The following is a 144,179-nucleotide window of genomic DNA, read 5'->3' on the forward strand; positions in this document are numbered from 1 at the left end:
GGCACCCCCCTCCACCCACTTTCCCCTACTTAATACCTGAACATACTAAGAAAAGTTCAAATTGTTAAAAGGGTGAAAGTATATCATAGAGATATACTAATCCCGTAATTCCTTAGAGGAGAGAATAACCTTTTCTCTTGATATAGGAACCAAGCATTGATCTGTCACACTGTTTGTTCTAGGAGAGCTCCCAGAGGCACATTCAGTTTGAAACGTTAAGGCTAGTTCATTAGGCGTCCCTAGCTCGTTTCTCCGAGAGAATCAAGATAACACTGTGGTTAGTTAATGGCTTTCTCTTGTTTCCCCCAGAGCCTGCCTGTCTGAAGCCTGCAGGCTCGAGAAACTTCTTCCCCCCTTCTCTTTGCTATTAGTCACAGCTGGTAAGGCTCACAGGAGCCGAGCCTGTTTGAAAACAGTCGGATTACGAAAATGTTTGTGTCTCTCCACTGCAAGCAACAAACTTGGCCCAGGCTGCCACGAGGCGATGGAGGGGGAGAGGGGGTTGGGGAAGGCCTGCGCAGGGACGCAGCAGAAAGGGGACTTGCCAATGGCCTCGCTTGGCAGGCCTCACTGAGGAGGCTCACAGAGGCAGGTGGGTGGACTGACGAACTTACAAAATGAAGCCATGCCTCTCAGGGCTGGTGTCTCCTGTCTGGTGCACGCTGTGCTCCCCTGTGTTCTGGAAATGGGGTGGTGGGGATGGGAGTGCTGAAGAGACCCCAGATGCAGTGAGCTAACCTGGCTGTTGCAGTCCCGCAAGACCCATCCCCACCCCCACCGCAATTCCTTCTGTGCATATGTTTTTATAGAACCAGAGGGGAGGAAAGAAAGACAGAAAATATAAACTTAAATGCTGCAGACAGACTCAGGCTCCAAAACCAGATTCATAGATCTCTCCGATGTCCTAGGGGAGGACGCCTGGATGAAAGCACCCTGCCTCACCTGTAGGGGCTGATTTCTGATAGTCCTGTGACTTGGTTGTTCAAAGCATTCCTCTTCACTTTTCTAGCCCTAGAAATGCTGATAATTTTTTAAATTTAGAGTAATTTTATCTTTTTCCACTGTGCGGGCCTGGGTGAAATTGCAAACAGAGGCCATGTGTCTGCCGCTCCCTGGAGCAGCCACTGTTCTGCTGCGCAAAGGGATGCTCGGACATACTCCCTGATGATGTAGATGATAACAATGATGTCATCGCCAGTGACAAGTTACCCTTTGTCACAGGCCCTGATCCTGATTCATGAATGCTGCAGTTGCATTGGGTTTATGAGGCCAATAAACATGTATGCTTTGAGGTCGAGTTTAAATACAAGCCGGAAGGGCTTCATTTCCCTTTCTGGGTATCTCTAGGAGTCATAGTGTACTGAGAAATCACAGAGGAAAGTTTTATGAGGGATCAGGTCAAGCCCGTTAAAGTAATGGGCCTCTTCATCTCACCTCTTTCCCGGCAGTCTGAAGGTGGTTCCTCCTCTAGTTCCGGTTGTTCAGGCCACATCCTTGCCTTTTCCTACATGGTGTGATGAAATTTAGGTCCTTCCTTTGCATTTGGAACATGCTAGTGACTCCCGTGAGAGCAAACCTAGGAGTGTGTACTGACTTCCAAATTCAAGTCGGGTGAAAAACCAAACAAAAAACCATTTGAATGCATTTTTATTCTCTTTTCGGAAAGGAATTCACAAGGTCCATAGCAGTTATGTTTTAGGTTTTTATCTCTGCTCAAAAGTCACTGATAGGAGATGAAAAAGTCCGCGCGGAAAGACAGAAAGTTATAAATCTACTGGAACGTGTCTGGATTGTCCACTACAGCCGTTGTTGCCCAATAGAAAGATGATCACTAACGGGTGTAGAGCTATTTTATCTTATGTTTGCTGTTGGAAATACATGAATACTGTGGAGTGTTTCTAGAACATACCAGCTTCTGGTATACACCAATCCTTCAAATGGGAGTTTTTTAATCATCCAAGGTAAAGGGAAACGACTATATCATTAAATCAAATCAAATCACACCTTGTGTAAAACTTTTCCTTGGACTTATAACTCGGGGGATTTTGTCTAAGGTCTGATGTTGGATACCAGCTGATTGCATACTATTATCTAGCAACTTATCCTGGAGGTGAATGTATCTCTGCATATGCATGAAGTAACATTAGGGTTATTCATTTATTCATCAGGCACCAATAACAGCTGCATTATTTAATACCACTCATTATGAGTACTCTTGCTCCTGGCAACTTTTCCCGATTCGCTTCTTTCTGCCTGACCCTTCACCAGAGTGTCTTCTTCCTCACATACCCTGAGCATTGATTGTCCATGGCCTTGCACCTTGGTTCCGATTGATCCACATTTCCTTCCTTAAAGAAAGAAAGACTGTCCATTCACAAAATAGCTTCGGATTCCATTCCAGCTGGCTTTCATTGAACACCTTACTATAAACAAGGTGTGAACCTTAAAAATAAAAATGTCAGTTATTTTTCCCGAAAAGATGAGTTAATTCTAGAAGAGCAAAGAATTGCAGTTGAAGACAAGCAAGCTACAGCAAAACCAGAGGTAAGTGCGGAGAACAAAGGAGAGGAATGTTCTTTCATAGAAGAAAACGGCTGAGTTGGGAAGGCTGTTCTAGGCGAAAAGCCTACTGGAGAGAACTGGCAGTTATGCCTATTCTGGTTTCTCATTGGCTAAGTTGTGGCAGTCTCTTACTGGCTGCACTGTTGCCAGGGGAGGCAGAAAGCTTCCTCCTCCTGCTGGGAGGTAAAGTAACTAAAACAGTATGACTTGCAAGGTACCCCTCTCTTCCAAGGGATCCGCAGTTGAGGAGGAGTGGGGGGATGTCAGTGCTCCCCCTGCTGATCTACCAAGTCCACTGTAGTGAGGTTTCCTTTTCTTAATTTTCACAATGGCACATTTTCCTGGCCACTGCAGAGGATATAAAGATAAATAAGTCTCATTGCCTGCTCTCTTGGCAGATGATAGTAATTATATTCATAATAATTGAAGTCACTTATGTAGCCCTTATTATGTGTCATGCACTGTTCTAAATGCTCACAAAAACTCACTTAATCTTCAAAAAATCTTTTGGGAGAGGTACTATCATTATCTTCATTGCACAAAGAAGCAGATGAAGGTGGAAGGATTGAGCCACTGTCCAAAGTCGTACAAGAACACAAATGACCAGAGAGCTAAAGAGAATTTGAAAATCATTCTATAGGAAGCACAAACAAAATCCCATGGTGTCTCAGCCAATGGGGAGAAAACACACACACTCTCTCTCCTCTCTCTTTCTCTCCAGCTTTCTTGAAAAGCTAGACTTTTGAAAGAAGAATTTTAAAGTAAATGTTAAAGACTTGCTGTGTTCCAGGAACTTACATCAAATGCTTTGTGTCATATAATTCATGCCAAATCCCCATGTCACAGATGAGCAACTACACACATAGGGAGGAAATATGTTGTCTAAATTTGCAAAGTAGTAAAGGGCAAAGCCAGAATTTAAAGCCAGATCTACCTTAACCCTGCACACGTGCTTTTAACCATTTTACTAAACTGCCTATGTTTTTGAGGTAGATAGTAAGGGTGAGTGCAATTTTGAAAGCCAGAACTGGGAGGACAGGACAGTGTAGGAGGAAGATAACTGTGAGCACACAGGCAGTTATGCATTCTGAGAGGTGATCTTAGGGTAACGGGGTGTATTACCTTTACTCTTCCCTCTGAAACAAGAATGAATGACGCTCACATGCATAACACACAATTGGCGCACCACAGAATTTTACAGGCTCTTGGGGGAGTAAGATAGACCACGAGGCAGTGACACCTGTTATGATATGGAAGAATGAGGCTGAGATGCTTTATGTACAGAAATATGGGGATAGGGACTGGAAAGGAAGGTTGAGGATGTATCCCAAAGGGCCAAGAGGAGACGTTTTCACTGAGGACATCATGCAGTGGGTAGCTATTTCCATTTTTCTAGAATACATGGTAGGAATTCTACTTTAGTAACATTAATTATACAGTAAGACATATTTGCAGTAGTAACACAATGGGCATTTTGGAGGCCCTTGAAAATGACTCAAAAGAAATCTATGAGTGTCTAAAAACATGTAGACAATGACAACCAAAAAGGGGATAAATCCAAAAGTCATTGTGGACATAGTATACACTTTTGGCAACTGGTGTCAAAAGGATTAGAGAAAGAAAGTAAATGAATGGTAAGTGTCAAGTTTCCAGACTGTCAGACCTATAAAATAATGGAGTGGTACTTATGATTGAAATAAAGAAATCATGAGCCTATCTGATGGGATGTTCAGGATGGTGAGTTTGGATTTGGACAACTTGATTTAAGGTTCCCACAGAACATTCCACTGCAACAGTTCTACAGGTATGATATGGGTTTGTGCTCCAGAAAGGAATTGAGATTAAAAATATAATTTTGAAATAAAATTGTTAGAATGCTTTTAGGTTTATAGAAAAATTGTGAAGATACTCTGATACTATGGAGGGCTTCTATATACCTTACATTCAATTTCTCCTACTATTAATATTTTGCATAAGTATGGTTTCATTTGTTAATATTAATGAGCCAACATTAATACTTTATTATTAACTGAAGTCCATAGTTTATTCAGATTTCCTTAATTTTTAACTTTTTTCTGTTCCAGGGTCATAATCATGATACCACATTACATTATTTTTATTCGAGTATAGTTGATAAACAGTAATACATTAGTTTCAGGCATACAACACAGTGATGCAGCAATTATATACTTTGCAAAATGCTTGCCACAAATGTGTCATTTCCAATTGTCAACATACAAAGATATTACAATATTCCTGCCCTTACGTTCAGTGTTCATGTCCCTTTAGGCTTCGGGCTGTTACAGATTTTTGGGCTTTCATTGTTTTGGATGAGCTTGACAATTCTGAGGAAAACTGGGCAGGTATTCTATAGAAAGCCACTCCATCAGGATTTATCTGATGCTTTTCTCATAATTGGACTGGGGTTATGTATCTTCGGAAGGAAAGACCATATGCTATTCTTATCACATCATTTCAAGGGTACATATTATTCATATGACTCATCACTGTTGATGGTGACTTTGATGACCTGGCTAGGATAGTTTTTGTCAGATTTCTCCATTACAAAATCACTCTTCCCTCCTTCCCATTCTGTCCTCCTTGGAAGGAAGTCATTTAAGTGCCATACTCACCTAAGTGCAGTATGATGCCCTCCTTGAGAGTGAAATATCTGCATAAATTCTTTTGCACAAGAGATTTGCCTTTTTTCCACAATCATTTATGTAATCACTGGAGTATTTATATCAGTGTTGGCATATGCATAATTATTTTATATTTTGAATTATAACCCAATACTACTTATTTTATTTTCTTGTTCAAATTGCATAAGTTTAGACTATTGGGAATTCTTTCTGTTGGTCCCTGTGTCCCTTTGCCAAACCTCCACCATTATATGTGGGCTTTGTGCACTGTATCAGAATTGATAGCCTGTATTGTGCCACATGAGACAACTTTCTCAGCTAGAACGCAATGTTTATGCACAGTCTCTTTTCACTTTAGTTTACAGACTCCATTCATTTCCAAAGGCATTTAGGTCAGCACCTTTGCCCTCTTCCCATTTAATTTTGGAAAGCATAATTTGCACAAAGATGATGGCTAATGGAAAGAGTTGAGATGAGTCTGTTGATGAAGTATAGGACCAATGGCACACCTTGAGGAAATGTTGCTATTTTCGGAAGGGTAACAGAAGGTGGAGCAATTGACAATGATAAAGAAGGTTAGGAGGAGAAAAAAGAGTACAATGGCACAGCTGTAGGTGGCAAGGAGAGAAGGGCTATTTGGTCGGGTGATATGGAACATAAAGATGGAGATGAGGCTCTCACCTCTGCAGGTCAAATATGAGCTCTCCTGTTAGTTGCATTCCTGTTTCACAAATGTTCCCCAGAGACATTCCTTGTTTGGGTCCCTGAAGTGCTTTTAAAATAAAAGTCCTCATATCATCCCCAAATTAGCTTCTCACTCCAGTGTCTCCCCCTCCATCCTCCTTCTACTTCTTTTCTCCTTCCCCTCTTTCTCTAGCCATAACGTTTTGCTAAATGTTTGCAGCTATATGAGGAACCCCTCAGTCTATTCCAACATTGATTTTCCAAGTTTACTTCCATTAATCATTCTCCAGGTCTCAAATGACATTTTCTTCAACTAGCCTTTCTTGATCTTGCCTCCCCCAGAAGAAGAAGTTAGATGCTTCTGGTATAAAGTCCCAGCACAATATCTTTCCTGCTATGTCAGCACTGCTTGCTTCTTGGTCTGCCCAAGCTAACCTGTCAACTACATGAGAAGAAGACCATATTTATTTCAGCCCCATTGTAAGTGTCAGTAGAGTACATGACATGTGGTGAGGACTTGAGAAATACTTGGTGCATGAACCCATCTATCAACAAGAACCCTTAACTTTCATCATGTCAGCCTGACTGGCAAATGACATATTCATTGTCATCTTTCAGCCTTATTTATTCCATTCTCCCCTTCTCTTTTCACTGACAAGAACTTCTACTCATTTTTCAGCTTCCTGGTGATTTCTTCTGCTTTGGAAAATATCCCATTTTACGTCATTCGGTTGTTCATTTTGATTTGCCATCCTTTAGTTTTGTCATGAGTCCTTATTTATGGCACAAGACAAATTATACATTTTCTGAGAATAGAGGATGAAATCTGTGTTTAACTGTGGCAAGCATTTATTGAACACTAAGCATATGCATGCCTGGAGAAGACTTGGCCTCTACCCTTTAGGGATTTACAATTTGCTACAAGACAGGTCAAGCACTAAATGATGAGGGGATATTTGCAAAGTAATGTAGAAAAAAGTGTACAACAGAGTACAACTGACTTAGTAGTGACAGAAGCAAGTAAAGTCCAGCTTTGAGTAGAGATTGTCAAGGGAGGCGTGGAGAACTTGGGTCATAGACAAATACAGGAGACTCACTGCTCTTTTTATCCATTTTGCAGGTGCCTTTCAGAGACATAAGAGAAGTTGAAGCAAAGATGGGTTCCAGAAGGTGTGACTTCCAACAAGCCTTGGGTCCCCCACTGACCCATTGTATCACTCAGGGCAAGTCATTTAACTCCACTGAGCACCAGTGACTCCTCTAGAAGATGGTGTTTTAACATGAGCCTACTCCCCAGGGATTGTAGTCAAGTGCAGATGCTAATAAGTAGGATTAAGAGGAGAGAGAGGAAGGGTAAAAGAAGAATCAAAACAGATTCCTAAGTTTCTAGGGCTGAAGCAATAAGTAAATAGCAGTGGCATTAACTGAGATGCTACAAACAAGAGAAGGAGTCTTGAAAGGAAGAGAAAACTAGGGAGGCAGAAATTCCTGATGCTGTTCTCAACATGTCCCATCTGCCATACCTGGGAGATAATGGCCTATTCCTATACACTATTCAGATCTCTGCTCCCAGACCCATCAACCCAACAAAGCAAGTTCAATCACTTCCTGCTTCTACTCTGTCTTGAATTTTTCCATAGCATATGTTCCTTTTGAAACGATGTGATATTTATACTTCTGTTGTTGTTCAATGTTCATATCTAGTAAAAATGCTAAAGGGCAAGTAATTTACATTGCACAGCGTAAAACCTCTAGTGCCCAGTATAGTGGCTGGCATTTCACCAACATTCAATAATGAATGAACAAATAAGTGATAAATGAATGAATGGATCTAAGTAGAGATTGTCAATACGGATAGATATTGAATAAAAGTGTTTAGGGATCAGGAGTCAGAAGAGAGCTGAAAATATAAACATTTACTGGTCATCTGCCATCACACAGGATTAAAGCCATGGGAATGTGGATGGAGAAAAGCCAAGAAAAAGATGAGGAAACACTAGCACAATTGAGTTTGGGAGGCTTGCCTGGTGCCGTAGAGCTTAAGTGTAAGAAATGGATTTGAATTTAGTTGCTTGTTGTTTCCACAGCTGATACTCAGGATCACTGTCCTGTTCTACCCAGGCACTGGGGGACAGATCCTTGCTCAGGCCCCACCTCTCCAAACTCTAATAAAATCACCCGCACACATGCCCTCCACCAGCCCTGAACCAGATCTGAGGCAGCTTTACATCGTCACAGCAGTGACTGAGAGTGGCGGGGAGGACTTGAAAGATGTTTGCATTTGTACTGAGGGGAATAAAACCCATAATTCAAAATAATTTATTTGCAACAGAATTTTAGGCTCAGCTGCAGGTCATTTTCAGAGATTATTAAGTAAAAGCTTTTAGGTGTCTGTCTAGTTTTAGTGGATAGTTGTGTATCAACACTTGGATATGCAAAATCCTGTTCCCAGAAGATTGGTGATCAGGAAAATTGAATATTCCATCCTAGTTTTCCTATTCAAGGAATTCCCCACCTTCTTTGTACAAGCAGAGTGACTGTTCACACCTCCCCAATAGGGCGAAATGGTGTGTTTTGTTCTTTCTTTTGGTAAACTAGCTAAAGAATGAGAGAAAGAGAGATGGACTTCATGTGCTAAACCAAGTACTTCAGTGGAAAGCCGTCTGCACTTTTTCAGCCCAAGTGTGAAGTCCCCAGTGAAGATCTTACAGCCCGCTCCTCTTGAAAAGTCTCAGCAACCCCAAATATGGGCTGATTTTGGTCAGGCTGGGCACAGTGTTAGTTTTTGAGTTTGGAATGTTTTGCGAGTTAAGAAACAAACATGCTGTGAGGATATCAGGACTCCTTGAAGGAGAGTGAAAAAAACAGCACATCTTTTTCATTTGCTTTAGGGTTATGTGGTATTTTTCCTATAGAGGATGTGATTGAGAGTTTTAGGAGATCTAAATTTATGGTAAAATTAAGAAAGCCGAAATCTCAGAACATTCAATCTGCTCAGCAACTTTGTGATGTTCTTCTGGGGTTTAATCGGTGCTGAACTTGACTCAGAATACAAGGAAGGATGTGGCTTGCTTCTTCATGAGAGGAATGAGGCCTTCTAGTTGAATACCATTAGGGTTTGTTCTCCTAAAATAGTATTTTTCTGGGTAGGGGATTTTTTTTAAGAAACTAACATTCAAAGAATATATCATTTTTTCGTTAAGATCTTGATAATAATAATAATGAGGATAATGCTAATAATATCAAAGGAACAATTTTGCCAACTGAAACCTATGAGATTCCCTGCTTTTTGAAAAGACAGTGTTTGACCTCGCAATTTAGATGCAAATGAAGGCGTCTTCATTTCAGCGTTTGTTTTTCAAAAGCTATCGTTAGAGTTCATCATTAACTGCCATAATTTAGAGAATAGTGAAAAGGTGTTTTTTTTAAGTATGGTCAAACACAGTAGAAGCAAGGTGATGTCACACATGGAGTAATTTCACTGGAGTTGTTCCACAACTGAACTGAGGAGGATGACGCTTACAAATGCTTTCATTTGAACTCTTTACGTGTAAGTTTTCGCAGGCATTGGGTAAAGCAAGATGGCAACAGCCAATTTGAAACAGCAATGAAAAATGCTCACCAAAGACATCCATGTAGGCTTAATTTGCTCCCTGATGAATCCCCCACAAAGCAACCAAATCCATCTTTACTCCTTTTGGTTAATGCACTAGTCTGTTTAAACACACTTTTTAGTGTCAAGGTTACTCTATCTAGGGTGCCATTAAAGTCGGTCTTGAATAATGTATTTATATTTGCTTTTGGGGATGAGGATGGTGCTGTGTTGTATGCAAACTTATAAAATAAAACTTAGAGTCTCTGAAAGAACTTCATTTCACATATGACCTTTTACAGTAATTGGATCTGAATTATAATCAGTCACCTGAATCCTGAAATAGATAAAATAGTTTTTTAATGTTAAAAAGTTTTAGCCCTTCGTTGATTATCTATCAGTGCTTACAGTCCTGTGAAAATAAGATAAATGAGAAATTTGGTCTCTAATTAGACTTCACTAGATTTACAGCTTTTAATTTATACGCCAAGGCAGCTCAGGCCGGCACTAACGCAGATAGAGATGGAGCCACAGTTTTCAATTGATTTAACAATTTAATTGCAGCATTAACATCCATTAACATTTAACTAACCTTTTAAACTAACCTCAGGCACAACCTTAAAGACTAAATGAAGTAAAATTGCATATAAAAAGGTACTAACATACAGCTGTAAGAAGCCAAAGTGAATCTTGAGGGAGATTTAGTATTACTTCCTCACATCAGCAGGAGGGAGTCTGTTTTCCTTCTTGCAAAATTCAGTAGGAAAGCTTGCTCTAATTTATAGGAGAAGGAAATAGGCACATTTGATGGTTATTAACTCTCATTTATGTCTTGTCTATAGTGACATCTAAAGATGCAATATCCCTTACGGTGGGGAAGCACTACTGGTAAAACGATAAGGAATATTCAGAATGGGGCCTGAAAAAGAGAAGCACAGCAGAACCGAATGCAAATTTGATAGGCAGCTGAAATAGAACACACTTCAGACTCTGTGGGACTCGTGAAACTTGGAGAATACATGGATTAAATCCAGTGAGCAGAACCAGTCCTGGGACATACATTTGTTTGTTTGTATTTGGGGCTGAGTTTCTGAGTCGGTGTTTCTCTTTAAACTTTTTTCAGCCATGTTTCCCCTTTTTTTCCCAACTAAATGGCAAAATTATAATCAAACCATAGATCATATTTTACATTTGCAGAGAAGTCAGGGTTGTAGTTGTAAGCCCAGTTTTAAGATATGAAAAGTGAAGGGAGAAACTTTAAGATACCACCCTGTGACTCCAGATAGAAGAGTTATGTTGTAAACATCTAATTTCACACATGCAGGCTACTCTTTAAACAGCACTATTCACTTGCAACGGCTCTGTTAATGTAACAGTACAGCTCCCTTAAATGTTGGCTTTGGAATGGTTCTTCAAAGGAACACTAAACAAAGTAATGCTGAATCGTTGCGGTCCTGTAGCATTAGCAGGGCTTCGGTCCCACACCCCAAGTCACTGGGGCAACCCAGGACCGTCCGTGGATGCCACGGACTGAGACGTCTTGGTAAGCGATCAGGCCAGCCAGCCAGCAGAGAGAGCCACACTGCTCCTGGGCCTATACTGTACATCATCCACATGGTAGTTCAATGATCTGGATATTAAAAGCCCATAATTATAAGAATCGACACTGTATATTGTCACTTGGCTATTTTTCATGCTTCCTGGCACTGAAGTCGCAATTTGTGTTGCAGGATTCTGAGGACATATCATAATAACACTGTGTTCATACAGAAAGGTGGGAGTATCATAGATACACTTGCCTTAAAAACTCTCCTGTAGCTCCTCAAGAAAGGACTGCAGTTAACCTTAGTAAACAGGAAGAAAAAGTGACCTGAGAAACCACTAGGGTGATAATATATTGTAATCAGCCTTTCTGTTCACCTTTGGTTTAGTAATGCTTTATGTACAAATACCACTGATGTGTATAAATTATCTTATTACAGATAGTTATACATCCCAATTCAGTACAGAGAAGGGGGGATTTGCAGTCCAACTGTATGAATTCAGATCCTGCTTTCACTAATTGCTAGTTTGATGTTCAAAGCCAGTTCTTTAAACTCCACAGGTCTCCAGTTATTTTTCTTAAAAAACAGAAATAGTTAAAATAGCTCCTTCTTCATAGGATGGTTGTGAATATTAAATAAGTACTTCAATAGCATGCGTTCGGTACAGTGACCAGCAGAGGATTTCACTCAACAAATTTTAGAAGACAGGCAGAGAAAGAGAAAGAGGGGAGGGTCGGGGGCAAGTGGCAGAGAAGGGGCCCCAATAGAAGGAGAGGCACATGCACATGAGATTCAAAGAAATCTGCAAATATTATAATTACATCTCAGAAACACTATTAATATATCTATTGGTATATGGTGCTAAGTAGAATTTAATAGATAAGAGAAATACTGAAGTTTTGCATGAGTTATAACCAAAAAACAAACTAACAACCTACTACCCTGGTTTTAGAAAGACTGTAGTAAAATGTAAAATAATAAAGGTATTAAAAATAGGAGAGCATCTTCAGGATGAGTTTCTTAGACTTGATTCCAAACACTAGAGAAAAAATAGAAAAAACTGATAAATTGAACCTCATCCATTTAAAAAGTTTTGACTCTGAAAATGATTTGGTTAAAAGGATACAAACTACATACAGAGAGAATATATTAGGCCACATATTAAACAAAGCATTAGTATTTAGAATATAAAAAGAAATAACAGAACTGAAAACTAGCAAACCAAACAAATTAGAAATAAAAAAGACAAAGAGGTATTTAATTTAAAAGGATATATAAGTAAGCACATGAAAAGACATTTAATATCCTTACCTATTAGAGAACTACAAATTAAAACCACAAGTTATCGATATACACCTGACAGAATGGCTAAAATGAAAAATAGTAAAATACCAAATGCTGGTGAGGATGCAGAGAAACTGGATTTGCCAGACTTTGTTGGTGGGAATGTAAAATAGTACAGTCACTATGGTAAACAGATTGGCAATTTCTTACAAAACTAAATATGCAATTTCCATACAAGCCAATAATACACTCTTGGGCTTTTATCCTAAAGAAATGGAAACTTTTGTTCATACAAAAGAACATAAATGTTCACAACTTGTTTACATACAATAGCTCTAATCTAGAAATAACCATTGTTAATAGGCAAATGGGTGAAAAAAACTGTAGTTCATTCATTGTATAGAATACCATTTAACAATAAAAATAATAATTGATACATGCAACATCTTGGATGGCCCCCAAGGGAATTAAGTAAAAAGTCAACCCTAAAATGTACACTATAAAATTTACTCATGTAATATTCTCAAAATTATAAACTTATATAAATGCAGAAGAGATTAGTAGTTCTCAGGAGTTAGGGCTGGGCTTGGCAGGAACGTAATTACATAAGGGCAGCACAGGGATCCTGGTAATGAGGAATTATTCTAATCTTGACTGTAATGGTGATATACAAAAATACTCTTTGATAAAATTACATAGAACTAAGTACATGCACACACCACACACATGCACACACCACACAAACAAAAGAATACATGTAAAACTGGTGATATCTGAATAAAATCAGTAGATTTTGTCAATGTCAGTTTCCTGGTTATGGTATTGTAATGTACTATTATTATGCAAGATGTTATTGTGGAAGATTGGATGAAGAGTACACAGGATCTTTCTGTATTACTTCTAAAAATTGCATGTACTCTGTGATTTTCTTGACACAAAATGTTCATATGAAAGAAGAAGAGAGACTATAAATATTTGAAACCTGAAAAGAAGTTTGGACCTCAGTCATTTATAGGTAAGAATAGGGCTGAGAAGTCTGCTCAGACTCCAAAGAAGGCATATACTGCAACATCCACTTCAAATGCAGCCAGAGAGAATTAAAAAAAAGGAAAGATATCCCAGAGGGTGGGGCCCAGGTCTGCAGATTACCATGGAAAAGGGAAGCAACCTCAGGAAGTGACATGAGCACGCAATCAAGGCACTCAAAGATGTCTTCCCAGAAGGATTTAAGTGTTTGCTCTGCCTCCATCCTTCCCCCTTTCCAAATGTGTACTTATTGTGGTTAGACTGTCCTTTTATCACATTGTATACTGGGTGTTGGGGGAAAGATATGCTGTCTTTCTGGTTCATGTCTGGATCAAAAGGAGTCACATTTCTGTTTATGAGACTGTCCTGTGTCACCCCGCAATGAAAGGCCTATTACAAATCACTGAGAGACCCTGGATCACTGACAGGACCTTTGAATTGCCTCTCTTGAATATGAAGGGCTTATGGTAGAGTTGCATTTGTCTGCCTCTTTGAAACTGAGTACAGCCGTGTGACCCATTTTAGGTAATGAAAGGTGAGGAAAGTAGCATGTGTGAGAGCTTTTAAAAGCCACTGCCCAACTCCTCATATTTCCTTTTATTTTTCTATGAAAAACTTCAACATTCCAACAGCTATAGGCTGTGCAAGCCTCCATTCTAGGATGAGGACATATGACACATATTCCCTGCAAACCTTGGGTGGATATGGATGAATAAGTGATAAGTAAACCTCTGTTGATTGAAGACACTAAAAGATGGGAGTGCTTGTTATTACTGTGTTACCTTACCCATCCTGACTGATGAAGTTTTCCTGAATTACACACAGTAACTCAGAAGAGAAAGGTTGTAATAAATAGCTGCTTTTATGTCCAGAATAAGAACATGTTTCCTTTATTTAGGAAATTCTCCACTGTAAAATTTAGATAAAAAGCAGATCACGCTTCTCTACAAAATAATCTATATACATGCCTGACCATCTTCTCTTTGAGCCTAGTTTCCACAAATGAAATGGATTTACCAATACTCTCAAACCAGAGGTAGTAATACAGGGATTGTGGAGTATTATCTACAATATACTGTGATGGTAGTGGGTATAGTTGTAGCATCCCTTTACCTGGAATCAGTCCTTGTAATGACGCCATCAACAGACTTTAGCACCCGCGGCCATGACATCCACTGGTCAGTAGAGATGGCATGATGCCTCCTATGCCAGAGTATGTTCCTCACTGTTACCCAGCCCCTCTTTTCCTAAGCTTTATTCTACAGCCTTCCCAGAAATTATGTGAATCTATGAATATCTTGAAAGATATTGTTCAAGAAATCTCTCTGATACTTAAAATGGGCCATATTGCTATCTGTTGCCAGCAGTTAGGAGCTCTGGCTGATCACAGACTTACGGCATGCCCCATTTCCTGACATTAATAACACTGAGACAGTATGAATGATGCAAAACCCTCTTTAAATTCTGCATATTTCATTCCCAGATACACTACTTGAATGTAATTGTTTGTCAAGAGGAAATTAAAAATCATCCCAACAGCATACTGATAGCCACATATCACAAATACTGAAAATTTAAACTGGAGAACTCCCTTAGGGAAAACTTTTCATGTGACCTCGGGAAGACTCACCTACAGTTGTGTGTATGGTCCAGGGTAAAGCTCTAAGGTAAAGGCTATGTTTCCAGAGCCACAACCACAGCACATTTGGAGAAGAACTTATTCCCACTGTTTCTTCTGAGAGCAGGAATACCTATCTGAGAGGCAAAGGTTTTGAATATTTGATCAATTTCTATATGCTTTAATATGACAGTGTGGGTTCCAGTTGCTGATTCTAGTAGTAGAAAATACAGGAATGTCTATGTCATAAGCTTTTCTCAATGTAATTCACAATAATTATTGTGGCCCACATCATTGTCCAAAGTCGGTCGCAGCAAAATCTCCTATAGTCCATGTCCCCATCTCCTGAGCCTGTGAGTGCCTTGACCAATTGCATGACACTACGTAACTTCAGAGACTGAGTCATAAATGCCCTGCTCTTCTGCCTCACTCTTTTAGGACACTTGCTCTTGAAGTCCAGTTGCCATGTTGTGGGGAAGCCCAAGCAGCCCTTGGAGAAACTCACACAGTGAAGAACCACAGCCCTGGCTGAGCTTCTATTTGACAGTTAGCATCAATTTGCCAGACATGTGAGTAAGCCATCTTGAAAGGGGATCATCCCAACCTTAGTAGCCCATCCCAAAGGACGTTGGGTAGAGCAGAGATAAGGCACCCTTCTTATCCCAAACCTTTTCCAAATCGGATATTTGTGAGAAAAGTGCTTTTTAAAGCTACTAAGTTTTTGGGTGATTTGTTACACAGCAAAAAATAACTGATACAGTAGTATCTAGGTAACCTTCATGATACAAGTCCATAAAGAAAAGAACTCTTTTCTCATATTGCAGTCCATTGTGCTTCCATCTAGACATTAGAAGAGTCATGAAACTGTGATGGCAAAATTCAGATAAAAATTGGCTTCACTGACAGGACACAAGACTGGGAGCTGAAAAGCATCTCCACCGTGTAAGAACTGACTTGCCAACTGGATGCAACGCTCTGCACAGGAACTCACGGTTGAAAAGGAAGCTTGGAAGCCCTCTGGAGACACTCAGATTATTTGCAAACACCCAGCTCTTCTCAACCCTCAGCCTGGCTGTTCATTATGTTCCTCAATGAACCCTGTTTCATCTGACCTTTCCCACAGTGTGCAAACTTACCTTAAAGTGCCTGCCATCACCAGAGAGCACTTGTCACTGGCTGTCCAACAATCAGAACCTGAGATTCTTGATCCGCAAGTTACCTGACCTTCAGTATAAATGGCTGAGAGGGTCCTCTTGGACAACTCAAAAAGAAGACAGACAGAAGAGATTATATTTTAAAAATATTACACACATGCATTAAATATATACACACATACATATTTTTGGAATTCAAAATAAAATCTCTTTTATCTTATGTCTAAAAGATAACACAGTAGTAAAAATAGGAGGGAGAAGGAAGAAAATAAAATTAATTAGAACAATGTCTCTTAAGAACTTTATAGTTTTTCTCTGATAGGGGATTCTTTATTCCTGATAGGACAAGGGTGGTATATTATCTTTATTCCTGATGGAGGAGGAGTGATATATTATCAAAGTTTAACAGGACAATCTATGAAACTACTCACTAATAGAAAGATGAAGATTATCCAGGGCGGAACTTGGAATAATAACAATGTTGAGTTGTACCATCTCCCCTCCCCTTGCTGTCATTTATTCATTCATTCATGAGTATTTAGTTTGCACTTGTTACCTGCTGGGAATTTTAGTCAGTATAATTTATTTTATGTTGATAGGAAACCTTAGGTATAAAGGACATTAGTAACTTTCCTGGCTCTATGCAAAATTTGAAGTGAAGGTAGATATTGGAGTTATGATTTTTTTTCTCATAGATTAGTGCTTCTTTAGCCACAATGTACTGTCTTCACTTTAAAAGCTTTCTGTTGAAATCAGTAGTTTCAGAGTATTGTACCCATTGAGCAAAAAATTCATGCTTTAACCTCAGAAGCAAAAATTCCACGATTAATCCACCTAGTCACCTTTGGATGGACAAACAGGCTCAAGAAGAAAGTTCTTGCCTACTAAGAAGAAAGTAAGCATGTCAATTGTTGACATGCTGCTAACTGATTTATGCTTAGAATTTAGTTCATGCCCAAGCAGCAGAAGGGAAAGTTTGGCCAGACTGCATCCTGCAGGAAGGAACAGTTTGCTGGGATTAGGGCTCCAGTGGGCTTGATGTCAGGGGTAAAACACAGATTCGGATCCAGGAACTTGGGAAGAGGAGAGGGCTGAAAGTCTCCATGGGGAACTCACATGCCAGAGTCCTTCAAGTCAGGGAGTCGGAGGCCAGGAGAACAGCAAAAGTACTCGGTTCACCTCTTCCCAGGGCTAGAGCATTTGTTCTCCGGCTTCTTTTACACTTTTGGCTGACCATGGAAGCCCCTGCATCTTCCAAACAGATAGCATTTGTTAGAGGCTCCGGAACAATCAGAAATCCACAAATGCTCCAATCCTTTTTAAAGGCCAAGACCACCACTACTTAATGTACATAAAAAAAATTACAGAAAACAAACAAAAGATTGTTGAATAGGGCGTATTCATTAAGTACTTAAAAAAACAGTATCTTGCTTAATCCTCATTGTACCTTTATAGAGTAAGCATTATTATTCCTATTTTATACAGGACACATGGAGATTTAGAGAGGCCAACACCTTGTCAAAGGTTGCAAAACTAATCCCCAGTGGATGTCAAAATTTGAACCATCATCTGCCATATTCCAAAGACCTTGCCCTTAACTTTTGAGCTAGATAAACCTAGAAATTAAAAGATTTGTAATAAAATCAGCATAGTTCTCAAGTTCATATTTAAATAACCAACATTCATTCTTTTTTCTGACTATCGTGAAATTTCTTTGACTTCTTCAAACTCTCAAGCAAGAGTTTAATCTATTTAGTTTATTGCTATAGAATAGAAAATTAATAGGGCCTAATGGAAATCCTTGCAATGAAATCCTGTTACCATGAAGCACTCTGAAAGCCAAATATCAATGTGTCTGGAAGTTCAGAACACACTGAATGTGTATCTGCCTGCTCTTCAGGGTCCTTCGATCAGACTAAGTCAGACCACCCTTGTCATAGATGCATGCCTCAGGTTTGGGCCTAGAGATATAGAGGCCAGGAGATGCAAGATGATCTAAAGAGAAGGTAAAGTTGCTTTGGTGGACATTGATGGAGTTATTGCAAATTTGACACAACAATAGCCACTTCATTACAGGTACGCATGCTGAAAATTTGGTTTTATAAGATGTTTCCACAAAGTTTTCATGAATTTCAGATTATTCTTGTACTAAATAATTACATCTAATATAAAGAGAAGAACCTTGAGCATTCGGTTGAGAGGACATTAAAAAAGTTAGTTTTTAAAAACCTTTGGTTTTCCCTATATCTGTCATTACCAAGAATGAACAAAGAGAAGTCAGAACTGGAGGTTTCTTCACCCTTATGTCCTTGAACCAAGTACGGTTCAGGACACATAGTAAGCATGGGACCAATACTTGTTAAATGAGTGAATGATTCTACAAGGACCAAATGGTTAGAGTTCATCCCTTCAGTTCTGGACGCCTGTATGAATGTAGCCCATCTAAGCAACAATTTAGTTGTTTCTACTTTTACTATCTAAGTTGTCGATAAACTTTCATAGTAATGAATTTTCTATAAATGACACAGGTCTGATGATTGTGGGAAATTGTTCTTTTGAGCTCTGGGAATTGTTTCTGCTACAGTCAGGTTCCCAGGTGGGATACATGTGCTGGCATCTGAGAGTCCAGTGTGAAAATGTGCTCCTACTTAGCATGGGTCACCACTTACCTGTTTTTCCCCACCAGCTGTGCTGGTGACAAAATGGCTCATGACAAGCTCAGGTAAAGGGAAGAAAACGCACTTTGGGAGGCAGTGAAGTGGTTCTTCCAGTCTGGAGACTCTTGGTCCTTCTTTTCTCTCGCTCCTAATCAGTGCCAGTTGGGGCAAACACAACTTTAATTTCTATTTCCACTGAAGAGACCAAAAAAAAAAAAAAGTAGACTATGTATCATCATAGAAACCAGCCATTATTTGCTCTCCACAAGTTGACAGGCTTACCCCGTGGAACCAAAGGCATATGGTTCACAGGATCTGAAGATTATGGTTTGGGTGTGAAAGTATTTTTTTGCTGTGTTTTGTTTCTTTATCCAAATAGACCATTCAGTTGTCTTCCTCTACCATTTATTCAGGCAGTAGTATAACTCTTTTGTCTCCCTTTTGTGAAGGCAAGAACTTTTGTTATATTTAGAAAAACAGACTACTAAGGCTTATCTTCAGTGTGCTCTTAATATTAAGCTGCAAATTAACAAAACCTTTAAAATAATCAAAACTTAAAGGGAAAGGAATCTGGGAAATAAATATTTGAATATACTGTGACACTATCTCTAATATATAAAATTTATAATTCAACAAAAACATTAAAATTCTCCAAGACACAGGAGGTGAACTGTTTGGTAAACAGTTAATAAGAATGGGTCTGTTCAGCCTTATTAGTGAATTTTAAACAGTAAAAATTAATTAGCAAAGTATTTTTAAGATCTGAAAATACCCTCTGGTGATAAGAGCCACAGCAAAGAAGCTGTTGTAGGAATGTAAGTTCACCCAATGTTTTTGCAAAGCCACTTGTCAGTATGAACCAAATGTTCGTAGCAAGTCAGTTCACTTAATGGAAACTTGACTAAGGGAATAGTACTAATTGCAGAACAAACTGTTGCATGTGAAATACTCATTTCTGTGCTATACAAAATCATGAAAAACTGAAAACATAGACAATATGAAATCAGAGGGCTAAGTAAATGATGGTACAGTCATAGATGAAGATTTGTAATAACATGATAAAAGCTTTCAATGGATTTTGAGTTAAGAAAAGTACTGTCACTGATTGTACATACCCCACATAAGAGTGTGAGGGGAGAGAGGAAGAAAAGGGCACTGGTGACACATATATGTTCACAGCAGTTTGTTTGTGTCCTGTTCCCTGCCTTCATTATTTTCACTTTTACCAAGAAACATTTATTCACTCTCTCTCTCTCTCTCTATGTGTGTACTAGCAATCATAGAATTTCTTTACAGCAATCAGAGTACAAGAACATCATGGTTTTAGAATACAATTCATCATCTAGAATATTGCTTTTCTGTATAACAAAAACACAAGGACAGTCATTTCTGAGGATGCCTAAGTGAAATTTTAAAAATGATAAACTAGAAAAACAAAACAAAACAAAGCCCCTACCTCCTACCCTCTTTCCTGCCTTTGTTTTGAATTTCATGTAGTGTACTTCATTTTTCAAGGAAAATTCTTGAATCAGGGTGAAGGGGTGGAGTGTATGAAATTGTCGGTAATTTACCAGAAGTGAACACTGAAAATCCGTCTGTGCCCTGAAGCATGATGGGCCTTTCAGCAGCCTCGGAGGCGACTGCCTATAAATCTCTACTCCTGTCATGTTTAACTAAAAACCCAATACCCACTCAACAAGAAATTCATCAATGTTATAAAGAAAACAATGACAAAGCGCTCTCCATTGTGTCAGGAAAAACTGATACTGCCACAAGAAAAGAAGAAATGATTCTCTGATCTTTTGGACTTCTTTCCTCTCATTTCCCTTTGCTCTTCTAATATGCTGCTTGCGCTCTCTTTTCCTCTCTCCCTCACTGTCAAGCCTCCTTTGCAGCAGGGCCAAAGGGAGCAGATTTGAGGGAGAGGGAAGGAAGTCTTTTAGCTTGCAACAACATGAGAGCACAAATTATCTTCCCAAACTTACAATCTAGCCCATGATAATAAATGAGGCACCCAAGCGTCTCTTCAGTCTGAAATCTTACGTGTAGAAGGGAGGCACGTGGCTCAGGTCCTTCGCATTCCAGCTGCACATTGCCATTCTGTCTGGAGTGGCATTTCACTCTTATAGTTGTAACCATCTGTTACTCCACTCTGATCCTGCTCAGTCTTCCTTTTAATTCTCTTGCTTACATCTTTGGAGAAAATAGCTGGTAAATGGGGAGAACTGTGAGTCCAAGAGAGGCATTAGACTTAATTTGATGATACGAGCTTATGTGCCTTTGCCCTCTTTTGTATTTTGCAAGCATGGCAGTGGATGCATTAGAGGCTCTATAATATTTGGAAAAAATAATATTAACCTGCTGGTAATGTTTGGTTGTGGGTTGATCACGTTTCAAATATTTTTGTCTCGGGCATCTAGGCCATGGTGTAAAGATATATCATACCAAATGGATACACTCAATCCGTTGGCTCTGACCCTGTTCTATATCCTGTAGGGGGAAACGCTGGGCCCCCAACCTCACGTGACTGTTCTGTGTCAAGAAGATCCCACATAAGAGGGAGGGAGGTCCTGGGGCCATCACAGAAAATGCATCTTTTTCTTCCACTCAGGGCCATTTATTAAGGGAACAGTAGACTCGGCTCCTTAACAACAGTAATACCAAATCATATCTATTTACTCTTAAATCCATTCCAAAAAAGTGAGTATTAGGACAAGCATTTTTCATTGCTTTTGAATGGATTTTTTAAACTTTTAATCCAGGAAACCTGGCTAAATCTCCTGATTCCATCTGTTAGAGTAGCTTCAGCTCTGCACAATATCAAGAACCAAACTGCATGATATATACAAGCTTAATTTATACAATGTATCCAGTATATTTAATTTTATCTCTCCCAATTATTATTAGTGTTATTGCTAGTTTTAGTATTTTGTGAGTATTTTATAAGCTTAAAACTTTTAGATATTGTAAATTTTAAGAGAGATTGCCATTATAGCTTTAAGACAATTCTATAAAGAAAAAGATTTTGTTATTCCCATTATATTGATGAAGAGCTTGAACTCCTTAGTGTAGAGAACTTCCCAATATATCACAACTAGTAAGTGACCATTTTGGTCTTACCAAATGTTATTATTGCTTCTGATACTCTAGAGATCAAGCCAGGTTGATGATGTCTTATTTTTAAAATATTCACACTTGGGGCTGAATGGCTATATTATCTTTCTCACTGCATGCATTTGATTGATTGAGGAATTAGCTACTTGTCTATTCTACTTGATCAGCCAAATCCCAAATTACTAAGTATAAACAGTGACTTTATAAATTGTGGAAAATCACATATTCATGGTTGATATTCACTATTGATAAATATAAACCAAACTCATTCTAATAATAAAAGGTACAATTAGACATTTCCCTTGCTAATGAAGTGATGATCTGCACTAAAACCATCTCAGGTGAGTCAGTAACGATAAGACTTCGTCACAACAGAGCTCCCAGCTCAGATCCATCGCTCATTGACTGTTACCTCCCTGTTCTCAGCCCAGACATCTTTGTCAATAATGGATTGGTCCACAGACAAACAGACACATTTTTTACATATCTGTTGTATGTTTGCATTCCCTCTTTCTCTAAAATATCAGTGAAATATTGTGGGTAAAATTATAACATTTCCAGACTATCTTGCCTGGCATTAGTGAAATTGCATATTCTCAGGAGTGCAAAGAAGTTTATCTCCATATCAGTGGGTAATTACCTGGGCAACCGAGGGTGTGTCTGAACCAGAGAGTTTAAAGGGAGAGTCTGGCTTGCTTGCTTGCTTACTTGCTTCTTCAGGAGCAGAGGAGAGAGATGGCCCTGGGCTGCAATTTGTAAGCAATAAACGGGTTTTAAATTTTATTTCTCCCCTTGACTGATTGCAGTTTTTAGAGGTATTTTGCCCCGGGATTTTCTCTCCCTGTACTTACAGAGGTATTTTGCCCCAGATTTCCTTTACCTGGACTTACAAATGTGCCCAATATGAATAGCTGTTGCTTTTTGTTATAATTACGTATTTGCAAGGCATTTTCTTACATCAAGCTTCTATCACTGCTCAGGGTGTCTGGATATTAGGCTCTCTCAGCAGAAAAGAAACATTCTGCCATCTTCTCTTCCTCCAGGTGAGGGGAAAGTCCTAGATGGCATGAGAAGGCCTTAAGTACTTAAGGAAAGCCACCTAGGACAGAAAAAACATCTGACTGGGGAGTATATTTCTGGTAAGCAAGTACATCTGAGGAGGTGGCCCTGTCTTTGGACAAATGGCCTGACACTCCATAGGTGAAAGTAAATCTGGGATCCCTGGCTGGGTTTTCCTGTGGGCATCTGAAAGTTAACTGAAGCGCAGGATCTGAGGACTGGAGAGGCAAGAGTGTGGTATATAACTTGTGCTCATGGTCCTTCAGCATCTGGTTTGAGATCATTAATATGTGCCTTTTACCCAACCACCTAGAAAAATAGGAGGCTCCAATAAAGCGGTAACTTCAGGTAAGTAATCTTAAGGAATATTAAATCTTTCAAGTCAGTGTGGAAATTTTTCATTGGTACATGTCCAATATGTAAATTTCACAAAGTCCTTTTTCTGTAAACAGTGCTCAAAAAGCAGAGATAAATTTGCCTCCCCACCATCATAACAACCACAAATTGTTTTGAATACAGGCTTAAAAATTAATCAATACTTCTTATTTCTTGGCTGAATGTTCCTCCCCTGAAATTGTGAGGAATAGTGAAGCTTTCTTTATTATAATTATGTTGAGGAGTACAAAAAAGAAAAAGTATCAAGAGGGAAAAAGTATTAAGAAAGATTAGTGAGCAATTTATTTAGTATGCAAAAGAAAGAAAGGAAAGAGGCGGAAAGGATGGAGGGAAGTGAAAGAGGAAAGAAAGGCTGGAGGGAGAGTTTGAGAAAGGAAGGAAATCCCATAATTGTTCAGAGATAATGCTAAAATAAAGCCAATTATTCTGCAATAAACAAGCTTTGTTCTTCTGTAAAAAGTTTTTCTAGCTGGCCATAAATAATGTGAATCTCTATATAAGGTGAAAATCCTTAATGCTACAAATATACCCTTCCAGGTTTAGTTATTTAATTTATTTTAATTGGTAAAATCATGCTTAGATGAGCAGGACTTCGGAATTGATTAATAAATTACATTTGACTGTCGGTATTCTAGGATTTTCTACTAGTAATATTTGAAGTGGACTTGACAGTAATTAAATGAAAATTTCATCACCAATAACAATTGAATATATCCAACTGAGTGGATCACTTATGTAACATATAGAAAATCCTATTCTTACAGTATACACTGATTGATAGATGGCTGAAGAGGACAGATAGATGATTTCCTTTATAAGAAACTATGGATGAAGATGGTCCTTCCTATTATGAAGATATTAAAATATAACCTATTTTTTTTTTTTAACAAATGGAAAAATCTGCTGTTAAGTTGACTCTTTTGAAGCCAATAGTCACTATCACTCCCAAACCCAAATGGTGAGTATTTGGAATGTGGGCAATAAAAAATATTTGGGGGTTGCAAAATAAATGAGTATCATCAATATGAAGACTTGCATTTTCCACATTGTAATGCTCAGAACTTAATGGTATGATATCGAAAAGGAGAAGGGAGAGGGGACTTCCTTGCGTTGTATGTGATCTTCGTAGGAAAGCTTTGAGTTTCTCCCCATTAAATATGATGTTAGCTGTAGGATTTTGGCAGATATTCTTTATCAAACTGAGAAAATTCTCTATTTCTAGTTTGTAGAAAATTTTTATCATGAATGACTGCTGAATTTTATCAAATACTTTTTCTGTATCTATTGAGATGTTCCTGTGATTTTTCTTTATTAACCTATTGATGTGATGGGTTACATTAATTGATTTTTGAATGTTGACTTAGCCTTGCATACCTGGAATGCAACCCACTTGGTCATGATGTGTAATTCTTTTATACATTATTGGATTCAATTTGCTAATATTATTTTGAAGATTTTTGCATCTGTGTTCACAAGACATATTGGTCTGTAGTTTCCTTTTCTTGTAATGCTTTTTCTGGTTTTGGTATTAGAGTAATGCTGGCCTCTTAACTCTGTTTTATTAATCAATAAGTCTACTCCTATGTCAGAACCACTCTGTATGCACTACTCTAGTTCTGTAGCAAGTTTTAAAATCAGAGGTTTGAGTCTTCACCTTTGTTATTTTTCAAGATTGTTTTGACTATACTAGATACCTTGAATTTCTGTTGAATGTAACATCAGCATTCCAATTTCTGGGAAAAAAAAACGTACTGGGATTTTTATAAAGACTGGGTTGAATTGCTGGATCAATCTGAGGAGTGCTGCCATCTTAACATTATGATTTCTGATCCACAAGCATGTGACATCTTCCATTTATTTAGATATTCTTTAATTTCTTTGAACAATATTTTGTGACTTAAATTGTCACAAGTCTTCCGTTAAATTTATTCTTTACTATTGTACTCCTTTGATGCTATTTTAAATGGAATTGATTCATTCCAATTCCAAACAATGCAGTTCTGAATTGTTCATTGCCAGTGTATAGAAATAAAATTGAATTTTCTACATCAATCTTATATACCGCAACCTTGCTGAACTCATGTATGGGTGTTTTTGTGAATTCCTAATGTTTTCTACATACATGATCCTGACATCTGCAAATGGAGATAATTTAATTCTTCCTTTCATGTTTGAATACATTTTATTAATTTTTCTTGTGCCATTGTCTTAGCTAGAATTTCCAGTACAGTGCTGAATACAAATGGCTGCAATGGGCACCTCGTCCTCTTTATGACTGTAGGCTCGCAGTCTTTCATCATTAAGTACGGCCATGGCTGTACATTTTTTACAAATGACTTTATCAGGTTGAGGAAGTTCCCTTCAATTATTAGTTTGTTCAGTGTTTTGTCATGAAAGACTGCTTGGTATTGTCAAATGCATTTTCTTTCTACAGCAAGACAATCATGTGGCTTTTGTCCTTATTAATATGGTGTATTGCATTGACGGTTAATACGAAACTAACCTTGTGTTCCTGGGATAAATCCTACTCGCTCATTGTCAACATCTTTTCTTAGATGTTGCTGTAGTTTTTTCATCTGTATTTTGTTGAGGATTTTTGTGTCTATATTTGAAATGAATACTTTTCTTTTATAATGTTCATAATTTTCTTTTTTTGTGATATCTTCATTCTGTTTTTCATTGTTCTGATAGAATGAGTTAGGAAATAATCTCTCCTCTTCTATTTTTTGAAAGGGTTTGTGAAGGATTGGTATTAATTCTTAAATATTTGGTAGAATTTACCAGTGAATCCATTGTTTCTGGGCTTCTATTTGTGGGAACTTCTTAAATGACCTATTCCATCTCTTTTCTTGTTATATGTTTATTCATATTATGTGTTTCTTCTTGAGTAATGTAGGTATTTGTGTCTGTAGGGATAGCTGATCTTGCTGATTTTGGTACTTTGAATTTTCTCTCATTTTCTTGGTTAGTTTAGCTAAAGGTCATTCACTCTTCTTAATCTTTTCAAAGACACACATTTGGTTTCATTATTTGTTATTTCCTTCCTTTATTTTTTCCTTTATTATTTCCTATCTTTTATTCTTTCATTCCTTCTGCTTGCTTTGAGTATAATTTACTAGTTTTTAGATCCAAGGTTGTTTGTGTATTAGTTTCCTATTGCTGCTGCAACAAATCAGCACAAATTTACCAGCTTAAATGATACAAATTTACCTTCTTACAGTTCCATAGTTTTAAGTGAAGCATATGTCTAAATGAACTCAGATCATACCAGGGCTGAATTCCTTTCTGGAGACTTTAGGAGGGTATTTCCTTGTCATTTCTAGTTTCTAGAAGCTTCTACATTCCTTGGTTAAGTGTCCCTTCCTCCACTTTCAAAACCCAGTAAAGCATCTTCAAATCTATCTCTAACTTTCTAGTTCCCTCTTATGATTATCTCTTCCATTTTGAAAGTTTTAAAATCCATATTGTGTTTAGTGGAATATTCGATGATAATCTCCCTATTTTAAGGGCAGCTGATTGGTAAACCTAATTCTCTTTTGGCATTTAAGAGCTAACATACTCACAGGTTCCAGGGACTAGTATATGGACATCTTTGGAGAGGTTATTATTTTGCCTAACACTCCTTGAAATCTTTCTTTTTAAATGAAAGTGTTTATAGCTGTGTATTTTCCTGTGAGTACTGTTCCAGGTGCATCCCTTACATTTTGGTATGTTGTGTTTTCCTTTCTCTTCTTCAACTATTGTCTAATTTCTTTTCTTTGACCCACTGGTATTTTTTAGGAATATAATTTAATTTCTCCATATTGTTAATTTCTCAGATTTCCTACTTTTATTATTTCTAATATTATTCCATGTTTGTTGAAGAACATAGTTGATATAATTTCAAACCTTTCATATTTTCTTATGATTTTTTGTGACATAGCTTGTGGTCTATCCTAGTGAACACTGCATGTGCACAAGGTGCCTATTCTGCTATTACAGAAAGCAATGTTTTATAAAGGTGTATGTTATGTCTACTTGGTTTATAGGATTGTTCAAGTATTCTATATCCATATGAGTATCCTTTCTAGTTATTCCTTACATTATTAAAAGTAGAGTATTGAAGTCTCTAGCTGTTATTACTGTTGAATATTCTATTTTCCTTTTAATTTTGAGAGTTTGTTTCAGGTATTTTGGGGCTCTGTAGCAAAGTGGGCTCATATTCATCAGATATTTTTGAATTTCTGACCATGAAAAGTTTCCCTCTATATCTCTAGGGATGTTTTATGTTCATGTTTCTTTATTTCAAGTTTACTTTGCTGAATATTAGTATAGTCATTCCAGCTTTTTATGATGGCTATCTTCATGCTTTATCTTTCTGCCTCTTTCACTTTCAGTCTATTTGTATCTTAAATTGAATGTGTGACTTCTGGAGACAACACACAGTGGGTCTTTTTCCTTTTTTTTTTTATCCAGTCTAACCATTTCTACCTTTTGATTGGATTGTTTAAATCATTCACATTTAATGTTGTTATTAATATTCTTTGATGTATCTGCTACTTTGCTTTTGGATACTTTTGCATAGATTAAGATTCCAATTTACATTACCTTTCAGTGAGATAAACTTTATTTCTCGCTAGTCTTGACTCCCTTTTTTCTTTGCTACTATTTTTATGTTATTTCTATATGTGTGACTAACCCAACAATATATTGTTATAATCACTACTTTTTATAATTTTAGGTTTTTTAAAGAAGCTGAGAGAAAAAAGAAGATCAAGCATGTATTTATAAAGCTTGTCATATACTTATTTGACAAGTTCTTATTTTTGCTTTCTGTTTCTCTTCATTTCTTCTTTGAATTCAACTTACCATCTGCTTTCATTTCTTTCTCCAATACAGGTTTATTCCCATTCATTGCCTTTGTGCTTTTATTGTCAAATATATTATATTTCTACATGTAATAGGCCTCAGAATACAATTATGTACATACTATTTATTATTTGGTTTTTCAATCAATTATGAGAACAAAATAAAGGAAATATGCAATTATAATGTCTTTATAAAATACCTATGTAATTATCTTTCCTGGTGCTTTTGTGTTTTTTAAATGTGGATTCAAATTACTCTCTGGTGCCACTTGCTTTCAGCCTGAAGAACTTCCTTTAGCAAAACTTATAAGTCAGGTCTTCTATCAATTAATTCTCCCACTTTTTGTTTATCTGTGGATGGATGTCTTTATTTCACATTCATTTCTGAAAGGCAGTTTGACTAATTTAAAATTCTCAGTTTGGCCTTTTTTTGTCTTTCTCTACTTTGTGTCATCCCCACTGCCTTCTGACTTATTATTTCTGATGATGAATAACTTACTAACATTACTGGGGTCCTTTTGTATGTGAGGAGTTATTTTTCTCTTGCTGCTTTAAAATTTTTCTTTTTGTCTGTCTTTTTCCATTAACATCTTGACTGTGATATCCAGATTCTGGATATCTTTACATTTACTTATTTGGAGTTTGTTCATCTTCTTGGATGAGTAGATTAACATGTTTCATCAGACTTGCAAAGTTTTCAGCCATTATTGCTTGGAAATTTTTTCTTCTCCTTTTTCTCTGATTGTGTGTGTGTTAGACTTTTTTTTCTGAGTTTCTGTTTTTTGGTTCACTTCTCTTTCTCTCTTTTTCAGATTCCATAAACCATATCAATCTATTATCAAGTTTGCTGATTCTTCTGCTAGCTCACATCTTCTATTGAGTTCCTTTCAAGATTTTTTTTTAGTTATTATTCATTTCAATCAAGTATTTCCATCTAGTTCTTCTTAATTCTTTTTTCTCTTTGTTGACATTCTCTATTGGATGAAGAATTGTCATCATGCCTCTATGCCACTGTCCAGGAGACAGGAACAAGGATAATTGTTCCCTTCCTCTAGAGTGACACTCCTGTTCTCTGAGGGGGGTTCCGGGTGAGGACAAGAGCCCCTGAACTTCTTGGGTTGCCCTCCCCATTGAGGAATCTCCATCCTGCAGTAAAACTGTAGCAGTGGTGTTCAGAGTCCATATGCACCATCTGGCATGCCTGAAGTAGGGCTTCCACACTATTCATGCAGACCAGTTACGGGGAGAGACAGTAGTCCTTTCCACTGGGCACGCCAAAGCCAAACTTCTATAATGAAGCTGGAATGACAAATGGTTCCTATGCCAACCTCTTCAGAGGGAAGCTATAGTCCCTATACAGAAAGAGATGTGGAGAGGGAGCCCAATAATTTGGACTGCATATACCCAGAGAAGAGTTTCTATCACACTGAACCAGAAGATACAGGTTATGGCTCAAATGCAACAGACTCTGTTTATTCTAAACTTTGTGGATTTTCTTAAACTTGTGTTTCTTGATTTTCTTTCTGACCTTAGGACAATTTCCAAAAACTATAAAAGTTTGTTTTTATACATTTCAGCAGTTAAATATTTCTTCCACTGGGGTGACAGGCTATCTTCCTCTTACCACTATTCTGAAAGTCAGTCCTTCATATAACTTCATATAATATTGATTCCTCAAATTCATAAAGTGGAAATATCTGTCCATTTGCTATTTTTTACAAAAAAAACCCTCAACAATATTCTCAATAATACTTTGTAGTTTTCAGTATACAAGTGTTAGGTTTTTGTTAAACTGAGCCCTTAGTATTTTATTCTTCTTGATGCTGTGGTGAATGTAATTATTGTTCTTAATTTCTTATTCCTATTGTTTGCTATTAGTATATAAGCATATATTTGCATTGTGGAAATAAAGACACCCCCCTGCCCCAAAATGAGAAAAAAACTGAAGGGACTTTTTCAGAGCTTGCTATATAGCAATAACACCATCACTTGTGTCTGGCAGAAAATCAAAGACAGCAGCAGAATGGGAAGATGGCAGAGAGAAGCAATGGAGGGCTTCAGGCATGCTCTGATTGAGGATTGTTGACATACAGAAGTTGGTGGTGGTCTAACTAAGATTTGGTTTGGGGAGCACTTGGCTTTGTCTGGTTGATCTTGTCATAGAAGTCAGGGGCAAAAAATAAGGGTGTACATGCTGACCAGTTTCTGAGTGTTCTAAACCAGTTGCTGCAGGGCCAATGTGGCAGAATTCTATTGTCATATATGTCTGGTCATCATTTGTAAGAATAGTCAGTCTTCAGTATGTGATCTTGTTTCTTGCCAAACTCATTTACTTGTTCCAGTAATTATTTTGTAGAATTCCTAAGATTTTCCATATACAAGATTATATCATCTATTGTCTATGAACAAAGTTAAAATAGTTTTACCTCTTCGTTTTCAACTGGGTGCCAGTAACATTTTTTTTCTTTCATCTTACTGGAGAGTTTATTCAGTGCAATTGTCTATCAGAAAATAAAATTTATTCTCCTTAGAAAAACCTAAAATATACACCAGTAAGCAGTTGTAACTAATGAGTGATTTCGGCAAAGTTGTGGAAAATAATCTATATATTTACATCTCTATATCTATATGCTAGGAAGAACCAATTAGAAAATTAAGAAAGGCAATGTAATTTCCAATAGCACTAAAACACAGAAAATATGCAGAAATAAAAAGATGCTCAAAATCTCTACCTTAAAAAAATAGTAACTTTAGTGAGATAAATTAAAGCTGTCCTAAATAAATGGCAACGTGAGCATATATTTGAATTGGTAGATTCAATAGTATTAAGCTATCAATTTCCCCTAAATTTATCTACTGAGTCAATGCAACCTCAGTAAAAATTCAAGCATAGATTTTTTTCAGTGAAAATACAGAAACTGACATTATGATGTATATGGAAATGCAAAGGAACTAAGATAGCCAAAACAAGTCAGGAAAATTAAAAATAAAATTTTTCTTTATGTTATTCACTGTGTATTAACAGCATTAAAGTATGGAACTGGTAGATTCAAACATCAACATTGACCAGGAAACTGTCATATCCAGCAAAGATAAAATGGCAGGTAACAAAGCTATCCTCCTGTTTGGAACAATAACAAAAATTTAAAGAATTTGGGATTCCTCAAAGAGATTACCACATAATCCAGCCATTCCATTCCTAGGTGTTAACCAAGAACTGATGAAAGTGTAAATCCAAGAAAAGGTTTAATACAAATGTCCATAGTGATTTAATTTGGAAAAGCCAAAACTGGGAACACTCTACATGTCAATTAACATTTGATTAAATAAAGTATGGTTTAGCTATACCATGGTGTATTACTTAGCAATGAAAATAAATGAATTATTGTTGATATTTAATACATTGTAGATTAATACACTTGAGACAGAAAATTGTTTTCAAAAAGTAATCCTGAAACAACCTGATGTTCATATTAGAGAAAGAAATACAACTCAATCCCTTTCTCACGAATTTGTGATGGGTCATAGACTTAAACATAAACACTAAGACAGTAAAATTTCAAGAAGAAAACTTGGGAGACTATTTCACAACTTTGGGGTAATCTAAGATTTCCTGGAAATCTTTGAAAAGTCTGAAACGACTTGGTAATCATTAACCATTGCTTTTGATAATCAATAACAAATGATAAATTGAACATCAAATTTAAAAAAATATCAGACTGCACATTTATACCTCAAAAAGATTTTTTATCCATAAAGTGTATCGAACTTATACAACTCAATAATTAAAACACAACTTACTCAACTTAAGAAAAACAATACTTCAAAAATGTAGACACTGCACAGAGGAAATAGTGGTTTGGTGAAAGAGATATGATAAATGGTTGTTTTTGAGGGGAGAGCAGGAGGAATCTCACTGGAGTCATGTGATTGTTTTATATCTCTGCGGGGATGTGGGTTTTAGGGGAACATACATTTGTCGAAACTGATCCAACTATATGCTAAAGACCTATTTATTCCACTCTTTATAATCTTATTTTTAATTTCTTAAAAAGACATATCAGTACCATTCCTATCCTCTGTTAAATCTCATGAAACATAATCTAGTCACAGACTAGGTTTAGAAAAACTAAGATAGTACAATATTATTACTTTATGTGCTTATGCAATTCATATAAAATTCATCATGATGATGAACTGATCCTGATGAACTATTGGAGCTTCCCAGAGTTGCTTTATAAAGCCACAAGTACCTCTCGATGACAAAAAAAAAAAACAACCCTATTATTAGGACTGAGTGTACGTTATTCTATAAATTCAAAGTCATTTTACTATTTTCCATCTCCATTAATGTCAAATTAGACCGAAACTCCTTAGGAAATATATACTATGAGTCTATGAATGCTGAAGGAATTAATTATGATTGATTTCATTAATTATCTGCATCTAATGTCTGTACAGTAATGGGATGTTTAAAACACTGAGTCAGTAGTAAATGGCACACCTAGTGATTACTTGAATACATTCCACAATTCACTGTTTCTCCTTCAAGCACAAAATGAGTTTTTAATGTCATTCGTATGTTTTAACGAAACATTTTGTTTTGACATAATTACAGATTTACATATGGTTGTAAAAAATACAATGAAGAGATCCTGTGTACCCTTTAGCCAGTTCTCCCAATGGTAAAATCGTATAAAACTATATCACAATATCACAAGCAGGAGATTAGCACTGATATAGTAAAGACACAGAACATTCAATGATACCTACGGTTCTCTACTTACATTCATTTCCACTTCCCTCATGCTCACACTGTCTTTTTAACCCCTAATAACTTCTAATCTATTTTATATAATTTTGTCATTTTAAAAGAGTTACATTAATGGAATCACACAGTGTATTATCTTCTGGGATTTTTTTTCAATCAGCATAATTAAACAAAAATAATATTTTATGAAATAGTATTCCTTGGTACAAATATACTACATTTTTTATCATTCGCCTGGTAAATAAATCTCAGTTGTTTCTAGTTTTTGGCAATTACGAATAAAGCTGCCACATAGATGTTTTCTACCTTTATCTTGCATCTACCTACCACTTCAGCATTTTATTAAAAATAATAATAATAAAGAGAGAAATGTGGTATCCACATATAAATCAAGTATAAAAATCAAACGAATGTTCATATTTGAACTGATTGTTTATAGTTCATAATGCATGAGCAAAACCGAAAGTTTCTGTGATGACTGCCCTTGTACTGTTCACTATGTAACTTATTCACTATGTAAGAATTTGTTCTCCATGTAAGAACTTGTTCGTTATGCTTCAGAAGATTGGAGAATGACGAAAATTAGGCTTGGGGTGGATTAATGATTGTGCATTGAGCATTGACCTCCCTATACAGAATTTTATTTTTATTGTTGTTAACAACCATTTGATCAATAAATATGAGAGATGCCCTCTCAAAAAAACAAGTACAGACTTCCAATTGTAAAATAAATAAGTAACCGGGATGTAATGTATAGCATAAGGAATATAGTCAAAATATTGTAACAACTTTGTATGGTGATAGCTGGTAGCTAGAATTATCATGTATATAAATGTTGAATCACTGTGTTGTACACCTGAAACTAATGTAATACTGTGTGTCAACTACCCTTCAATAAAAAATAATTATGTACAAAAACAAAAAACAAAAAACTGCTACATAGGTGTTGACTGAATAATAAGTTTTCATTACTCTAGTATAAATGCCTAGGAATGCCATTGCTGAGATGTATGTAATCACAGCTTTAGTTTTATAAGAAACTGTCAAATGTTTTTACAGAATGGCTCTACAATTTTATGTTTCCACCAGCAATGTATGAGTGATCCACTTTCACCATATCTTGACCAGCATTTGGTGTTATCGCTAGTTTTATTTTAACCATTCTGAAGTGTATAGGTATATCTTATCATGATTTTAATTTGTATTTCCCTAGTGACTGATGATGTTAAATGTCTTTCCATGTGTTTCTTTCCCTATCTGCCTACAGTCTTCAGTGAAGTATCTCTTCATGTCTTTTGTCTATTCTCAAATAAAATTGATTTTGTTTTATATTACTGTCACATTTTGACAGTTCTCTATAATATAGTCTAGATACTAGTTCTTTGTCAGATATATAGCTTGCAAATATTTTCTCCCAGACTGTAGATTGTCTTACATACTATCGATGGGATTTATCATAGAGCAAAAGTTTTTATTTTTGAAAATGTCCAATTTGCCAACTTTTATTTGTATAGGTTATGCTTTTGCTGTAAAGTCTAAGAACTGTTTACCTATTTCTAGAAGACAAAGATTTTTGTCATACTTTTTCTTAACACTTTTATGGTTTTACATTTACATTTAAGTCCATGGTTCATATTAAGTTGCTCCAGTTGAGCTAATTTTGTAGAAAATGTAAATCTTGGGTTGAGGCTCACTTTTTTTGGCTTACAGATATTCAGTTACTCTGGCACCCTTTGTCAAAATGCTTCTCTTTCTTCCACTGAAATGGTTCCTTCCTCCATTGAATTTCTTTTGCACATTTGTCAAAATCAGCTGTATTGTTTTTATGGGTTCATTTCTTGGCTCTCCATTTTGTTCTATTGATCTATGTCTATCCTCCCATCATAGTTTTGGTTACTATAGCTGTATGATGTCTTGATATTAGGTAGACTGATTTCTCATACTTCCTTATTCTTTTATACAATTGTTTTAGCTGTTCTACTTCCTTTGCCTTACAATAAAATTATTAAATATTCATGTGTATATCTGCAAAATGTTCCACTGAGATTTCATAGGAATTTCATAAAAACTATGTATCAATTTGAAGATAATTGAGATCTGTACTATGCTGAATTTTCTAACGAATAAACATGGTATGTCTTTCTATTCATTTTGGTCTTTTGATTATTTTCATTAGCATTGTATAATTTTCTACATTTAAGTCTTACACATATTATATTAGATCTACACAAGAGTAATTCATATTTAATAACTGTAAATTTTGCAATTATAAATAGTATTTTTAATGTCCCCATATTTACTGATAATATATAGAACTACAGTAGTTTTCTATTTGGTTCTTTTTATAACTTCTCTCTATTGATATACTCTACTTGGTGGGACATTTTTTTCATACTTTAATTCTTCAGACATGCCATAGTGAAAATATTGAAGGACAAAGTGAAACTTTCAAAAGCAGCAAGAGAAAAATGACTCATCACGTCTAGGGAATTTTCAATAAGATATACATCGAATTCTGTCTTAAAAGAATAAACAAGTATACTGTCATCTCAATAGACACAGAAAAAGCATTTGACTGCTCAACATGCTTTTATGATAAGAAGACTCAACAAATAATGATTAGAAAGGAACTTCCTCAGCATGCCGAATTTTTCCCTTTGAACGTATTTATAATAACTGATTTAAATTTTATGTCTAATGGAATTGTGACATCAGGGACAATTTGTACTGACTTGTTTTTTTTTCTCCTGTATGAGTCATACTTTCTTGATATTTTCCTTGTATGTTTACTAATTATTTGTTTAAAATTTCACATTTTAAATAATTCAATGTGGCACTCTGGAAATAAGACTCCCCTGCTCCTCATTTATTGTTGTTTTCTTCCTTTTTCCTAATCTTTTAGCGATTTTTCTGAACCAGACTGCCTACTTTTCCAGGGCCCAGTCTCAAACATATAAGACAAAAAAAGACCCAGGGAAGTGACTTTCCTGTTATCCTCTGAGTCCTGACGCCCCCAGCTATTCTACCTTCTTCTCCCACTTTTCAGAGTCCTCATATTTTTTTCTATACGTAGTGTTCAGAGATTTTTTTGTTGTTGTTGTTCTTTTTAGAGGGAAGACGAGAGAAGGATATAACTACTCCCTTTACCTAGTAGTGGGAATCTCAATGTCATCTACTTTTAAAATCTATTTTTGGATATAGTAAATTTGCTGATAAGTCACTGATGGTTTTTAAGGAAAAGACAAGTTTACAACTATCATTTCATTAAAAGGCTGAAAAATCTTCTCTCTTTTATAGATCTTTGAAATATTTACTCAGAAATTTCTTACTTGGACAGACCTCAACTCTGATACACAGGTGATTCTAACACTTCATTTATTACTAATAAATCAAAATTTCTGCAGTATCTTGTAAATGAGAAAAAAAGCATTATTTTTAGCATTTTTAAAATTTATAGGGAATTGGAGATTTTCTTCATATTAGTTTGCTTGGGCTGCTATAACATAATGTCACAAATATGTTGGCTTGAACAATAGAAGTTTTTTTCTCATAGTTCTGGAGACTGGGAAGTATAAGATCAAGATGCTCACTGATTAGGTCTCTGATGAGAACCCTCTTTCTCACTTGTAGATGACCATCTTCTCACTAGACCCCCACACCACCTTTCCTCAGTGCATGTACAAGAAAAGAAAGAGAGAGATTAGCACCAACCCTCATGAACTCATTTAATCTTAATAACCTCCTAAAGATTGTATCTCTAAATACAATCACATTAAAGGTTAATACTTCAATATGAATTTTTTAGGGCCACCATTCAGTTCACAGCACTATTCTATTTGTTTCTATCCGTAGATCAAACAGGGCCTGGCATACATTTAAATATGCTTGTTGGGTAAATGTATGAATGTGTCGATGGTGCATGAAAGATTAAGTAGAGTCAGTCATGAGTGCACCAAGAGCCCAGGACTATTTCTAATCTTCACCTAGACACTTTCCCAGTTTCAAAATAAGAATGCTCCATGCCAGGAAATGTGTAACTGCTTGACACTAAGTGTTCTAATTAATCCTTACATCAATTCTAACAGGAAAGTATGTTAACCTCGTTTGATGACTAAGAGAGGTTGTGTGATGTGCTCAAGATCACACATGTTAGGTACAGCATACTATGATTTAAATGCAAATCTGACTCCAAAAAACCCACACACTTATTACTATGTGTTATTTTCCTCTATCAAATCCTGTGAAAGCTACAGCTGTGTACCTATTGGCAGGTAAACTAAATGAATATTCATGAATATAGAGTAAAGGTAACTAATTCTAATACTATTAAGAAGACTCCACATTTGACTCCTTTTACATAAATCCATAGCATGTCCAGTAATTTCAAACTGACACTTATTTGGCTTGGTTGGGAAGCTAAACATTAAATTCCAGCAAACCGTACTGTATTTTAAGCTCCAATGGATGGTAGGACTTGGTTCATAAAGAAACCTCAGTGGACTCCTAGAACATGAAGGAAGAAGGGCAGAAAGTCAGGTCAGAGGGTGAAGGCACTGGAGGAAGTGCCTAAGGGAATAAGTAGGGCAGGATATTGACTGCTTTCTCCTTGAAATTTTTTAAAAGCCTTCAGGGATAGAAACATAAACACTGACTTGGACTTTATTCCCCAGCTTCTAAAAGATAAGATTTCTTGCTGGTTGATTTAATTCAATTTAGGCATATTAAGAACAAGACATATTGAAAACAAACATTTATCTGGATTTTAACCATATTCTAATCAGTTAGTAATTTTTTAATGATTCCTTTATTTAAACACAATTGATATACAGTATTATATTGATTTCAGGTGTACAACATAGTAATCTGACAATTGTATACATTATTAAATGCTCACCAAAACAAGCATAGTTACCATCTTTCAACCTACAGAGATAATCAGTAATGGTTTTTCATGACTTCCATATAATATTTAAAATGCAATATGACTGTTTTTTTGTCTTGAAATTGAATTTTCTAAGAACTTCATTAAAAAGGCCAGGATAAATGTATGCTTCAATTAAAAGTGAGGTGAAACAACTCAATAGATGGTGGAGGAAATGATGGAAAATCAACTCTGCTTCACTGAGAAGTGTGTAGAGAACTCTACACACTTAGGTATATACATGATATCTGGTAGGAAGAGTCTTTCAGCACATACAGGTCTGAGGAGGGGTTCCTGGCAGTTCTTTAGGTGGGATGTATTTCAACAGCAGTGATGGCCTCACTGGTCCTGAGACTTTTATCAACTATCACTTGGCAGCCTTCTCCAAGTCAGGGACCGGTCACTCATTGTGTGAAACATCTAGGGAAAGGTGGGTAGGGCATCTGAAAGTAAAGAATGTTTTTTTCTGGTCCTGAGCTGACTGCACACTTTAGCTGTATTTTTTTTAATTGACTCTCCCACTTCCATTCACCTCTCCTCTGACAAAAGGGCACAGAGAGCTTCAAACTGAACTGGAATGGGTCAAATCATACCAAATAAAAGTTACGGTTTTATAATACCATTACTCGGGTGTGCAGAACAACAGCTTCTTTGTAGATCCTAGCAATGCTTTGTCCATGATTCCAACACCCCTTCTGTATGGAATTTCACAGGGATGAACTTGCCTTAATTTATGGGAGCTGCCAACTTTATCCTCACAGATAACAGACTTCCTTTTTAAACGGTGTACAGCTGGTTTGCTTTTCTCTCTGCATCCCATTACCCTGTAAGAGGTGAGGTTATATCTTTTTCCTTCCATCCCAAGGGGTAAAGTGAATGAATATCACCCACGCCCAGGATCTGACCACCCCTCCGTGAAGCAAGTAGCTCAGTGCACGAGGTTGTTTGATGTGAACCCGACTGTAAGGAAAGGCAACAGAGATATAACCAAGTTCCTTGTTATTTTGTCGAATTTTTTTCCTACATCACCTTTTATCAACTTTAGCCTCAACAGTTACACTCAATCTTTGCTGTTGTCTCGTTTATCTAAAACCAATACTGGGCCCTGCTCACATCAATCAATGCTGCTGCCGGAATGATGACAGAAGACCCCCAATTCTCTTGTTTAACAGCTTATTCAACACCTATTGCCTTCAGAGACCTTTTAAGATCTACGCTTCCTGACTTCATGGCTACCAATCTTCAAAGGTGAAAAAAAAGACAGTTTAGTTGAAAAATAGAGCTATATTTCCCCATTTTTATAATGGTAGGAGTAATGGGTATGACAAAGGAGGTCACGTTCATGAAAGAGATGGGGAGACCTTGAAAGAGAAATTCAAGATTTACATCCAATTATTGGACTAAAGAGAGAAATTTGACAATGTCTAAGTAGTTCATACCTGGCTAATCCAGAATTTGTAATAAATAAGACTAAGGCTGTGTGAAACAAATCTCTGCATAAAATAATTTGCTGGACAAATCACCAATGCACATACAATGGTAGAGAAGAATATTTATTAAGAGACAATATTTCAAACCCTTGAGAGGCATATATTTACAGATGATAATGAAATTACTTGTATATGCAAACTGAAAATCATGAAAGCTGCCCCTCTTTTGAGAACCTCTTTAAGTCATTATGTTTATCAGAAAATAGCAGACACTGTGTTGTTACTAAAAGAAATCTCTGCTATAATTATTAAAGTAGATCAGCTTATTTTTCCTAATTAATTCGAATTAGTGTAGTTTTACAATTTATTACATTGATTATATAATATTCTTTAAGCAAATTAATAGCATAAATCTCCACACAAGGTAAAAGTCACATTATACTTACAGGATCAAATGATTCTATGGTAACTTTTTTGTGTAATGCTATCAATAAATCATCTTTCACAATACTGTCTCATGCTACAAAGAAGACACAACCAGGTGCTATCAAACACAAAGAGATGAGACCATCATAGACTCAAATATTGATGCCATTGAGACTTCTTGGTGGTGTACGAACTCAGTCAATCTCAACATATACATAATTTTTTATAAATTATATAATTGCAATACTATAGGAATATTATGTATACAATAGAATGTACAGAATAATAGGAAGTAAAAAAACATATATCAGGATTAATTTTGTGAATTCATAGTCTAAACGACTATTAACATTCACTAACATTATTACTACAATGTCTAAAACAGAAACATACTTTCTCTTCCAAAGTTTACAGAAATTTGAAGTTCTGTTTCTAAGATCAGTATTTTTCCTATCATCTGGTCACAGTGGTTGCCATAGTTGAAAAAAGGAATAACAAAAATTTGTGTCAATCTCATCCACCAATTATTCAAAAGTTATTATTGAAATTCCACAAACGTATTCCATCTTTTATCAGTTTTTCATGCAAAATAATCAAAAAGTGTTGCTCAGTGTAATAATTTGAATGACATTTTAAAGCAATTTGAAAAATCATGTTTCCAAGGTTTTGTGTCTATGTATGGAGCAGTGTGCATATGAGCATGTGCATGTGCCTATGCACATATGTTGATGGGGGGGATTTATCTGTGCAACATACCATTTGATACATTTTGATAAATGTTATATAACAGTGAAAACATTTCCAAATGTTCTTTGTCAAAATACCATCTCATCCTTCCCTCAAGGTGAGGCTGTTGAGTTCTGTCTTTTCCTTGTTATGCATACACATGTACATCACTATTTTTCAATATTGGATCTCTTTCGGAAATTGTTTGAGCCACTCATCCACCTTATGAAAGTTTGTTAGCTGAAACAAGATTTATGTATGTTGTACATGCTCTTAATCAAGAACATGTGAACTGAAGTACATCATGATATGCTAAAAGTGAGTACTAAGTCAGAGTTCCTCTAGAAACCCACCTCACCTGGTGAGTGAATATCTGACATATTGATGAATGGTGAGGACTCTAGTGTTAATTCACATGTTAAATATTAGTAATATTTAATTTTCCTGTTTTATTGAATAAAAATAATCACACACTTTAATGTATTTTTCCTACTCTCGAATAGATCATCTTGTCACTCCTAAGGTGCTTGAACCTCTCTTTGAAGAACACTGATTTAAATAAATCCTCATAGTCAACTCATGTAAAAGAGTCTGCTTTTTTCTGTTCAAACTTCTTATAAACAATACTTTCAGTACAGATAAATATATAGTTGCAGGTCTCTTAGAAGCATGTAGAAATGTAACAAATTAAAAATAATAATTTAAATTATTTTAAGAGGAATACTGTGAATATATTTTTTAAATAACATATGGCGAGAATTAGCCAAAGCATGGTTTTCTTACTTTGCAGAATGTATGTTTATTGATGACATTTGTTCTGTGTTTTGACAAATATCAAACATAGAATAAAAGCCAGAACACACAAATAAGATCACTGATTCTGCAAATATTTTAACAAAGTGCTTTTTCACTTTAAAACATATCCATTCTTTCTTTTAGTCTCCGAAAACCTAGACGAAACTACTTCATACAGAACTAACAACATACTTTATTATAAACAATTCATTTATTTCACCTTACTGAGAATATTTTCAAAATGCTTATAAAATCGAAATGGAATGAGAAGCTTGTACAACATCCAGGTCTTCTTTTAGCATGATAAAAATTTAAATAATGAATAAAAGTAATGTGGATTCTCAAAATGGATTTAGCTAGGTAACACTCTATTTGTGTCAATCACTGGATGTCGTCATCAGAGAAACTATTGTGAGGTGAATAGTTTAATTCTTTCTTCCATTTCAGTATAGTATTCTCCAAAGTATTAGAAATAAGGGGTAGCAGTCCTTAGTTGTAACACTGTCAGTATCAAAATATTATAATACCAGAAAAGACCAGAACTTTGGTCAAATGCTAGCTAAAATTTACTTGCAAGCCAAAATATGGGTATTGGGTAAATACCTCCTGTGATAGAATTTCAAGGCAGTGCAATTTCATCTCCATTGGAGTTCCCAGCATGTGTAAGAAAAGTGCAACAGAACAAATCTGTTCTCCATCAACATAAGGTTAATTTTTTTTCTAATTGGTAGGGAAAAAAATCTCATTTGACTGCCCCATATTTCTTTCCAAATTAAAGCATAACACTCCAGCATCATCATTTTTGGCAGGATGTCTTTTATTGAACATGAAATAAATAGGATTTCCCTTCCTAGGAGTTATGTTTTCTTTACTTTCTTAATCATAAATGCAAATGCACATTTACATAAATAACACACAGTTTTGTCTCTATTGACGAGTGGACTGAGCTTCAAAAGATTTTGTAAAAGTCAGTTGCACATCTTCCCATGATCATACATAATGATCTATCTCCAGCACAGCAGAGAAAGATCTATCTAATATAAAAAGTACTGTGAAATGTGTGTCACATGCTTCTACATGACCACCTGGGATAAAGACACATACATGCATAGTCTGATGGGACAGAAAGTGTGGGCACTTTGAAATCACAAGGTCTCTGCTTAATTTAAATTTACTAAGTAGTGAGGTTTGTAAAATCCAGTTAGTGAAGTAAATTTCTAAAAAGCTATGCTAAAAATTATGTTTCTTTCATTGGATTGTCACGTGGGCTGTGCATGTGAAAGGCCACACTTGGCCTGTTTATCCAATGGACTTTTCTTGAGCACCTCCTATGCTCTAGATTCTTGCCAGGTACAAGGGAACAGATAAACACATGACATAGTACCTCCATTGTGGGACTCAGTGTTTTTATCACAAGAGTTGTATTTATAGTAGTGGTGGCAGTAGCCACAGTGAAAGAAGTGTAGATGGCACTTACCGACTTCAGCAAAGGCAGTGAGCTAAGCATTTATTCTTTCATCATCAAACACTGATTGAATGGCTCCCAGATGACCAAGAGATGAATATGACTTAATAGCTGCCCTCTAAGAGTTTATAATAGGGAAGACAGGTGGGCAGGGGGTTGCAATGTCCTTAAATAATGATCGAAGAGGCACCGCATGTTACGGAGCAGCGACGAACATGGCTAAGTCTTGCCCAGGGACATGATACCAGAGCAGTCCTCTTAGGAAGTGTAATAGCCACTGCAGGCAGGTGGCGAGCCCTGGAAGAGCGCGGCGGGCTGGAGCTTCTGTCACTGTGTGGATCTGTGTGGATCTGTCACAGAGCTGGTGGATGGAGACGAAGAGAGGAAGGGGGATTCGAAGGCCAGGGTAGTGCAGACTGGGAGCAGCTTTGGATGTCTGCCTCTGGAGGTAAATGACCTACCCCTACAGGTTTTTTCCCTGGGCCGGGGAAGTAGGAGTGATCTCTATCTCATCTGGTCATGAGTGATGATTCTTGTGGCCACTCTCCACCTGCCTGGGCCTATGGGAAGTAAGCACCTGCAGCCCTGGCAGGGCCCTGAGGGTTCTGGACTGGTGGACTGGAGACTTAGACCTGCCTGGCGGTGCGGAGGGAAGGGTGGTTCATAAGCCGCTGGGACACAGCTCCTTTCTCAAAGAACCTCCCTATTTCTTTTCATTTTTCAGTCACTGCAAATGGCAGAGATTCTACCAGCACTGTCTAAAATGCAGAAAAGGGACAGGGAATGTTTTCTCAGGGAGCCTGCAGGCTACAGACCTCAAGTTCATTAATGCATGAATGAAGCCCTACAATTAACACTTAACGCAACACTCTTTACATGGCAGCCTCTGTGTGCAAAGTTAGAGCAGTGCTTCTCCAAGTATGTTCCTTGCTAGGAATCCCCTGGAATTCTGTTAAATCCAAGACTGATTCAGTAGGCTTGAGATACAACCCCAGGTTCTGTATTTCCAAGATGCTCACAGTCGATGCTGAGGCAGCTAACCCAGGGACCATACTCCCAGAAGTGAAAAAGGGAGTTAAACACAGAAAAAGGTCAGACCCTTGCTGCTGCGTAGCTGATCATCTCAGTGGTGAGACAAATAATAAATAAAGCTGCAGGGCAGTGCGCTGGGGGCCGTCATGCAGGTGCCGTGCGACAGGCACCAATAATTGCGAACATGCAGTCATCATGAGACACTGTTATTTACCCACTTCTGTCTTTATACCAGTGAAGACATCATGTGTGCTTCAAGGCTTGGAAGTAGGAAGACTATTCTCCTCCAGCTGAATTTGTTTAAGGCTCTAAAAGCAATTTGTGACATAAAACTTGATTTGAAGAAGCATGTGACGGTTCTGGAGTGAAGGAAGGAAACAGTGGGCGAGCCCGTCCATCTGACAATCAGGACAAGAAAATGTCACCATAAATTCTTTTCCTCTTTTCTGCGTGCATTTTCCCTCCCCACTATTCACATTGATTGTTGCTGTAGGCAGACATGGTTAACAACTTCTGAACCAAGAACTGTGATTATTGCTCCTAATTCTTAGTAGTCAAACAGAAACTCAAGTTTCCAGTCTCTTTCTCACAGACCAGCCTATTTTGAGAACTCAGTAGGTCAGTGATACGATAAATTTCCACAACAATAGGAAAGGGAGGGTTTCTAACTGGGGCTGTATTTTCTATTCAGGGTTATGTTTGAGGCGAAGCTCTTCTCTAGTCTATCAGCGTGGAATCATAAAGATAACTTCTCAGCGAAAATATTTTTATAACAGACATTGTCCTCATGTCCTCTCCAAATAAAGGTCTATCTGTATCTGTGTATAAGATATGCATATAATCCCCAGAATCTGCCTCTGAGACAGTTTGTGAGACATACTTGTATATCATCAGTCTGGTTAGTTTCCAGTGTCACTTTGTTTGGGCCACAAAGTACTATTAGCTGGTATATTCGTTTTCTGGGGTTGCTATAAAATGTACCACAAACTGAGTGGCTTAAATAATGGAAATTTATTGTCTCACAGTTCTGGAGGCTAGAAATATGAGATTAGGGTGTCTTTGGGATTAGCTGCTTTTGAGGGCTGCGAGGGAGAGACCGTTCCTGGCTTTGCTGGGTCCATGCTCCTGTTTTAACAAATGCCAGTTGGTATGAGCTTGAATAAATAGATTAAACCATGTTTCTTCATTTGTGGAGCTCTTAAAATGTACCTCACAGAGAACATTAGAGTCCCTAGCACAGACGGGATTTAGAAACTGCCTCTATTGCTTAAAGAATGAGGGCCGTTTAACTCAGAGACACACAGGCCACAAAACTGTCTCTAGTTATAGGTCTCCCTATATCTGGAGATAGTTAAGATTAATTTTTTTTAAGTGTCAGAATTATAGCCTTAGGCGCTCTCTCCCAAACCCATGTCCTCAATTTTATAAGGAGGGAAAGAAAGCAGAAGATTCATTACACCAGGACAAACTTCACTCATTAGCAGTCCTCGGAGTGAGCAATCTCCAGCCATTACTTTAATGGGATGACTCTTTGCTGTGGATAAAAGGCAGCAGACCCCTGGCTACTTAATACAGTTTTCTTAGCTTAATCACAAGGGGACTTTCTGACTGAGTGATCCTTCCAACTGTACTTCTTGTTCTCACAGACACTGGAATGATTTGCCTGCAGCCTGGGAGGCAATGACATCATTAAGGATTGTTGGAATAATTTTCTCACTTTGACTTACACCTCTCTGTTCTCTCTTCTTCCTTTGGGTGAGATGAGGACCAGTCAAACTCATATCCATCTTAAAACACATTTCTCTCAGTCTTAGAGAGTGCTTCACTCAAATTACAGAATGCAATTTAAATAATAACAAAAATGCCAATGCAGAGCCCCAAGAATTGCCACCAAATGTGTTACTTTTGCAAGTCATAGGCAAACCCTAGATTTAGTCCCATATAGGAGCATCCCTTTAAAATGCAACTCAAGGCCACCTACGCTGAATATTTCAAGTGCTGAACTGTAAAGGGCCATGAAAGTAAAAGGTACTGTCCCGAAGAAGGTAAGATGTAACGATCACACACCTGTTGCCTGCCCATGGGCTCTGACTTCTTTTTATTAAATTAATAATGATGAGTGTGTTCAGGGTCACTCGGTCCATATTCTACGGAAAGACTTCCGGGGCATGATGACTGACTGGAACTAGGAAAATAAATCATTCATAGGAAACTTTCTTACAGTGAAAGTTATGATCCTTTGGAAGAGAGAAGCCACGTCACTGATGTCAGTAGGGTTCTGGGAAGGCCAGGTGTGCTCAGTGACGAGTCCAAGCATGGATTCTATGGCGGCAGAAGATGGAGCATCATTTGCAGCAGGCGCTGCTCAAGGTGCCGGCGACAAACACAAGCAGGACTCAGCCCTTAGGAACCCATCATCCCGGGAACAAGAGCAGCTCCCACAGATGGGACCAAAGAGATGGATGGAGACAGGGTGCAAAGGAGAAAGCGTACAAATGCACTAAGGAAAAGCAAAGTCTAAACAGGCAAAGAAAGGGAGACAGGCCATCTCAGAAAGAAGGAGTGGCCAGCCCAAGGGCACAGATGTCAGGAAAAGGATCATCATTCAGGATGGTTGAAATACTGGTACCAGAAGATTAGGGGGGAATGACCTCAGAGTGGGGGCCAGACGGACGACAGCAAGACAGTATCTAAAACAGTGGTGAAGTGGTCAAACGGGAAAACTGCAGTTTGAAGTGAACGTTAGGGTGAGTGTTTAATGATGGTGTTGAATTCTGGAAAGTCATAACATGCAACACATGCAGGTACTGCTACAAAGTGAAGTAACGGCAGTTGTTGCAAATAAGCATTTCTTTCGATGCTATAACCACCGGTAAGCTATGTCTCTCATCATGGAGAAAAGGAAAAGGATCTAACAGTATTGAACACTTACTCCATGGAAGACCCCAGGGCATGTCCCACTGAATGAGACACAGTCCCTTTTTCCAAGCAACTCCAAGGAGACTAAGAAGCAGGAAGAGGCACCCATCCTGGAGTGCAATGAGCATTACAAAAGAGACATGTGCAGCGACTGGAAACAGCTCAAGAGAAGACGTGATGACCTGCCCAGAAGGGACAAGGGCAACAGCAGGAAGGAAGGGTCACTTGAGCAATGACATGTGGGACAGTTGGGCAGCCCCTGTGAATTTAAAGGATGGTATGCGGTGGGGCTGGTGAAAGGAATGTGGGGGTGAAAGACCATTCAGCACAGACTCTCTGTGGTAAGAGAAAAGGGTACGATGGGAAGGGACTTGGGGGTTAGGAAGACAAGGCTGGATAGGTCAGCAGCAGTCCAGTCAGGCCAGGCTACTGAGAGAGATTTTACAGAGATTTTACAGGGGTGTTGAAACACCCCTCTGTTCACAGCTGGTGTGTGTGTTTGTGTGTGTCTGAGTGTATATGACTGTAACACTGCATAAGGCTATTTGTTGTTGTTGTTTGTAATCAGCTTGTGTGCACAAGGAGAAAGTATCTGACAAAATAGTAAAAAAAAGAAGTGTTTGGAATAAGTGAAATTACTCCTTTACACACACCACCTCCCCAATCCCTGCAAATACACCTTTCTGGTATATCTGAGATATGAAAATCCAGAAAGTCCAAGTCCTCAGGGGTGGCTGATGTAACACACTCGTTCTGATCAGTGTCAGTTAAACCGCTGTAGATGGAAGCCAGTGTGCTGTTGACCATTGGACTTTCTTTTGCTGCTACAAGAAGAGCCAAGGAATAGGAAGGCACCACAGGCTTCATAGTTTGCAACACCTAGGGCCCCTTGTTCAAAACACAACGAGGAGTTTCAAGAGAGCTACTGCAGAACATTAAACAAGCATGGTGCCCTTCTCACACACGACTGTGACACTCACACATCTATGAATTTGGCTCCACAGAAGGGTTCAAGGACTAGAACTCTCCTATGCAACAGTCACTACAGTTTTACATTTTTGTATGACTTCAAACATCAGCACACGTTACCTCACATTCCCTCTGTGACCCCAGTTCTCAAAAATTTAACTTCCTTTTCCAAACTGGCCCCTCGTGTAAATCAGTGTTGGCTTAGAATGATGTCATAGGTGGATGTGGCCCCTTTGAAGCCCTGTGAGCCTGCTTCCTGTACTCTCCACTCTTGTTCCTCTATTTCCTGTCCTTGTACAAATCCTGTCTCCTGAGAAGAACATCCCAGAGAAGACTGAATACCTCTGTTCTTTACCAAAGTGACGTGCTTTCCTGTTTCAGTTATCTTTCCTGTGAAACAGTGAAAATGATTCCTCTTTAGGCTCTTTTTTTTCCCACCCTCAGCTTCAGGGACCGGTCAGTGTTTAGTAGAATTGCCAGCCATGCAAAAAGCCCCCTGATTGCTTGTTGTGAGCTAGAGAGGGTCTCCTGCAGAGGGTTTCCCTTGTCAGTGCCCCTGGGCATCCCAAAGGTGTGTTGAGGAGGCTGCTGTTGCTGTTAATAAAAAAATCAGGTGTGTTTTTGGGGAAAAAAAACCAAAAACTGACCCAGAAGTACAGGGAACTGGTTGTTGGTAGCAATGCAAAAAAATGCAAAAAACAAAAAGCATTTCTGTCATTTCCCTCAAACGGTATAGTTTGTCCCTTATGAAGCAAGGTTATTATAAATCTTTCAAAGAAAACATAAGTTTGGGGATTTGTTTCTGTTAATCAAAAATCACAGAGAAAACCAGAAACTCTCATAAGATACATGGACACATGAGTCTCTTTGGCATTAGATGTTTGAAATGAACAAACTGAGAAAAACTTCAAATTGTTATCAAATTTCAGTTTTCTCACAAACTCATTTATTCTCCCTTCAACAGTAAGTAGAAAGAGGTAACGTGAAAACAGTATGTGTAATATACAAAAGACAGTGTTTATAGTTATGGCCTCATTCCCTTTTTCTCCTAACCTACCTCAAAGGGCCTCTTTGTGTTGTGATGGTGCAGTTCTCTGGCTTTTCAGCAATTTATTTTAAAAACTTGCTTTTCAGCAATTTATTTTAAAAACTGGTTCTTGCTCAGTGTGGGGGTTTGGAGCTAGGTGAGCAGGTCTGGCAAGAACTGAATGATTAATCATAGTACTCAGATATCTGTAATTAAAATAAAAACAAAATCCACAGTCTAGAACTGTCTGTTTAAAAATGTGCTTGATTTTTCACCAAGAAACCAGGGGGAAAGTGTATTCTTCGCCAGGCATTGCGGAGCATGGATTCCTCTATAGGGTTAAGGCAGTTAAATAGAGAGATATATGTTTTAACGGAGTTGTGCTTTAAAATTACTTCTAATTTATCCACTTACCAGACATGTATTGAGGTAAAATGATCAGCAGTAATGTGCAGCAGAAAGATATATACTTTTTTAATTGTAGCCAAGAGGAAAAAAGCAGCATGGAATAACTTAATCGTTGCTAATTATAATATCACTGAGGTAATTACAATAGATTTTGATTGTCTCATTTTCACACCAGAGGAGGGCACAATGCTGGCGTTTCTCTTAATACATATTTGTTTTTAGAGAAGAGCTGACAATTACACTAATTGTAGTCACAGCATGAAACTTTGTTTTTAAAGAAAAATTCGTCTACATGTCACATGGAATAAGTGCTCTCTTTCTGTTTGGTTAGGTGCAAATTAAAGACACATTAATTGCTTTGTTTATTGTGGTAAAAGATCTGTGCATTATTGAGAGCATTACCAATTCTACAGGAGCAAAATCCATTTCAAAGTCCTCAGCATCTTGAGAAAGTGTCCCGCTGCTTAAATGGGTCACTTTTATGTAGGCTTTGGAAGACAGCCGTTCACTTCATCTGGAAGCCGTTATGAACCTCGAATCTGTAACTTGTAATCAGGAAAGTGAGGGAACTCCTGGTAAGAAAATGTCAATGAAAGCTGAATTTTTAGATACGTCTTCCTCCTAAGAAACCCATCTGAGCACCAACTATATGTTGGTGTACAGAGCGTGCCTGTGAGGAACTAGTTGACAATGTTTCATAACCAGGGCGGCTGAGAGCCTGACCCTTAGCAGAGGAGAGGAGAGAAAATCAAAGATGCTTGATGTGCAAGCGTAATGCGAATCTGTTTCTGGGTGGTTGGTTCACTCTTTGCCCATGTGTGGGCTGCAGTCCAGCAGAGGCATCCTCTGTTGTCCATCCTCTCCTTAGTAATAAGAAAGCAGCCTCAGAACTGGGCTTTCTCCCTCTACTTATGATATGCCAATGTACACTGTCCAAAAAGTTCTAAGTGGACTGCTGGCCATTTGCATATCCCACCTTCATAACAACCTTGCCAGAACGAATGGAGGAGGAGGGACTGCTAGCCAACTGGAACACAGTAGGGGGAAAGGGCAGAGCTTGGATGGGGTGTCTTGCCAGTCCTGGGGTTTCTCGATTGCATTGGTGATCCTTTATCGTGTCAAAAGGTACATTTTAAAAAACCCACATCCAGCATCTTTTGAGTGACCCACACAGAGAGGTAAACTAAACCATACAGAATACTCAAATTGTTTTATGCTGCACTAGAGCGTCCCAAGCTCATTCTGTAAGCGGTGATCACATAACTAACTGTAGCATACGGACTATACAATTAGAGTAAAGCACACATTAGAGAAAGAATATACATGCACATATTTATTACATGAGTAAAGACTATACAACAACTGGATTTGGGGTTTTTATTGAAACATATTTGACATGCTATACTGTTTTTATTATTATTGCTTTGTAGCATAGTTTGGAATCAGGAAAGTGAGGTGCTTCCAGCTTTGTTCTTTTTCACAGGTGCTTTGGCTTTTTGGGGTCTTTGGTCATTCCATACAAATTTTAGGATTGTTTTTCTATTTCTATTAAAAAATGTCATTGGAATTTTGATAAGGATTGCATTCTATCTACAGATGGCTTTGGGAAGTATAGACATATTAACAATATTAGTTCTGATCTGTGAGTCCTTCCATTTATTTGTGTCTTCTTCAATTTCTTTCAACTATGCCTTGAAGTTTTGGTTATACAGATTTTTCACTTCTTTAGCTAAATTTACTTTATTATTTTTGATGCTTATGAATGGGATTGTTTTATTTCTTTTCAGATGTTTCACTGTTAGTGTATAGAAATGCAACTGATTTCTGCATGTTAATTTTATATGCTGCAAATTTACTGAATTTTCTGATTAGTTCCCACAGTTTTTTTGAGTGAGACTTTGGAATTTTCTATATATAAAATCATATCATCTGCAAATAACAATTTTACTTCTTCCTTTCTGATGTGCATTTATTTCCTTGTCTTGCCTGTTTGGTCTAGTTAGAACTTCCATGGAGCATGTTGAATAACAATAGTAAGAGTGGGCATACTTGTCTTATTCCTGATTTTAGAGGAAAAGCTTTCAGTTTTCTGCCATTCACTGTGGGCTTATCATACAAGACCTTTATTATATTGAGGTATGTCCCTTTTATGCCCAGCCTATGAGGTACAAAATCTTGTTGTAATGGTTTTATTTTTTTACTTGTTTCATTTGTTAAGAATCATTATGTGTGAACATTTAAGAAAATTGATTGTTATGGAATATAAATATGTCTACCTAGTCAGTCAAGGTGGACATTCTAGACACCAACAGACTATCAGCACAAGAGTCTTCAGGCCAGTGACACTTCTCAACACTTCTCAATGTGGCAATTTTGACATTTCCAAAAATCCCCAAGCATTTCTCCAAGCTCTAGGTCACTTTCACTTTTCTGTGACACCACACATAGTCAGGCTTTCCATGTTCTCGGCTCATCTCTTACATCCAATTCCCTTATCTATGTTCCTGCTATTGCTAGTCTCAAGTCGCATGGTTTCTCTTCCAACTGTGCAAAATAATCTTTGATTGGCCTTCTTGTTTTCCTTTATGCTATTAGCATATGTAGGCAGGTAATCTACATTCATAACATTTCTTTGCTCAGGAACTTTCAGTGACTGCCCATTGCCTGACAAATAACATCTCTATTCATGAGCATGGCCTACAAAGCCCTTTACTATTCTTCCCCCAAGCTAGATCCCCACTGAGACCGTTATTTGGCATCGTCTGCTTGCCAAGCCAGATGACTTGAGAAAGCATAGGCAGCTTTAAAGAGCAAGAGACATTGGCATTAGGGGGATGTAAGTTGAATCCCAGCTTTCTCATCTACTTCTGTGTTTATTTTCTAACACTTGGGCATATTATGTTAATAAGCCCTGGGAAAAATAATACCTACCAGGAATGATGTGAGACTGAATCAGATGTAGATATCTACATACCCTCCAGAACCTGCGCATATGGCAATGCTCGGTCCCTTGTACATGAGTAATTATCGCCATCATCATCCTCGTCATCCTCATTCATAAGCATTTCTATTGTTTCTCCATCTCCAGGTGTTTTCTCTCTCAAGTTGAAATATCATTTCCTAATCCCAAGAAGATATCCCCCCTGCTAAAACACTGCTACTTTCAGGGAGTAAGTGCCTCTCTTCCATGCATGATCCTTTCCTATACTTTTCCAAAGTGTCCACCAAATCATCGCCCTGATCAACAGACCCTGAGGCAGTCACTGTGGGATCCAAAGCTAGTGAGCTTGAGCCCTTTACACATGTGAAAAGCCAGAGCTCTCGCTGAACACGGACAAGGAACCCGAGATCACTCGTCTCCCTGAACTCCCAGATGCAGACACCACTGGCTCCTGTTGGCCATGTCACCCCCCCTCCTCCCCATACCTGAATCTGCTTCCTCATGATATATAAAATCATATCATCTGCAAATAACAATTTTACTCCTCAGTTTAGGCCCTGGAAGAGTAACATGAGTTGTGGCTAAAGTCGATGAGTAACAAGAAATGTTGGAAACATAAAATATATCCCCCGCCTCCCACATTCATTGGATAGGTTGTATACAAATAGAATAGAGACTGGTTTGGGGATTTGGAAGACAACAAATCAATTTCATATTACCAGAAGCAAAATAAAAAGAAATAAAAAAATTAGTAAGGATATAAAAAAGAGCTCTCGCTGTCAGCTTTTCCAAATAGTTTTCTTCAAGCACATTGTTTTAAAGAATAATTCATAAATATGTCATACATTATGCAATGCCTTACCATAACCCCTCTAGGATATTTCTTGATTTTTGCTGCCATAAAACTGTAAGGAAAATCCCAGTATATTTATTTTTTTCTGTGTATCTCTGATTATGCCCAAAGAATCAATTCTGAGGAGTTAAATGATATCTTAAAGACTTTTGGTTTATATTACCAATTGCCCTTCAAAAAGATTATAGGAATTCAAAGCCCAGCCAAAAGAAAAAAGAAGTGCCCCATTGCCGTATCCTCAACAAGATCAAGTGTTGGTTATGAATATGTGGTCGACATGAGTGGTCCAACAATCCTGGTCTGTAATTACAGGATTCCTCCCATATACCCAAGAGGCAAAGCCGGGATCCAATGATCTTTTATGGGAAACACATTAAGATAATATCAACTGCTTCACCAATGATCTACACAGGGACATGGGCAGAATACAGAGACAGAATAACAAATAATTTAAGGCAACATTTGACAATCAGCAAAAGCAAAAGCTGCAAGTTTGTTGATGTAGTTGACATGGGTTTTCTAAGCAGGTTAAATATATCAGAAGGCACACAAGGAAACAGTGGATACATTTGGCTGCTGCAAATGAAAACCAGAAAAAGCAAAAACTTCTCTACAGCAAAACAAGGCAACTGAAATAAAAGCCACACAATTGGAATGATGTGTAACAGCAATAGAGGAGAAATAGGAATCCATTAGAAAGATGAGAAAAGGCAATTTATGAATGAAGAAGTACACATAGCTATGAAGTGTGCAGGAGTGTTCACCTCACTGATACTCAAACAATTAATACTTTTGGTGATAATATAGGCAAAGATTTAAAGCATTTTTAAAACTCAATGTTTAATTTGTGTGTGTGAAAATTGGCTTTCACTTGAGGCATGTATCATGCAAATAGGACAGTCTTTCTAAAGGGCAGTTTGACCACATGTATCCAATACCATATGCATATATGTCTTCACTCTGCCACCCCACCATAAGCTTTCCAACCAAACCACACTTACATGTGCTGGAAAAGATGACTGCATGAAGATATTACAGTAGTATTCATAATAGATAGTGGATGCTCTTTCACAGAGCATTTAGTCAAACATGGTACATGCAAAAAATGTAGATCCTGCAACAGTGACATGCAACCATATTTGTTGACATAAAAAGCAGTCCATTAAATATTGTTGGGTGTAAAGACAAGTTACAAAACAACACATGTGCTATGATTCTACTTATGGAAAAGAAAGATACACACACATGTATACACATGCTTGGAGAAATGTTGGGAAGGATGTCCACCCAAGTGCTAATAATGGTTGCCTTTTTATTATTTGGCTTTGCATAATGAGTATCATTTTTGCCAAAAGACCTAAGTTACCTTCAAAAGAAAAAAAAATGTATTCTTGGTGTTTGATTCCTGGAGAAGCCAGGTTTTCTGGAGGGGCTGGGCTCGACTCTAGCCTTGAGAAACGATATCTCCTCATTTTTATTGGCTAAAGCAAACACTCAAGATTTTTTCATAGAATGAGACCATCATCACATCATCATCATCATGTACTCAGGCCTCCAAATTGAGTATCAGTTTCAAAACAATTGAAGGAGTGTTCTTTTACCCAGACAGAGATCAGAACAAGCCTAAGAGCATATTGAAAGGCTAAGCTGGCAGAAGCCAGCAGTAGAAGGAGTCTGGTTCATTCCTGAAACTGAAGTTCCTTGTGCTACCCTTTAGCAGAGATGTATTTGAGGGAAAGTCAGTCAGAGCATCTCCTTTAAACTGAAGGGAAACATCAGCCACCCTGAAATACATGGCCTTTGTCACCCAGATTAGGTGGACATTTATTTCTTTGAGAAACAGATGCAATTGATTAACCAACAAAATTACTGGACTCCTGAGGGACTTCAGAGTTAACAGGAGGAGGTGCAGGACCTCCATGGGTTTAACATGAGGATTACAACACCCAAGGACATAGTTTGAAACACATTTGGTGCTAAGAATCTGTTCTGGCTCTTCATCTGTAAAACCTGATAAAGGAGGGTCTTTAATGTCCATAAGTGAAAATCAGAGACGAGTCTAACTATACTGTCTGTGCAGACAAGTTTATACGTCTGTAGAACAGGTTATGTTATTTAGACACATTAGGTTAAAAACAATTCCACAACTGCTTTAATAATGTATGGAAAAATACATTTTTACTTTAAATATGGTATTTAAGGAAAAACATGGCTCTGAATCCTTACATGCACTAATTTACCAGATTCAGAAGATTTATGGTCTGTTACCTGGGCTCCTATTGAATGCCCTGAAGTGGATGACTTCTGAGTCACCTTGAGGTTTTATGATTCAAACATGTGATCACACTGAAGTGGCCACATTAATTATGATCTCCTTCACATCAGTTCATCAGGTCCCTGCATGAGTGCTGGTTACAAAGATATGTTCAGTTTGTAAAAATCGGGCCACTTATTCAATTAGAGTATGAGATCTTCCATATTTGTACTATATTTTCATTTCATAAGGTCATCTGAGTTATTTGGGTGTATAAAAGAAGTAAGTACATGATAATCTAAAACCAGACATAATCCTCAATCTTCACAAAATGCCGAGATAGTATGAATGACCCTCCATTAAAAAAAATCAGAAAATGCTCAAAACACCTAGAAGTTCATAAAAGCTCTTGGGCTTTTTAACAAGACAGAAGTCTTCTTTATATCCTTCAGACTCTAGGTCAGGTTCTGGAAAAACCACAAAGTGCTTAATGAAATGAAAAAATAACTTAAGTAAATACTGTCAACTTATTTTCATATTTTAGGAAAAAGTTATTCTTAACTATTTCCAGCAAAAGAAATGAATATTTATTTTCTATCTTAAAATGATTGGGTTAGATCAATCTTAGGAAAAATATTAAAGTTTTCCAATAGCACATTATCCCTAAATGCCTTATTAACAATAATTCTACTTCCTAAAGGTATTAGTTCACAGATACAAAGGTAGGAACAGACATCAAACATTTTTCAAACCCTGAAGACATTTCAGCTGAGAATTAGGAATATATTTACTTCTGCTTGGTTATTATCCTCTGACCTAGTTTAGTTTTCTCAAATTTGTTACTTTTTCATTTTCCAATCCATCATATTGATTTTTTTTTCTTCCACATCTGTGCAGTTTGGAAATTATACCTCCTTATGAAGATCTGTGAAATCCTTCTATGGGAAAAAATAATCGAGTTCTGTAAACTGAATCACTCTTGTCTGCTCCTGAAAGACACACAGAATAAATTATAGCTGGCCAAATATGACCTCTTAAAAACCACAGTGGCACTTTAAGGTCTAAGCATTATGTCCACCTCCTGCCAAAAGGAATGATTATATGAGGAAAGCTCAAGTCCTATTGTCAATGCTATATGTAATATTTATGCAGGATAATCCCCTTAGCATGTAAATAATTCAGGATTGAAAAGTACTCAGTGAACAAACAAACACTCAAAATTCAAAATGTTGTCACATTCTGTAAGAGGTGAATTATCCAATCTTGGTTGTATTTCATGGCTGAGGGAAGGCAGATGAATCAAAAATGAAAAATAATCTTTTGGTAGGAATATACATTCTGGGAGGGACTGGTTGTGTGCACAAGAACCATTTTACTTGGCATAGTGCAATTTTTTTACTAAAACTAAAAGTGAAAGAATCATCTCAAAAAGATTATGTTTGTTTAGCTCACATAATATTTATGGGATTTGAGTAAAGAGGATTAAGACAAAAGAAGAAAAGTCCAACTGAATTTGGGTATTTGGTATTGAAGGCAGAGAAATGAAAGGAAAGGTAAATGATGTATTGGCCTGTTTGGAGCAAAGTCTTCCGTTCCCAAGGGGGGTTGGGACTACACTGGGAGAGGGTCTTGGTGAAGAGTAGAGCTAAAACATATTTTCACTTGCTCGAGAGGTAATACAGATTGCTATAAATTGAACATCAGCGTTCCTCCAAATTCATATTCTGCATATGAATATGAGAAGTTTGAAGCCTCCTCCTGAATGTGGTGGTATTAGGAGGTGGGGCCTTGGGGAGGTGATTAGACCATGAGGGTAGAGCCTCATGAATGGGACTGTGGCCTTATCAGAGAGACCCCAGACAGCTCCTCTTTTGTCCTTTCTGCCATGTAAGGACACACAGAGAGAAGACACCCTTCCAAGAACCAGGAAGTGGACCCCCAGCAGACACTGAATCTCAGCCTTCCCAGCTACCAGAACAGTGAAAAATAAAAATGTGTTATTTAAACTACCCAGTCTTTGGTGTTTTTGTTTTACTAGCCCAAAAAAAGGCTAAGACAGAGGTACATTAAAGAGGACTAAGGGAAAATTTATAGAAGATGTTTTATAAAAAAGATTTTGAGAGGTGAGCTTTCCTAAAATCTTCATCAATTTTCATTTTTCATCAGTTTGGAAGCATGTAATTGGTGAGACTCTCAGGAGGCCATCTATTCTATTCTCTACTCCAAGGAAGACTGAGCAATTTCTGACAGATAGACATTTACTGCATTTTTAAATGATTCAGTGGAGAAGGTGCCCTGACCTTGCAAGGCAATCAGTTGCCATTTATATAGTGCCTGCACAGTTCAGAAATTCAGCCAGTGTTTAGCTCAAGTCCACTCTGCAGTTGGCACCACCTCTTTTCACTGAAATTGGGATGAGGGAGATGCAGTCTTGGCCAAAACATGGTGCCGAGACAGTCTGTACTCTATTACACTGCAACTCCCTAAACATGGGCAGATGTGTATTAAGGCAACTTCTCTATCTAAATGACTGACATGACAAAGAATCCCTTAACTTTTCTAGATGGTTTCAGAGCTCATGTATTTTAGAACATGCAAGCATCTAAAATCTTTTGGCATTGCCATGCGTGCTTTCTCCTCCTCCTGGAGACACTTTCCTTATTTTTCTGACAAAATCCAACTTGACTTTCAAGAGTTGATTCAGATGTCAACTTTTCTGTTTTCAGTAAAGGCTTTTCTTACCTCCCATAGTTCCTTAAACCAACATCTGTCATAACGTGTCACATTGCTATAATGATCTTTTCACTCCACGTGACTTTCTCCCTGGTCTTTGAGCCCTGAGCACTTAGTGTGTAGAATGGAACTGACGTTAACAAAAGATCACTGCGTAATGAATGAGTTTAATGCATTCCCCACTTTACAGATGGGGAAATCAAGATTTGTTTGTTAGAGACTGCAAACAAATGTTTTCTGAGTCCTTAGATATTTCAGTTGATTCGCACAACTTCCCAAAGGAGGATTTATAAAACAAAGAAAAAATATACAAAGTATAAAGAAAAAGCTATAATCTGCCAAGGATGGAAGTGTAGGTAAAAAATTTGTTATCAGTATTAAGGTATACAGTACGAAATAGTGCATCTATGTTGCAGTAAATCTGAACCCCTTAAATTGCCATGCAGGAAACTAGCGTGATGGAATTTGTCTGCTGTGGGCTGTCAGCAAGTCCAGACAAGAGCAAAATTGGAAAGGTGAGTTTTCACTTCCTAATCCCTCTTTAAATTTTCTTACTGTGCATCTGAAATGTTCTGGGAATGGAAAATTGTACCATTTGTCAGGAAAAATATGCAAGCTCTTATTAGTTAATTTGGAGATTAATTTAGAATATTGTTTGGGATACCCTAAACCCTATAAGTTTACAGCACTTACTAGCTATCAGCATCTCCTTCCTTACCAACAATAACTGAGATGGTGTTTTCATTTCTAATTTTTTTTTTGTGGAAACATGTAAACAGTTAAGCTAAGCCCTTTTATAGACACTGTCATTTTGTTTCCAGTACCAATTTTAGGGCAAGTATTTTTCAAAGAAAAACTCATCAAATGAATTGTCTTCATTGATGATTCTTTTGAATGTTAGATACTAAAAAACATAGGCCTTTTCATTTTCAGTCCATTACAGGACAGAATAGAAATAAATCCAACTGACCCTAGGAACTGTATTGAAAATCCTCTCCCCAAGTCAAGGTATTGTGAAATGCAGCCATAATTTCAAAATTAAATCATGTACTTCTACAGCCCTCGTTGTTTATTTTTTCTAGCTTTGCCCTTGAGCTTGCAGGTTGAGTGGGAACATTTTCCTGTTTGCTAGTTTTGTTATCAATAAATTTTTTGGTACTCCATTTGTTGAGTATTGCCCATTAACAGTTTTCAACTGATACGGAATAAGTGCAATCAAAGGTTTTCCAAAAATGTTATCCTTCCCCATCACTTATGTCTATTTGTAAATAAATTTCTCTAAATCTCAAAAATATTTTAAAATCCAAGTGATGGAGGCAGCAGAGAAAGTGCATACTATCATGTCAAAGTGTTGGTTTTCTTTTAATTCAACACTGATTTTGTCTCAGAGACCAAAAAATTGTAATTCAGTTACTTTGTGTACGTATAAAAATATTTGTCAATTCTAACAAAAACTCCTATATTTGGCACATTACTGACGTGTGTTTTGATGAATTATGACATGCATCACAAGTGATTTAGTAAGTATATTTCCTCACCATAGATTTCTTAAATTTGTAAAACATGGCTTTTACCATAACACTGTGTTGCCCCAAATATATATTTGTTTTCCGGTCCCCAAAACCAACAAAAAGTTTACCTCTTGTGTTGAACTTTTTGAATGAATCATCTATAACATTCATAGTAATGTCAGATCTTTCATCTTTGGTGGAATATACTTCAAAAGCTTTATTTTGACTCTAAACGTTTGAAAAGAAAGTAAATCACTATTGGAATTAACTAAATTCTCCTTTAAGCATCTGATGATGCTGATATACACTGTTGTCTTTCCATTGATAATGATTTTCTTCTTTTGGTATTGGAGGTGACATATTAGCTGCTCTCTTGATTTTTTGGAGGCACACAAGAGTCTTAGTTACACAACTTGCAACTGAAAATGAACACATACAGTGAAGAGAAGTTACTTGATACCAATGACAGTCATGTGCCACAGAACTATCTATAAACCTATCTTCTGTAGGTGCATCTATTAAGTGGTCATTTTGGGGCACTGTCTTCATAACAGTACTGCAAAGTATTCATGGTGGATGTTAATGCTTCATCGCCAGATTTATTTTCTGCTTTTCATGTGATCGGTGACATCCTCATGGCCCTTATGGTGGATAACAAATGTTGACATTTTGTCAAATTTATCATCCAATGATTCATCAGGTTTCCAACTGATTTGTTTTCAATATACACTTCCTGTTTTTGAATTCATTTGTGCAGAAATGGTTATTGCCCAACAAAGGGACAACATCAATAACAGAATAAAGGAATAGTTGTAAATTTACACCATATTATAAACAATAAGGCCATAAGTGCAAGCATGTTCAAACTACTCATTGTATACACTTTAGCTCAGTCTTGTTTGGCTTCTCTTTCTCACATGTATTTCAGATGTAACTAACCTATGATTTCCCATTTCCCATAGAGCCCATCAAAAAGAATTCTCAAGGTTTCATACAGTCAAGGGCTGGCAGAACCTGTAGTGTTGGATGCTTCTCTGACTGGAGCCTGAGGTTGCAGGGCATTAGCTGTTCCCAGTTGCACACACCCAGTGCATCTCATTTTATTACCAGGCTTCCTATGTACTGTCCCTGAAAAGGAGGTGTTAGTGATGTGGAGCCGGGAGAGGGTTATCAACTGGTTATCTTCCAGCTTTGACCAAGTGTTAGAACGAGAGCTCCATTCACTGCAAGGGCTTCTCACACAGCCCTGGACAAGCCCACATTTAATAACACTTTAAAAATGAAAGGTCAAGGATGGACAAGTCATAAACCAGCGGGATTCTGCGACTAGAGGAACAAACTAGTGCTGAGCCAGGTAAACCAGTTATCCCAGGAAGAAGGCAATGTATGGGGGGTCCTCTTCATCCCCTTCTTAGAGCTTTGCACATCACATGTACTCAAAACATGTCCTCACATCTGTGTAGACTCTTAATAATAATTCTTAATAGAGCCCTTCACCTTTCAAACCAAATCCTGCATCATGTGTGGATTCCCAGGCCAAAGCCTGGATAACAATAGGCCTATTTTTTAAAGACAAAATTGAAGTTGCCCCTGGGCACACAGCTGGTACACAGAGGAATACACAGTCCTATTGCTTTTGATGACTACACAGCTGCCTCTCATTTCCCTTTACTGATTCAAAGGTATTAATGAACCAAAGATAAAAGAGCTACATTGTTTAAATGTAGCTTTTCACAAAAGACAAAAATGAGTGTGATTTTTTTTTTTAAGGTGATTTCTAGTCCAAGAGTTGAGAACAATGGGTGTGAGCTTGACTCCTCTGCCTTCTTATGACTCCATCTAGCATGAAGCCCAGGCTGGGCTGGGGGCTGATTGTGGAAGGGGCTTCTGGGCTCCTTACACATGAGTTGGGCCTGGGACCCCCCCACAGAGTCTGTGGCACAGAGTAGGGGAAGAGGGAGGGAAGGACATGCCAGGGCCACAGAAGGGCAGTTTTAATCTTAAACTATTTCTGGCCAGTTGGGATGTTTCACTCTTGAGAGAAGAAGCAGTTCTACTTTTGTTTTTTTGTGTTTGCTTGTTTGTTTTGTCTTTTGTTCAAATGTGGGTGTGGGAGCAGGAAGAAAGAAAGGGGAAGGAAGAAAACATTCTGGGAAGGCATCAGCCCTAGTTCCGGAGTCAGGTAGCTCAGAGTTTAAACGCCGACTCTGTCTCTGAGTAAATGTGATTCTTCAGAAAATTTTGAGAACCTCTCTACGCCTCAATTTCTATCTCTGGAACTGGCAAAAAGCATCATCTTTACAGAGTGGCTATGAGGACTAAGTGGCCGTATGTACTTAAAGGAGTTACTACTGGATTAGCACGTACCAGCTAGTCATTATATATCATTCATCATTTTTACTTTTTCATTTAATTCTTATAACCTATGCAAATAGATATTACTGTATTTCTGCTCCAAATGGCGAGTCTCAGATAAACAAAATAACTCTCTGGTATAGGACATGGCTAGCGTCCAAACTTGAGTTGCTCTGAAATACGAGCCTGAGGTGAGTGAAGCTTTGTATGTGGATAGTGTGCTTGGGTTTATAATCCTTGGGACGGTGATGTAGGGCCAGGGTGTGAAGCCAGAAGAAGGGAGGCTGAGACAAGAAAGTACCAGCGAGGCAGCCACCACAGAGGCTCACAGGACCTTCTGGGGAGCCTTAAGAAGGGGTGAGAGCTTCCTACCAGCCTTGGAAGAAAGAAGAAGGCACTTTTCCAGAGCTCCCAGTCCCCAGTGGTCAACACCAACTGGGCTTCAGGAGAGATGAGGTAGGCCAGGCCCTCTCAGGGTGCAGGTGCTGAAGGCCGCCCAGGCCTGTGTGGAACTGGATATTCCTGACTGGAGTTAGAGCCAGCTCCCCCCCACCAGATGTCTTATCCAGATGACAATGGAGAGCCCAGTTCTGTCTGCCTTCAGCAATTGCACTTTTTTCTAACACACCATGTAACCTTTTAGGACAGAATCAGTGACGACCAGTGTAAACCTGCAAACGGGATGGTTCAACCCCTTAGACGAGGACCTGCAAAATGGGCAAACGGCTGGAAGATGTGACTGAAGTCTGGTAACAACTCCTTAAACTGCTTCTAACAGGTTGAACAATACAAATCAAGAGGGATTCATGTTTATTTCTATATTCCATGTAAGACAAACCTTGATGGTTCTCCAACTTGAATCCATATTCAAGTCATCTGGGGAGCTTAAACGAAGTGCAGAAGCCCAGTGTCCTCTCCCTATGAGATTCAGATTTAATTGATCTTGGATGTGTCCTAGACAACAGGAGATTCAAGAGGTCCCAGGTGATTCTAACGTGGAGGTAAACTTGGGGATCACTGCTTTAGAAAGTAGTAACAAGAGCAAAGCCCCCAGTTGTCCAGTCTTCAACTCTGCAGATCACATCCACGTAGCCATAAAAGTCACTGGATAATTGCTCCAATATTCACTTCACTCTGCTCAAATGAATACAACTGCACTTGATCCCATTACTCACCACACATCCTCCGTCTCACGCATTTCTCTAAGCAGCACCCCTGGCTGAGGATATTCCCCTTAGCCTTGACCTTTTCTCTAATTGAGAGCCAGAGGTTGCAGGGTTTGTTTATACATACACAATAGCAATGAGAGAGCAGGGCCCTGGGAAGGTGAGCCTGAAAAGAAATAAACATTTTCTGTAAACGAAAAATCAATGGGAATGCAAAATGGTGTTCAAGTAACTTTTCCAGATGTAAACTGCATCAGTTTCTATGGCGGAGTATTTGGAAAACACAGAAAAGGAGAAAATTATAATCACCAGAGATAATTGCTATTAATTGGCATGATTCCTATTTATTTACACATATACATGTATTTACTATAACTCTCCCTTTTTTTGCTTTTCTGTTTTTCATTTTCATTTTGTAAAGTATTTGTGATGAATATCAAATGATTGCTCTGATTCTTGAAACCCTCTGACTGTAGATTACTGTGTCTGTCACTCCGGTTTTGCTGGCCAGGGTCATTAGCCTTCATGAACCTCTGATTTTTCATTGCCTTGTACGTCCTTCTCCTCCCACTGCCACCGAGAGAATCAATCCGCCAGAAGCGGGCTAGGCAGGTAATGCCCTTGCAGGAGGACTCCCAGGCTGGTCCGCTGCTTGAAAGCAAGTGTTCTCGCCTCCCTGCCTCCCTCGTCCGCACTTGCACTTCGCCCTGCCCAGAGCCCTGACCAAAGGGATCGTCAGCAACCAGGAATGCCTCAAACTGCATCTTTAAAAATTCATAAGTACCTCCCAGTATTCCAATGCATATCCAAAGAATAAGGTGCCCTTAGCTACATTATAGAATAATTGCATCAATAAGAAGATGAAGACATAGAGCAGGGCAACCCCGAATGTCCTTCCTCGTTGCTTATCAAGAAGTTGGAGCAAACAGTGGAAAGGCAGTTTGGTCCGTAAGCAGAAGGACTTGGCTACCCCTTACTCATGTTCATCTCAACCCCTCGTGGTTCTTTCCCTTTCTCTTTCTAATCATCTGGCTGATGGTTTTCAGTCTTTTTCACTCTTTTTTGGTTGAATTTCCCAGAAATTTTTCTTTTGTTCTTTTTTTTTTTGCCTCCTAAAAGAGCTACTTTTCTCTTCATCCTGAATTTTGTGTTTATTTTCCCTTGCCTTGTCTAGAATGCATGTATCCCATACCCATTATGTTTAAAAAATATATCGATGGGTGGCACTTGTTTTTAGGAGTTACTATAAAGGTGGCACTGTATGAAGTCTTTTGTGTGTTGCTATTTTTGTTCAATATTGAATTTCCAGAATTATATTTCTAGAATTCATCCGTGTAGTCGCTTATAGCCATAGTTCATTCATTTTTACTATTGAAGATACTCCTCTGTGTTTACTATACCACAATTTATTTATCTCCTCTCCTGCTGATGGATGAGGTTGCTTCTAGTCTTTTATGAGCAGGGCTGCTATGAAGAATCTTATGCACACATCTCCTGGGGCACAGGGGATGCATCTTAGAATACTTACGTGTTTAACTTCACAAGATAATTCTACATTGTTTTCAAAGCAGTTGTACTAATCAACACTCCCACCAGAAATATGTAAGTGTTTTATTTGGACTTCTTTGATTTTTGCCAATGTATTGGTATAAAACGGTATTTCTTTGTGGTCTTGATTCACATTTACATGATTACTCATAAAGCCACGATGAACTTTTAATATATTTAAAGGTAACATGCCCTTGCTCTGCTTACAATTCCTTTTCATGTCTTTTGCCCATTTAATAATTAGGTATATTTACCTTTTCCCTTTATTTGTAGGAGTCCTTTATATATTATCAATTCTCGTCTTTGTCTGTTACATGGGCTGCAAATATTTTCTTCTAGCTTTTGGCTTACCTCCCTTATTTTTTACTGGTCCCATGGTAAAGAGAACTTCTTCATTTTCAAGATCAAATGTCTGGGGGACTCATCAATAATAAACCCTTGTCATAAACTAGTATAACTCAGTGTTTCTCCAGTTTGACCATGAACTCCTTGAGAATGGAAGTTTGTAATTTCCTCATGTGTAACACTGGAATAATTCCTTTCTTGCAAGTTTGCCCTGAGGATCATGAGTAACTGGTTGCAAACATATTGTGTTGGCTTGTTTTATTAAGTCATATTAAAATGCTATATCATGTTTAGAATTTTATATTCTAATGATTCCAAATGGCTCCATCCAGACACAGGTACACAGGGACAATGACATATGTCCTTTGGCCACTATATACATCATGGTTCAAATCACCTAAGAGTGCGTCACTACACCACCATTAGCATAGCTTATATTAAATTTATGCCTAAATAAAGCAAGTCTTTTTCTTTTTTTCCTTTGGCCCCACATGGGACACACCTTCCATAAAAATTGGAGGAGAGCAAGAACTGTGAAGCAAAAAGAGAGCCCAGGATGCCAATGAAACTGGGGTGTGTGTCTTCAAGGCAGGCATTTCTGCATGCTGTCTCCCCTAGTACCTGTGATAGCTTTACCCTGAGACCCTGCGAGTCACACTCACACCTTATTCTTGGAATTCGGGGCCTGTCAGGTGGTGAACAGAGCAGGTTTATCAATTTAGACCAGAGCCACACTAACAACCCCCTGTGGTAATGAAAATCACAACCCTTAGCTCCTTGAACAGACTCTATAATCAACTGGGTGGGTGGGATTATTGCCACTGGCACATGTAACAACGGAGTTCAGCCTGGGGAGCAGCCTTGATTTATTCAGAAAGCCTTTGCGTGAACAGGCACCATGGTGTGATACTCCCATCTGCAAAAGTATATTCAAAAACTCTTTGGAGATCTCTCCCTGTTTCCCATCCCTTGCCATTCATTATTTTATTTCCTTTAGGTTTGATGAAATGTCCTGCTCTGTTACCAGAACAAAATGAATGATTCAAGTGTACAAGGTGCCAAATTAATCTCACTTGACCTTTCTAATATGAAGTGTAATCTTTTGTGGCTATAAAAGAGAGAACTTTGTACAAATGGAGGTTAAGCATGATTAAAGAATTCTTCTGTAACATGAAAATATCTCACACATTATTTTCCTGGTTGAAGTTATAATTTCAAGAAATTCTGTACAGGCATGTTTTTTTTTTTTTTTTTGTAAGTCCTTTTCTTAAAGGTGATTTGGGAACCATTAGGATTTGCAAGAGGGAGACTCAAAACACACACACACACACACACAAACACACACACAAATTATACCTAAAGTGGAAGTTGATATTTTTCTTTCAGCTCCTTGTCAAGCATACATTTTCACCATATACGGTGAACCATAGCAGCTACAGGTTTTACATACTTGGTTAATTAGCAATTCTTACCAAACCAAGTGTATCATTTCTCTTTAGAATCCTACATGGCCTCGATTAGACATATTTACGGGAAAAGTCAATGGATAAGACATTAGAGGCCAACCTCAGAGTCAGAACAGAGTAACCGTAGACCTTAGAGAAGTGCTTTATTAGCCAAGAATTGGTTGGTTATTGATCCTGGTCTGCATCTCTGGTCACAGTAGCACTTACCCTAATTTTTCTAGTGTAAATATAAGTAAATTTGAATGGGTGTTGCTGAAAACAATCTGTAAATCTGCATTCTGTGGTTTGGGTTGTAATTGTAGTTACTGGAAGGTTCAATATCTGGGGCATGTCGAGGAGACAAGGCTGTGGCCTGGCACCCTGCTCTCTGCAAAAACCTCCTGAAGCACTTTCTCAGGGGCTATTAGAGCAACTCCGGTTCTCTGCTCAGAAACGCAGAAACCACATGGGTACTCAGTGAAGAGGAAACTAGAGGCAGGGGATGAGCTCTGTCAGAAGAAATGTTGTGCATTTAACTTAGAGTTCTCCTTTCTTTTTTTTTCCCCCTGAGGTCAACCAAGCAATTAAGGAAGAAAGCTATGAACAGTTTTCCTGTTTTCCTCAAGGTAAACAATAATAAATACACATTTGTTGCAATGCCATCATTGCCCCTGCCTTTTATGCATCCCGTCCCTTCCTTTTGCCTGCCCCTCCCTCATCTCAGCTACGATATTAGAGATTTTCCAATAAGCACTGTGTTCCCATCATTACCTACACTCTCATCGTACTGGGAAACACCTCCCCTTGACCGAACTTGCTACTGGGTTAATGAGGGTTAATGGGTATTGTATTTCACCTGGATATTGCCAAGAAATTTTGACCTGAAAGGACTTGGGGTGGGAAATGGTTTCACTGATGATGAAACCAGCAGAAATAAAGCACTGAACAAATCCCACTCTTGGAAACCCAGGTTTGAAATTAGCATTTTATAAGTTCAAATACTTCACAGGGCTGATTGGTGCTGAGGTATCATGATTTTCATTCTGTAACTTCACATTTTGAGGTTACAACAAAACTGTTTCTGCAAAAGAAAGAAACAAACATGAAAAATAAAGTAAATTGAAATGTGTGACCCACGCCTGCGTGCATGCACCACATTATAACAGAAATGTTCTGGAGAGAGAGAGTGATGGAGATGGACCTTGTAGATCTTATGTGGCAGTGAGTGAGTGAGCGATCTACCTGCTGGTTCAAGAGCGGTTATTCACTTGTATTAAGTAAGTGATTTGTGCTTACTGGGAGCAATTTATTTAACAGCAAGCTATGTTCTTTTCTAATAGGCACTTCTGTTTGGAGCTGTTGTCTTTAGCCTCAATTTCTCTCCATCGTTTGTCCCAGCCATAATAAATTAATTACAAGCCCCAAAACTAGTATTTTCCATTCATGCCTCAGTGCCTTCCCATATGCTGTCCCTTCTACCTCATACACACTATTCCCTCCTCCATCTCTTCCTGGCAGTTCTTTGTACTTTGGTGATTCTGACCAAGAGTTACTTCCCTTGGAAAACACTTTATGATCAACACCTCCCCTTACCCCCACCACCAAATCTATTTTCATTTGAGGACACGTGCTGAAATGTAACAGCATAACTCCATCTCAATTATTCCCCCCTAAACTGAACTCTTTGAAAACAGTGAGTATATGTTAATTTCTCTGTCTGTAGTTAGCAGGTGTCAAAGTATCGGTATGCAACTTCTACACTTAATGAGAATTCATAGATAAATGAATGAATGAGTTCTCTAAAATCTGCTGATAGGCAAGTCCACCTTTATTAAAGCAGAACTTGAAACTCAAGTGCACATGTAAAAGCCAGGAGAAGGCCCTAAATCAGCTGAGTGACTCACAAATAACATTTATCTTGCCAAAGCAGATGGAAATATATATACCCATTGTGGTTGGGCTTCTCATTTCCAAGATAAACCAGAAATTCATTTTTTAAATTTAAAATGAACAATTTTTTTAAAACCTTGGCAACTTATACTATTTTATGTTGCTCAAGTTCTCCCAGATAAAAAAAACCTTCACAAGAAAATCCCAGATAAAAAAACCTTACAAGAAAATGGTAGCAAGGACCATATCTAGCTGTGTTTCTCTATCTATCAAAGTAAGATCTCAAAGCCATCAGTAAACAATGACATGGGCAAGATGGAGCCTTCAGGATCTGAAAACTAAATGCTCTTATGGAGTTGGCTAATTGCTTAGGCACGGTGCCCACTTGTTGGCCTGGGAATTCATTTTTCCTAAGAGATAGTCTGTTGAATTGGGGAAGTATAATGCTCAGTATTCAGAACAGCCTCCATTGGCAGTCAGCATCTGGCAATCCATTATCAGTGACATCATAATGAGGTGAAGAGAGCTAGAAAGACAGGGGTGCTGGAGGTACTCATCATTAGAAGGATGTGCCAATGAGAGACAATTATTTGAAGACCACGTGATTACCGGTTACTATGGAACCTGCCAAAAAGCTACTAGGATGAATAAGTGAGTTTGGCAAAGTTACAGTTTACAAGATCAATGCACAAAAATCAATTGTATTTCTACACACTAGCAACCAAAAATTGAAAATTGAAATAAAAAATGCCATTGACATTATCATGCAAAATATGAAATATTTAGGGATAATCTGAGGGAAGAAAAAGTAAGACCTAGAAGACAATATATCGCTGGGCAAATCTAAACAAGACTTAAATAAAAGAAAATATATGCTATGTTTATGAGCCAAAGACTCATAACTATTGAGATATCAACTCTCCCCAAACTGACCTTTAAAAAAACTGATTTTTTTGAGATATAATTCATGTACCATGCAATTTATCCATTTAAAGGACAGAATTAAATGGATTTAGTATATTCACAAGATTGTGCAACTACCACCACAATCGAATTTGAAACTATTTCACCTCACAAACGAAACCCTATACTCATTAGCAATCACTCCTTTATTCTCTCCAACCCTTCAGCCTAGACACCCACTTTCTGTCTATAGACTACCTATTCTGGATATTTCATATGAATTCAATCATATAATATATGATCCCTTGTGAATGGCTTCTGGCACTTAGCACGTTTTCAGGGTTCATCCACATTGTAGCATGCATCAGTGATTCATTCCCTTTTATTGCCAAATGATATTCCATTGTATGAACGGGCCACATTTTATGTATATCCCTAAATTTATCTTGGATTCAACACAGTCTAATGGAAAATGTTAATTTTATTTTGCAGAAATTGGCAAGCTGATTCCAAAATTCATGGCCAAAACAACTTTAAAAGAGAAGAAAGTTGGAAGACTATGACTACCTGATTCTCAGACTTATTACAAATGCCCAGTTATCAAGACAGTTGACATCAAGCTAGGCAAACAGATCAATGGAAAAGAGTAAAGTCCAGAAATAGACACAGTGTATGAACAATTAATGTTTGAACTGATATGCAAAGGCAGTTCGTTGGTGCAAAGATATTCTTTTCAACAAATAGTGCTGAAACAAGTAGATAGAATTGTGAAAACAAAAAAGCAAAAAACTAAAAATGAACCACAAAAACACTTCCATTCATACCTCATACCACTTGCAAAAAAAATTAACTTAAAACGGGCCATATATGTAAATATAAAACATAAAATTATACACAATTTGTAGAGGAAACATAAGAAAATTTGGGGGTTAACCTTGGGTTAGATATAAATATATTAGATACAACATTAAAAGCCCAATCCAGGAAAGAAAAGCCCTAATAAGTTAGACTTCATTGAAAGTAAAAACTTCTGCTCTTCAAAAGGCATTGTTAAGAAAATGAAATGAAAAACCATAGACTTGGAGATAATATTGAAATTCATGTATCTCATAAAGGAATTGCATCCACAATATATAAAGAACTCTTGAAATACAATAATGAAGAAACAAATAACCCAGTACAAAGTGAGCAAATGGTTTGGACATACAGTTCATCAAAGAAGATAATAAAGATAGCATGCAAGTACATGAAAAAATTCTCAACATCATTCATTAGTCATAAGGGGAATGCAAATTAAAACTATAATGAGATATTTTTATATACCTATTAGAAAGACTAAAATTAATAAAACCCCCATACCAAGTGTTGAGGAAACTGAGATAAACTGGATTTCTAATATACTCAGGCAGATAAATTGGCACAACCACTTTGGAAAACAATGTGGTAGTTTCTTAAAAGGTTAAACACACATCTGCCATATGATTCAACTGTTCTACTTCTAGTTATTTGTCCATGAGAAATGAGAATATATGTCTATACCAGGACTTGTTCTTCATGAACGCTCATAGCAACTACTTTGGGAATGACCAAAAATTAGAGACAATCCGAAGTGTTCACCAACAGGTGAATATGTGGTACACATGGTGGTACACAGTACAATATCTATAGCAATAAAAGGTATAAGCTATTGACATATACAACTACAGGAATCAATCTCAAAATAATTATGTTGAGTAAAAGAAGTGTGGCCTATAAAAATGCACGCTGTATGACTCAATTTATATAAAATTTTAGAAAAGATAAATGGACAGAAAGTAGATCAGTAGTTACACCAAAGGCTGGAGGAATAATTGTGAGGGGTTAAAGGAAACATTTTCAGGGAATAGATAGGATTATTGTTATCTTGATTGTTGTAAGGTTTCACGACTATGGGCAGGTGTCAAAACTGGTCAAACTGCAGATTTTAAATACATGCAGTCTATTGTGCATTAATTATACCTCAATAAAGCTGTTAAATGCAACAGGGAGAAAATTCCATCTGCTGGGTTGGTCCCCAGAGCTGAAAATGAGCACAGCAAGATTAGTCTTGGTTCCAGAAGAAATAGCTCTCCAGGAAGCTCCTCAGTCAAGGACTTAGGCCTGGGGAAACAGTGAGTACATCCAGGCACCCAAGGATCTGAGTAGAGGAGAAGGCAGGCAAGAACTAGGATGCAAGGTCACATGCCCTGATGCAGGTCTCCTGAAGTATAAGACTTCTTGAGTGTCTCATGAGGGCAGGATTGTTTGGACAGATAAGGGTAGGTTTAATTCTGAGCAGAGAGACTGAGGGTCCCCGTCAAGTATGGGAAAAGACTGAGGAGGCAGAGCCCCAACCTTCTAGCCCAGTTACCTCTTCACTAACTTGGAACACAAAATTGACTGTCTGCTCCCTCCAACAAGGTGAGAGGAGGCTTCCCAGAAAGACAAACATGGCTGGTGACCCATGTACGTATGCAAGCCACTCTACCTACCTCTATACCCCTTGCTGATGTGTCCTAGGTATCTCACACCTTTCGTCTCCAACCCATAATGTCACACCTCACTCCATCCACACTGATCTTGGTACTCTTATTCATCAGTGACCTGGACCTTCTTACACACACACACACACACACACACACACACACACACACACACACACAGTCCTACTCACACAGTGCAGACCGTGTGGTTAAAAATCAGTGTGAAAAATCACCTACTCGTTGCATATGTTATATTTGGTTTACAAGATTATTTACTAACTGGGGCCACATCTTCTATTCTTATTTGTCCCTGAAGAGCTCTGTCCCCATAAATGATATCATCTGGAGGCAGCAGGTCTGACAAAACCATTCTGGTCTGGGAAACAATCAGCTTATGCAGAGCCCAAGTGCACCAAGCATTAACATTTCACCTCTTGTATAATATACCTGTAGTTTAACTAGGGACTCTAAAACCTCCACAGCTCACTGTAAAAATAGAGATTCTAAGTAATGCTCAGACAGACTTACAAATACATGTGCATAAAGTTGATTAATACATGGTCCAAAGTCTCAAAATTACCCCAGCAACTTAAATGTTCATCAACAGGAGATGGGTTAAATCCATTAGGCTAAATCTATCCACTGATGTACCATATAGACATTAAAAAGAGAGGCCCCAGATCTTAAACTACTGGCCAAAAATAGTCCCTGTAATTCATAGCAAAATGAAAAATATTTATATATCTTATTCTTGATCACACCTAGTGTGCATGTACATATACACGCATTTGATTTTGTATCTCTGGATGGTAGGATTACAGGTAATTTTTATTTTCTTTTATATATGCATGTTTTATTTTTCCTGAATTCCTTGCAAAAAGCAGGCATTATTTTTATACTCAGAAATAATTCTTTCAACTTAAGCAAAAAATAAAAAATAAAAAAATCACATCTTAACATTGGCCTTGGCCGCAGGCCAGGGAGTCTGTTCTCAGGATGTGGGGAAAGAGAATGGTGCTTTCCTGTGTAGTTGATGATTAGGACCCCTGACCCCTTCTTTGATTAACAGTAAGATGAGCTGACTAATTTAACATGCACCATTTCATACAAAGGTCCAAAGCAGACTTTTAAGTAATTTTTAAAGATGTTCAGATTTGCCAAAATAATATTTGATCTCCAAAATGTGCTCTGGCCTGTATTTAGGAACGACTTATTTCTCGGAGCTCATGCTTAAGTAAATTCATATGTGGAAACCCATAATGTAAATTAGTGATGTTGTCTATAATGTAACATGTAAGAAATAATCTAAACCATGGCTATAGCAGCTTCCTAGGGCCATCATAACAAATTAAAACAAACTAGTATGGCTAAACAAAACCCAGACATTTATTGTCTCACAGTTCTGGAATCTAGAAGTCTGAAATCAAGGTGAAACCTACTTGGTTCTTCCTGAGGAACTCTGAGAAAGAATTTGTTCCATTCTTGACTTCTAGCTCCTGGTGACAGCCAGCAATTCTTGGCCTCCATTGGCTGGTAGATGTATCAATCCAGTCTCTCCTTCCACCTTCACATATCTCTGCGTTCTCATGTGGCTGTAATTAACCTTACCAACTGGAAGAAAAAGCAATCTCAGACACCACCAAGGTGATCATATTTATGATCAGTCTTTCTGTCCACATTTGGTTTATAATGCTTTATATATAAATGCCACCAACATGTATACTTTATCTTATCATAAATAGTTATACACCCCTATTCAGTTCAGGGATGGGGGACTCTGCAATCAGATGACATGAATTCATATCCTGCTTTCACTACTTGTTAGTTTTATGCCTAAAGAAAGTTCTTTATGCTCTTAAGTCTCCATCTCTTTTTCTTAAAAATATTAGAAATCATTACAATAGCTCTTTCTTCATACGATGGCTGTGAATATTAAGTGGCGAGCACACAGCATGGCATACATCCAACACAATGACCAACAGAGGGTTGTCACTCAATAAGTGTAGGAGAGAGAGAGAGAGAGAAGCGTGAAAGTGAGAGTCAAAGAAATGTGCAAATATGAAAATTGTCTCAAAAACATTATTAATATGCTTACTGCTATACTAATATATGGTGCTGAAAGGAATCAGATAAGAAAAATCCTGAACTGTACTGAAAAGCAAGCTAACAACCTACCAGCCTGGATTGAAAGAGACCGTAGTAAAATCTAAAATGATACGGTTTGTAGAAAACAAGTAGAAGGAAATCTTCATTGGACTTGATAACAAAGCATGAGCCATAACGAGAAATACTGATAAACTGGACCCCATCACAAACGCTTTGCCTCGGCAAAAAATCTGTTAAAACGATTTGCCGTTCATGTAGCCTCTTCGAGTAGACACTTGTTGCGGTGGCCTATTCTTAGTAAATGTTAACAATTATTGTTACGATTGTTGCTTATGTTATTATTAGGGCCTTTTTTAATCCCTGAAGCGCAATGCCTGAGGCCCCTCATGAGTGTGCCCCATTCGCCACTCTACTTAATTGTCCACTGTCCCCCAAACACTGTCATCGGCCATAGCAAAACCATTTTTAATTTCCACCAAAGTTGGCATTTGCCCCTCTTTCCTCCTCCTCCTTAAGCTGATGACCTCTCCCTTCTACCTGACATTTTTGTATTTATCGATCCTGACCCTGCTCAGGAGCCACCGCTGCAGGAAGTCTGCCTGCTTCTTGCACATCCTTCTCTCTCCCTTCTTTCTGATGTAATATATATATATATAAATGGACATATTCTACATATATATAAATGAAGACATTTACAGAAGAGATCAATAAATAATACATTTATATATGTATATATAAATATAACTGTTTATTATATTAATCCATATTACTTATTATAATATATAATAGAATATTAATTAGAATGTAATTATAGTAGAATAATAGATAATAGGATGAAACCTATATATCCTCCTATAAGTTATATATATTAATATATTAGTTAATATATTAATATATATCATATATTAATTAAATGATATGTAATAATATATAATTAATAAATGTATACTAATATATATTTATTAATTATATATATATAATTGGTTCTATTCCTGTCTCCCTTTCTAAGAGTAAAGGTCCCTTATTAATTATCATTAATATTCACAAAAAGTATTAACATCTGCATTTGCAAACAATCATTAACCATTTCTTGAATGAACCGACACAGCGGTTCCTAGGATTGTAGGATTCACGTCTGATTCTGGGTATCCCCCAAAGTGCCTAGTTTAATGCCTGGAATATAATTGCCAGTGGGAAAATATCTGGAGACTACCTGAATAAATGAAAGGATTGGTGCCCCAGAGCACAAGCATCAGCCTAAACAAGATAAGAAGTCCATAAAAATTGCCAACAATGCAAGAAAAAATATGATAGAAGAAAAGCACACCAAAACCTTCTTTTGAAACAACCTCTAATTTCCACCACATCTTTCAAAGATGTCTCAGTTCAAGGGAAAATGTATTTGTGGTTTGGTTCAGGGTGAACATGGTTCATGATAGTTTTGTCTTCTTTTATACCAGGACGAATAACAGGGAAGGGACTGAAGTCCCTTCTAAACAATAGCTATCACCAAATACTTGGGCAAGCAACTTATATAGGCTCTTAATTTCAGAATGTGTGTGTGTGTGTGTGTGTGTGTGTGCAAGTGTGTACGCTTTTGTGGATTTGTGGGTTGTTTTTTTTTTAACTGTAACTTTAAAGGATTGGGTTTAGTATCCTTTGAGATTTATCTAATTAGGTTCTGCTCCTCTTCTTAGATGAGTTTGGTACCCAAGTAAATGAACTAATTAGTAGTCTGTTGTTGAATGAGGCTACAATGTTTTGTAAAATCCCTGGTCGTCATTGGGAGTTCCCACACAAGACTGCAATTAAATGGCACAGAAAAAAAGAAAGAAACCTGTTCCCTATCCCCTCCCCTTACTCCCTGACTACAGGACTGTTGGCATGTGCTGTGCTCAGTTCCTGAATGAGCCGGCATGGGCAGGACATGGAAGGGGGCAGCATGCTACCCTTATCTGGCCAATGAAAGCCAGCACAGGGACGGAAAAACAAAGGAGTTTCCAGAAATCTAGTGATCTTTTGAATGACCCAAGCAGTTTCTGCAAGCCTTTGAATTTCACCTTGATGTTTAAATGAAAGCACAGAGGGAAAGCAAGGGGCTAATTCTATTGATTGATGTGACTCAGAAATCTAGCATAGAAGTAACATATTGATATGGAGAGGATGTGACATAAAAACAAATCTAGTCCCATCTGACTGAATCATGCCCTGAACTTTTTACATCCCTCTGGATACTTGAACACATTAAGCTGGAGTTTTGTTGGGGATTCATTTATGAATAGGCAAATATATCAAACCTTACATTAATTATATTTAGCCTTTTTGGAAAGAAAAACATTTAGATGAGAGAGAATGAATTAATGATTAATTTTTTTTGTACTGGTTTATTGGACAAGATCTTGAGAATGATTTCTTAAATTATGATTATATTTCACTCAAGTCATGGAGCCCTGCTGCTCAAACCACCACCCACCATGGCTCCCCACTGCCTCCTATATGAGTACATTGCTTTTGAACTGGACACAGCTACCGCTAGGAACTGTGGTACGATGATCCTCTGTGCCTCAGAGTAAGCATCTAATATGCAGGGCTGTGCAGGGAATGGAGAATATTTAATGCATGTGAGGTCATGGACAAAGAACACAGGGGCACAAGGGGAAATCAATATGTTTCAGGTTCCTTCTTCTGGTATAACGTTTGCTATCCCCTCCCTCATGTCCCCTGATGTCACCTCCCTTGCTCGGGAGACCTCCACCTATGATCCCAGCCCCACCAGTGTCTACTCAAGAGTCCTGTCTCACTCCGGCATCTTCTCTAGCCTGGGCTTTACCCCTTCATAACCATGCGGAGATGAGTTCACCCCAGTCTCTTCAGTCCTGGCAATCTACTTCCTACTGAAGCTCTTCCCCAGAATGCTAAGGATGTGGGTACCCTGACTTTAGAGGCTGCAGATCCCATAGGCTGGGGTTGGGGGTGTCAGGAAAGTGTTGTCCCCATTGCTCAGAAAGGGGAAGCAGAGCGGGGTCTTCCTCACTGGGCTTCCTCTTCTTTTTTTTCTTTTTTTTTAAAACACATTGAGAAAGAAACTTACCTATTAACATACAGATCCAGATCCCCATGTGTTCTGAGAAAGCCACATCATCCCCATTCGTGTAAGTGTTACTGTGCTTTGGGAACCAACACCCTGAGTCACTTGACAAGGCATCTTGGCATAATGGGATGCCAGGGAGACCAGGCTAGCTCTCCCCTCCCTCATCCCCAGGAACAGGGAGGTCCTTTCCCATCACTGCATTGAAATCATAGAAACTTATTGAATCAAATTTTAATTAAAATGGGGATACCTAGTAGAAGTCTCATGGACCTTCAAAGATATTACGCCCAGATGCAATATTGAAAGAAAAGTGATCTGTTTATAGACAACTGTCTGTCTGAACTAGGACAGTGTGCTGGAAACCAACATTTGCCAAGTTGAGAGTGCTGCAAGGAATGTGTGTTCCTGGAAGCATTATTTTCTGCCAAAAGAGCCCCAAATCCTTAAAATAAAACCAAAGAACTTCCAAAGTCATGGGTCAAGGAAGAAAATAAAATGGATTACTTAAAAAAAAATAGAATATTCAGATAAAATCCAGATATCTTTCAATTTGCTGAATTATACTATCAAGCTTAAATACTTTGTTAAAAATAGTTAGGAACATGAACACAGATCTTGAAATGCAGCAGGTCACCATAGGTCCCTGAGGCCTCGAGTACCACCAGACATGGAGTGGTTCTCAAGGAGTGCTTGTGGAAGGAAGGAACAAATGAAGGTCTACAAACTGCCACTCAACCCAAGTGCTTCAGGGCAATAACTAATAACTAATATCTCTCATGTGCTTGTGAAGATCCAGGTATGATCCCATTTGCTGCACCTGTGTCAATTTTTCTAACTCCCCCCTCATTTTTATGGCATAGATCTGATCATAATCCTTTTCTTAGCGAAAAGTTAGGGAGTTTGCATATAACCAAAGAGGCCATAAGTTGAAGACACATTCTACATTGCACAATGCCTTAGATTCAAAGGTATGAGAAGAATACACTCTGTCAGCCAACATTTTCTTATTAGAAGCACCATGAGAGCCATTTGGACACTCTGTCAACTGTTGCTGTTTACAGGGGAAAAGCCATTTTTAATACTTTGCTCCCTGTGGCCACAAAGTCTTTCTGAGCCTCAGTTTCCTCAGTTGTAAGTGGAGATGATAAAACTTAAACCTCAGGAGGTTTCTCTAAGGATTAGCACTGATATGTATAAAGCACCCAGGAGAGTGCCTGGCTTATGGGAGGGAGCCTCAATCAACAATAGCTATTACTGCTCTTAACAGCTATTTGGAGCGCCTACCCCCCTTCACAAGCTAAGCAATGCAGCCTGAAGGATATACTTCATACTTTACAAGCCTCCCCAAGATGGTCCATATTATGAGCCTGTGGTCAAAGTAAAGCATTTAGAGTTGGTTTTAATGAGCTACCACCCACCTATTAACCCTTTCATATTCTTTTAATAATCCTGTTGGGTGAATATCTCCAGAGGACAGTGCCAACCTCTTTGGTCTGGCAGCCTTACAGTAAGTGGTCTCTGGCGTAATACCTGCCATTACAGATAACTTTACATCAAGAGGGCCCTTAATAGCTCTAGTGAGCAAAGCACCTTGTAAATAAGGTAGTGTTGGCATTTTCACGTTGGTTTCCATTAAGCATTTTCTATGATTGTAGAAATGGCTTCAAGTTAATCTCAGCATTCCAACGTCGTGTTTAAGGATTGCTGCTTTCTACCTTTCCTCCGCGTTCATTCATTCATTCGGGAAACTTCTACTTAGCTCCTCTGATGCGCTAAGCACTGTGCCGGTCATGAGATTTGGGTCGGGGCGTTGGGAGAGACGAAAGCAGAATCCCCATTCCCCGTGTGGTGTCTAGTTTAGGGGAACACAACCAGTCCACATTAATAACAAAGAATTGTGCTGGGCAATAAAAGGGAAATACAGGAAAGGTGAGAGCATGGGGCAGGAGACCTGCGCCAGTCCGGAGGGCCACTGAGGGGGCCTTCTGAGCAGCGGGTTCATAAACTACAATGTGAAGGACGGGAAAGCCTTAGTCAGGTGAAATGGCCCAGCTGGGGGAGAGTGAAACGCCAGGACGACCACTTGGAAAAGAGGATGAACAGGGCCCTTTCCAGGGATTTAAGGGGTGGGGGAAGGGGAGCAGTCCATCTGGGATAAGGGGGCGAGGGGCATATGACAAAGCTACAAAGGTGGGCAGCACTCTAATCCATGTAAAATCTATGAGGGCAGCAGCAAGTCTTTACTTTCTTTGATCCACTTGGGCTCTACTGACTACACCTAGGTTGCCGTTGAAGTGAAATGACTACTGCACTGATTTGTGTAATAAAGAGCTGAATTATAACTAGGCCCCTTTTATAAACTCTCATCTTCATGGCCCAGCTTAAAACTCACCTCCGCTATCAATCCATCCTTGATCAGAGTCAAGTGCTTTCTATGGATTCAGATCTCCCACTATTTACTGTTTTCATCACTTAATTATACTGGTTTGTTGAATTATCTTCTAATACGCCAGTGGTTTAACTTTATTAGACAGGATGCTTCTAAAGAGCTAAAATCCCCTTTGAAACTTCTCTGTTTCCCCCACAGTACCTAGCATCCACATAATTTTTCATTTGGCCAACAAACATTGTTCTTAGCCTAAGAGATACAGAAAGGGGAAAGGCAGAGAAGTGTCCTGGTCTTATGGATCTTAATTTTGAGTTAGGGAGATAAAAATGAAGAAGTGATTTACATTATACATTACATAATGAAAATATAACATATAATATATATATACACGTATATATATATGTCTGTGCATATATACACATATATATATACACACATTGTGTTTGTGTCTGTGTATATTTATATATGCATATTGTTTCAAATAATGCTAAAAACAATGGCGAAACTAAAAGGAGATGTGTTAGGAAATGACTGGGTTAGAGGCACGCTAGTTTGTATTATGTGGCAGAGAAAACCTAAAAAGTTAGTATTTACGTCAGGCCATGAATGGAAGAAAGAACAAGCCATGTGAAAATCTAGACTTAAACGGTCCAGATAGACAAATACTAAATGCAAACCTCTAAAATGGGAAAGGAGCTAGGTCAATGGCTCCCACCACTGGAAGAAATGCAAATGATGTGATACAATGGAGTTCTCAGCTGCAATGGCCATCATATTGCAATATAAATACATCAAATCAGTATGTTGTATATCCTAAATTTTTCCAATGTTGTATGTCAATCATGTCAATTAACAACAATTACCCTCAGGAGTAGAGTAGGGAAAGCAAGAAGTGTAGGGCTGTATCAAGAAATGACAGCAGTAGGAGATATCGGGTCACACAGAACCATATAGAACATAGAGTTGGGGTTTGATTCTGGGTATAAATAGAAATCTTTGCAAGATTTTAAGTATTTAGTAGGTACTCCAGTTTTAAATTTATTGACGGATAGTTGTGTGCACTAAACCTCAGGAGAAAAAAAAAGTCTAAGAAAATAAAACTTACCAAAATTATGTTCTAATTTGAGTTAAATACTCATGACTAAAGTCCTAACAATTGTAGAAAATTATAGTAAAATAATGGCATTGGCTTAACAACACTTCTCAGAATTGTCCCTTATAGCAGATGTTATCTGTCACTATTACCTTCTTTCTACAAATGTGTCTTTCATGTAAACAACATCTGCAACTTTGCATTATGAAACAAATAAAAGCCTGCAGAAAACCATTGGCAATTCTTGTTTCTATACTTGAGTGAATGTCACAAAAAATAAACTTCATGACTGTGTCTTTAAAGGGAGAGTTGGTTAATCAGAAGAACAGCAGCTGAGCTACGAAGTACTTTCGAAGGGAAATCTTGTGTATGTAAGCACCTATTTTGCAAATGAAGTGTGTGAAGTCTTCTATAAAGAAGGCAGAACTCCTAACTGGTGGTCATTAAACATCTCATGGACAAAAGCAGTAATGAATTGTCTCCATTTCTGCTTTAACAATTGCTTTGATATGCACTGTTACTTTAAAATAACTGACTAAAATAGCCTAAAAAGTCAATAATGAAATAAATCAACAACAGCAATAGTAATAGAATAACAATAGCTAACATTTAGGTTGCTTTTACTTGGTGACAAACACTTCGGTGAACATTTTATACATATTTGCTCATCTAACCATCAGTAAATTCCTAGTGCTATCACCCTTAATAAAACACATTTTAATGGATAAGGAAATGAGGTCAGAGAGATGAAGTACTTACCTGGGGCCCCCGAACAGATCAGCATCAGAGCCAGAGTTCCAGCCTCTCATTCTTTTCTGATTGTTGCCATTGAGGCAGCTGGTCAAAGCATCTTGCTTGCAGTTAATAAACACTTTGTCTATAAATGTATGTTAAATGCACCTGCTTCAGTTTGATGCATGAGTGGTACTACCTACCTATTTAACCCCAGCAAAGCACCCACTGACTTACTCAAAAATATGTATTGAGTGTAACTATGTCCCAGGCAACATGTCTATAGCCATGAATAATATGACTGAGTTCCTGACTTCCAGGTCTTCTATTACAATTGATTTTAGTTGGAGAGAAAAGGGGGGCAGATAGTCAAAGAAAAAAAACACACAAATACTTTTCATGTGTCTGTTGATCATCTCTATTTCTTCTTTGGAGAAATATCTGCTCAGGTCTTCCGCCCATTTTTTAATCACATTATTTGGTGTTTCTTTTTTTGGTGTTGAGGCATATGAGTTCTTTATCTATTTTAGATGTTAACCCCTTATTGGATCAATCATTTATGAGTATATTCTCCCATACTGTAGGATGCTTTTTTGTTCTGCTGATGGTGCCCTTTGCTGTACAGAAGCTTTTTAGTTTGATGTAGTCTCACTTGTTCATTTCTGTTTTTGTTTCCCTTGCCTGGGGAGACGTGTCCAGAAAACAACTGCTCATGCCTATATTCAAGAGATTTTTGCCTGTGTTTTCTTCTAGGAGTTTCATGGTTTCATGTCTTACATGTAGTTCTTTAATTCATTTCAAGTTTACTTTTGTGTATGGAGTTAGTAATCGAGTTTCATAATCTTGCATGTGGCCGTCCAGTTTTGCCAACACCATTTGTTGAAGAGACTGCCTTTTTCTCATTGTATATTCATGGTTCCTTTATCATATGTGAATGGATTTATTTCTGGGCTTCTAGTCTGTTCCATTAATCTATGGGTTGGTTCTTGCATCAGTACCATACTGTTTTGAATTCTGTAGCTTTGTAGTATAGCTTGAAATTAGGGAGTGTAATACCTCCAGCTTTGTTCTTTCTAGAGATTACTTTGGCTATTTGGGGTCTTTAGTGGTCCCATATGAATTTTAGGTTTATTTGCTCTAGTTTAATAATGTAATTGTTGAATTACTGTGTTGTATACTTGAAACCAATAAAATATTTTATATCAACTATACGTCAATAAAAAAATACTATAAAAATAAATAAAATATAATAAAAATATACAAATTAATATATAACACAATGTTATATAGTGGCAAGTGTAAGAAAATCAAAAAGGGTGAAGAAATAGAAAGTGACACACTGGGATATGGAGCTACATTTTTAGATTGTATAGCCCTAGAATGCTTTCTCTGGCTTTATCTTACAAGAAAAATGAAAGCCAGACATAGATGGCATGAAGGAAAAGTATTTGTGCACATTTTAGGATATTGCTATGCATCATTTGGGTAGGAATCCTTAGATTTAGAATTTGAGTTTTCAAGTGTGCAGATTGTGAAGCAGGAGATATCTTACATTACAAACAATTCTTTCACTTTGTACATAGATTCCTCCTGAGATTTCTTTGCATATTAAACTCCCTTATGCTTTTGGATGATAAGTCCTTTATGAAAAATCATTTCCCTATAAGTCTCTGAGGGTACTACATAAATAATATGGTTCATGCTATTATATTTATAATATTGATGCCAGTACTGGGGCATGTGATTATTCTAGGTATCTTCCAGTCAACTCTCTAATTCTCTTAAGTATGTGAGCAAAAAAAAAAAAAAAAAAAAGAATGAAAGAAAAAAAGAAAGCATTCAAATATAAAACAGCAAAAGCCCCAAAAAACTTTTACTTTAGAAACATGCTAACTTTCCTTTCCTTTAAGGTACCCAAGCCATTTGCTATTGTAATTTATTAAAGGTGCCTACTTTGGAATCAATAGTAAGTGACTATGGGCTAATTTTTGATTGATAAATTCCTCATTAAAATTAATATCATTCCAAGCTTCCAAACAGAACCTATTAATAAAACTCTAATTGATATCATAGGCAGCCAATGCCTTTGTATGGGTACAATCAATTTGGTACAGATCCTGCACTTTATTGACTTCTGGCCACCCAAGGGAGTTTTTTCTCCTCCTTCAGGGAGGGCACATCTCTGGGCAGATACCTTAGCAGGTCTAAAGCATAAGGGCACTTGCCATTTAATTTAGACTTCCTGTGACATTCCTAACATACAGCACCAACGGCAGACAATGCTGTTAGTAGACAGATCCCAAGGGTCACTGGCTATGAAAAGCCAATTGCTGCACTTAAAAGCTAGACTGTCAGAAAGCTTGGTATTCTAGACACCCTGGCTCCAGTTCCATCTACAAAACTTTAAGTGCCACTTGCTGAAAGTATGGAAAAACCATATCCTGTCTTTATCCATACGGAGTATCATTATGTGTTTTACATAAGCCAAACAATTGGAACCAGGCAAGGAGCCAGTGTTATGCATTCAAATATTCTAAGTCTTCAGAGAAAAGTGGTTTACTTGAATCCTAAGGAAAATCAGCTCTCATGCAAGAAGGGCACATGAATATTGATTCATTTGAACCAAGAGGAGCACCTAGCCTACTAAATGACTCTTTAAAAACACCGCTAAGGTTCATTGATATGCTGTTGCTTTACACTTAATATTTCTGAGTGTGGCATTAACTTGGAGGATCTCAGTGCACAGGAAAAAAAAAATGGCTAAAGGTACACTGGGGAGACCAAAGCCCAAAAGAAAGAAAAAATTCAATATTTATATTTTCTTTTTTCAAACAAAGTAGAAAATGAAATTTACTCTAGCTGCAAAACTCCAAAATAATCAAAGAGTCACCCAATGGCTAAAGAGAACTCGATGAAGGTCTGTGATCCCTCAGCAAAGCAATGGGCAGTGTGAAAGGCTTAAAACTAGAGCAGATAAATAGCTCAAAGATCAGATTTTTATCTGAACTCTAAGCAGCCCTTGAGTCTTCAGAGGTGCTCAGAAAAAGTTAAGAGGAAAGACTCCCCTTCAAGACTACCGAAACTTCTTCCCATGTTCCTATTAGGCTTAGAGGCCAAGAACCTTATGTTCTCTGCAATTCCCAGCTCAGCTGTAAAACCCATGTCAATGAAGAACACTTCAGGAGAACAGCCTTATACCCACTCTCCATATTGCAGATAACTTTGTGGGTGGGCTTTGAGGGAATGGCCCCAGGATGGAAGAGATTGGGTCCTACCTCACCTAACCTGAGAGCAGTGCAATGATTCTCTCTCGCTGTCACTCTCTCTCTCAATATCCCTCTCATTCCCTCTTTCTCTCTAGGAAGAAGGGCACGTGAATATTGATTCATTTGAACCAAAAGGAGCCCCGAGCCTACTAAATGACTCTTTAAAAACACCCCTAAGTGTCATTGATACACTGTTGCTTTACACTTAATATTTCTGAGTGTGGCATTAACTGGGAGGATTATTGCTCAATTCTCCATTGCACTGTAAATGTTGTTACAGACAGGACTTGGGTAAAGATGAAGAAGTTCCCAGAGAAACATAACATAGGCCATCTTTTCTGTCTGAGGTGCTCTTAGGTCTGGACAGAAGGACAGTAGTGCCCAGCAGGCTGACTGCAACAGAGTCACTATTTGTTTACTGATCCCCCTAAAATCTAAGCTTGTGAAGTTGAAATTTCTCTGTTGAGGGAAATTTCATTTTGCAAAGTGTATTTACTGTTTTAAGAAATGTATAATTCTTGTTCCTTAGAAAAGCAAAAGAACATTAAAGAAAATGTGAAACATAAAGAGAAGATAAAATGACTCATAATTCCATAGTGCTGTGTAATGAATAGGAAGAAAATTTGTTTTTTCTAAATTCATGGCTCTTTTTCTTCATTTTGGAGGACACATGTTCATTTTTCTTTAAATAAAATAATGCTTATTCTATGAAACTTTGTATGATTAAAAAAAAACCAGTAAATCTAAAAGAAATTTTACAAATCAAAACATTGTTTTTTATCAATTATTCTGCCATGTGGCCAGAGATATCACATATGTCTCTCCTCTTCTGTCCCTCTTCTAGAAGCCTCCTGACCAAACATGGGAAGTGGTGGCACTGTTAGCTTCCTCATCACTATATGACCTTCACCCCACCTCCAACCCAACTTTTTCTGCACTGGTGACCCGAGATATAGATAGGTGTGAAGTGCTGGTTTATTATCTGGCTAATAGAATGTAAACACTATGAAATTTTGGGTTTTTGGTTAAATTTCAGATTCCAATTCAACAACAATTTCCAAACTCTTGGAAATAATAATAATAACAATGTTATAATAGTAACAATTTTATAATAACTATATAAAATATGTATATATAAAATTATCATATAGTTTTATATAACTATATTATAATAATTGTAACCATTATTCTTTTTATAGGCTTTTTTTAGAGCAGTTTTAGGTTCATAGCAAAACTGAGCAGAAGGTACAGAGATATCCCTTATGTCCTGGCTCTACACATGCACAGCCTCCCATTATCGACATCCCCCACCAGAGTGGGACCTTTGTTACAATTAAGGGACCTGTGTTAATGGACACATCATAACCATTCAAAGTTCATATAGTTTACACTGGGGTTTATTCTTGGTGTACGTTCTATGGCATAATGACATGTTATCCACCACTATGGTATTACACAGTATTTTCACTGCCTTAAAACTTCTTTCTCCACCTACACATTCCTCCCTCATCCCTGACCCCTGACAACCACTGATTTCTTTAGTTTCCCCATAGTTTTGCATTTTCCAGATCATATACATTGGTATTATATAGTATGTAGCCTTTTCAGATTGGCTTCTTAGTAATTTATGCAGTAAAGATTCCTCCATACCTCTTCATGACTTTATAGCTCATTTCTTTTTTGCCCTGAGTAATGTCCCATTATCTGAATGTGCCACCGTTTATTTATCCATTCAACTACTGAAGGACATCTCAGTTGCTTCCAGGGCATGAGCAAGTATGAATAAAGCTGCTATAAACATCTGTGTGCAGGGTTTTGTACAGACAGAAGTTTTCAGCAATTTGGGATAAATACCAAGGAGTGTGATCGCTGGACCATATGGTGAAGAGTATGTTCAGTTTTATAAGAAACGGTCAAACTGTCTTCCAAAGTGGCTGTGGCATTTTGCATTCCCACCAGCAGTGAATGGGAGTTCCTGTTGCTTCACATCCTTGCCAGCATTTGGTGTTGTCAGTGTTCCAGACTTGGGCCATTCTAATAGGTGTACCTTAGAACAAGCCATTCTAATAGTAGCATCTCATTGTCATTTTAATTTGCATTTCCCCAATGACATACGATACAGAATATTTCCCCCCATGTTTATTTGCCACTTGTGTCTCACCCTTGGTGAGATGTCTGTTAAGGTCATCAGCCTATGTTTTAATCAGATTTTTAGTTTCCTTGTTGTGGAGATTTAAGAATTCTTTGTGTATTTTAAAAAAGTTCTTATTAGATGTATCTTTTGCAAATATTTTCTCCCAGTCTGTGGCTTCTTTTCTCATTCTCTTGACATTGGTTTTCCAGAGCAGAAACTTTTAATTGAAGTCCAGCCTGTCAATTATTTCATAGACCATACCTTTGATGTTGTACCTAAAAAAATCATTGTACACCCAAGGTCATCTAGGTCTCCTCCTGTGTTATCTTCAGGGAGTTTCAGAGATTTGACTTCTATATTTAGGTCTCTGGTCCACTTTGAGTTAATTCTTGTAAAGGGTCAAAATTATTATTTTACCCCACAGCTCCCTAAGGACAAGATTGAGACACCAAAATTAGGAGATAACTGAGTCCCTGAATTGCCATGAATGAGCACACGGGTTCCTTCAGTCAGCTGTTCACTCACCACATAGACATTTTCAGGACAACTGCTGGGTGCCTGAGGATAGCCCAATGAAAACACTTTCCCTATTCCTCTTGAAGACGAGTGGCCAGCACTGGTCAAAGCTGACAGGAAGGCCAGACAGGGAGATGTGGCACCATAAATTAAATCAGACAAGAGGGTGGGGGGATGAGTTTCAGTGGTGGCTGTAATTAGCTGCAGCTGGGCCATCACTTTCAGAGTTTGTGAGATTCATTAACTAAGAGGGAAGAGGAAAAGAAATAGGTTCAAGTGGATGAAGGTCAGCCACTGAAGGATCAAGCAGACAAGAGAAGAATACTATCCTTGTCAGGCCTCCCCTCTGGGAAGCCTACCCCAAGCCTCCTGCTGTCATAACCCATCATGTGCCCCTTCTATATTGCCCCTGCATCTGGTCCACATGCTAACACCGCCTGTCTTTCCTGTCTGCTAATTATCAGCTCTGTGATGCATACTGCGCATCACCCCTTTCACCTAACTCACAAAATACTGTGACTCCTGACAGCAGGAATCAGCGTGACATCTCCAGGGCCCAGCACCCAGTGCAAGTAGGGAAGGCTTTCCACTATTGCTGGAAGAGAGGGCAAGTGACTAGAGTCAGCAAATACACTCTGGATCTAGCGGCAGGCAATTTATGGCAAGACAACGTCATCAGTGGCCACATGATAATTATAACTGAGACAAAACTCTGCCATGAGCATTTAAAACTAGAATGTCATACTGGGGTGCATTAAAAGAAGTACAGTACCCAGAAATATGAAGGTCCATTCCAAGCAGCATTAGTAATAATAATAACAATTAAGTAGGACATAAACAATGATTGATGACAAGGTCAGGTCTAGAAACACTGGCTACATGAATGGCCACTGGAAAAGAAAAAGGAATTGTTTACGTAGAACAAGAGCTTTAGGGAAAACATGATACTAAAATTGGAAGTTGAAATGCAGTTGTGTAGAAGCAGTTCTAAGGTCATTAAATGTTGAGAAGGAACATATGAAAGGAAATGTTATGGCAACTAGGGCTACCAAACATTAAGTTGGATCCCCTGGTGAAAAAGTAAGGTCTTTGCCACTGCAGATATTCAAGTGGAGATAGACTTTAAAAAAAAAAAGCAAATTTTTGATAATTTTTTTCAGTTCTGGTAAAATATATGTAACAAAATTTACCATTGTAACCATTTTTAAGTGCACAGTTCAGTGTCACTAAGAGCATTTACAGTATCGTACAAGCATCAACACTATACATTTCCAGAATTTTTTCCATCTTGCCAAACTGAAGCTCCACACCCATTAAACACTAACTCTTCATTCTCTCCTCCCTCGGCTCCTGGCAGCCACCATTCTACACTCTGACTCTATGAATTTGACTGCTCTACTATGACTGACTATAGGAAATTGATTACCTCTTATGAGTGAAATCTTACAGTATATGTCCTTTCATTTCTGTCTTATTTCCTCAGGCAGAATGTCTTCAATCTTCATCCATGTTGTTCCATATGTCAGGGAGATAGCCAATTTTTAATTTTTATTTTTTTACTTTTTAAGGAAACTAACAAGAGGGTTGGAAGAGATGGGTCATTCTTCCAAAATGATAGTTCTGTGCCCTCTGACTTGGTGCAGTAAGTTCAGAGTACTTGGGGAAAAGGTTGACTGTGTGTGATGGCCATAGGTGACTTACTGCATTACCCCCAGTGCCTGAGTGACTTCAGCAGGGGCTGACTGCACCAAGTAAGCACGGTGGGTACTGCCAGTGGTGGAGAATCAGGGCCCACAGTAAGCAAAGCTGGAAGCAAAAGGCAAGAAAAAATAAAAAGTGAAGTGTCATTAGGAAGGGGGTGAAGACCATGAGCAAAATCTGTGCTTAACACTGTAGAGTAACCATCTAATTTAATCCTTACAATTACAGTATAAAGTCCATAGTGTCAATCCTGGGTCACAGCTGAGAAAAATAGCCTCAGAGATGTTAAACCACCAGCTTAAAGTCACACTGTGGCTTGCCTTATACCAAAGTACGTGCTATTTTTATCTCACAGTTTCATTAGGTAGAGTGTTGACCTAGCTCTCTAAACTGGTAGTTTGAGGATTGTCCAAAATATCAAGAATGTAGAACTGTTTTGAAATAAAAGAGAATGGTGGGAGGTTTTGCCAGATGATGAGGATCTCAGTGTGAGAGACTTGCTTTTTTTGCAGGGACCTGTTCATTGTAGCACTAAGCTCTCCAGCTCCTCAGACATGCTGAAAGAACAGGGTCATTCCACAGGGAGCTCGCTGCCACTGGAAAAATACAAACAAATTTTCAAATTGGACCATGGGTCAAGCACATGATGACAAGCATTTACAAGCAGTTTTTATTGAAATTAAAACAAAACAAGAAGTTAAATATCCCAGGAACTTTCTCTTCACTATTAATAACATCCTAAATGTTCTTCAGGTTTTTTCTTTTTTAAATACATTAACTAATTTTCCTACTGCCTGCACTGCAGTTTTGTGCACTGCAAAAGATCAGAAAAGATCATGCGATACTGACTCCCATAAATCCCTTTTGACTACAACTTAATCATTTTCTGAATGCCATATGCCAAATAACAATTTACTAATCCCCTTACATATTGATTCATATTCATGAATATCTCTTTTAAAATCCCAATTTATGGAGGAAGATATCAGCTAGACACTTTTTATACTGAAAGTTACATATGAAAATAGCTAAACAACATGAGAAGATGTTCAACATTAGTCATTGGGAAATGCAAATTAAAACCACCATGAGATAACACTACAGGCATATCAGAACAGCTAAAATTAAAAATAATGACAACACCAAAAGCTAGGGAGGACAAGGAGAAACTGGATTATTCATACATTGTTGGTAGAACTCTTAACTTACAGAGCCACTCTGGAAAACATTTGGCATTTTGTTATAAAACTTAGCATGTAATTATCATATGACTCAACAATTGTACCCTAGGGCATTTATCCCAGAAAAATGAAAATGTGTGGTTGTACAAAAACCTGTACACAAATGTTCATAGCAGTTTTATTCTTATCAGCCAAGAACTAGAAATAGCCTAAATTGTTCTTCAATGGATGAATGGTTAAACAAACTGTGGAACAGCCGCAGTGTGGAATACCACACAGCAATGAAAAGGAACAAACAATAAATACATCAACAAATAGATGAATCTCACTAGAGTGCAACTGAGTAAACAAAGACAATCTCAAAAGGTGACATCGCTTATGGTTCCATTTATATAACACTTCTAGAAGGGCAAAATTATAGAGATGGAGAAGAGATGAGTGCTTGCAAGGGGTAAAGGAGGGGGTAACAGCAGGAGAGGAATGGGTGTGGCTCTGAAAGGGCAACGTGAGGAATCCTTGTGGGGACGGCAGTGCTCTATATCTTAACTCAGATGTCAGCAGGTAAATGTACTCTATTAGAAAATTTAAAAGAACTAAACACACAAAAGTAGAGAGAGGGAAAGTGGGAAGGAAATAAAAACATGTCAAAGTAAAAAATCTGGCCAAAATTGGTGGATTGCACCAATTTCCTGGTTTTGGTATTACACTCAAATTTTGCAAAAGGTTATCATTGCTGGGAAACCAGGCACAGACTACACAAGATCACAAATCTCTAAATTCTTGTCCTTACAACTACATGTGTATGATACAATTATTATTAATTCTATATTTATCTCAAAATTAAAAGTTAAATTGAAAAGTAAAAATGGCCAAACAGCCAGGTTGAACTCCACCTGGTTCTTGAAATTTGTGACTTTATTTCATTCTGCCATTTTTGCCGGTAGAAGAATATCATAGGTGACTGTGGTGCTGAAATGAGATGATCCTTAAAATGCTCTCAGCTCGGTGACTTAACACATGGTATATGTTCAATACATGTCATTAACTACCATTAAAAGAAACATACTAATTAGCCAACCCATACTGTATCTCAAGAGAGGCTATGATCTCTTGTCATTCAGTTACTTAGTTTTGTTACTTCATACAGGGACATCCTGGATTGCTTGCAAGTTGGAAATCACCCACTAGCTTCAGTTTCATAGTAGTTCCAACAAGTGGAGGGACACAGAGGCACCAAAAGATTGAGTAACCACACTACTTAAAGGCAGTGTTGAGAATATTCTGTCTCATCTTTCTTTCCTCCTCTGAAGATGTTACTTGACTTCTTTTCCGTAAGCAGGTGAGGTAGAAGGAGACATGTGAGCAAGAAAAAAAATCTGTTTCTCACCATTCATGCTTTATCTCACGGTACCCTTCTGTCTTCTGGCGTGCCTTTATGTTTTTTGAAGCTGCAACCCCTGCTGAGACATATACACAGCCAAGAAGAGAGAAAGCTTCTGAGCTCGAAGGGGGGAGTGCATCCTGCATAAGCATCATTCTTCTCAGCATTTGTGAGTCAACGCTGCTGATACACGAGGTCCACACATCCACATGTATCCAAATTTTGCTTGTGTGCTTTATGAAAGCACAAAATTAGAGTCATTTCGCTCCTTTTGAAATGGCCCACTTCCCAGGAAGAATGAGACGGGGAGCAGAATAGAGAAATCTTAATGAAGCAGGAGAGGAGCCAGACGCAAGGTACGAGCTTGCCATTGTGGCTGGAAATCTCCTGCGTGTGCCCGTGGAAAGGCCTCAGCGCCTGCCAGGTCCTCTTTCTCTCCACACAGACCATTTGGAGAACAGGGCAGGAATCATGGCACCGCGGGAGGGCTGCTTCCACTTCGTCCTGCTCTCTAGAGGAGTGTTTTCCCCAAGGTTTGGGGACCAGGGAAATACGCCATACTGAAATGAAAAGCACCAGGCAGAGCTGACGTTTTTATCAACCCAAATTCCTAAATGAGTTCTTTGGGACGGTAACAGCCAAATAAAGCTGCCAGTCACCTTCAAATTTGTATTCTTCGTTATGCTGCTGTGGCGTCAGTTATGGAAGTGACTCCAAAAGGGGCTCCGCATTTGCTAAGAACGGGAAGACTGCTTTGGCATCTGTCCAGGACGTAGAAAGGGCTTAATGCACGCACGGCATACCTGCAATTCCGTCTTCCCCCTTTACTCACTGGCAGCCCCCTCATGAGTACTTTTCTCTTGTGTTGGGCGCTGTGCTAGGGACAGAAGACATGCAGGGGCCAGACTCAGTTCCTGCCCTCCAAGGGCTGGGGCTGCCCTAGGGGTTAGGTGGCAGGTTATGAAGACTGACGTGTGTTAGTCCAGGGGCACAGTGCAGGGGACCTAAATCCTTCCAAGTCAAGGAGGGCTTCTCAGAGGCACTGGCTTCTCAACTAGGAATGAAAGATGAGAAGGAGGCAGCTAGAACAGGTGTTAAGGGAGAAGGATGGAGAAGAGGAGAAAAGATGGGACAAGTGTCAAGCCGAGTGACAAGGTGAACTATCCTAGGCAGTTGTTCTCAGCACAGGGACATTTTGCCTGCCCCTCATCCCTCTTTCCCCTTCCCCACAGGACATTTGGCAATTTCTGGGGACAGTTTTGTTAGTCTGAGTGAAGGGAGTGGGTTAGAAGGAAAAGATGTCGTTAAATAATCTGTGCTGCACAGGACAGCGCCACCGCAAAGAATTACCCAGCCCAAAGATCAGTAGTGCTGAGGCTGAGAACCCCTGGCCTGGGAGTGAGACAGGGAAGGGTCTGTTCTCAGGACTGTGTTTTCACTTCCCATTTATTCTTGGGTTCTGCAAGCAGGTAAGAAGTGAGCTTCATGTGTCATTTCTGGTTATTGGGGTATAACTCTTACTCAATCTTCAAAACCTTTTTTGGGCTGGGGGATGAAGAGGTAGAGCAAATAGAGGCAGTAATAGGAAAAGGGGTAACACATACATGTACAAGTACTAAAAATGTTTTTTAAAAAAAGCCATTCTTAAAGCAGTTCTCCTCTTTATCTTACATTTTCTATCACTCTTTGCTGCCAGTTCCTCTCACGTCTTAGGCCAAACTATTGCTTTGCATCTTTTCATGATAAGAAACACAAGCAAGAAAGACTAGAGATATCATCGACGTGGATCAATGGAAATTTTGCAGATTACCGAAAGAGATCAAACAGGCTTAGCCAAATAAGGCAAGCAAGGCTGAAACTTCAGAAATTTTGTCTGAATATTGAGATGACTTTGGTTGTATCATATGCATTAATACACTAATAAATAGTTCCTGGCTTATACCTCAGCTCTCATCAGTATTAACGCAAGAATAAAGGAATGTCATAAGGATTCTAAGTCCACTAAGAACATTTCCACTGACAGTGGGAAGTGGTGACATATCTGGTTTGGGCACTAAGATGTGATATAAAATCCCCCTTTCTCATTTCCTATCTTGACAATCCATGCAACCCTTAAACAAAGGGGTGAAATCACTTTTGGAAAATCTTCTTATAAAGTGTGAATATCTAAAATCCCAGGCACATGGTCAGCTAATATATTTTGGCATACATGAAGGAATTTGCTGAATGCTGACAGCACTGGCTAACACTTAATTTTACTATTGCATATTTATGAAATTAATGATATAACACTTACCATCCCTCCTAACTTTAACTCTGGATGATGGTATTTGATCCTGTGGGAATGCATAGCCATGAAGCCCAGAATTAAATGCAAGAGTAATCTGAAATTTTGAGGAGGTGACAAAGAGAGATGAACATAGGAGACTAAATTGTGTAGGAAATACAGGAGGAGCTTAATGAGAACAAAGTAAAACAGACATGTTTGTATTTTCCCCCAATATGCCGGCTAAAGCTTCATTTTATAGAACTGACCCATGCCCACTGCTATGATTGAGGGGTTATCAAATCCCTGTAAGTCAGATAAATATCTAAGATACAAAATGTATATCTGTTAGAAATCAGAAAGAAAGAAAAACTCCTTAATAGCCTGTTTACATTTTGTTAGCTAGAAATAAAGGATTTTAATATGCTATTACTAAAAATATATTAACTGGTGATGGATCACAGCTCTTCACTGTGGATATATCTGTATCCTTGTCGTTAACAACTGTAAGTAGCAAGTCATTATGACTGCCCATTGGAAATGTTAATGCCTTTTCTCATTTCTGAAATCCAACCCCAGTTTACAGGGCAATGCTTCCAGATGCAGGGGCTGATCAAGAGGTCTCCACATTCCACAAAAGAGGCTCTGAATATTCTCAAAGTAGAACAGCAGAGTCCAACACTGGTCCAAAATCACTGGGGATGGAAACACACATAAAATCAATCTTCTTGTCATAGGGGCCATTGAATAAAAACTTTATATTCTAAATATTTAAAGACTGGAATGAAGGGACAGTTCTAGTACCTCAGGGTCACAAACCATGCTTGTTACCCTGGTTCAGGGATGGTAAATAGAATCCTTCTGTTGGATAGGCCCCAGGCTCCTGGTTGGTGGGCTGGAGATGCTGTTGACACACATGTCCACTAGAACAGGATTCCTTGTCATCTTCTGCCAGAGGCATGTGAAAAGCAAATGACAGCAGGAATATCACATAATTGTCATCACCTCAGCACTGAATAATTTCTAACAATTAAACAGCACATTTCTGGAAAAAGATCTCAAGAACTTTTCTTTCACTAAATATAGTACTTGTGTGTTTATCTGCATGACATAGAAAGAGGTTATATTTTTTGATATATGACATACATATATAATATGCCTATGATTTATTGTGTAAGACATACAACGTATTTTTTTGTTTGCTACACTGAGTTGCAAAATGAACTTATTTTGAATTTTAATGCAAAGCCCACATTGTACTTCTTTCCCAAACACACTTCCGCAGTGGGGAATTTGTCCTATCATGAGGCAAGATTTTTAAGGAGACACTTGAATTATATATAGGCAGAGTTTTACAAGAGATAATTCATGCCCAAGACCTTTCAAGATGTGACTAACCTAAAGCCTAATAATGACCATTGCGCCTGCAAATAGCAAGGCAGCCCAGGAAAAATGACCCCGTGGAAATGCAACCGGGAAGGTATGTGAAGGGAAGAGAGTGAGCTGCCAGAGGCACCGAGGAGCCCCTGATCAAAAATCACTCTGCAGAACGGTTTTCCTCCAACAAAATCTCCACTGAAGCCAGTGCCTCAGGCTTTAGTTGCTGCTTCCGTGGGAATTGTGCCTATTGCGTGCTCTAAGGAGCTGGATGAAGCAGGAGAAAAGGCCTTGAGGAGGTGGACGGATATCGGTTTATGCGTCTGTCCTACACGATTCTGCAAACAAAAGCAGTCTTCACCAGGAAACCCACTGAAATACTGAGCATATCACTAGGGCTTATTTTTACAGAGGATTTTAAGGGGAGATGACACGTTACACTATATATATATACAAAACTACCCATCCATCCACCCATATGTATATATACCTTGCTTAGAACTGTGCACTTCTATTTAAAATGCATTTGCAAATCTATTTAAAAGCGTCTGAATCTCAATTATTTGGTAAACTTAGAACAGTTCTTTAAAAGGCTTCTGCACACATATACATACCCAAAACAAACACACCCACCCACCGGTTTGTGGCCGAATTAGCACGGGGTTTAATATTTAGATCGTTAATTCAATCCTAAAATAATAACAATAATGCTAAATAAGAACTCCAGCCCATTTTAAGTTATATTGTGTCCCTTTGTCTTAAGCTGCTGAGAAGTTTCCTTCGGGAGAGAGGGACTAAACTATAGCACCGTCTCTGCCTTTCTATGTTTCCTATCTTTAAAAGCTAACCTTTTTCGCTTACATCCTAATCTAGTTATTAAAAAGAGCCAGCCATCCCCCGCCGGCTGCAAGAACAATGTGGCAAATGATCGAGGTGGTGCCGAGCAGGCTGATGACTTTATACGCCGCGTCCCGGCTCGGTGACCCACAAATCTCCTTTGATATGCCAGGCAGGAGAGAGAGCTTGAAAGGATCAGGAGGAGAGCGGCCCGATGAAGCCATCATGTGACAGGAATCCTGAGACTGCAGGGACGGGAAAAAGCAGCGAGCGCGGCGCGGGTGCGGCCGCTGGGACACGGGGAGGCGCCGGCCCCCCGCGCGCCGCGAGCGCCGAGGACGCGGCCGGCGCGCGCCCGCCCGAGCCGAGAAGCAATCTTCGATAAATTAAAGAAATCTCCATGGAAATTAGCATGAAACATTCTCTAATCTGCCGCTTTTCACTGCCGACAAGGGTCACTGGTTTAGCCTCCCTCTTATTTTATTACTGCCCAGCCGCTTCCCGGCTGCCTGCCAGCCTTCCTTTACTCCTGGGGTTGGCAGCCCAGCCATGTCTCTTCTCCTTCCTCGGATTCTTAACCCCTCTGGACCATATTCCCTGAAAAAGGATCCTATGGTGGTGCTGCCCGCACTGCTAACGCCCTGCTGATGCCACTCGGGGCCATTGCTGCCTCGTGACCACCGTTTCTCCTGCCACCAGCAGCAGCGCACGGGCAGAGGGCGGCGCCAGCCCTGTGTAGTCCCGGGGTAATGCAGGCACCACCTGCATCGGTTTCATTTCCAAGGCCAGGTGCCAGGTGAGCCAGCATGGCAGCGGACCCCCCGCCTGGAACTGTGCCCTGACAGTGCTCCGCAGCGCCTCCTGTCTGTTGGCATCATGTACCAGGATGGAGGGTCCCCTGCCCTCCGCGGCCCCTGACCTATTGGCACGTTTGTGTGTGTGTGAGCGTCTGTGTGGGCACACGTGTCCTCAGGTATGTCACTTCGCCTCTCTGAGCCGCTCTGCACCCAGTGAAATGTGGCTGTGGAGAGCACCATGGGATGTGGGGGGCTCCTGGGATGGGCCGCAGTAGATGCCCAGGAAACAGCTATTAGCATTATAAATGAGACCCGTGCTCCCTGCAGCAATTTTTTTAAAATTTTTGATTGTGAAATATTAAAATGTGAAAATTACTTATTTTGGTCTCTTTTATTGACCATCTCTAAAGGAAACCTTAGAGTGTCAGGACTCAACTTCCATAAAATTACCTTAGAAGGAAGAAGCATGTATTGAGAGCTCACACCTGCTAGGGATCTTCACAGACACTATTTCATTTCATCCCTAGAACAGCTTCATTTTGGTGAACTTGTGGTCAGAGGCTTTGTCTTTTTTTTCATTTCTGTGTTGTTCGTTCCTTAAATAGTTCCCAGCTTCCGGGAGAAGCCTCTTGTTACTCTCAAATGCCTCCGGCTTCCATGTTCCTCTGGGTTCTGTTATCCTGAGAACCACGCAGATCTTATTTAATCTTCTCGAAACTTCTGCAGGTTAAGTCCTATTTTGTAGCTCTCATTTTACTTTCTTTAGCAACTGAGAAAGCAAAGGCCACAAGCCACCCCTGCATTGACTGGTGCTGGTGAATCCTGAGTGTCTGACTGAAACCGACAGCTATGTTCAATTGCTGGGTGATCTCCATTATGCAAAAGAGAAAAGGGAGGCCAAGAGAGGTGAAAGGACTTTTACAAAGATACACAGCTACTCCTTGGCAGAGCCTAGATCTACACCAGCTCTACCCAGCCCTGGAGTATATGCTGCCTCACTACAGCTCAGGGAGACAGCAAAGCTGTTATTTCTAAAGTTGTCATCCAGTTTTAGTTTTCAGTTCTACACTTTGTATGAACAGACCCAGCCAAGTCATCTTCACCATTTTGTGAAAGAATTTATATATAGCTTTTTCTGTGTGTGTGTGTGTGTGTGTGTGTAAATTTAGAAATCTCTTTGAACCTGGATATGTAACTCAATATCTTACTCTTAGATGGAGCAAGGTGTGTTGAAAAGATACCTCAAAAGCAAAACCTCTTTTCTTCTATAATATTGAGACACTGAAGGTTCAAATGATGATATTTTCTAGAATAATTAGTCTATTTGCTTTCAACCTTTTGTGAAAGTTTTATCTTTTGATTTCAATAAACCCCGATTTCACATGTAAATAAAGTTTGGTGAGTAAAATTTTCAATTTTGCTGTGTAGGTAAGTTCGTTATTTTAAAATGTGAATTGTTTTGTAAAAATGGGTATTTTGAAAAGAAAATAATTGCATTTTACTCTCACTTTGGTATTCCCAATTTCCTGTGTGTGTCTGTGCATGTGTGTATGTGTGTATGTGCAAATGTTTGTATACCTGTATCAAAATAAATACATATATATATTACATATATTATATACACACATATCTGTGATAAGTGAAAGTTGATAGCATGACAATAGTCTGTAATAGTCCAGTAACAGGATAATAGGATGACATAGAGGGAAGAGAATTTGGAGGGTATTTCCTATGTGTTGCAAAGAAATAAAATCAGATACTTATAGCTGGTTGAGTTACAAGGTGGTTAACACAGATCCACATCTTTTAGCCAAGGTCCCAAGTAAGGTTTCCTGCACTAATGAGGCTAAAGAATCTGTGTTGCATTGATATTTGGTCCATGGCTAAGAAGCTTCCCCAAAACCCTTAAACACATTTGGGAATATTAACTCCTGTTGATGCAAAATGCCAGAATTCTGAATTCACCAGCGTGGCTAAATCCAGACCCAAACAGTCCTTTATCCACTGCTCTTGCCTCTTTTTCCAGGTACCTTTTCCCAAATGTCCCCTCTGAGCACTGCTCTCAACTCCTCCAAACTGTGTGGTGTGTGAGGGTAGGACCCACGCTATGTAGTCAATGCAATGGAATGGCATTAGGAAACCGAAGGCCAGCATGAAATGCACTTATGACCGGAGCTACTATATAACCTGAAAAATGAATGCATTTCATATAAAGGTTTGAGATAGGAATTTGAGTATACCTACATAGATTTTAAAACACATACTGAAAGGTCATCTAGACAAATCCAAGTCAAACATGCTGAATTGTAGAGGATATACAAGGCACAATTCCCAATAGATAGATAAGAAATAAGCAAAAAAAAAAAAAAAATCCTAGGGGGATCGACATGAATGTGTTTGTTGAATAGATGTTCCACCATATTTCCCAGAGGTCCCTGATGCCTGCTAGATATGCACACCAGGCATTGTCCCATTCCACCACTTATCACCGCTTCAGTTTTATTCAGATCCCCACCCTGCCCTCCTACAGCCTTTTGCCTTAGAGAAGCTGAGTTCCACCTTTCAAGGATGGGTTTGATTGCTCTGAAGATATTTTTACTCCTTTTCCAGATTTCTTCAGGATTGACCCTTTGATCCAGTTCTGGCTAGAGATGCTGGAAGCTAGGGACAAATTCTTCGTTATTCTTAGAAGGGAAACCAGTTCTTTACCCTTTGCCACCAAACATATAAAAATTCATGAAGCCTTCTAACTACCGATGTTAAGTCACCACCATATCTAGACTTGGGGTGGATTTCACTCAAAGCGGAGGGAAGTAAAGAATCTGAGTCCACACAACCTTAGGTCTGTTCACTCTGAACCCTCTCCTAGGGGAGCTCCTGGTCTCCCTTTCTGTTTCAACCAGTGTGAGCTGTCTTTCTAATATGCATAATTACAAGCATCCTAAATGATTACGTTGAACTTCTCCAGAAAAGGAGCATGTTTTCATCAGTTAAGAACATGACACACTCCTCTCAACTCGTGTTCCTCTATTTTTTGGTTGCATATCTTTGATTGTTTTTTTGTGTATGTCAATGCTTTTGTCTGGTAATTTTCCTTAGAAGTGTTAGAAAGATAATTTGTCTTTCTTCTAATATGTTTGAAGCTTTTTTTCCCTCTTATTGACAGTTTGGAAAAGTATCTTTCAGTTTCATAACATGTTATACATGTAAACTTTCACATATATTAATTGAAGTCCAACCTACATCAAGAAAAATGAACAAATCATAAGGGTGCAACTTGATGCCTTTTTACAAAGAGCACAGCCATGTAACCACCATCTGGACCAGATAAATGAAGTTTTATTAATATACCAGGAGTTCCCCTCAAGTCCCCTCAATGACTCACCCTCCTAGTCAAAAATAACCAATATCCTAATGACAAACACCATAGATTCAGGCTGCTTATTATTAAACTTTGCATGAAAGGAATCATACTTGATGTAGTCTTTTGAGTAATACAAAGTATGTGTTCTAACTTGCCTGACTTCCTTTCATTTTAATTATGTCGGTGGTATTTACTTATTGTAGTTTATTAATTGTAATTGCTGTATAGTATTCCATTATGTGACTATACCATTAATAGCATTAATTGTTTAGTCCTTCTGTTTTGGTATCAGGGTTATGCTGATCTTGTAAAATGAGCTGAAAATTGTTCCCCTATTTTTGTTTCTATTCTTTGGAGAAATCTGTGTATAATGTTTGAAAAAATAAATGGTGAAGCCATCTGGTGCTGAAGTTTCCTTTGGGGGATGCATTTAATAACATATTTGATGTTCTTAATAAATACAGAAATAAGCATTGCTCGTAATTCTTCCTTTATCAGGTTTGCAAAGCTATATTTTACAGATGTGTCCATTTAATATAACTTTTCAAAATCATGGGCATAAAGTTATTTATTCTATTCTATGATTTTGCTAATGTCCAACCCCATTCCTGATTTTAGTGATTTGCTTTTTCTTTTTATTCTGTCTTTAAAAAATGAGATCTGTTTTTTTCTATAGTTATTTTTTTTTTTCAATTATGGGACTACATCTATTCCTAATCTATTGTTTCCTTTTACTTTTTGGAGAGTTTAATTTTCATTTCTGTTTCTAACTTATTCACTGGACACTGAAGTCATTGATTTTCCAACCATTTTTCTTTCCTAATTTGTGATTTCAAGATTATTATTTCCCTCCACACACTAAGTTGCAACCAACATGTCTTAAAAAGTTGCATTTTCATTGTCATTCAGCAGAAAATGCTTTCTCATATACATCATGAATTCTTTGACCCATGGATTCTTTAGAAATATATTGATAAATTTCAAGTGTTGGAGCTTTTTCTGTTTTCTTCTATTTGTTTTTAGTGTAATTACACTGTGGTTAGAGTATATACTTTAGGTGATATCAATCCTTAGAAATTTGTCACCACCATATGGCTCACCATATGGTCTTAAGTTGTTGAGTGTAGACTTCTATGTATGTTAATAAGGTCAACTTTAATAATCACATGATTGAAATCATCTAATTTTTGTCTGTTTCATTTATCAATTACTGAACAAGATAGTTAAGATCACACACTTATTGTATATTATCTATTTCTCCTTTTTGTTTTATCAATTTCTCTTTTTTTAGACTATAGATACAGTGCATACAAATTTGGAATTTTTATATCATATTATTGGTTTGAACATTTTACCATTATTAAACATTTTTGCCTTAAAGTCTTCATTATCTAGCATAATTGCTACATTTGCACTCTTGTGTTTAGTCTTCACATGGCCTAAGCTTTCCATTTTTACTTCCTAAATTATATACTTATATATCCTGTACATATGACACATAAAGAAAATCGTATGTATCATCTACATTTTTCATTATCTATGTGTGTATCTGTATGTATGTATAATTGTCTACTTGTTTTATCCAATCTGATAATCTGTCAGAAAATTATCCAATCTTTAAGATTTTTCCAATCTTTCCATTAGATCATCTATTTTCTTTTTATAAGGCATCATTGATAGACCATTTTATGAAGGTTTCACATGAGCAACATTGTGGTTACTACATATCCCCCTATTATCAAGTCCCCACAACGTACACCATCACAGTCACTGTCCATCAGCATAGTAAGAGAGTACCTAATGTATTTATATTTAATGTATTTAAGTAATGTATTCAGTAATATTTAACTACTATCCATGTATTTGATTATATAAATTCCTCATCTTACTATTTTTCCTAATTATCAACTTATTTTATTTTTGTCTCTTCTTTCTGTCTTTATTTGGCTGAAGTAAGCATTTCTATCATTCCATTTTTCTCCTCTATGGCTTTTTAGTTATGTATTCTTTCATTTTATAGCATATGGAGATAACAACATTCATCCTTGATTTTAGAATCTAACATAAATCATCACTTCCTGAAGAGTTCATGGCCCTTACAGACTTCAAAGACTGCATTATTATCTTATATATTCAAATATGATATATGTAGATATTAATTACAGGTTAATATCTATTTTTATTGCTCTTCACTCCTTCTTCCATTTTGTCTTAATGTAAGTTTTCTCTAAAGAGCTTCTTTGAATAGTTCTTTCAGTATGTGCTTCTGGAAATAAATTCTCTCAGGTGTGTATGTGTGCCAAGATATCTGCAAACTTCATTTTTAAAGATTATTTCTGGTGGATAGAATTCCAGGTTAGTAGTTATTTTAAAGACTTTAAATACATCATTCAATTTTCTTCTCTTTCGTATCATGTCCATTGTATAGTCAATTGTCAACTTCACTATTGATATTTTGAAGTTATGTGTCATAGGTGTTTAACTGCTTTGAAGATTTCTCTCTGTGGTTTTGATTTTCATTATATGCTTCTGATGTGTTTATGAGTAGTTTTCTTTGCAATTGTCCTGATTTCAGTTTATAAATCTTCCTGAAATCTGAAGCTTGTAGCTTTTCACATTTCTGGAAAATTCTTGTGCTGTACCACTTCAAATATAACTTCTGGACCATCCTCTCTTTCCTCTCTTTAGGGTATCAGACTGGATGGATATTTTAACTTTTCACTACATTACAAATATGCTTGTTTTTATATCTACTTAACACTTTTTTGGCTCTGAGCTTTAGTATAGATCTCTTCTATAGTGAATTGTCTTTCAGTTAAGTAATCTCATCTCCTTATGCATCTAAACTGCTGTTAAACCAGTGTATTCAATTTGTAATTTTGGTTATTTTATTTCGATGCTAGACTTTCTGTATGATTTCTTTAATTGTAGGTCACTTGATGAGATTATCCATTTTGGTATTTATTTTCTTGAACATGTTAATCACACTTGTTACAAGGTCTATGTCTGATAACGTCAGTATCTGGATCTTTTATGGGTCTATTTCTATTGCCTGTGTTATTTTTGTTGTTGTTGAATTTTAGTTCTACCTTCTAAGAGGCCTGATAATTGTTGATGAAGTGCCAAATTTAAAATATATATACATACTATAATAGTTATCTAAGTTTTTGACTGCTGTCATCCCCATCTAGAGAGTATTCTCTTTTGCCTACTGGTAGGCAGTTAGTGGAAGTGAAGATCATCTTAAATCTAGCCTGGAAGTTTGAAATTAAGTTCAAACTTCACTTTAAGTCTTTGTGAGGGCTGGTCTATTTCAAATTCAACATTACAAAGTGCTATTCACTAGAAATATACTGTGAGCCATTTATATCATCTCAAATGATCTAATAGTACATTTAAGAAGTAGAAATAAAAAGCAAAAGTAATTTTGCTATTTTATTTAACCCAACATATCCAAAATATTACTGCCTCGGTACGTTATCAATGTAAATTTATTAATGAAATATTTAACGTTCTTCTTTTTTGTACTAAGGCTTCAATATTTGTGTGTATTTTACACTTATAGTAGATCTCACTTTGGACTGGTACGCTTTACATGCTTAATAGCCGCATTATAGCTCGTGACTACTGTCCTGGACAATGGAGCTCTTATTCCTAAGTTACAGGCCTTTGATGTTCCTGACTGGAACTTTGGGATATTTACTATTCATCCTCTTCTTTGGAGGTACCTGACTTCCAATTTCATCTTCTCAATTTAAGGAGACTTCCATAATCTCTGTTTTGGCTTCTTAAACTTCTAGCTACTTTGTGTTTGACTTCTTATCTTCTTGGTTCTAATTCAGCAAATGCCTTGATGGGAAATGTGGAACAGAATATCAAGATCACTTAACATGGTTAATTCTTCCTGACATGTTGGTCTCTCCAATGCTGGCTGCCTTGATAGTATGGAATGCCAATATTTTGTTTCCCCTTTCTTGAAAGACCACCAAAAGCTCAGCTCTGAGTCCTATCTTTTCCCTTAATATTGTAGTCTCCTGGACTTGTCTCACTTCCTAACTGACAAATGACTTAGTGGAAAAGCAGCACTGAGTGTCAACTCACTGCTTTGCATGTCCCTCTGCTCCCGGAAGCTTGCATTCAAGTGCCATCTGCTCAAGTGCGTTGCTGTCTAATACTTCAACATTTTTTGTTGTTGTGTCTCATTCAGCCTTTATAGCTACCAAGAAGGTATCAGATTAGGTCTGCATCAATGTAATACTCCACCATGCCCTGTTTTTTTTTATTCTACACTGCTGATTTTTAAAATGGATCCAAATGTATCATGGTTAGCAGAGTAGAAAATTCTCACTGTATTTAGGAATGTAGCAGTTACTATTTTTGTCAGTTTTTACAACTTGAAGTATTGTCATGCTCCTCATTTTTTTCCTTGAAAAAGACAGGATTCCCTAATGTAAAATAAATAGATATGAGTACATGCCATAGAGACAATATTTATCAAAACATATACATTTACAGGGAATGATGTCACACTCAATAATTCATTGGACAAATGAGAACAAGTGACTGAATAGGTATTTACATTAAGACTGTAAATACCAATATCCAGAACACCTAAAGAAAAACAAAATGAATGAAAATGAAAGTATTCTCTAAAATAAAGATAAATTATTTATAAAAAGTATCTCCAAGTAAGAAAATAATATATTGGAATCTTATTAGGACTTGATATCTGAATGCTATAAAATGTGAAAGATTATATTTCATCCACATATAAGTCAACACTTTGTCTTAAAAAAGGAAATATATTCAAATTCAGTGAGGCCTTATATGTCATAAAAAATACATCAATTAATACAAGAAAGCATTTTGTTTTCTTTCTGATTGCACGGATTCCAATACCTAGGCCAGGCAATAACTGCATAGTTTGGGTGTGAGTTGTTACATAAACTTATTAATCATCTTCTAGTGTGTTAAAAGCCCATACATCAAATATAGTACTTCCTCCTAAAATCAACTTTGCTTGTTCCAAGTAGTTTTCCACCCTAAAACAGGTGATGGATACTCAATTGCCTAGAAAATGTTTCTCTGGACCCTAGACAGTTCCTAAACTGTTCCTCTTCATGACATTGATTTCTTTTGCCCAACTGGTGAGCCTCATCTCTGAGGTCAGGAAGCACCAGAAGTGAAGGTCTTAACCATTCAGTTTTCACAAAGATAGACAGGCTGTGCTCAGAGAGTAGATGGGCCATGTTCAGGAGCAGAGAGGAGAGCAGGTGTGCTGGGAGAGATGAAATCAGGGATCTCTACAGCTTCGCCTCTACCTCAGAACTCCATGACCCATGTCTTTAGGCTGAAGCACACAATCTTTAACAATGTGGTGAGACCAGTCCCTGACTTTCTACCCAACTTCGTCTTACCCACCTCTCCCTGCTGCCCCAGTTTCATTGAAATCTCTTCTTTCTCAAACGTATCCACTTTCCACTCTACACAGAACATTCACCAAACATTCAAAGCCCTAGCTTTGAGGTAATTTCCCTGGGCATACATTCTCAGGTTCTCTGGATCACAATATATGTCCATATTTGTAATTATTTTTAATGAATGTCCTCCATTGATCAGTGTCAGCTTAGGTCATATCTTTGTGGTCTAGTGTTTTATTCCCGATGCCTGCCTCAGTGCTTGAGACAGAGTATATAACTCTTCATATCATTGAAAGGAAAGGAAATCAGTGAAAAAAATCTTTCCCAGGATGCTGGGAACTTTTATAAATTACTTCTTACCAGAAACATATTCTGATTTAAAAATAAATAAACCTACAAAGACATTTAGAACTGAAAGGGATTTTTAAGAAACTAATTTATATAGTCACTCTTCCCTCCTGATAAAAAAACTGAGATCCAGAGAGGACCAAAGGTTTTTATTAGAGTTTATATTAATGACGATGATAATAACAGTAACAAAAATAGCAAAGTCATCTCAGTCAATGGCAGTCTGCACCCTGAGGCAGAATTCCCCTTATCCATTCCAGAATGTTCTCAGTGATCTCAGCAATGGGATAAATACATCAGTGATACTCAAGGTTGTAAAGGACTTGCCTTCCTAGTAGAATCTAACCAATACTATCTCTCTAGTTGTGTCAATCTAACTTACACACACTGGAGTACAATTTCACATTTCTTTTAGTAATGAAGGTATGTATTAAACCACTGAGGATGTTTTAGCTGCAAGGACAGAAAATCTAAGAAAAGTTGTTTTGCACAATAATGACTTTCATATGTCAAATAATAATAAGCCCAAGGGGAGGGCAGGTCCAGCGATAATTCAATAGCTTAATGATGTAATCCATGAGCCAGGTTCTTTTTTGTCTTTCTGCTCTGAAAATCTTAACCTACTGGCCTTTGTCCTCATGACTTACTTTTCTTGGTTGTATGGCTGCAGCAGTTTCAAGCACCACATTCCCACATGAAAACTTCCAAAGGTAGCAAATGGGAAAACTTTCTTCCCATCTTAACAGAAGGAGAAACTTTCTCAATCTCTATTTAAGTCTCACTAGCCAAGATGAGACCCACAAGCTCACTTTTGAACTAACTGCTGATGAAAGGATCATAGAATCACTATGGTTGACTTAAAGTGATCAGTGTTTTCTCCCTTGTGTTGGAGAAAGGCCCAGTTTCTCTGGAAGTAGATGGCTACCTGGAAGAAAGTTCAGTGTGGAGGTGTCGATGTCTGTGGGCAATGAACAGGACTTGCCATAATTATTTTTTTATAAAGATCAGGTGGTTGCCTAATCAGGATTTAACAGAGATAATGTTCATTACTTTTGACTTTTGTTTTACACAAAGCTTTAGTGGTAACACTTCAACTTCCTTCTGAAGACTTCATTGCTGGTAGAATACAGCAAATTGCTGAACATTTCTAATATCAAACATTTTTGATTAGTCAGAATGCAAACTGTATCTTTTAAACGAAGTGAAAATAAATGCAGTTTTTTGTCATTACTCACCCAACAGCTATTTCGAGGATACTGTCTTAAAAGGAACAAAGACAAACTATTTATATGAAGCTGATCAATATGGAGACACATCCGGAGGATCTGACTGTATTGTGTGAGATAAAATTAGTATGCCAGGAGCTCAAATGTCATAAAGACGGAAGACTCAACTTCATGAGAGACTTATTAGCAGTCAGACATAGCACATTGTCCTGCACAGACATATGCTGTCTATGCCAAACATTCGTGATGCTATCTTAATGAATAGAGGAAGAACTCATTTTGAATCACTAAAGTTTACCACCCAGTGGAATAATTATACTGACTATTGGAAAGAAAATGCTCTCAAATTTTCCATGTTTCTTCCTCATATAAAAACATCATTTCCCTCCCAAGTCTTCCTCCTGACACCCAACTATTGTACTCCATATCAAATAAATAGATAAAAATATTAATTTCCCCCATGTCTGTTCTCGTCTCTGAATGTTCATGTTTATTTATAATCGCGTTAGTTCTCTTGGGCTTGCAAGCTGCCTTGGGGAGAGGCCCCCGTGTCTGTTTATTCAGTCTACATCACACTTAACACAGTGTCACAGGCAGAAAGGTGCTTTGCGATCGATATCAGGAATCTAATTGTAAAAGGTAAAATTAAAATGAATTTTATATTTGTTCAAGTTAAATAAATAGTCGCTCCTCATTCAGGGGAAGAATACTGTTACAGGAAAAATATGATCTTGCCATTATCTGCTCATGAATACCAACAGTGGATGTCAGGTTAAAGAAAGGAAAGCAAAATGCCAAAAATATTTGATGACTTAGCAATAACTTGATATTTTGTTATGTATATGAATATATAAAAAATCTATACATATGTATAACTATACATATATGTAACTACACAGACATATATAAAACTCTACAAGTGTTGACAAAATACAAGAAGTAGTGTTATATCGGCTGGAGTTGGAGGCCACAGAAACCAATTCTGTTAACCTAAGCACAAAGGACAAAGTCTTGGAGTTAGGGGGGCGGGGGGGTTTGCTGCTGGCAAGTAGGAAACGTGAACAAGGACTAGGCACCGGGAGTTTCTGGACAGGAAGCTACTCTAGCTCCACTGCCCCTTCTACCTCTGGGAACTTAGCTTCTGCAGCTGCAATGCCCCCACCACTGGTCTTTGCAGTTCTAAAGCTAAATTAAATTATTTATAAAATGCCCCAGTATCTTTGCATCACTACTTCAACATAAAGTTCCGGTTAGCTGAGCCTAATACAAAAGTTTCCTTCCAGCTACTATCGAGTGAGGAAAGAGAAGACATGGACCTTTTTGTTTCTGAAATAAGAGTCCCACCAAAATGGCACTGTGGGGTACTTGCCCCAACTACCAAAGGCATATAGACACTGTGGAGGCAAGAGAATAGAAAAGGGCCGCCACAATCTGTCATCTGTGTAAATACTTCTTCCTACACTCCCCTTCCAGAAAAGAATGGAAAATGAACACTTAGGACACCACACAGCCATGCAACACAAAGCGTACTCACTCTTTCCCCACATGGAGACCACTCCCCATCTCATCAGTTATTTCGGTGTTCGAAGTGCAGAATCACTGGGGGACACTCATTCTGCCTATGCAATCACTATCCCATGTTACAATTTAGCTTTCACGAGCCAAATGTGAGGTAGCATAGCCCAAATACAATCATAAAGGAAAAAGAAAATAAATGGGAAATTAGGGTATGTAAGTGTATCCACCACATAGCAAAAACAGACATGCCTAGGGGTACTGCCCTCACTCTACAGCTGTGTATGAAAGCAGAGCCACTCTCTATGACTTCTCTCCTCCATCCCCATTCTGCGTACTCTGCCTTCAACCAGTTCTCCTGCTGAACACATAGGTTATTGTTGTCTGTTAACTACCAAGTTACCCAAACCTTTACTGTTGGATTGAAGGCTTTGGCAGTCCTTTCAGTGTATGATTTTTGTTATATATATATACAGAGATCTTTACTATCACAAGTGGTGCTCTGGTGACCACATGGGATCCACGCATAATCATCATTCTTCATTGCGAATAATGCTATTTTTCCTTTGTGGTTGGGATCTAGCACACCAGTCAGTGTTAAAATCCCTATCATTTCCTTTCTTCCTAGAGTTATAAGAAGCTGAAAATGAGCAGGTGGTGACATTAGCTTCCAATCCAATGGAAACAGTGTTGTGTGTCCTGGTGGAAATATTCTTCCCTTACAGACTAATATTTCTAAAGCACCATATTATGGGAACAAGAAGCAAAATATTCAAAGTAGCGCTGTACCTGAGACTATGAAAGGCCATTCAAAGACCTTATAGTGACAGATACTTATGGGTTATGGTGAATTTGGCAAAGCTAATGAATCAAAACATAGCAGTCTTCTGCCTTTCTTTTTTTCCTCTCAAGTGTTTTCCCCCTAAAAAGCTATATTATATGGAAATTTGTAATAAAATGTAATAAAAGTGAGGGCAATGAGTTGCCTCATAGTCCTCCTTGCAAATACATTGCAAGGACAGTAAAGCCCAATCTATTAAACATCTATTCCAGGGTGGAAATGTGATACAACCTATCTTGGAAGGATTTCAATGTTATTATCCTGTTAGCAGGCTACTGGCTGGTCTTCCTAGGATGTAATATATATATTTGTATTTCAGTGCTACTCTTAGTGGCTGGTGAATTGGACATCCATTATTGGGAGCAGCCTGGATTGTCATGGTAAAGGGGAAGTCCATGTTTTTAAGCCATCTTCAGCATTTAACCTTGCTCCATGACCTCTTGAAATATGCAACTAGCTAAAAGGAAAGGGACATCAAGAAAACCACTACTGATTATCAAAAGCCTCTTCTGCAGGGATGCGATCTTTAGTAAGCATTCCAAAATAACCTCACCATCTGTGATTCTTTTGAAAGACACATGCCTCGTCCCTAAATATCCTTGTTACAGTTTTCCAAGTTTGTACCTCTGATCCTCTGGCTACACGGAGAAATCATTAGCCAGATAAGCAGATCACTAGAAAATTCACTAAGGTGGTAGGACCTTGCATTTTTGTGAGATTATCCTTCAAAACAATGTCCTGTGAGCATCCTGCCAAGACATTTAAATGTCTTTGAATTCTTTCTCTCCAGGTGCTATCAGTATGGTATTATCCATGAGGTAGACAGCAAAGAGCCCTTTGGAATGATGAGACAGTACAGGGCTCTGGCAACTAATTTGGACATGGTTGAAACCATGAGACAAGCAATAGGGTATATTGCTGTCCTTGTTTGTTCAGTCAAATGTCTGCTGATATTTTCTATTTATTAGAAGAGAGAGGAAACACATTCCCAAATCCACAGATGCATTCCAGGTGCTAGTGAGTGTGTTGAGTTTCTCCATCAGAGAAACCCCATCTGGATCAGCAGACACAGCTGGACTCAAATCCATTTCATTTAAGATAATTCATGCTCATTCTGTGATGTCCCTTAATTTCTGCACCTCTGTAATTGAAGAGATAAGTGAAGTTACATTGGGAATCACCATTTTTGCATTTTTCAAGTCTTTGATGGTAGAACTCTCTGGAGGAAAAGATTCTTGTAGGAATGGGGTATTACAATTGACCATTGAACAACATGGGTTTAAATTGTATGTGTCCACTTACGGAATTTCTTCAATAAATATATTGGAAACATTTTTGGAGGTTTGCAATAATTTGAAAACATTGTGGACAAATACTGTAGCTTAGAAATATCAAAAAAATAAAATGTATGTCATGGATGCATAACGTATATGTAGAGACTAGTCTATTTTATCATTTACTACCATAAAATATACACAAATTTATTATAAAAATTTAAAGTATATCAAAATTCACACACCCTTACAGACCATATATGGTACCTTCTTGTAAACAGATGACATAAACTTACAGTATCTGTAAATACAGGAGGAGGTTGTTGACCATAAGGTTTTATTAATAATATTTTCTTTCCTCTAGCTTTCTTTACTTTCATAATACAGTATATAATACATATAACATACAAGATATGTGTTAACATGATAATGTTATCAATAAGGCTTCTGGACAACAGTAGGCTATGGTAAAGCTTTGTAGGTGTCAAAAGTTATATGTAGATTTTCAAATGCATGGGAGATTGGCACCCTTAAACCCACTGTTATTCAAGCATCAACTGTACTTCCATTTTTACTGTTTCAGTAAGATCAAGAAGTTCCAGGGGACACAATGATACCATAATAACCATATTGAATTTTAGATTTCAAATACATAGTATGTAATTAGGAAAGGGAAACCAAATGACTGGGGTTCATTTCATTTAGCCAAATATCTATTTATTATCTGATATCCATAAGCCACCACTCTAATGGGCACAGTGGTATTTGGGGTATTTTTGAACAATAAGATTAGCACTGAGTGCACAAAAGGCCTGGATATTTTCCTTTCCTCGGTGGCAAATGGTTTCATATTCTCTGGGAAAGATTAAAAATCCTGATACATACTTTGATATTTCCAGGTTCAACATGATGCTATCTGCCCTGCCTCCATTTCATTTGAAGATGACTGGGTCTAGGAACTGATTCAGGTGTTCATTTTAGGCTTAGAATAACAAATCTATATCACAGTATCTCAGAATTAACTTGTTTAGCCAACATGAAACTCCACCCTCCTCCAACACGTACAACCTATTGTACATATAATTTAGAAAACTTCTAGAAATTCTTGAATCTCCTTTGTCCTAAAGAGTCTCATAATAATTAACCAAGGTCAAAGACTTTGAAAGGGCTGTTACTGCACTGGCCTTTTTATTCCGGAGATTAAATGCAACCACTTGGCTTCTGCACCTCTGCCATTTTCCTACCCACCAAACCAGAAACCTATTTCAAGCACAGTCTCTCACAAGTGTCTTGAATCCTAAACAAATTCCACTAAACATGCTTCATAAATGTAGATGGTAAAAGTGTCTTCTCAAGGAATATGGTTAGGAAGTGATCATGAGCAACATGATAAATGCACTCCAATTATCTAATCCCAAAATCTGGGAGACTTTCCCTATGTATTTTGACAAGGCTTTTCTGGTGATTCGTCTGTTTTATTTCTTTGAAATGTAGGCCACCTTTGAGTTCTAGGTTTTAGATTTTAGGCATGCACCCAAGCAAACAATTAAAATCACCCCTCATGGAATCCAGGCAGAATGCAGAAATCATATCAATTAATCGATCAAGTTGAAAGTAGTGATTTTCCTTTATTTTAAAAACAAGTTCAGATTCATTCCTTCACACATTTCCCAGATTTGGGGCAACATAAATTAGTAAAGCCACATATATTTTTTAATGTGAAAGCGTTCTTATAAAGGTTTGGTTATGTCATTTGCTCCAGAAGAATTCTGGAATGTAATGCTTGTTACCTTTGTGGAGGTAAGCAGGGTTTTGGAATGCTCCAAATAGGTGGCTAAGAATAATGATAAACTTTTAAGGTAAAAAGCTTAAGAAAGAGAGTTTCTCTGTACTTTCATGCAACAGTGAAATAAAAATGTCTCATCAACAAAAGAGCTACTCTGACTTCCAAGGGAATTTCAGCACCTCTGAATCTCCCCCGTGCATTCTTATTTAAATTCTGATATCCCAATTATTTTCCTATTGATGTAAGATCTGGTGAAACTTTGAGTTTAACTGACATTATAATTCAGCATCCTGCAAACTAACGCGAAATTAAAGTTATGGCTAACACATCTCCATGTCTACATACAATCAAATGAGAGAAGAAGGGTTCTTCTTGCCTCCAAGAGAAGTTTAAAAACCTCTGAATCTTCCCATATACCCTCTATATAATTCTTAGGGTTCTAAACTTTCCCAGACATTTTCCTAACTTTGACGAAAGAAGCTTTAAATCTGTGCATATTTTAATTTAGCTCGAACATTAATGTTTGACTTTCTACTTCCACTCTATGAAAACATGAGATGAGATTAAGAAAGTCTCTGGATTTCAACTGGTACCTTGAACAAAGTTTTTCAGGTTTTTAAACTGTCATTTTCTTTAAGTAGCCACCTTGAATTCCTCCTGTCTTTTATTCATGGCAGCAGCAAAATAGCCATTCAAAAACTTGCCTTAGGCAACACCTCATTCTAGGTGAATACATCAGTCACTAGTGGTGTTCCATTATAGGTCATGGGCTCCCATATTTCTTACTGGGAAGACTACATTAGCTCCAAGTAGTTAAGATAAGCCATTCCAAATACCTCCAAGTTCTATTAACTATGAGTTCCATTGCTAATAACCATTCTCTATGTCCAATGTCTATATAGTTGAAGTTTCTTGATTACAAACAGAAATCAACTATTCATTTGAGAAGAATTTCTTGGAATTAGTTTGTTGCAGAATTACTAGTGAAAAATAGTCAGGAACCAAAGGCTATGAAGCAGAAAGACATAGAAGGTTGACGCACAGGAATGGTCTCAGTAGGGTACCACTCCTGGATGCTGCCACAAATGGACCCTTGATACCTGTAGTACCTTCAATACCATTGCCTCTGTCATGTTTTCTAAATTGTGTCTATGCTTTTACATTGCCTTTTGTATTAGTTTTCTATTGCTGTTATAATAAGTTATCACAAGCTTTTCAGTTTAAAACAACCCTCATTTATTTTCTCACAGTTCTGTAGATCAGAAATCTAGCATGGCTGAGCTGGTTCTTTGCTCTACATTTTACGAGATGAAAATCAAGATCTCAGGACTGCATTTCTTTCTGGAGGTTTTGAGGGTGGATCTGCCTCCAAGTTTATTCAAGTTGTTGGCAGAGTTCAATTCAGTTTGGTTATAGGATAGAGGTTCCCATTTTCTCGGTGACCAATGATGTCGGTCATTCTCAGTTTCTTAGAGGCCATGACCATTCTTCAGTTCATGGCCCCCTTTCTCCATCATTAAGACCAATAATAGCAAGTAGAGCCCTTCTCATGCTTAGCTTTCTGACCTTTCCCTTTACCTCACCTTGCTTGCTTCTGTCCTTCTTTCCTACCTCATCTGTATAACTTCTCTGCCTTCTTCTGTAATTTAGTGACTCACGTGATTACATTGAGCCCATCTAGATCACTCAGGATAATCTCTGTATTTCAAGGCTAGATGGTTAGTAACCTTAATCCCATCTGCAAAGTGCCTCCCAGTAATATACAGATTGGTGTTTGATTGAATAACTAGGGGAGGGAATCTTGGAGAACATCTTTGGAATTCTGCCTCCTGCACTTCAGTAAGATACAAACCCTCATCAGAGCATACAGCCCAACAAAGCAACACATCATATGCCTTAACCTTAGCTTCCAGGAAGTGAACAGAAACAACTGAGTCACCTCTATAGTCAGAGATGAGGTCTTGCATTTTACTTACAAAGTGGATTTATCAATCAAAGAATAAATGTGTCAAATTTGTGTCTCCTGTAACAATGAAATAATGTCCACTATTGGAAGCAAAATTCCTTTTGTTCTTTGATTTGATGCATTTATTATTTTAACCACATTAGGGAAATTAAACCTTTAAATTTGCATCATTCAAATATACTTCTATTAATGCTACTCAACTAATTGAGGAACAATCTGCAAAAAATTTACTAATTAGCACTTAGCTCCCCCAATATCCATTTACAATGAATAATTTATCACTTAAGTGTATCCTAAAGAAAAATAAAAGCCTGAAACATAAAAACTTGGTGGTTCTGCCACATTTGCCATTGACTTAATACTGCACAAATACATAATATGATTTTAAGACTCTCGAGGAAAATAATTATTAGAACATATTGCAATTTCTTTGGTAGAAAATTCTCATCAAGTGCGCTCACTTAAAAAGGTAAACTCATAAGTCACTCAAAGTGTAGCAAATATAAAAGCTCTTTATTAGGATAATTATACTTGATTGACAAATAAAAGTTATATGTTTGATGTTTGCATTTCTAGTTGAAAAGAGACACAATGTGGAGCACTTTTCAGCTTGCTTCTAAGTTTTATAGATGCCTTTTTCTGTCACTCCTTGCCTAAATTATTCACTCTGCTCAACTGAATCTTGTCAAATGTCTGATGCAGGCTTTTCTTATTTAAAAAAAAAACTTAAAAGGATTCTTTCATTCAGGAATATCTTTAAACATTAAAAAAAATTCGTTGAGACATCAGCAAAAACAGTGGCAAAGGGAACTTCAGAGGTTTATACCTCCTTGTTAAAGCAACAAATAACCTGGCCGAGAACTGTCAGAACCCATTGTGGGGAAACTCCAGAATCCAAGCAATAGCTTCAAACAACCATGGAAACATTTACTCCAGAAAATCAATCAAGTATTGGTCTTAGAGCTCTTTAGCATCCCAGGACAATGCCCAGTTCGCAGCTCAGTGGTAGTCGTAAAGACAGCAATCCACACTCCTGGTATAGGTTCCTAGTATATGAGAAAGTAGTATTGAACTTACTCTCAAAGAATTATGATTGTTTTGACTTGTGCTGTGGATCCCTGAAGAACCAGCTCCTAGGACTTGCCTTTACCTAAATCAGAATTCTCTAAGGCTAGGGCAACCATCCAGGGAGTATTTTTTTGGGGGGAAAAAAAAAACTGAAGGAAAATACATTAACCACTTGTACCTGGGACAAGGGACAATAGTTGAGCAAATGCTAGAAACACTAGAAACCAAAAATACTGGGAAGAAAGACTGAGAAATGAAATGTTTTGAAGAATCAGGTATTTTAAAAGCTTCTGCATATTCCTGGTAATCTAAAAAGTTTTGTGCATGCTCAGGGCTATGTGTATGTCCAAAAAAGATCTGAGAAGGCTCTACGCTCCCATCTCTGGCTAACCTATGAAATCTGCATGAGCAGGAAAGGAAGTCTAAGGCAAAGCGGTCAGCTGACTGAATGAGTATTGGGGAGGGCTCCGACACACACAGAGCCAGTCTGCAAGCACTAGTAGATTTTGTTTTGTTTATGAGATGTTTTGCTACAAGATTTTTGGGGAAATCTTTGTCAAATTACTACCTGGCTACTAAGTTATTGACACACAGACATCAATGGCCACACATAACAAGAAATAGAGATTTTACAAAAAACAGTTTTAAAAAAAATAAAAATCACTAAACAACTAGCAGCAATTCCAAAAAAAAAAGTAACAACAAACTCTGGAGGGAGGAACCTAATTTCCATCATTGCCACATGAAAATATTCCAAATGGATGATTTTCAGTTAAAACATTATGAGGCATGGAAAGCAAAGAAAATGTGGTCAATATGAGGGGGAGAAAAAACAGTTAATAGTGAGGAAGGGAATAATAAAGATTAGAATGGAGATAGTTGAAGCAGAGAATAAGAAAATAATAGAATACATCAAGGAAACCAAAAGCTGGCTTTTCAAAACATCAACAAATTGACAAATCTTCACCTAGATTGACCAAGGAAGAAAAGGATTCAAATTATTAAAATCAGGAGTGAAAGTGGGGACATCATTAACACATTTACAGTAATGAAAGCATTACAAGAAAGTACTATGGGCAAATATACAGAAAAAAATTATATAACCTAGATAAAATTTCCAAATTCCTAGGTACACATAATCTACCAAAAATGACTCAAAATAAATAGAAAAATCTAAATAGACTTAGAGAAAGTAAAGACATTAAATCAGTAATCAAAAAACCTCCAGAAACATCCAGGACCATATGGCTTCACAAGTGAATTCTGTCAAATATTTTTAAAGTAATTTATATAAGTACTCCTCAAACTCTCCCCAAAAAATACAAAATGAGAGGATACTTCATAACCTATTCAATAAGACCACTATTACTCTGATAACAAAGCCTAATAAAGATCTCACAAAAGTAGAAAGAATATTGATATACAAACAATATCCCTTATCAATATAGATACAAAAATCCTTAATGAAATACCAGAAAAATGAATCCAGCAACACATGAAAAAGATTGTGTACCATGTGTAAGTGGGATTTATCCCAGAAATGCAAGGGTAGTGTACAAAAATTGATGTAATGAACACAAATAAATCACACAATCTCAAATGACACAGAAAAAAACACTTGAAAACCCCTTCCACGATAAAAAAGAGGGTATCTGTGAAAACCTAACAGTTAACATAATACTTCATGGTGGAAGAAGGAAACATATCCATCTAAGTTAGGATCAAGACAAGAATGTCTGCTTTTACCACTTCTCCTCAAGATTTCACTGCAAGTTGCAGCCTGAACAATTAGGTAAGAAAAATAAATAAAAGGTATCCAAAGTGAAAGGGAAGTAAAATTTTCTATTTGCAAATGACACGACCTTATAAATAGAAAAATCCCAAAGAGTACAAAGTAGAACTAATAATGAATTGAGCAAAGTTGCAGGGTGCAAAAACAAGACACAAAAATGTTGTTTTAATGTATTAGCAATGAACAATCTGAAAGGAAATTATAAAAAGAGGTCATTTATGATAGCATCTAAGAGAATGAAGTACCTAGAGAGAAGTTTAAGCAAGGATGTGAAACACCTGTACACTGAAAACTTAAAAACATTTCTGGAAGAAATTAAAAGAACTAAATAAAAGGAAAGGCATCCCATTTTCATAGATTGGAAGACATAATATTATTAAGATGACAATACTTCCCAAAGAAATCTATAGATTAAAGGCAATCTCTCTCAAAATTCCAACTCCCTCTTATTTTTTTTATTAAATGGATAAACTTCTCCTAAACTTAATATGAACTTCAAGGGACTCTGAAATAGCTAAAGCAAATTTGAAAAAGAGAACAAAGTTGGAATACTCATACTTCCCAATTTCAAAAATTACTCCAAAGCCATAGTAATCAACACAGGATGACATAAGGATAGACATACTGATCAGTAGACTAGAACTGAAAGTCCATAAATAAACTTATACATCTATTGTTAATTTGTTTTTGACAAGGGTGTCAAAACAATTAAATGGGGAAAAACAGACTTCATCAAATGGTGCTTAGACAACTAGACATCTACATGGAAAGGAATTAAGTTATTCCCTTACCTCACACCATATAAAAAAAAACTAACTCAAAAGGAAAATAACAACTGAGTGAGAATGTGGAGAAACTGGAACCCTTCAATACTGTTAATATGAATGTAAAATGATGAATAATAGTGAATTTTATGTTATGGGAATTCCACTTCAACTAAGAAGTATTTGTTGAGAGTAGCTTAACTGATAATATGGTGCAAACAAAATATAGTTAATAGAGTTAATTAAAAAAAAAACATAAAACATACAAAAAACCTTAGTGTGACTCTGGTGTTGACCTCCAATCCCTTATGAGCATAGCATTGGGGAAGTCTTAGAAACAATATATAGCAGATAGTAATTGTTAGGTGCAGAAAATATTACCCGGTCATAAGGTATTAAAAATTATGAGCAAATTTCAAAGGGAGTACATAATATACAGTATAATATGTAATTTAAACATCATAAATAAATATAAATATATACTTAAGTTACATATTGTTCAATATGATTTAATATGTACATATATCTTCAAGAAAACAAATAATAAAGGACACGAGCAAATATTTTTTATTCAGCCTCATTAGTAATCAGAGAAAATAAAATTAAAATCATAATAAATATAATGCAATACTGCTTTATCATGGCATAAGATTAAAGGTCTAAAAAGTCCCAAATTTTATACCCTGATTGTGGTTCACAATCCTTGGGGGCCCAGTGACCCCAGCTTGTAATGACAGGTGAACAGTGTCTTCCTGTGCCAATCAGAGATGAATCTTCATGAAATCAGTGGAAATCCTCACAGTGATCTCTCATGGCTTTCTAAACTCAGCAAACTGGCCACTCTCTGTGTACTGGACTGGGATGGTCTCACTGATTTCCAATGGTGGGCAGGGGGTTATGACAATGTGGAAAGATTATCCATAACCCTGCAGGGCAATGTTGGAATCTGGTCTTAGGAAAGGACAGGTAGATAATGAGAATTAGTCTTTTTGAAGATAACTTAAGAATAACCAACTAGCCTCTAAGCTTCTTAAAAATTGAAGGATACTTTCACCCTGTCATATTTGTTAATATTAAGCCACAATTAACCTTTGCATTTAACATATTTATCCTACATTCATTTCCATGTTAGACCCATCTCTGCGCTTTGGTCATTGCCTTAATGCCACCCCAGTTTTGTCATATTCATAACATTCACAAAGCTTTCCTGATAACTGCACAGTTCATTCTTCAGAACTCTTCAATGTAAAGAAAGAAGGAACAAAGACATGAAAATAGAAAATATCACTTTCTAAACTGATGTCGATTCCAGTAGCACCTCACATTGAGTAAAGGGTCTCAATTCTGAATCAGTCAGCAAACATTCATTGAGAACCTATTATCTGAATGGCACTGTCCCACCTATTGGCAGCATACAAAGCTGAATAAGAAACTAATTTTTCTCAGAGCATTTATTTTGCAATGAGAAAACCACACATCAATAACTAAAACAGAAAGTAAAACGAAATCTGCCTCAAAAGAGATCACACCTCTTGCAGTTGAAGCAGAATAAGAAAGAACAGATTGTGGCCACAGCAGCCTGTAAACTCCATAAATCAGTGGTATTTACACGGGGGAATTTTAAGAACACCATGAGGACAGGCACATTTATGAATGACATGCTATACAGTGAGAGCAGAGAGTATAAGTGGTGAAACTGATAAAATTTGGTGAGAGATGAGGCCAAAAGAGCTTGGGAGTAGATTACAGAAGGTCTTGGATGTCAGTTCAATGCATTTCAACCTTACTCTTCAGGCTGCCGGCCTGAAGGCTTTGATGAACAGGAGAAAGGTCAATTGACTTAGGTTTTAGAAAGATAACTAGGGCATCATGTGAATGACAGATTTGAAGATCTGGTTAATGAGGAATAGTTAATAAGATACTTAAGGAATCCAGGTTTAATCATGCGAAGGATTGGATAAGGAGCTCCTCACTGGATACTTTAAAATTTTTTCCGCATTTCAGTTCCCCAAGTTTTAGTTTGACTCCAGAACCTATTCAAATTCAAACATTTAAAGATCTTTCTTCAAAACTAAAATGTTATTTTCAGATACATAAATACAACACTTCAGCAAGAATTCTGAGGAAGATGTTAAACAACTGATATAATCTGGTTCCTTGATATTGGATTCTGAGGGTCTTAAAAATCTGCTTCCCTGCGATGAAACTTTACATTGTAAGAAATATTTGTTTTTTCTATTTAGGTATAATTGACATATAACATTTCATTAGTTTTGGGTGTACAGCGTAATGATTTGATATTTGTATACACGGCACACCAGTCACCACAACTCTAGTTACCAATTGTTGCCACACAAAATTACATTTTTTTCCCTGGGATGAGAAGTTTTAAGATCTACTCTCTTGGCAACTTTCAAGTATTCACTACAATATTATTGATTATAGTCATGATGCTGTACATTATATCTCCATGGCTTATGTATGTTCTGATGGAAAGTTCATACCTCTTGACCCCTTCACCCATTTCATTCACCCGCAAACCCCTTCCCACCATTCTGTTCTCTGTACTTGTGATTTTTGAGCAGGGAGAACTGGTTACAAAGTGCATGAACTGCAAGTGAGTGGTGAAAAATACAAAAACAAGAAGGCAAAGGACACTTACAGGGTTTAAGTAATATGCATATTTTGGGTATTAGGCTTTGTCATTTTTACAATGTATTTAATCGATTGGAAATATCTAAAAAAATTGCCTGTGTTGAGTACAAAAAAGTCATACAAAGGCCTTTTTATATACAGAGCCAGTGTTAATTAGATGTGACTTTGAGAAGTCTTTTTAAAAAGCCTGCATGAGATGGAGAGCCACTACCTGTACAGAAACCAGCCAGTCAAGAACAACCTATTGAGCACATCGGTAGAAGTCTTTCCCCAGAGACTCGTTATTTGATGATTGAAAAAGAATGTCTAGACATAGACATCAAATAGGTTTTGGACACTTTAAGGTGCTACTGTTTTCCTGGGGAAAAAAAATTGATATTAGAGGCAAATCATAGAGCTAAACAATGGTGGAACAGAATGAAAGATGAGCAATAGCCAGCTCATAAGATAAGATATATCCCTGTAGCAAGGTATATTTGCATTTTCCCCCAATAGTCTCATTAATGGAATATGGTAGTGTATTTGCAGATGTTTTCTGGGGAATGGAATTATCCAGGGGAATTACTAATTTTCCTAACTGTCCATGCAAGGTAAGATTCTTTGCAACCAAATCTCACTGGAAAAGCTAAGGAAATTTTCCACTTGGTAGTACCCAGTAATGCTCCTCTAAAATTTTCTCTGTTGCCCACCTAAACCTCCCAAAGAACCATTTCAGTTCCTATAGGCTGTGAATGCATGGGTGAAAAGTACCAGCAGAAATGACGGTGAGTGTTTTTGGGCAAAGAGAGAGGAAACTGACTGAGCTGGCCTTGATCGAGGATCACTGTGCAGTGAGGATGGCGGTATGATCCTCTCTTGACCATACTTCTTCCTCTGAAGAGCACGCTGTTTTCTCTTGTTTTTTTTCCCACATTTTCTTAGTTTTCAAGAACATTTCTGTCATGTTGATATGTCAAGTCCATGAAGATCTAGTGAATCAGAGATCCTACTATTTTTTTTTCTGGCTTCACCAATAATAGTCACTTTTTTGGAAAAATTAAATACCGTATGTGTTGGGCTGAAAATGCGATTTGGTTACTTCAGGAAAGTAGGTCTTCTTCCAAATAGCAAAGGTCTTCTTCTATGACCGTTTGACTTTATGTGGGAGTTCGGTTCCCACGAAGCAGGCACAAGGCCCATGTGCCTCCACTCTTGATGGTTAAACTAATCCATGAACATGGCAAAGGCCCTGAAGAAAGCTAGAAGTTCAGAGTCAACTTAATCACTCTAGTTTTGGCCCTCGATAGGGAAATCTGATAAAATGATAAAATATAGGATTCCCAGTTAAATTTGAATTTCAGATACGCAACAAAGAATTTTTTTTTAGTATAAACGGGTCTCAGATCTTGCATGGGGCATACTTCCTTTGAAAAGATAATCACTGTGTATCTGAAATTCAAATTTAGCTTGGCATCCTGCATTTTTATTTGCTATCTATCCATATAGCATGTATGTATGAATGTATATATGTATGTATGGGTGTGTGTGCATAAAATCTGAGAATAAATATACCAACAGATTAAATTAATTATTGCAGGGGATGGAATTAGAAATTATTTTACTTTAGTTCTCTATAATTTTCCAGTTTGCCAAATGTTTTGCAATGAGTATTCATCTCACCTATATAATTACCACTGGGTCACAGCATTCAATCAATGAAGTATTATGCAAATATTTATTGAGCTGGTTTTGTGCAATAAACTTAACTCTATCATATTCTGATTCATTAGATACTGAAGTAAATAACAAAAAATCCCAACTTGAATATTTTGCCAAAATGATATACACTTAGTCAAGACAAAGTTATGGAATCAACTGGGCAAAAATCCTTAAGTATGAAACATGACAAGAAACCATAGATGTTCTGCTTCAAAGTTTGAACAATGCTTTTTAGTTTACTGTTAATATTATTTTCACTTTTTCCAGAAGTGAACAGCCTTTGTTTTATTTAAAAGCAAATGCAAAAGGTGGTGGTGTGGTGGAAGTGGATGTTAAAGTGTATTTACCAAAACTCTTAAGAAAACTTTAAATATTTATATTATAAAATGCTTCACTAAAATGTTATAAAAACTAATATAATGAATATCTCTGTATCCATATATTCACATTACATTTGTTTCTGATCTTATTGTTATAAAACATTGTAGATAAAATTGAAACTCACTATGTGTTCCTTCCAAACACATCGGATCTCTTCTATCCTAGGATGTTAACTTCTGCCCTGAATTATGTGTTATAATTCTCAGGAAAGTCTTTTTACCTTACCTGCTTTACATATTTACATATAAATATCTATAAAACATACATACCATTTTATTGTATGATTATGAACTTTTTTATAAATGTGACAATATCCACATCATTGTGTAATTTTCTCTTTTTTGGCTTAGTATTGTAGTTTCCTTTTAAAAATTCATGTTGATAAATGTAGTTCTAAGTCACTAATTATAACCACTGTAGGATTCCTGCTTACATATATATTTATCCACTTGCCTTTGATGAACAATTTTGGCATTTTCCATTTTTTTATTTGTACAAACTATACTGCAATGGACATTCTTATGAACATCTTTGCATGTGATACATGAGTTTCTAGTAGAATTGGAAATATTGAATCAAAGCATATGAACATCTACAATTTCACTAGATATTGCTCTCAAAAGTGGCAGTACATATTTTCCAGAAATCTGTAAGAGTTTATTCCAGAAATCTGTAAGAGTTTATTCCACCACATTCACCAATTCTTGTTATTATCATACTTTGATATATTTCCAATCTGTGAAATGGTTTCTCATAATTCTCTTTTGCATTTTCCTGTTTGTTATAAACTGAAAAAATCTATTCTGATAGTTATTGATCATTTATGTATTATTTTATATGAATTATACGTCATGTCTTTTGACCAAGTGTTTATTTGGTTGCTTGATTTTTCTTATTAAGCTTTAAAAGTTCTTTGTCAATTCCTCATAAGACTGTGCATCTTAACTTTGTATGAAGTGTTTTTTTGAAAAGATTTCTTGAATTTTATAGTAGACAAATTTATCTATTTGTATATTTTTCTTTCATAAAAATGTTCTCACACTCCAATACCAAAAAGCTAGACTCCTAAAATTTTTCTGTTTTAAAATTTTTTTCCTACATTTACTTTGTAAATCTATATGTATAGATTCTAAAAGGGATACAATATTTTATGGGCAACCAGATGAATTAAAAAAATTTACTTGTTATTGTTCCATCATTTATTTATAATACCACCTCTATCTTGTACCATATATGGATGAATCTGCTTCTGACTGTCCATTCTACTCCATTACTCTAGATACTATTTCTGTAACAATGTTTTACTTCTGTAATCCTTATAATGAGGGGTGAAATCTGGTAAGGCAAAAACCTCTATTAGCTCTTTAAAATTGCCTCAGCTAGTCCGTGTACTTTTCAGAATCAGCTTGTCCAGTCTGACAGAAAAATCTTTTGGGACTTTTATGAGAAATGTATTGATTGATTAAGGGAAAAATGGAAATCTTTATGACACTGATCTTTCTATGTGGATATGTCATATCTCTCCATTTATTCATGTCTCCTTCTATATCCCACACTAATGCATTTTTTTCCATAGAAGTACTGATTATGAATAGAATATTTTTGTGATGCATTTTATAGGAAATTGTGTTCAGTGAGTAGGAATTTATTTATTACTTATAATTATGTTCTATCTAAGAAATCTAGTGAAATTTCATACTTACTGTAATAGGTTGTAGATTCTTTTGATTTTTCTAAGGAGTCAAGTCACATCGTCTAGAAGCAAATGTTGCTTTATCTCTTTCTGATTTTTATATCTTGTTTTTTAAAACCATTGGCTAAAGCATTGAGTTTCACGGTTTAATAAACTTATTGATAATGGACATTCTTGTATTATTACTGAATTTCATGATAATGCTTCCAAATTTTCAATCTGGTGTTTTCTGATTTCTGAACTGTACTCTTTATCAGATGAAGGAAATTCTCTTGTCTTCCAAATTCACTGTGAGTTTTTTTTAAATTAATGAGTGCTAAACTCTATCAAATACTTTCTCTGCATTTTGAGATGATCCCATAGATTTTCATTCAGTGTGTGGACCCAGGATCAGCAAGTCATGTCTGGCTGTGCACACCTACTCAAATGTAGGAGGGCTTCACTCCCTGAACTACTTTCCCATAAACTATAGGGTGGATGGGATGTCATAGAGCTTTGCAATATATGCATGCCCTATAGTAGGCTGTATTCATAGATTTTCTATTATAAAAACCATCGTTAAATTCCTGGGGGAGAGTGGGAACTACTAGGTCAATGGAACAGATTTGGCTACATTTCAAAAATATTATTTCTCCTTCTGTAGCCATAGAATATTAGCTGGTACCTACCTTCACACTAGAGAATTCACTCCCCCATCTCAGCTGGAGCTAGGAATGTCTATGTTTATGTAACTATGTTCAAGTCAACAAAATGGGAGCATAAGTGATTTGATGTGCAAATCAACTGAAAAGCCAAGACAGCTTCTTGAAGTTCATCTCTTGTCCCTTTCAACAAACAGGAACAAAATCCACTTTGACCATGTAGATGGGGTTGATGCCCTGGGGAAGGTTTAACAAACTATTACAAGGACCAGACCTGGTCCTCCAACTGTTTTTGTGAATCAAGTTTTAATGGAGTGTAATCATTTTCATTTGTGTAGGTATTGTCTACGTCTACTTTCAGTCTACAATGACAGATTTGAGGAGCTGTGACAAAGAACATCTGCCATGCAAAGCTTGAAATGTTTACTTTCTGGCCTTTTGCAAAAGAAAGTGCTGGCCCTGCTCTTGAGCATGGGTTCTCAAACTTCAGTGGATGGCCGAATGACCAGGAGAACTGATTAAAGTGACTTCTGGCACCACCAATGCAATTCAGTACATCTGGGGTGGGGCGTGAGAATTTATATTTCTGACAAGTACCTAAGGGAGGTTGATGCTGCCTGTCCATGGACCACAGTTTGAAAAAAACTACCCTATGGGATGGATGAATGACAAGAAGGAGAGACCCGAGTAACCTGAATGATGGCTGGATTTTACCCACCTGACAAAAAACACCACTCCCCCTATGACATATTTGTGAGACACGTAAACTTCCCTCTTTAGGTACCATATTTGGGGGGTTCTTTCTTGTAGTAGTTCAGGATCATACTACCCAAACACCGTATGATTGGTTTTATAAATAGATAGATAATAGAAGCATATATATAAATACACACAGAATTGAAGTACATTTGTTAGCATTTATTTAGGATTTTTATTTTTATGTTCAAATATGAGATTGGTTTATTATTGTTTTTCTTATATACCGCTTGGCAATTTTTTTTGTACTATCTTCATAAAAGAATTCGTATAGCGTCTTCACTTTATTCTTTTAAATAGTTTGCATAGCTTAGAGATTATAGTTTGATGGTATAAAAAGTTACCTATAAGGGTGACATCACCAGGATGGTAAAGTAGGAGTCCCCAGCCTCAGTCTTCCCACAAAGATCAACAATGGCTGAGCACAAGCAAAAACAGCTCTGGGAGAACTTTAGAGTCCCCTTAAGAAACCTCAACGACACAATGGAACGAGAACTTTGGCTGAGTGAGTGGCCATCTTCCCCAGCTTTTCAGGGCAGTGTATGAAGAACCCACTTTGCTTTCAGAGACCAGCAAAGTTGAGTCATATAGAGACGGCTAGGAACAGGAGAGAAAATCAAGGGCTGTCAGCATCATCCAGGCAGTGAAAGCAACTGCAGTTCCCAGTGACCTGCTCTGCAGACGACCCCAGCAGCTCTCACCACTGAAGCAACTGATGGCCAGCACAGCTGTTACAGATTGCCTGCAGATTTCACCCGTTTCCACCCCACAAGTATTTGCTTTCGCTGACTCCAGTTGCCTAAATCTCTCCCTGCTCTCTCCCTTAATCCCTGTGGGAGCCCATGACCTGTACTAGCAGCCATCCTAGGTATCTAGAACGTTGCATGTTCAAACACCAGTCTAGATGCACAAAACTGACCCCCACAACTCAGAGATAGCCCCTGCAGCTGTGTATTGATATGCTGCCTGGGTGACACCCATAACTGCTCTCCATTGCTATGTACACATTCATGGTGAGATTCTGCAGTGACTGAAGTGCACACTGACAGCCAAGATTCTCAGAGCTGCTGTGGGCCCAGATTTGGTCTTATCTCCTGTCGTTGGCCTGTACCACTGGGCTCACATGCAACGAACCCCCTGAGCTGTCCACAAGTACAGCCCCAGCCTGAACATCATCAGTGGCCTCCACTGCCATACACACATCTGTAAGAAGACCATGCAGCCTCAGGAAAGTATGTGGACAGGGCCCCCACAGCTGGACTTAGGCCTGTTTCCTGTCCCAGGTCTTCACCACAGGGCTCAATAGCAGTTAGCCCTTCCAGCTTGCACCTGCCTGCCCAAACCTCATTATTAATACCAAGCAAGAACCAACAGCCACAGTGGTGCACACCAACAGCCAGGAACCTAACAGCTATCTGTGCGCCCACAGCTGACCCCAGCCCTTGCTGCCTGACCTGGTTCCCAACGCTGTATGTGTGTTTACAACTGGCCCCTGCCACTACACAGGCACATGCAGCTGATCTGCACAGCCAAGAACATACCCACCACTAACACCAGCCACCACTTCTGCCTGCCCTGGTCCCCAGCCACTGGACCTGGAAGTGCTATTAAGGAACCCAAGAATCCTTACAGTTTATGAAGACCCCTGCAGTACTCATCAAGGACCATGAAGATGTCAGTGATGTTGCTTCTGTGACCTGAGAGAATGAGTCACAACACCACCCTTGAACACAGCTGACACACATCTTACTCTACTCTTAGTGCCCTGCACCGTTAGACCTGGGAGCATAGCATGCTTCAGTGTGCCTCTACCTGCAGGTGAAGATTTTTCCTTCTGAAGACAATCCATAACTTCTAGAAGGGAAACCACCTTTTCAAATGCATTGACACCTATTCAGTATTACAGGGATCATGAAGAATAAAGGAAACATGACATAACTCCATCAAAATAACACGGCAAATTTCCAGAAACCAACCTCCCAAAAAATGGAGTTACAAGAATTGCCCAACAGAGAATTCAAAATAATTCTCAGAGAGCTCTAAGAAAGCACAGAAAAACAATTTAGGAAAATCAGGAAAACAATACAAAAACAAAATGAGAAATTCAACAAGAGAGAGAAAACATAAACAAGAACCAAACAAATTTTGGAACTAAACATTATGACTAAACTGAAGGATTCAATAGGGAGCTTCACAAACTGTTGGAGCAAGAAGAAGAAAGAATCAGTGAATTTAAAGACATATCATTTAAAATTATTCAAGGAGAGGAGAATAGGGAAAAATGAATGAGAAGAAGTGAAGAAAGTCTCTGGGACTTATATGACACCATTAAAATAAATAATCTGCACATCAGTGGAGTCCCAGACAGAGAAGGGAAGAGAAAAGTCTAAGAATTTCCCAAACCTGGGGAGAGATTTGGACATCCAAGTTCATGAAGCTAAAAGGTCACCCCAAAATTTCTATTAAATTCAATCATCTCATCTCCAAGACACGTTTTAATAAAAGAAACTAAAATCAAAGACAAAGCAAGACTTTTAAATACAGTAAGAGAAAAATGTCCCAAAAATGGAACTCCTGTAAGTCTACCAGCAAATTTCACAGCAGAAACCTTTCAGACCAGGAGAGAATAAGATGATATATATTTGAAGTGCTACAAGAAAAAAGACTGCCAACCAAGAATACTTTTTCCCGTAAAGTTGTCCTTCAGAAATGGAGGTAAAATAAAGAATTTCCCAAACGAAATTTGAGGGAGCTTTTCATCACTAAATAAAGAAAACAATTCCACTTATGTGTAATGGAATCAAAAACAATAATATAGTTGAGAATAAATTTAAACAAGAAAGTGAAAGATCTATACACTGAAAAACTAAAAGAAATTGAGGAAAGAAGTTAAAGAAAGCACAAATAAATGGAAATATATCCCATGTTCATGGATTGGAAGAATTAATATTAAAATATCTGTACTGCCCAAAGCCATCTATAGTTCAATGCAATCTCTATCAAAATTCCAATGCATTTGTTCACAGAAATAGGAAAAACAATCTTATAATTTCTATGGAACCATAAAAGATTTCAAATAGCCAAAACAGTCCAGAGAAAGAACAAAGCTGGAAGCATCACATTTCTTAAATTCAACCTTCATTATAAAGCTATACTTATCAAAACAGTATGGTACTGGCATAAAAACAGACACATAAGACTGTGAAACAAATCAAGAGCCCAGAAATGAGCCTACACATATATGGCCACCTCATATTTGACAAAGAAAGTATGAACACTGAAAGGGAAAGGATAGTTTTTTCAATAAATGGTGTTAGGAAATCTAGAAGAATGAAGCTGGTACCCTATTGTACACCACACAAAAAATTAACTCAAAAGAGAATAAAGATTCATAACGTATTAACATAAAACTCCTAGAAGGAAACATAGGGTGAAATCTTCTTAACATGGACTTTGGCAATTATTTTTTGTATATGACACCTTAACCAAATGAAATACAAACTTGAATAATTCATTAATCATTAAAGAGACTAAATTGGTCATCAAAATCCTTGGACACCAAAGCACAAGCAACAAAAACAAAAACCAATAAGTGTAACTACACCAACCTACAAAGTATCTGTACAGCAAAAGAAACAGCCAACAAAATGAAAAGGGAACCTATGGAATAGGAGAAAATATTTCCAAACCTTATAGCTTATAAGGGTTAATATAGGAACTCATACAACTCAATAGCAAAGAAAACTAAATAATCTGAATAGTAAACAGGGGACCTCAAAAAGCATTTTTCAAAAAAAAAAAAATTCATACAAATAACCAACAGGTACATCAAACAGTATTCAACATCATTAATCATGAGGGAAATGCAAATCTAAATCACTTTATACCTGTTAGGATTGCTATCATGGGATTAATGAGGCAAGAGATACTGAGTGCTGGCACGTATGTGGAGAAAAGGGGACTTTTGTGCACTGTTGCTGGAAATCTAACATGGTAGATCCACTATGGAAAACGGTATGGAGGTTCTTAAAAAAATTAAAATAGCGCTACTGTATGATCCAGCAAACCCAGTTTTGGGTATATATCCAAAATATGTGAATTTTCTAGAGCATATACTGCACTCCTGTGTTCATTGCAGCATTATTCACAAACACCAAATCATGGACACAATATAGTGTCTGTTGACAGATGAATGAATAAAGAAACTGTGGTATATAGATCTTCCTCTGCTTTCTGAAAGTTTGCATTCACTGCTTTGCTTTTATGAAAAACCTACACTAATACCTGTTTTCCTTAACCAAAAGAAATTCAAAGATTTTAGCTTTCATAAAAAGCACCATTACCAACCATACTTATGCAGCTCTTTCTTAAAGATGAGGTGTCTAATGCAAAGTTTTGGAAAGCAAGGGATACTCTTCCCTTCATGCAATTATGGCTCATAAAAGGTTTTATAGGCTCGCTCTACTTTTTGAGAGCTGGGAAATCCTGTATACATATATAATGCCCTTGAGGACATTTTGCAAAATGAAATAATTCAGACAGAGAAAGACAAGTATTATATGATCTCACGTGTGATATCTAAAAATATCAAACTCATTGGAACAGAGGATAGAATTGTGGTTACCAGGGTTCTAGGGTGGAGGAGATGGGGAGAGGTTGATCGAAGGGTACAAATTTTGTCATGAGATGAATAATGTAAAGCATTACATTATTTTAATGTAATTTAATGGGTTTTAATGTACAGCATGGTGACTGTAGTTAACAATACTATAATGTATCCTTGAAAATTGCTATGAAAGTAAAACTTTAGTGTTCTCATCACAGCACCACCAACAAAATGGTAACTTCATTAAGTGAAGGATGTGTTAACTAACCTTATCGTGGTCAACATTTCACAGTATGTACATTTATCAAATCATCACCTTATACCTCTTAAACTTATACAATGTCATGTGTCAATTTTATCTCAAAATAGCTGAGGAAAAATTACCTATAAAACATTCTGAATTTAGAGGATTTTGATGACCAATTTATGTTTCTTTAATGGTTAATGAATTATTCAAGTTCTTCTGTTGTTTTGATATAATTAAAAATGTGATACATCATATAAAGACCCCAAAATAGAGTAATGGGATACTTATTTCTTATGAGATATTCCAGAAATCAGTCTCTGGAGTGTGAAATTTTAGAGAGAAGAGGACAAGCAAGCCCTTTCCAGAGAGAGGGACATACAAGGAAAATTTCTGAAGCCTAAAAGAGATTGGTATATTAGAGAAACCAAAGAGTTCCCTGTGGCTGGAGAAGAGGGTCCATGGCGGAGGTATGCGATGAAGGTGAGCAGAAAGAACTATGTGAAGCTCTAGGTCCAATAAGGGGTTTAGAACTCATTAAAAACAATGCAAAACCATGCGAAGTCTTTATGTCAGGGAGTGACAAAAGTCTTTCTATTTTAAAAATCTCTCTTGCTCTGGGGAAAGAGCAAAATTATATGTAGACAAGAGAAACAGGACTCTAGTCTAGAGAGACATCACCTATGCTGCTGGGGAGAAATGAGTAGATTCAGGATATATTTTGAAGGAAGTCTTCACAAAACTGATTTGCTGATGACCTGGATGTGAAGATGCAAATGGAAATACACGTTTATAATGTTCTAAAATCTTAGGTGACCGTGGAGACTAAGAGGTGTACCACATAGAAACGACTTAATTAAGGAGGAGAAAACTTGATTCCAAATTGGTTATTTAACATTCTAGGAGAGTGTTTATCAATATATCTTCTTCATTTATAACTGAGGATTTCAGTTTATGAGCTGAATCTTGGAAGTTACTCATTTTATAGAAGAGTGATATCTAAAGTCTCTGTAAGCTGCAAAACTCCCCTTAGCTTCCAGCTGTTGCCAGAGCCCACAGTGGGGTCTGGCTCTTCCCTTCCCAAGACGGTTCCTGGCACAGAATCTGGGAATCATCAGAGCAGATGGGAGGAAGGGTTTGTACCGCATCTGGGTACTCTTGGTTATTCTCTACTGAGTTCTTTTGGAGACAAAAAAAAAAAATTTTCCAAAATAGTTGTCTAAGTGGCAAAGTGATTCCAAACATAGAAATCTGAGGTAAATTAAGAATAGGAGCTGTAGTCAGAAAGCCAACATGAGAAAGATAATTTGGGGGATAAACGATGTGGTAACCATGGCTACCACTACTGAAAGCTTCATATGTATTTATTTCATTTCATGTCTTGTAATAGCCACACGCCAGCTCTATGAAGATACAATTATTCCTGTTGTCAGCTAAGCAGACTTATGAAGAGAAAGATTGAGAAAGCTTCCGCACATCTTATAAGGGATGGAAGAGAGAATCTTGGCTCAGGTCTACATAATGCCAAGACCCATGCCATTGAAAGTCTCTGCCACGTCTCATGGGTGTCATGTTTAAAGTTTCCTAGGATCTGAGGTTTTGCGCCATGCTGAATATGACACATTTGCATTACTAAGAGTTGTCTTGGGAGAGAAAATGAGACAGAAAGAAACCAAGTTTCTTGCATTTAACCAACAATCTTTAAGAAAAATGTTTAATAAAAGATACTTCCTATAGGTCTGTACAGTTGGATTGCTTCCAAACTAGTGAGGATGTAATTCTAATTTTTACTTTTGTTTTCTTGATTTGAAAAAGCCTTTCCTTGGAGTAAGGATGGATGGAGTTATAACAGGGTCATCAGACCAACACAGCTCCACACGATGACGGTCAGGATTTCCTTGTTTGAGATTGGCTGAATCCACCTGACTCCAACCCTCTACCCCACAAACAATCAGAGATGATTTTCTGCCACAACAAAGTTGCTAATCTCTCCTTCTGCTTCAGCTCAAGAGAAACTACATGCGATAGCCAGACATATGCCCTCCATGCGCCCTCCACTCACCAATTTTCCCTTGCAATCTAAAACTGTTTGCGCCAGAACTAGCCCATGCGCAATATTCTATGATTCAATATTTTGATTGTGTGTCTCTCTGTGACATGTTTTTTCCTGCCCATATGAAACCTGAGTAAATTATAGCTAGCTTTGAATAGAACCATAAAAAAAGAGTCTACCAGTTTCTACCTCCTGCATCAAGATCAGGCAGGCAGGGACAGAAGACAGCCCACACCCTTATTGTAACACTTGCCATTATTAATCATCCACCTTGCAAATGCCACAAAAGTGCCATGATGAGAAACTCCATAAAATTTCATTAAGGCCATGGTTTTTTCCCAAATAAAAATAGCTTTTAACTCTAGCAAGCTTCTGTTTATCAGCCCTATGGTAATGCTTCACTTAGGATTTCACAAAGTTTTTCAAAAGAGTGTTGTTCTCTGGTTTTTCCTGCCATGAGATTCACAGGAGATAACACACAGTCTATGTTGGTAACATTTTGAGATTTGATGCCTTTCTCATTTTTGGAATTAAAAAATATAATTATTTTGATCCATATCCTTATCAAGCTAGTGTCCATCATCAAAATGATATTAAAGCACAGACTAAATGAACACTAGTGGTATGTAGTATTTAGCAGCAGCATCTGCCTATGGATCTCAAAACCACCAATAGTCTTCACTGGTAAGTTTGGAGATTATAGAGAAAAACAGAGAAATGAAGATATGTAAAGGTACAAGTAAACTCAGCACTAAGCATTCCTATGTCTACATTTACCTTGAAATTAGAAACCATTCTCAGCAATGCATCCTGGGACAATGTTTTCTATTTTTCCTACTTAGTCTCATTTCTTAGCCCCTATTGAAAGAAAAGTCATAGTGGGCAGTGCCAAGAGACCTGACTTCTAGCCTCTGCTCTATCTAATACTTTCTGTTTCACCCTGGCTCTGTGGCTTAACCTCTCTGACCCTCAGTTTTCCAAGAAAAATGAGGAGGTTGCATGAGATCAGTCATTCTCAAATTGTTACCAACAGAAACATACACATCTCTATTCCTATGCCTGGCCAAAAAGAAGGGAATGGGAGGAACATTAAGTAGGCGTGAGTTTAAAAATCCCTTATTGGCCTCCTTCTATCAGCGTTTGGTTTGAGGTTCAGTGTCAGATTCCATTTGAAAATAGGATTCCAGCGCTAAAAAATGTGTGCTGCCCTGAATGAGATGACGTCTGCGTGGCAAAATCACTACGGTCCCAGCACCTTCAGGATGAGGCCAGCAGTGGGTGCATTCCAGCAGATGTGATTATAGCAGATGAAACACAGTTCTGTTCTACAAGAACAAAGCCATTTAATCAGAGAGACCCGTGAACAACAGGACCCTGAGAGTGAGCAGAAGGGGTAACTAGTCTTGGGTATTGACAGATCCTGACCCGGAGTGGAAGCAAGCAAGGAAGAAATGATGCCAGATGGGGAAGATTCCTGGAGATCTAAGCTGTGAACTCAGTGTTAAATATACTCAACAGGATTTTTTTTTCCCTCTGAAAGGCAATCACTGTAGCAGTCTAAATTTTTCTTTAAGTTTTAAGGAGGCTGTATCCTGCTTCTCAATATCGAGATTCTGTTTCAAGTCAAACATGGATTTTTCCAGACTGTTTTAATGATGTCTGATGTTCTCCAAAAGTGCCACAATGCTTTAGAAAATTGTTGGCTGTATCTGGCAGATGTAAACTAAGACACTAGCTATGTCCCAGAAACATTGTGCACTAATCATTTTATTTTAATTTAAACATATTTCTCCATTATTCTCCATGAAATTTTAGTGATGTACTGGCTTCTACTCTGATACAACTTGAACCGGCTGGTATTGAAGTGATTCTGTCAAGTTATCTCCCCAACACACACCACTTCCTAATAATGCATGATCAAAAAGTAAGGAGAGTATAGAAGAAGAATTTAATAGAGAGATGAGTGGTTGGAGAAGAGACCATTGGAAACTCAATGGGAACAGGAAACAAATTTCTAGAAAGACTAAGAAGCCCAGTAAAAAGAGAACAGAGTCCTGATAGTAAAGTGGATAAAAGGTCCTCCTGACTTGACAGAAGAATGGGCTCTTAAGATGCTTCTGTGTCTGGGGTGGGAGGAAAGACTGGTCAGGTTATCATTACTATGCATGTAGCACCTTTTCTCTGAAGGCTGAGAACATTGTAGAACCTGGCAGCCTTCAGAATCTGGCAGCAGGGCAGCAGGGGAAACGGGGTTAGAATGCAGTTCAGCTCAATGGTCTCTCCTTATTTCAAAGATTCAGTTTCTTTTGGTCCCATGAAAGCTGAGAAGAAAGCAAAGCTCTTATTTCGGTTGCCTTCACAACCAAAGGTCTGAGAGTAACTTCAGGTGAGATGGAGGAGTATTACAAACTGGGTTTGAAATTATTGGTAGAACTTTGTTATAAGAATGCATGTTCCATATTCAAGATATGCTTAGATTTGCTGGGAAAGAGAAACAATCCTCTGAGTAATAGTCCATGGGCTTCATTACATAGGGGGATTATGCAAGACTGCTTGGATTATGGTACCTTGTATAAGTAAACATTTAAATGCACAGTGTGAACTCTTACTTACAGAAGGCCCATGGAGAAGTGAATTCCCTTGTGAGATTCTTTGAAAATAATTGGGAGAATACATACTGATGTGGAGAATACTCAAAATATATTGTTACATGGAAAAACATACTGCAGTATGATCCCAAATTTGCCAGAATGTAGGTGTGCACACACACAATTAGATAATTATTGACGTTTATTAGCTATAGATTCATGAAAGCATAACACATTAGTGGTGGTTGTTTCTGCATGGTGAGATTTTCTATCATGGATTTATATATATGTATATTACTATAATTTGAAAACAATGTGACATTTATATTTTATAGATTCATGAACTAGTTATCCTCAGAAAGAAGGGGCTTAAAAACTGTCAGTTTCCCAACTCATTTCTTAAATGATTATTCTGGATATTTTGAGATTCATTTATTCAAGTACTTCCTCAACCACATCATTTCCTTCTATGGAGAACTGGAGATAGCAAAAAAAATATACCCACATAAACATAATAATCCCCCAACACACATAATTTATCAAGAGCTGAGAAAAAAATATATATGTATAGATAGCAAATGGGCACAAAAGTTAGTTCTGAGTTTCCTAGCAGACACCACAAATAGAGAAACATGATGTGCTAGAGAACTCTTATCTTATATCAAGAAACATGCTGATTCAAGAACCTTGAACTGTTTTCTGCTCTGATTTATCATGGGGGCAGGGGATGTGAAAACGTGAATAAAATCTATTGAATGAATATAGGATATAGGGAGGGAAAAAGGACAGACTGTCAGGTGAACAATTCTGGGAACATTATCTATTTGAAATGACTGCATGCCAATTCAACAAAGGGTTTTCATAACAATGAACTAAATGCAACGTTCTCCTTGCTAATCACCCACAATAAAAATTAATCTCCCTGACAGAAAGAGAACCATGCAGTGATTAAGCGTTTGTCTCTAGACCAGACTCCTTGGTTTTGAATCTCACTGCCATCATTTACTCATTCAGTGACTTGGGGTAAATTATCTAATGTCTCCAAAGACTCTGTTCTCACTTATGAAATGGCAACAGTAATAGAATTTATCATAAGTGGCACGGATGGAATGAATGATGCTTCATTTTATTTGTCAGCTTGACTAGCCACTGGTTGCCCAGATGAAATGTTATTTCTGGGTATCTCTGTGAGAGTGTAATTTTCCGAGGAGATTAGCATTTGAATCAGTGCACTCAGTGAAGTAGATTGCCTTCCCCAATGTGGGGAGGCATCATCAAAAGGACTGAGTACATGAATAGAACAAGGGTGAGGAAAGAAGGAATTACCCTTTTTTTTGCTTCCTGCCTGTGTGCATCAGCTAAGCCATCTCATCTCATCTTCTCTGACCCTTCAGACTTGGCCTGAATTACGCTATCAGCTTTCCGACGGCAGATCATGGGACTTCTCAGTCTCCATAAGCATATGAGCCAATTCCTCAGAATAAATATCCTTTCTTCTCCTACGGGTTCTGTTTCTCTGGAGAACCCTGACTAATACAAAATGGTAACATGCTTAGAACATAACCGGCACTGTATAAATGCTATCGTCTTCATCATCAGCATCACCACCACCCTCACCAAGCAGAGCTACGGAGAAACACCATCAATAACATCAACACCTAACTTCAGCTGCAAGCTGGTGACATTTTAGTGAGGTCTATTCATATCTTGAAACATGGGATGACCTAGTCTTGCCAAAGCAGTCCAAACATGCACAGAAGTTTCTGCTCTCCATTGCCCTTGGGAATTCCACATGATCTAAATTCAATCCCAATGTCTCAGGCATTTTGACTATGACCTCTATCTTAGGTTGACCCTACACCAACTTAAGAAGTTTTTTTAAAAATTTTGCCAAATATGCCAAACTACCTGACATCTCTCACTGTGTTCCACCCCCTTGCTGGCTCCTAGCCACCTTCCTTTCCCACCATACACACACACACACACACTCTCTCTCTCTCTCTCTCTCTCTCTCTCTCTCTCTCTCTCTCTCTCACACACACACACACACACACACACACACACACACACACAGATTCTCTGGACAGATTCAACCTCATGAAAATTTACCAAGATGGGCTTTGGTTCATTAGAATTCAGGGATACAGGGGAGAAATATAGACTTTAATTTCTTTCCCAAGGGAGATTGGCCCCTACACCCCAAAAGTTGGACCTCTTTAATAACATTCAAAATAGTTACATGGCAGAAGGATGTCTCTGGAAAAGAATACACATGTGTGTGTGTGTGTGTGTGTGTGTGTATTAGGGGAATAGTAGCCATAGTTACCCCATCACTTTGCAAAGGTGTGCTGTAGGGTGATAACTTCCTTGACCAACCTGCATTCCCACCTTGTATTCCCTACTGATGGATGAAAGAATCAACGTTTAGCACAAATGCCATAAATGATATCACTTCTACTCTTCTCTTGCTGTTTCCCCATTAATTCAATGTCTAGTTAAACTTCTAAAACATTGTTTTCCACGTTTAGAAGTAGAAGACAGTGAAATTGTCTCCACTTTCAAGATGCAAGCACTGAAGCTATCTTTTCTCTCCTATACAGCCCCTACAACTGCCCAACTACGGGAACTGCCCCCAGCATTTGGGTGTGAGAACTAAGCCAGTCTGAGAATGTGCAGACCTGGATTCTAGCCACCGATTTGGCGTATGAGCTACCCATGAGAACTTGGGGCTTCATTTCTTCTTTCTGGGTCTTAGCTTCCTCCTCTGCAAAGACTGAGGAAAAGGTAGAACTGTAGGATCACCCACACTTAGAATTTTAAATTTATATGTTTTTTACTCCAGTGTATTCCTCCTAAGTTCCTTTTTTATTTGGTCTCTGATTTAGCATTTTGACCTCAATTCTAGTTTTCAAAAATGCTCATTTACATTAGTGCATTAACATTCTCCTCGGTTAATTAATTTAATTAAATATTTCACATAATGTGACCAGGAGAAACATTTCATTTAGGCTAAAAATATCATGTTAATAAACAATTAACATAGTCCAGTACACCACTGTCCAAAAATGTTCAATGATTATGTGAACATGTTTTTAAAGCAAAATATATTATTATGGGGAGTTTGAGTTAAAAATGAATGGGTATTTGGCCAGGTTTAAAAGATAAACCCTGCTTATTTTTTTTTTCATTTTTTACTGGCTGATCCTACATGGGAGGCTTGCAGATGCCATATTTCAAATCATAGGAAATTCCAGCTTAGCAAACACTCTCTCCCTGTGGGCTCAAATAAAATTTCCTAAAGACTCTAAATCGATCATAGCCAGGAGAGGAATTGTAAATGCTCTGAAAAGGAAATCGCTCTGTTTCAAAAGAATGGCACCCACGGTTCTTTCCTCTTCTCCAAAACTCTATGCAACATTTCATAAATGAGACTCTGGCCTCTGGACAGTATGTCCAGCAGCCCTGAATTCTGTCTGTTTCAGAACTAAGCAGAGTGCCCAACCCCAGAGCTCAAAACCAACTTCTCTCTGTAACTTCACCAGCCCATTTTGAACTTCCCCGTTCTGTAGCGAGTAAGGGGTGCAGGGAGGGGATGTATTTCTGTAGTGGATGGAAATAAACCACTTTTTTCCTAAATATTTTCAGTTTTAGCTTTTTCATATTTATCCCCCACACTTATTAGATTTGAGCTATTTTGTTTGCTTTTTTTATTTCCTTCTCCTGGACTAAATGGCTATATAGGACTTTTGCTTTTTAGATTTTTCATACTTCTTCTGAAATTCCCTTTTGCGTCTGATACACACCAAAAAATAATCTTCCTGTTCATATTCAAGGACCATGACAATGTTATATTTCACATAAAATAAAGACATTTTTTTATTTCTGTCAATGTAATTTAGGCCCAATCAGCACTCAGAATCCATGTTGCCAATTAGACTGCAGTAAGCTTTGCAATGTGAAAAATATTCACAGGGGCAGATAGACACAACATGGGAAGAACCTATGAGATAAAAAGAAACATAATTGCTGCATCCTTCAGTCTCCAGCATTGATTTCTATTTATTATTACCAACTCTTCAAAACACAAAGATTTGATGTCAACATGTTATCCTGGAAGCACACAATTGAGAAAGAATTACCTGCATGACTTACTTCACAAAATTTGTTTATCAGAACTGGAGTTGCACGTTCATTTCAAAGGACTTTGAAGTAAGAGGGAAAAAGATGATTTAAGGTTTTTTTTTTTTTTCCTTAATGCTTTACTTTTGAGATTTACCAGACTTCAGTTAAAGAGATGCCTTCTTGACAACCAGGAATCTCAGTAATACGAGTGAAGTGGTAAAGCTGTATTCCCCCTAAACTTCCCTGTAGGCAGAATGGAGCTCTGTGCTAAGCCACTTTTATCAAGCACAGCCAGCTGACTTTGAAAATTCCTCCTGAGGAACAATGATCAGCGGACCTTTCTTACATTCATCTAATTTCCAAGCCCTGATGTGACATATGAAATAAGAAGAAAGTGACAACAAAAATCAATGTGTCTAAATAGTCTTACTTCGAAACATACCTGCCACTGGCTTAACTCAGAAATTGGGTGGGATATTAGATCTGATATATTTTTCGTAGTTGTGTGTGTGTGTGTGTGTGTGAGTGTTTTGCTTCAGAATTTCTTTTTGTATCTGCAGAGAGGAAAGGGCAGAAAACCTCTCCTTAGCTTGCACAGAGGGTAACGTGCCTTATTAAAAAACATTCAAATTAATGAACACATAAAATGATCAGTGCCTGCCCATTCTTGCATCAGATTTTTATTCTCTTGTACATCAACATGCTATTGATTAAAAATGAGTCTAGTCACATCATAGTGGGAGCATGGGCTTTTAAAAATATTAACTAAAAATAAATCTCCAAGAATCTTAGTTTCTATAAGTTATGAAAGTATAACATTGGAGATTATGGCTCTATAATTCCGATAATTTTACCATTGGAATTTAGAGATAGGAGAACACTAATATTAGATTGAATTTGAACACATTTATCTTCTATGTGGTATAGAGGCACACATTTCCTGTAAACTGGCTATCAATTGTTTCTCTATTTTGCATAACATTTTCTATTTCTCTAACTACTTAAATAGTCCACAGAAATAAAATACCTTACTTCAATCTGAAGAAAGAGGTCAGGTTTACTCTGTATATATTAAAGTTTAAAAACTGCTTAAACACTTTTCTGAATAAAAGATATCCTTCTAATAAAACAGTCACCACACCAAGAAAAAATTATGAACCTTAAATATAAACATATTATCTTTTATGAGTCTTTTTGAAAAATATACAACTTGCCAAAAAAATTACAAAGATGATTGTCTACTTTTAAACAAAGCAATAAAAGCCATTCACCCTCTCATTCACCCAAAAATGTATTTTCTTTTCAAAGGATATTTACCCTTTAAGGGGACATTTTTAACCTCATGACACCATAAAATTCCATGCATTCAAAGTTATTTGTTTTTATTTTTTCTGACATTCATTCTTGATCAGATATTTTCCACGGGCTTTATGGTGTTACTCAACGAAAGATGTAGTTTTAGTAGCTCAATTTTAATACCTTGATTAATAGGAGACAATCTGTTTAAAAAATAATATTAGTGTTGGCATTTTGTAATGAATTACAGAAGCTGAGCACACATGCTCTTTGTGCCTTTTTGAATTTCCTTTCAAAATGTGTTGAACTACCCAGTATTTGTTCAAATCTATGAAGTTTTAACATTAGCTGAGCATTCAATGAACTTTAAAATCTGAGAAGGGTGTTCACTTACAATGTGGTGATATATGGAGAAGGGTTCGGGTCAAGACCCGGGAATTTCAGCCCCTGTGATTATGGGTGCTGGTAAGTGAGAACCAAACGCCCGCTGTCTGGGAGGCTTGGGCAAGACAAGAGGCTGCGAACAGTCTCCAACCAGCTAATTTTAAAAGACTAAAGACTAGGCTCTTTCTAAAGTAGCAATAGTTACACATTTGCTATCTAACTAACAGTGGCATTAGCCCAATAAAGAGGCATTATCTTGACATGATGGAATTTCCCTGTTAATACCAGACTTAGAAGATTAGAAGGAATATAGTTGACCCTGGAAGATTTTTTCCTCCAAAACGAATAACATAAATGGCTGACCTGTAAAGATGTTTCCTTAGAAGAGAAAAATAAACAAATGGGCTAATACTCCATTTTAAAAGTACTTTATAAACTTATTTTTTTAAATTCTCAGATATACTCAAAATTTACAGTAATGAAATCCTAGGAGAAGAATGATGTGAATGTTTAATAAGAGATTCATATAATTTGTTTTATCATACCTTGTAAACAGCTAGACCAGCCGGCTTCTAATACGAAAGATTAAAAAAAGAAAAGGAGTGTTTTTTGGGGGCATGCGGGAGGTATACACCCTAGAAGGAGGATATTTCAAAGGCCTCTCAGACTTGAAAGAATAAATTTCAACCATCAACAATGGAACAGTTAATATTTGTGAAATATCATCTTGAAAACAATTTTGTTGGTTGTTTATTTTGTGAAACGGAGAGAATAACTTATTCTAGATCGTGTTCTAAGTGGTACTTATAAAACACAATGGGACGTGGCACTGTTTCTGACATACTGAGGGTCAATTGTGTGAAGAACTAAGGCAACAGACCCATCAAACAGCAGTAAATGGAGGTGTTTGTCTTTAAGTTATGAAGAATGTGGATGTATTTGATCCTGACAGCCAGCAGTCCTGCAGATTTCTGGGCTTAAGACAGATGGCAGTGCAACCAAGCTAGAATCCAGACCTTCCCTCTTTCCCTCTGGGTCTAACTCCTATTATCCACTTGTAAATTAACCTGTCAATTTATCAATCAACACCATCTTGATTCTCCCCTGTTCCACAGCCCAGCCTTGCAGTGAATTTGCCTCGTAAATAACTGGGAGCCCGTGTTTGTTAGTATTGTGAATGAGTTTATTATCACTTTGATGGCTGCTATGAATCACAAATGCTGCTGAGAGGCTGATAAGAAAAAAGTACATGCACACATTAACAGGGTTGAAACTATTTTAGAGATAAAAGATGGAGTAACTGCGATAGCAAATCATTTAAATTGAAAAAAAATGACTAAAAATCGTATTTGTGTGTGTGTGTGCGTGTGTGCTGGACAAACCCCTGCTTAAAGTAAAAGAAAAAGAGAGAGAAATGAATCGACTTTCATTTGTATGGTTCAAAAAATGTGTCTGTAAGATGACATTGGTGGACAGGGTGGCTTGAAGTTATGGTGGGACAACTGCTTTATTTACTGGTATAGGTGCAGACTTCAGAAACACCACGCTCTTTTCTAAATGACCAGTTGGCTGGGTTTACTTTTTCAGTGCAGCATGGGAACTTTAAAAAGAAGACAAAAATCTAAAGTATGTGTGTGCATAATTATATTCATAAGTTTCTTTGGCTAATATACAAAATTATAGCAATATCTAGTAAGTAAGTGAGGCAGTTTGGTAGACTTGACACATTAACTTTAAAGTGATAATTATTTGCTTTCCCCTGTTGTCATTGAAATAGTTACTTATTTGATATGTAAAACCACATTTAAGTCATTTTAAGTTTGAAATTCAACAAACACTACACCTATCAAAATACACATGTAATTTAAAAATTGTATGCTGCCTACAATTTCTAACATCAGTTTTTCTAGATGTGATTATTCTTGTATATTTTAAAATAGAGTTATATAAATCAATGGTTTCATAGAATATACAATGTCATATTCTGACAATTAGGACCTATATTATTATGTTAACTCAGATACTTGGAAAGACTACCCTAACTGTAAAAATGTATGTTTACTCATGTACATAACTTTTCTTTAAAACAATTTTCACAGTTTTGTAGCAAATAAGTGCAAACATAAGAGTAAACTTTTTAGGTTCAGGTACGTATGTTTTCTTTAAAAATTTCATTTGATATTTCATTAAATGTATATTTCACTTCAGAATGATTAAATATTTCTAGCTACATTTCCAATTTTGTTGGAAAAGTTTCTAAATGTGAATCCTAAATAAAAACAATCACATTTCTTTTAAAGAAAATAGAAAGTTACATGTAATAGAGTTAATATGTTTTCATGATGAAACATGTATGTCGTTTGTAGATGATTTTAAAATATGAAGATTACCTGGTGACACTATGTAGGTAAACATCATGAAAAATATTGAGAGGCACGACATATAGTCAAAGTTCTCAAATTTGTAAGTCAGAAACAAACTATTAGTTGTCACATGGGAAATACTTTGGCACAATTAAGGCACTGCATAAAAAAAAGGAATATTCCCTGAACATTATTATAACCAGTATGTCATCGGTAGAAATGTGATAAAAAATGAAACTATTTGTTAGAACGCAATTTAGAGAACCCGATAGGTTGCCCATTTTGTTCAGTTTATAATTAAGATAGTGTTTAAATCTGAAATGAATTCTATATATGCATGTTGAATAGGCTATTGCACAACAATAAGAATGGAATCACATCTCATTTTATCGTAAATTGTGTAATAAGCGATAAGGTAAAAACTAGGGCTAAAATCCTTCCAGCAAAAATGAAACAGAGCGACCTCAATTGCCCTAATTCATTCTGCTTTTCTCCTTTTTTTTTTTTTTAAGTCTCTTCATTTTCCCTCTGTTCACATTATTAGCTTACACATGAGTGCATTATTAGAAAATAACAAAGCAAAACAGGGAGACTTCGAAGGAGCGGGAGATGAGTTCCTCGGACAGCTGAAAAGTATTCTCATTTCATTTGTTAGGAGTTGCAAAAATAGTTTTATAGCCAGGGAGGGACAATGACCTTTCTCTTTCAACAAGCTTGGTGGTTGGTCTTTTGATGGAAAAACTAGGGGATACAACATCTGGTAATTTGTGTTACTGAGCTTAGCTGAGGTCTTAACGATGTAAGCAGATTATTCTTGAAGAAGAACAAAAAAAATTGCGGAAGACTCAATGGACTATTTAAAGTTATTAGGCAGTGCATTCTAGCACTTCAGAACTCTTTTTTGATTCATTTTCCCTTTAAAGCTATGCTTTGGAGCATTTTTTTTTTTTGAGGT

The sequence above is a fragment of the Manis pentadactyla genome, chromosome 18 (assembly GCF_030020395.1).
Source record: "Manis pentadactyla isolate mManPen7 chromosome 18, mManPen7.hap1, whole genome shotgun sequence".
Classification (NCBI taxonomy): Eukaryota; Metazoa; Chordata; class Mammalia; order Pholidota; family Manidae; genus Manis; species Manis pentadactyla.